Source organism: Cricetulus griseus, assembly GCF_003668045.3.
Source record: "Cricetulus griseus strain 17A/GY chromosome 1 unlocalized genomic scaffold, alternate assembly CriGri-PICRH-1.0 chr1_0, whole genome shotgun sequence".
Taxonomy (NCBI): Eukaryota; Metazoa; Chordata; class Mammalia; order Rodentia; family Cricetidae; genus Cricetulus; species Cricetulus griseus.
Window position 1 is genome coordinate 136520209 of NW_023276806.1, and position 120193 is coordinate 136640401.

Below are 120193 nucleotides of genomic sequence, written 5' to 3' on the forward strand. Positions count from 1 at the left end.
AAACAAAATTGGAGAGTGGTTTCAATTTCCCCTAAAATATTTGAGCTGTTGTTGTTTAACAGTCTGTACCCTTAACAGAAAGATAATGATGTCATCCCTTCCAGCCCCGCCCCCGACGAAATTCACAGGTCCAACAGATAAAGAAACTGCAGTTTTCTGTCTTTAGTGAATACTATATCAGAATGCACCACCACAGTGTAAAGAGGGACTTGTGATTCCTGCATGAGTGGCTCATGCCTGCCGTAAGTCCTCTTATACCTCTGCCTTTGCAATATGCCTGCCCCTGCTGTGCTTGGATGAGAATGAGTTCTACAAGTCTATGGCTCTTGTGCCATCTGCCCAAAGCCCTGTTGCCTCCAGGCATTTCAAGAGGGTGGCCTTCCATGGATCATATTAGCAGCTCTTTGTATAATCATTTCATTCAAGTGCAATGCAGGTTTAAATGAATCAAAACTACTAACAGTGTTGTAAAAGTAGATTTCAAGGGACCTCCATGAAAGAATTCCAGAAGCCCTCTTTGAAAAACAACTATGCTAAGAATAGTCATGGGCCATTGCTTTCCCGTTGATTGGTTGACACTGTCCTGAGTGGAAGTCTGAGTCTCCAGACACTTTGTTTGATCTTTGGCTGCCTGCATCACACACTGACCTTCAAAACACCTTTTTTATCAAATCAGCAAAACTTTGCCCATGTGTTTTAAAATCATATTAGTCTTCAACAAAAGAACACTATTTCTCCCAAACTCTGTAAGTTTGTCGTTTGGAATCAAGATTTTCCTGACCTAAGATACTTGAGAAGGACAAAGTGCCCTGCCCCATTGATAGTTGTGAAGCCTGTGGCAGGCAGAGTTCTTCAGCCTAAGGAGCACCTATATCCCTTGGAAATCGATGCTAGAATGGGAAAGCGTGGTTAAGTAAGTCTCATAGGTGCCTTGCTTTACATAGTTAATAATCACTAGTCTAAACACGTAGTATTTCATTCTCTCAAAGAGCTAACATCCAGGGGCTGAGGGGAGCTTTCAACAGTTAAAGCAATTGCCACATAAGCAAGAGGACTGGAGTTCAGACCTCCAAAACCCATGTAAATGCTGGGTGAGCATGGCTGCCCGCCCCACTCCAAATCCAGTCTTAGGAGAGAGGGACAGGGAACCCTTGGAACTTTTAAAGCTGACTACATTTTATTTATTGTGTATGTGTTCCCATGTATGTGTGCATGGGTGCCCCTACATAACAATATCATGAGATGGCTCTTTCAGCCACTCTCCTGCTTATTTATTTATTTATTTATTTTTTTGAAGCAAGGTATCTTCCTGGACCTGGAGCTCTCAGGCTAGGCTGCCTGGCCATGAACTTCAGGAATCTGCCTGTCTTTGCCTCCCCTCCATCTCAGTGCTAGAACCACAGGCATACAACACTACACCTAGTTTTTTATGGGGTACTGGGTATCTGAACTCAGTTCCTCACGATTGCATAGCATGCACTTGGGTGGCTGAACCATCTCCCCAGCCCCTTATATTTTATTATTGACTACCACACACGAATTATGTGTATCCTGTGGGGCATGATGTGATACGTGTGTGTGTGTGTGTGTGTGTGTGTGTGTGTGTGTGTGTGTGTATAATTTCTGATTAAAATAAGCATAGTCAACACTCCCATCTTATCATTCTCTGTGTTTGAAACCTTGAGTTCTTCCCTATAATTCTTCATAAAATACCGTGTGGGTTATTATGCGCTCTAACCACTCTTTTGTGGTGTGAAATGGCAGTATTTAGTCTTTATATTTCCACTTGGGGACCATTATCCATCTTCCTGCTACCATGCCTCCCACAGTCTTCCCAACCTCCCTGTTTTACATTCTAATCAAGCGTCTGGGCCTGTTTCCTGGTACCAACTGCAGAGAAATCTCCCTGGAACAGGCCAGTTTTCCTAGCCAGAGACTCCCATCGCTGCTAACGGAGACCACGCAGACCACGGTTGCTCGTGAGCTGATCTCCCTGCAGCCCCAGGTTGTCACCCTCTCCCATTCCACTTCCGTTTCCCCAAGACAACTTGCCATCCAAATGGCTAAAATCTCTCCATACACTCCACACCAGCTCACCTACTCTGGACATTCCTAGGGTTCTTCTTCCTCCCCTTGGTTATCAATTTGCCTCAAAGAATAATCATGTTATTCATTTTTCTGCTAGGTCAGTACTAAGGATGAATGATTTAAAGACAGTACTTGTGATTAAGGAGAGATCACTAGTTCTGTTAGGCACTTCATACCAAGACAATACATAGGAGACTCTAGGTGGTCAAAGAGGTCAAGCTTCTTCAGAGGCTTGATGACAGGTCTTCCTTCTTACAGAACTGTCAGCAAGCAGGATTCTCACTAAGAAATGGACCCTCATCTCCTTCACAGGTCCTAGTCACCATACAGGGGCAGCCTGACCCTCAAGTCTTGAACGTTTCCAGTTTCCTTCCCTCCATATCCCCCTGGAACACCAGTGTGACTCATTAACATCCTTCTAATCACCAGACTGCAATTGTCTTTCTGTCTCAAATACAGTTTGGCCATTTGACCTGGGTGTCTGACTCTCGTGTCTGCCCATCAGGTTTTGATTACTCTGTACCATGTCCTATATGTTTACCTGGTAAGAGAATATCCACAAGGAGAGAGAAAGGCTGTGTTCAGACTTCCCACCCAGGCATTGGCTTTTTAATTAAAGGGAAGCTTCTCCTTCAGAGGCTGTCATATCTACCGAGGAGAGCTAACAGTCATTTTCTAGTCTAAAACATTTAGCCTTGAGGTTGGAAATCTGAGACAGACTATATTCTTAATATCGGACACTATATATCTTCTAATCTTGAATAAATGCTCCTGTACTTTTTGTGTATACTTCTACATAGAGAGGTAAATTTCAAATTCAAACCATACCTGGTTTGATGGCACAAGCCTCTAGTGCCAGGACTTATGGGACAGAGACAGGAAGATCACTGCAGATCTGAGATGAACCTGTTCTTCATGGCAAGCTGTAGACTAGCCGAGACCATGTATTCTCAAGAAAAGAAAACAAAACAAAATTTGCACCTTTTTTTTTAAATGCACACATAATGTATCCATCCCACAATGCTTACACTCCATTCTGTATGCCTGTGCTTCTCAGAGGAGTACGTAGATTAAGGAAACTGCTCTCTTGGGTTTTACTTAACAACGGAATGACTAAATCATACATGAAGAAAATGTTAGCTTCAATGAAAAATTGAAAATTCTGCCTGCAAATAATCCTGTAAAAGTTTACAGTCCGTCCTAACCATCAAGGATATTTTCCATAACTTTAGGGTCCGATAGTAAAAATATATCTACACACATCTGGGTGTTTCTAATCACAAAGCGCTGAAGTAAAATAAACATGCTTGTCCAAATACGGTTGCGTTTCGGTCAATGTTTTGCTTAATATTTTGAGAAGAGCTTTGTAAAGAGAAATTCTCTCAGCCTTGGATTTTATACAGATGCTCATGGCGCCATCTATTGGTCATTTGTCAAATGACTCCTGATGGAGAGACCTGGCATAGAAAATTTTGTTTTGGGCGGCTCCAGGGGTGGCCCAATTGAAAAATATGAGCCCATTTCTTTTCTACAAAGATACTGTTGTAGATGTTTCAGCTGACCAACCGTCTACGAGCAGAGATGGTTTCCATGACACAACTGTGCGTTAGTAACAACAGAAGCACCTAGACCTGCGGTTGCACACCTTCTGCTGTCTGGATGGGGGAATGAGGAAGCTGGATGGAACTAACTGCATCTTTGTGAACATCTCATCTAAAGATCAGTAAGTTCACAGCAGAGTGAATATAATGTGGAAAGAGGGGACAGGTGCCGGTGTCAAATTAGCACCTCTCTACAAAGACCAGAAGGAGTTTGCTGCAGCGGTGGGAGGTGTGCCTCATCACAGAATCTAAGTTCTTTCTTTCTTTCTTTCTTTCTTTCTTTCTTTCTTTCTTTCTTTCTTTCTTCCTTCCTTCTCTCTCTCTCTCTCTCTCTCTCTCTCTCTCTCTCTCTCCCTTCTTTCCTCTCTCCCTCCCTCCTTTCTTTCTTTCTTTCTTTCTTTCTTTCTTTCTCTCTTTCTTTCTACCTTTCTTTCCAAGTTCTTTCTTGTGGACCATTCCTGAAAGTCAAGTCCCAAGTCTTCTCCCCATTCAGCATATGCTCTTTTCACATCTTTTTAAACATTCATTTGCTTTCTCACAAGCAAAACTGGCCCCTTCCATTTACTGTTTACAGTTTTCTGTGTCTCAGGTACAAAACACCCTGTGGATGTTTTCCCAGACGCCTCTAACAGGCCCATTTGTCATCCTGCCCCAACCCTCATGGAGCTCCTCTGAGTTCCATGCTCCCGGGAGCCTGGACACTTTGCAGTGTAAGAATGTAAACCCCCTGTTGGCTGCAGAGGGCTTGTCTCAGAGCTACCCCAGCTGTTGTCTTTTCACACACGGGGGTCATCCACAAATCGTGAGGTGTACTGGAGGTCTCTGAGCAGAGCCTGCCTGATTGTGCTTCTGAAATCTCTTTTTTATAGGAGGAGGAGAAAAAGAAGAGGAAGAAGGAGGGGGGAGAGGAGGGGAAGGAGGAGGAGAAGAAGAAGAAAGACAAAGCTCTATGGGAAAACTATTTTCCCAGAACTATATTAAATTCCAAACCTGGTGTATATGTTGACATTAAAATCCAAATCCAAAATTGGGAGGGAGGTGAGGGTCTCTCTCTTGAACCAAATATTAACTTAGCCCCTTGTAAATACTATGGTTATCTGAGATATCTAAAATAAAAATGATTGTGTAAAGATGATGGTATCAATTGGATGTCAAAGATAATTCATACATTTTTACATCAAATACAGGACTCTGCATATGCTTAAAATACTCATATGACTTGTGAATGCAATAAGGTCAGATACTGATGGTTTCAACAGTAAGTTACTCCCTAGAGGTGAGCATGCAAAACATGGGAAGGACTTGGGTGTTTTCAAGAGCACATGGTATGAAGTCCTGGGCCCTGATAGAAATCTGAATCAACAGGTCCTAGGGCCTGCAATACGGCTCAAGTGGTACAGGCACTTGGTGTGCAAACCTGTTGACCCAGGTTTGATTCCCAGAACCAACATAAAAATGGAAGGAGAGAATTGACTCTATGAAGTTGTTCTTTGGTCTCTACATGAACGTCTTGTCCTGCCTGATCCCTGCTCTTGTACATATGTGTGTGGTGGAGGAGGTGATAAAACACCATGTACAAAAGCAACTCAGAGAGGAAAGGGTTACTTAGCTTATGCTTCTACAGCACTGTATATCATTGAAGTCAGGACAGGAACTCAAAACAGGGCAGCAACTTGAAGGTTGGAGCTGATGCAGAGTCCATGGAGGAATGCTGCTTACTGGCTTGCTCAGCCTGCTTTCTTATAACCTAGGACCACCAGCCCAGGGATGGCACCACAAACAATGAGCTGGGCCCTCCCTGATCAATAACTAAAAAAGTGGCCATAGATGCCTCTCAGATGACTTCAGCTTGTGGCAAGATGACAGAGAACTATTCAGGACACTATATTGTATGAAATTCTCAATTAATAAAATATTATATTTTTAAAAGATGGAAGCTTTTAAAAGACTAGTAATTAATTCAAATAGTAAAACTAATAATTTTTATAAGCATTGTTTTATTTAAGAAAAAAAAACACTTCCAGTGGTACAGAAGTGAGCTAAGAAAAAAATTGTTTGTCCTGGGAGATGGTTTAATACTAAAGACTGTCACAATTTATCTCAAGCCCATGTGAGATGGAGGGAGATGGAGAATCCACTGCTCAGAGTAAAACAGTTTGTTTTTTTACCTAAGATACCTGAGCTATAAAGGTAGTCTGTTAGAAAAAGGTTAAATTCCCAATGTCTAACCCTAAGCAAAGGGAAGTAAGACAAATTTGTGAATCACTAACCATGGAGAAGAGAATACAAGATAAAATGCTACCGTCTACAGCTTTGGCCTGTCAGGGCCCAAATCTAGCTGGTGTGACTTGTGTCTTTTCAAGCTGATATGTCAACAAAACAGAATGAGGGTTGAGATTTGCATCTTTTGAAGCCCCTCACCATGTTTCTCATGCTCCAAGTAAAGCAAACTGTTGTTAGCCCTGCTTTTGCAGGATGGAGCCCAGATTGCTCCACTAGAGACAGGGAGCTGACCCAAGAGAAATGCTTTTCTTGGGCCAGGACCTCAGTTGTAGTTGTAGTTGTAGTTGTAGTAGCTGGACACAGATGTTCTGCAGCCAAGAGAGAGAGAGCAAGACAATGAACCATTGGGCACTCACTTTCTTTCCCCCTGAGCGTTCATTGCTGGCTTTGGGGGAAATGCATGAGGTCCTCTGACTTTCCTTTGGCCACCCCTCCTGTTATACCTCAGGGCTCTGAATCTAAACAGTGAGGCATGGTGAAGTCACTGAAGAAATAAGGGAAGAGGCAGGAATCACGAGAGAGCAAAGAATATCCAGAGGAGAGAGACTTCGAGGAGAGGAGGAGACAGACAGGGGAGAGAACCAAGGGGGCAGAGAAAGTAAATGAAAGAGAGGAGGGAGGAAAGATGAGAACAGAACAAGAGGAAGAAAAAGAAAAAAGCAAGAGGGAAAGCAGAGGAGGCCTAGAAGAGAAGGGAAATGGGGGGTGGGGTTATGGAAGAGGAGAATCCTGGAGAGGTTGAGAATTGGAAATAAGAAAATCATTATCCGGCTATTTAGAAACTCATCTAAGCTTTTGGAGTCCAGATTCCAACAGCAACTAAACAACAGAAAGTCACAAAGTTTGACACTGCCGTGGAAGAAAGTCATAGAAACAAGACAAGGGAGCACTCCAGACTGATCTTTTGAAACAAAATGTTTGCTCAGCAAGCCTATGCCTTAAACTGCTGTCCTGCATTGGTCTTTGTGCTTGTAGTGGACGCGTGGTGTCAGGAAATGGCCTTCGTCTAGGAAGAATTCGGAAGCAATTGCTGTCGAGCATCCTCTGATGTCATTATTTGGCTTGAAGCGAATTCCCAGTGCAACTGACAGCTTCATAATCAAATACAAGTATCAAAAACAAAAGAGCAGTAATAACAAAAACCTAATCCCTCTGGTATTTAGAAGAGAATACAAGCTTGAACTCTAGGGTCAAGCTGCCTGGGGTGGGGGTACCTTGAACCCCTGGTTGTATGGCCCTGCAGAAGCATTTCTTCACTCCAGTTTCCTGGTCTGTAAATTGAAATTATGAGTACTCTGGGTAGTGTGTCGAGTAGAGTGCCTGGCACCCAAGCATCAATAGATAGTTTGCATGGTACTTACAGGATTAGGGGAGCATTAGTGCTACCCTAGCCATTTAAAGGAGCGGCCTGTCTATCTCATCTTCATAAGCTGTTCAATGGTGACATGCTCTTGTCATGAATGAAGGACAAGGGGCAGTAGGAGACTGGCTGACATCAGACAACTTCAAGCTTCTTTCTGAGACAGTCACTCAATGGAGTTTTCCCAGTATTGTTGATTTTTTTTTTTTGAGAACTAAATATTTAATTACCAGTCTCAGGAATGAGCAGCTGGACTTGGCTGCAGCCCCACTAAGTGCTGTTTCTTTCTAAATGAAAGTAGAACATTGAAATGAAAACCTGGCTTCTTGGCTTGCTCATGGGAAGACTGACTCGGAGCTTTTCCCATTAGAACAGCTTTCTGTCCATCTGAATGAGGTACTGCTCCCTCCATGACCACTCTGGTGGCTTTCATGTCACTTCAGAGTGCTCTTTTATTACAGGAAGTGGAGTAAATCAGTGGGGAGGCTGATTAGAATCCCTGTTAGAGCCAAGTGGATAGAAATCAGATTAAGGAATGTGAGTGTGTCTTTAAATCACTGCCCTTGACTGAACCAATTACACCTAAGTATACTTCTACTTCCTCTTTCAATTCACAGCAGTGAGCAGAGAGCCAGGAAAAGAGGCTCTCACACTGAGAGCAGTGAGCAGTAGGTATCAACTTGTTTCAAACAGGCACACACACACACACACACACACACACACACACACACACACAGGTTCTCTTTCACACACACACAGGTTCTCGTTCACACACACACAGGTTCTCTTACACACACACACACACACACACACACACACACACACACAGGTTCTCTCTCACACACACACAGGTTCTTTCTCACACACACTCTCTAACACATACACAGGTTCTCTTACAACACACACACACACACACACACACACACACACACACACACACACAGGTTTTCTGTCTCACACATACAGGCACACACACTGATTTCTCTCATACCCGCACAGGCACACACAAACACAGGTACACACATGCACATACACAGGATTTCTCACTCTCTCTCACACACACATGCACTGGCACACACACACATGCACAGGCACACACAATCACAGGCACATACACAGGATTTCTCACTCTCTCTCACACACACATGCACTGGCACACACATGCACACACACACATGAACAGGCACACACAATCACAGGCACATACACAGGATTTCTCTCTCTCTCTCTCTCTCTCTCTCTCTCTCTCTCTCTCTCTCTCACACACACACACACACACACACACACACACACACACACACACAGGTTTTCTGTCTCACACATACAGGCACACACACTGATTTCTCTCATACCCGCACAGGCACACACAAACACAGGTACACACATGCACATACACAGGATTTCTCACTCTCACACACACATGCACTGGCACACACACACATGCACAGGCACACACAATCACAGGCACATACACAGGATTTCTCACTCTCTCTCACACACACATGCACTGGCACACACATGCACACACACACATGAACAGGCACACACAATCACAGGCACATACACAGGATTTCTCTCTCTCTCTCTCTCTCTCTCTCTCACACACACACACACACACACACACACACACACACACACGCGCGCGCGCGCGCGCACGCACTGGCACACACAAACACAGGCACATACTCAGGATTTCTCACTCTCACACACATGCACAGGCACACACATACAGGCTTGCCCCCCTCCCCCCTCCCCCCTCCCCCTCAATACTGGCACACAATTGCATGCACAATTTTTTTCTCCAGGAAACGTGGCATTTTGCATTCCTAAAACCTCTCCAGATGTTCTTAGGTCTGATTTGCAATAGCAGTACAGTATTTGTGGTGAACTTTCTGAATGCCAGGCACTTGACTGGCAGCTTTGCATACACACTTCCATTTAATTTTCACAATAAGAGTGTGATGTAGATACTGTTGCCTTTTTTTTTAAGATGATAAAACTGAGGGTCAGAGAATAATGTCAGATATAATCGTTACTTTTGGGGTACTTCCATGTGCTAAGTGGTTTTACACAAGCGGCTTCATTTCATCTTTGCAATAGTTTTGTGGGGGTTGTTTGTCCTGGTTTCAGAGGTGATAAAAATATGCCTCATAATTATGACCAGTTTGCAATAGTTACCACTTTTTATACACTAATCATGCATCAGGCACCCTGTCATGATTTTTTTAATTTGACACATCATCTTTTGTAATTATTACAACCTCATGGATTAAATCTTATCCTCTACACTTTACAACTAAAAAAATGAGGGAGGGCACAGCAAGACAGACAACCTGGCCAACGTCATTCAAATAAGAAAAGACAGCCAAGGTTTTACCTAAAAATTCAATGATCACTAGTCTGAGCATAGTCTCCACCGGACACTGTACCTGCTTTCATTTCTTTTTAAATGTCTGCCTTTTTAAAAACAGTAGTATAAATGATATAATGACAAAACCCCCCAAATCTACAAGACATTGATTAAAAACCAATTTGAAAGTGGCTTCCAGCTGTTCAAATATAGTCAGCGTGACTACTCAAAGAAATATTAAGAGTGCCAGGTTCTAACCCATTGGATAAATAGCAATTCATGAGTCCACACGGATGTGAATGAACGAGAAGAAAAAAGTTGCTCCTTACAGTGAAAAGCCGGTCAATAAATACAGAAAGAATAACACTATTAGAAAGCCGACATTTGGCAATCTCTAGAGCAATAATTAACTCTGAGAAGTAACCTCAATGGAATCCAAAACCAATGGGAGAAATTGGAATAAGATTTTTATAGACTCAACATAACTACAAAGTATTTATTAATAACAAGTGGGGAAAGAATTTTTATAGGGGAGAGACCAGGCAGGCACCCCAGTCTTAATTCAAGAGGCTAAAGCAAACTCTCCAGTAACAGGACAGATAGACACCACAGGCCTGCTAACAAGATGGTGATGTAAAGAATGCAGCATCTGACCAGTGGTGGTGGCTCATGCCTTTAATCCCAGCACTCAGGAGGCAGACACTGGCAGATTTCTGTGAGTTTGAGGCCAGCCTGGCTACAAAGCGAGTTCCAGGACAGGCTCCAAAGCTACACAGAGAAACCCTGTCTCGAAAAGACAAACAAACAAAAAAATAATAATCCTGAGCTGGGTGTTGGCGGCGCATGACTTTAATCCTAGCACTCAGGAGGCAGAGGCAGGTGGATCTCTGTGAGTTCGAGACCAGCCTGGTTTACAAGAGCCAGTTCCAGGATAGGCTCCAAAGCCACAGAGAAACCCTGCCGGGGGGGGGGGAGACAAAAAAAAAAAAAAAAAACGAAAAAAGGCACAGGGAGAGACATGAGTGGACCTTAAAGGAGGGAACTCACAGAGAGGAGATGGACAGTAAAAACAGTTGGGCCAAAGATTGCCAGCCTGCAGATAACCAGACTCTCAGATCAAATGGCTGCTTTCAAAAAAAACACTTGTGGGGGCTCCAGTCCCATCCTCCCCTTCAGTCCTCTCTCTCTTACTGCAACTTCTACAAAATGTAGAAAAATTTCCCAGATTGGTAGAATATAAAGTCCATTTTTTGCACAACACTTGAAGCGTTTTGAGAATTGTAATGCATCTTAATAAAGCCTCAACAGAGAAGGCACATCAGACTCACATCAGGGCTAACTATATATAAATATTAATCCAAAGAACTTGAATTTGCTGGATTAGAGTGGACTTTCCCTCTTTATCTATGGATGTAACAGAATCCTTTCTCTGTTAGTCTTTTCCTTTACTTTCTAAAGTGTTTCCCTAGCCCCATTGAATTCTTACTGGCCCATCTTGCTACTTGAAGAAAGCTGGATTGAGGTGTGGACAAGGCCATAGTTTGTTTCCTTACGGACTAGTAACTTCTCTTGAACACCCTCAGATTCTGGTATCTGTCGTTGGGAACCTTTGGTTTTAGGTGTGTGTGTGTGTGTGTGTGTGTGTGTGTGTGTGTGTGTGTGTGTATTAGGGGGTGGGGTGATGAATATTGGAAGTGACAGTGACTATTTTTAAAGAACAAAACAAAAATTTTCTTAAATGTATCTGATAATCAAGTCTCTCTGGGAGACCATATGTTGATTGAGGTGTGGGGCATTTGTTTATAAAAAAGTTTCTGAAAGCTGGCTGCACTTAGAGATAATCTCTGTAAGGTTTCTCTCACCTAAATTTAAGTTAAACCACTTGATTTCGGTTAAATAAAATCATGGTGTGTTCCACAGAAAGTATTCCCAGCTCTGGAGCTATTGCAGTTATTTAATTCAGCTTAAGAAACATGACAAAGGGGATGGAGAGGTGGCTCAGGGGTTAAATGCACCGTCTGCTCTCACAGAGACCCAGATTCAGTTCCCAGAACCCACATGGTGGCTCATAACCATCTATATAACTCCAGACCCAGGGGTTCTGACGCCCTCTTCTGGCCTCTGCTTGCACACATGCAAGCAAAATACTCACATGCGTGACATAAACGACTCTTAAAATAAAAAAAAAGAAAGAAATGTTATCAGTCACTTCCATGTGAAAGAAAAGAATATGTATGCACATGCTTACAAAAGTATGAACTATTTCTGAAAGAATACAGAGGAGGCTATAATTGATGGCTTGTGAGAAAGTGCCCAGGGTTTCGGTATGGAAGGTGAGAAACCTGCTTGTATTGTGTGCCTGAATTTATTTTGTATAGCTTTTGCATACAAAAGAGAAAGAAAGTGCCTCAGTAGGTAAAGTGACAGGGTTAGAAGCAGCAGAAGCAGGAGGACCTGAGATCTGATAACCAGAACCCGCAGAGAAAACGTGGAGGGTGCTGTCTGCCACTAATTCCAGCACTGTGGGGAGGATTCCTGGAGGCTCACTTATCAGTCAATCAAATTCGGTTAGCAGACCCTGTCTCAAAAAATAAAGGTGAGGTGGTGTCTTGGTTAGGTTTCTATTGCTGTAAAGAGACCCCACGACCATGGCAACTCTTATAAGGAAAACATTGAATTGAGGTGGCAGCTTTCAGTTGAGAGGGTCAGTCCATTATTATCATGGTGGGGAGCGTGGCGGTGTGCAGGCAGACGTGGTGCTGGAGCTAGGGTCCTACATCTTTATAGGCAACAGAAAGTCGACTGACTGTCACACCGAGTGAAGCTTGAGAAAAGAAACCTCAAAGCCCGCCCCCACAGTGACACACTTCTTCCAACAAGGCCACATCTTCTAATAGTGCCACTCCCTTTGGGGGCATTTTCTTTCAAACCACCACAGTTGACTTACTGGGTAAAGTGCTGGCTGCCAAGCATGACGATCTGGATTTAATTCCTGAGGTCCCTGGGGTAAAAAGTAGATAGCCCATTCCTACAAGTTGTCTTTGAACTCTTCTGACCTCCACACATGCACTGACGGGCATGCACACATAAAATAGTTACACATTTTTATTTTATTTTTATTTTTTGGTGCACGTGGAGAGCAATACAGGAAAGACACTAGATGTCTACTTCTGGTCTCCATACACAAGTACACACACATGCACACATACCACACATACACACATCCATACTAACAAGAACATACGACACACATACACTGAAAAAAAAAATAAAGAAGTAAAGAAAGCCTGGGACAGGGGAGGGTGGGGTGGGGAGGGAGGACTCTCCTCCAGTCCCATTTTTAGACGTGAGTGCCCTTCACTGATGTGGGATTGATCCACTGGTGCTTATGGCTTAAGATTCTAATGCAGGTGCTGCTAACTGGTAACTTCCTTCAGGTCCGCAAACCTCTCTGACCAGTCATCCTGTCTGTAAGCTGGGGGTTGCTAACACAGTCAATGGTCACCCTGGGTATTAATAAGGCTGACCTGACCTTAAGAACTACTAAGTGAACAGCCAGCAGCCTGTTCCTTTCCCTCTCTGTCACATTCAGCGGCTGTAATAGACAAACCTGGGATATGCAGTACATGATATCCATGTCACCATCAAACAGGTCTTAAGAACAGATCACAAACCAATGTCCTAACTGGGGGGATTGCCTGGGAATAAGGAGTGAAAAAGAGGAGGAGAGGAAAGCTAACTAACTGTCTTACTACTTGAAAGTTTGCCATTAAATTTCACTCTTTTATGTCTTGGTGGCTAGGAAAACCCTGACACTCTTAATATAGATGATATTTAAATCTCATCTGCTAACACTTTATAGGGAATTAGTTTAAGCAATTAAAATCTCCACCACCACCCCAACACCACCGCCCATAAAACAGAGGGCTCTGAAAGAGAAGGCCAACTAGTCTCTTCCAGTCTGAACTGTAACTTGATGCAGTTTTTAGAAGTAATTGCTTCCTCAAGACCCTTTACCGCCACCTGTGGGACATTTACAGGCATTACCACACAGACTCTGCGGCCAGCGAGACAATAGAGAATGGCTGGGAAGCAACCCAAGGCCTTCAGGCCTGTGAGCTATGCCTCCGAACAAGCTTCTGACACTGGCTCCAAACAAGGGCTGACTCTGCCCCTGCTGTCTGCACATCACCGATAAATGCCTGTGCCTTTCAGGTGTGTGTCCTTCCTGCCATAGCCTTCTTTGAAACTCTTGTTGCATCGGTGGCCTGAGAAGGAAGGTTGCTGCCTGTGCCCACAACCTAGAGATCTAAAATATCCGGAGGTCCCTGCAGACCTTGACAAAAAAAATCCCTTTGGAAATGCACGACCTCCCTAGGGGAAACGATTTTTAAGAGGCATGAATTCATCCTACCATCACTTAGAGCAGGGCTGTAAATTCTGACAGTCATGGGGGAGGTCTGGTGGAATGTAACATCTCAAGCAAGCTCCAACAATGGGAAATTGATCCGAGAAGGTGCCATCAAAACAAGGGTCATTGGAGATCCAGCTGAGGTCTGCGATGCTGGGGTTCAGGGAGAGGAGAGGACAAGAGAGAAACCCTATGGGGGCTCAGGCAGCCGGGCAGCCGCTCATCACAAAGACAGACATGAGGTTTGGCTTCATTCTTTTCAGCCCGCTGATTGCTTTATTTCGAATTATCCTAACTACTTAGCATGGTAAATTAAGTCGAAACCCCCAAAAGTTTGAGGAGGATGTCATCTAATCTGATGAAAAGGAATATTCCCCGTCACAGGCTAGGAAGGAAATGGAAATTACTCAGACTGCACTGCTATTAACTAATTTGCATAGACTTGCATATGCTATGCATCAGAAAAGCATATACTATAGGTTTAATGAAATAATTTCCCCTCTCTAAAGACCATCAGAGTCCGTCCTTTCCTATCTGCATTTCTCCCTTCCCATCTGTCTCCTTTTGAATCTTAAAATTATTTCGTGGGAAGGGGATGTACAATATGCTAATAATCTTCCTGCTGGCAGGGCTGGGAGGTCCTGAAACTCCATCACCAAACTTCCCAAATGCCCCCTTGTCAATCTCACATAATTAAAGACTCCCTTTACAGCCCTTAAAAGGTTCAGCTTGATTCGTTTGAGGCTTCCATTGATGGGGGCAGGCGGTTTAAAACCAATCCTTCGGCTCTACTTTCCAAATGATGTCTTCCTGACCCCCAAGGAATAGCATCTGAATCAAAATGAAAATGAAAGGGAAGAAAAAAAATCTCCGTCAATCATGTCACCCCCATCAGTGGAGTCTGTGACACTGCCATTGTGGTTGCACGCATCCCATAACCATTTCTGAAAGGGTTTTGTGCCTTCTCTGCTCTTCAAGGTTCAAAACCCTGGACAAACATTGGCTGCTGTTGAAGGGTTGCTCTCGCTTTATCAATGGAGACAAGAAAGCCCAGATAGATGAAATGATGGGTTCGTGGCCACAGTCTGGGGAAAGATCGGAAGGTTGAAATCTATCTACGTTTTGTATTCTCTGTGGATAGTCACTCACTTTTGGTAATATTTTAGCAGATCTCATGTTTAGTTGTAATGTAGCCAACAGAGGAATTCTAGTGAATTCCCCAACAAAATTACATTAGGATCAAATGTGATCGTTATAAACACTATCCAGATGTTGGGGATGGACTGGATATAACTCTTTAAGCCCCAAATTACAGTATAATAAATGCAAGCATGGGGGATCTGCCAATACATCTGAACTTCGTGTCGGAAACCAGGCCTGACCTTAATTTAACTCTATAAGGAACCATGAGTTTCCTCACTTGAATAGTTAGGCTCCATCCAAAGATCTCCAAGTGCTATATTGTCACAGGTTTTATCATTTACTTGAAGAGGGATCATATCAGATTCTGGAGCCTAGCCAATTCTAATGAAAGCATTTTATTAACACATTTAGAAAGGAAACGGAATTGCAACTAGAAATAACTATTGAGGTTATAAAACAAACCTGTGAGATGAAGTACAAACATTAAGATTATATTTGTGCTTTGTAAATCTCAGGGAATTAAGAGCCTACAATAAGCATGCATGAAAATATTTTGTGCTTTAAACCAAAGATGCCAACTAGCACTGTCACAAAGAGAGATAATATTTAAAGAGAATAAAACTTCATACCCTCCCCCTAGAGAGCTTCCTTAAAATCAACAGTTGAAATAAATTGATACATATGTGCTATAACTTATATCAGCAGTGAGTATGCATAATTACAGTATCAGTGGTCATAAGGGAGATACTATTTCAAATATTCTAGTATCAGATGTATTTTAAAAATAGCAGGCAGGTTGCAGAGCTGGAATCAATAGACTAACCAATTTGTTAGGCACTAAACGAAAGCACAGCTACGATCATATTCTGTTAGATGCTGTTGGAAGAAACAGAAAGTAAGGGGAAACATCTTGAGGAGTGCCAAATGCGCCTTAAGTTCTTCAAGACATCTGTATTCTTTATCTGATTTCACTGTAAGATATTCCAAACCATAGAATGGTTATCCTTCCAGAGGAAACTGAAAATACAGTGCCAAAGAAATGAAATATGCCACCTTTCCAAATTCCAGACGGTAAATCATCAAACCATGAAAGACCAGTGTAAGAATGGCACTGAGGGCCTTCAAGCATCTTACATCACTCACCTTCCAAATGAAACACATGTATGCCAGCAAATGTGGAGTCTGTGACACTGCAATCATTTACCAGGAATACCTTTTAAAGTGCCAAAAAAAAAAAAAAAAAAAGACCTGAACCACACCCAGAGAGTCTGTGAAACCCCCTTTGTTTTCCTCAACCTCTGTGTCACCTCCACCATTTCTCATCACTAGGCAAATGACTTTGAGGCAGATGAGGGGTGGATGCTGAGAGAGTTTTGGGATGGAAAAGTTGTCTCAGAATGGGGACCTTAGATTAGCTGACGCTGGGCTTCTCAAGATGTGCTTAGGGGAACAATCCAAGCATCTACCAACTGATAAAGGGACAAACAATGTGTATTCACGAGGTGGAGGATTCTTTGGTGTTAAAAAGCAATGCTATCAGCAAGGAAATGAAAGTTAGAAACATGGGCTAAGTGAAAGAAGGCAGGTAGAAAAGGACACGGACTTCACTTAGAATTTGCTAAGTAGATTTGGAGACAATAAGTGGATTAGTGGTGACTGGAAGGTAAAGGACCAGGGCATGAAGGGGGAATTGATGTTAATTGGTACAGTTTCTCTTTCAGATGAAGTAAAAACTCTGGAAATACATAGCAGTGATGGCTACACAACATGGGACATACCTAATGCCACCAGCTGTAGCCTTAAGTAGGAAAGTTCATTAGAAACATTATAGTACAAATATATGTGTGCATATACACATATATACAAATATGTGTGTTTGTATATATACAGATATATAAAAATATATGTGGGCATATATATATATGGTGTGTGTTTGTATATATACACATATATATCAAAATATCAAAATATATGTGTGTATATATACATGTGTTGTATGTGTATATATATGTGTGTGTATATGTATGTGTGTGTATAATGTACGTGTATATGTATGTATATCTCTATGTGTATATATGTGTGTATGTATGTGTATGTACACCAGGCTTTTTCTTTTAGGCCACCAAACAGCTCCCTAATCATGATGCAGAGACTTATTATTAGTTTTGAATGCTCAGCCTAGTTTGTGCTCATTTCTGGCTAGCTCCTTTAACTTAAGTTAACCTGTTTCTCCTTATCAACCTTTTGCCTCAGGGCTTTTTTACCTTCCTTCCTTTCTTGTCTCTATGTCTGGCTTACTGAGGCAGGGCTGCCTGGCTCCTGGCCCCAGGTGTCTCCCCCCTTCTCTCCTCCTCCTTCTCTCGTTCCTCTCTTCACAAGCCTAGATTTCTCCTCCTATTTATTCTCTCTGCCCACCAGCCATGCCTGTCCTTTCTCTGACTAGCTATTGGCTATTCAGCTTTTTATTAGATCAATTTGGTACCTTAGGCAGGCAAGGTGAAACAGATGCAACACATCTTTTCATAATTAAACATACTTCCTTAAATAAACTTCATTAAACAAATGCAGCATAAAAAAGTAACACACCTTTACACAGTTAAAGTAATAGTCTACAGCATAAACAAATGTAGTGCATCTTTGCCAAGTTAAAATAATATTCTACAACATGTATGTTATGTATATATGTTTTTGTATGTATGTTTGTATGTGTATATATATGTGTGTGTATATGTCTATATGTGAGTATGTACATACACGTGTATGTCTATGTCTATGTGTACATATATATGTGTATATATGTGTGTGTGTTTGTATATGTTTGTGTACATACATATGTATATATGTGTATATATGTATATATGTTTGTGTGTGTGTATGTGTCTCTGTGTGTGTATATACCATCTCAGGGAGAAAAGACAGAGTAGCCACTGCCCTACAGTGCTAGCTGTGGAGTATGAAGAAGAAAAGAGTTGACCCAGCATGGATAGAGCAGATTTACCTGTGACCCTGTGGCAGAAAACTATTCATGAGAAAAAATAAAGGGAGTGGATGAGGCAGGATAGAAACAAGGACTCAAGCCATGGCCATGTCTTATGAAAGGGACAGCCCAGAGACCCAGTGACCTCTGCTTGAAAGAAAATGTGTGTTCCTTCTCAGTAGGGTGAGAGCCAGCCCTTCCCTCCTGGTGACAAGCAAGGTCTGGGCACAGGCAGTGAGACCTCACCTGTCCATGAAGTGACTTGATGGGGAAAAGACCTTATCTTCCCATATGTAAACAACCCGGAGCATACAGACATTTAACATCAAATGCTACAAAACTACCAGGCTAGAGTTCAGTAAGATCCAACAAGGCCCGAGTGTATCTCAGATGTAAATAAAGTCTAATTTATCCTCCAGGTGTACAGTTGGTGGGGAACATCTCTTCCCGTGATAACGTGTCTTCAGGTCCTAGGTTTCATGAGCAACAGCTATCTGTAGCTTCTCCCTTCTCCATGGGCAGAGGCTAGGCAAGAGGTTGAAGAGGAAGGCCTAGTTCCAGAAAGATTCTGCCCCATAGGACACATGCTATTTCTCCTCGTATTACTCTTGTCAAAGCCCGTTACAGGGCCACAACCAAATGGATGGGGTGGGGATGTAAAATTCAAGCATGGGCATAAAAGGAATCAGAAATATTTGGTGGACAGCACTAATAATTACCACACACACTAGTCTCCAGAGGAGTCTCAATCACAGTACCAAGCCCCATGTGGTCCTCGGCAGATTAAAAGCATTTCTTACATCTCTCCTGAGAGCCTCAAACATCAAGGTCTGTTTTACTAGTTCCACTTTAAAGCTGGGACAGCGGGCTCAAAGAAATTGACTTACTCACCCAAGGTCACATACTAGTAGTGTCAGGGCTGGGATTTGAACCCCTGTTTCCTGACACTTGATCCCATCAAGGGTTATTTCTTTGAAGCTTCCAGGCAGGCAGATGGGGGCAGATGCCAGATTACAGCGGTTAGGATATCAATTGGAAAAAAAAAAAAAGAATAGGAAGCAAATATATTCTGCTTAGGTCTGGGAAGTTAACTATCAAGACAGCACTATGAGAACAGGAATGTTTCAAAAGCCCTGCTGGACTGACAGCACTTCAAGGGTTCTCTGATAGGCACTCACATTCCTGGAGGGATTTGGGCTTCAGCCTTTCAGGAAGCCAGTTTGGCAAAACAGATGAGAAGTAAGTGCTCTTCTAGGGCTCTTCCACAAGAACATAAATAAAGATTAGACTTATACAGCGGGTTATCCCTGTTACAGAGAAGTATTTTAATAGCAATAATCAAAGACAACTTTAAACTTAAGCGTTTAAAAGTAGGCAACTAAAATGTACAGTACCCACTTGAGACAAAATGTGATGTAATTTTCAAACAACACGTGTGTGTGTGTGTGTGTGTGTGGTGTACATGCATGTGTGAGCACATGCATGTGAAAGCCAGAGGAAGGCACCTTCCACATTTTTTCTTTTCTTGCAGCAGGGGTTTCTTCCTTGCCTGGAGCTGTCAAGCAGGCTAGTCTGGCTTGCCATTTGAGTCTCACATCCCCTCCCTCCCCACCGCCAGCCCTGGGGTTACAAACTTGTGTCACTACACCCACCAATTTTTTAAACCTGGGTTCTGGGGAGGGAACACATGTCCTCATGCACTCAAGACAACACCTTACAGATGGAGTTATCTCCTCAGCCCTCAGACATGACTTGTGGAGAATCCCCTGTGGCATGGGGAGAAATCCTCAGGCTATAACGTTAAGAAAGTACGATAGAACCACATGCAGTCTTAAGACAATTGTGAAGACATAAACACAAGCCACACATCCTGTGAGTAGTGGCTGGATTACAAATGATTATATTTCATTTTAGGCTTCTCTGTATGCTTAAGTGTTCTATAATATACATGTGCTACATTTATGAGAAAAATACCAAAAGTTATAAAAGAAACTGACAAGCAAAAAAGGATTAACTATGAGTAAAGGAAAACAAATTTCAGCTTTTTATCAGGAGGCATAAGGAGAGATGGGGAGGGGAGTTATTTCTTATTGTTGCTTAGCTTATTTTAATTTTGTTCAAATCAAAATATATTGTGCTATCTGTGAGGCAAAGAGGTCAAGTCACTATGGGAAAAGGTTTCACTGCTAATTGCATAAAAAGGTTACTAGATACACACTGCAGTTTCACCCAGTGGCTGCTCTTTTATGGAAAAAAACATGATTAATTTTGGCACTAGTCACTGTGTTCTTGTTGGTATGACTAGTTGTCACGGATTTATGGTTTAGAAAATGACTGGCCTGAAACTACAGAGACCAGAGTCCCTGGACTTTCCCATGAACTGCTAATATCTTGGAGAACTCAGCTTCCTCATCTGTTAAGAAGCACGGGGTTAGAATAGGTGATCTCAGGAGTGTTTCTAGCCCTTGGTGCTATGACTACTTTAGTCCATATTAATTTCATGTTAATGAAACCAGCCTGGAAGTGAATTTGTGTAAACTATTTTCATCAAGACCACCCACCAAATCAGCTGTGCTGGAATGCTGTTACCCGAACCGGCATTCTAGGTGCCGTATTGAATTAAAACAGAGCCCTTCATCTGGCATCTAACATTTTCAAAAATGGTTTGTAAACCTGCAGGAAAATTAGCTGTGGGATTTGTGAAAAGCTTAGCTGCAAAGCCCTCTTTGTTGCTTGTTTGTTTAATTCGAAGGCTGAATGAAGTCCAGTTGGAGATGGTAGGTGGGAACACATCTAAACACAAACCTACCACAAATGACAGCATTCAGTGCCGCCTCCCTTTGGGTGAGCCTCATTATCTTTTTCTCTTTGGGATGTGACTGCCTTGAAGTTGGGCATCTGGGAAGGGACAGGAATCCAAATGAGAAAAACAAAAGAATGGACACAGAATATATATATCTCCCACTCACCCCAATTCCTCAATAAGGAGTAAAATCTTCATTTAATAAACACAGAAACTATGCTAAAGCAGGAGTCAGCAAACTTTGTTTTTTTTTTGTTGTTGTTGTTGTTTTCTTGGGGGGGTGGCAGAGCATAAGGTAAGCTTTGCAGGCCACAGGAAGGTCTCTATTCTAGCTGTTCAACTGTCTTCATAGCATCAAAATAGCCATAGATACTGCATGAACAAATGTGGAGTAACTACATGCCAATAAAACTTTATTTATAAACACAGACAGCCAGTCTATTTTCCTATCTTTGTGGGACTGTATATTTTCTATTCATATTGGATCTAGTTAATGTTAGGGGATGAGAATGAATCGGAAAGATAAGAAATAAATAGTAACTAGTGGAGAGATTGGGGTGGAAAGGGAAGAGGGAGTGAGAAAATGGGGTGGGGGGGCAACAAGGGCAGTGATGAAAGCCCAGGGCAGAATGAAAACATTACAGAGTCCAGTTCAGAAGGGAAGAAGGCAAGGGGCATGCAGAGGAACGTAGAGAAAGACAGCTAGGAGAAGGAGCAACACAGAAACGGGAAACCTAGTCCCATCATGGTCCCTGGGCCACAGCAAACATGCTACGGGGAATTTACAAATAAAGTTACTTAGCCCTAAATTCGTTGGCTTAAATAAATGTGTGACTCGCAGCTTTACATCTATATTTTCAAAGACAAGAAAGCAATGTAGGGGACACAGACAGAAGGAGGAAAAGGAATGTTAAAGAGATATTTAAAGAGAGGCGAAAACAGAGGATGAGATGAGGGTAGGAATGGGCTAACAACCAAAAGCCGAAAGACATAAAATAAATCAAAGTGATAAACGAAAGGCTCCATTTCTCTTAGAGCCCAGCCTTGAAACCGTTGTCTTGTTGGGGACTTCGAAACAAACGGCAGGGACTAAGACACAACCTGCAGGGACACAGGTGTGTTCCTCCCCCAGCCAAGCGGTCTAAGGCTGCTTAGCACAGTTTATGCTTGCTGTTTAGTGACAACGGTGGCAACTTAACCACAAGGCAGTGTCTTTGTCTATTGGTCACACCCCAGTGCTTCCTCTCAGTGGAGAATCGAAAGGACCTCCAGACCTACAGTTCCAGCACGTAAGTTCTCAGGGCAAAGACAAGACCTCGATACTGATTTCTTTAAACCTCATAACCTGAGATGTGGGTGTGAGAGAGGAGACTAAAGGACTAAGAGCCCTTGGATAGAATGAAAAGTGAGCCTTTCCTAATTAAATGAGGGCCAGGCTCCCCTTGCTCCCTGCCTCTGTTTCTTATTCTTATGTTCTAGCCTTCCCTCAGAGACCATCTCACTCCCTCTTTCCAACATATTCCTGGATTTTAGTAACACATCCAGAAAGTTCTTCTTTATATTTAACTCCAATCCTATCTGCTATAGTCAAAACCTGTTTCCTCGGTGGAGATCCGAACAGCTGGTTCCCATTCTCTTCATGACAAGTCTTCTTAAAGATTCATAGCCTTATAAAGAACATTCACACCAACCTCTCCTAAGGCACACGGCTCCCTTTTTAGGTTTTCCCCAATAACATTCTCCTGTACATATGTCAATAACCAACTGCCCAGTACATAGACATCTGACACACCCTGCAGACACGTCTACACTCTGGAAAGACAACTGCCCCTGCTTAATGACTCAAGGGAAGGGGGCACAAGGAGGAGTGTTTGGTACTTGAATTATTAAATACCTGCTTTGTCTGGAGACACCGCTAATTTGAAGTTTGGGGTAGAACAAAGAATAAAACAGTGCGTATATCTGAATAGGAAGTCATGAGAACGACCAATCTTTGGCCAACTGCCTACAGCTCTGCTCCCCATCAGCACTCTTTGAGAGACTGAAGGGAGGCATCTTATACTCTTGACAAATAGCACCCCATGTTGGACTCTCGATGAAATTTGTAACTGTCTTCTCCCCATCACACATCTCAAACTCTTTCTTCTTGAAAGCATTTTTTTTTTTTAAATCTGGAACAATACAAAAGATCTTCAGCTGACTTTTAGGAGAAAACAACATATGTTCATGAACATCTGTGCCTTTCCTGGGCTATTTTTTTTCTCATTATTGTCAAGAGAAAAGAAGTTTAGTGGAATGTTTCTCCATAGGGGCACAAGGCTATAATACTCCCTGTTGATTACATATAAAAGACACAAAATATTAGTTTATTAAAAGCAGCTTCAGCCACGGCTGTACAAAGCAATCCTCCGATGGAACAGATTTATGAAGTAACGGCTGGAAGGTACGCAGATCACAAGATCCATGACAAATGTACTTTATTACACGGATCAGAGACCCCATATGTACCCACAGTTACTGTACAGTGATACACAACACCCGGCTAAGATCACTTAAAGGGAAGGTTTTGCTGATATTGAAAACTATAAAGACATACACACACACACACACACACACACACACACACACACACACACACACACACACACACACACGAGAGTGAGAAAAAGTGTTCCATAAGATAGCATGATGCCAAGTCAATCCATCGCTTCAGGGAAAGCCAATATGCACGAACCTAACATATTAGAAAGCTGTGCCATCCTTTAGATTGAAATTTGAAAGTCTTCACCCCATCCATTGTTTAAAACAGATGTTTACAGAGCTTTAATTGGGAGCTTAGTTGAATGAGTACCAGATTTAACATTAATGAAATTAAGGAGACTTCATATTTTGTAATTTTTTCACTATAAAGATACTGAAGTTTATAATCATGGAAGGCCAAAAGACTGGAGGGAGTAAAATAGGCATAAAATATGTTAACTTCAACTTTCTATATGTTATTTCTAGGGTTGAATGTAAGAGCTTGCTTTTAACCTGAAAGCCCAATGTTTTAAATCTTTCAGCTACATCCCAACCAAGCAGCCACCCAGCCTCACCTGGCCAGGGGTGGCATCCTAGATACAGGCTCCTCTGGAGATGGGATCAGTCTGTCTGCAGTTTTCCATTCTAGATATTCATTCTCCACTGAGGACAGCATGGCACTTGCATGACCCTTAACATTTTCTCTTCAAACCCCTCATTGGAAACCACAGACAAACATATTAACTTCTCAGCATTGTTTTACAGATTCAATAATCAGTGTGAGACATATAGAAGAATAAGCATTTTTAAATGTTTTGTATGATCTCATCAACTGAGTCTTATTTGATATCACACTGTATTTTCCCTCTGCTTTAAAGTAGGTGAAAAAAATAAAACTTTGGCAATTGCCTATGTACTGTGTACACGTGTGTGTGTGCATGTGTGCCTGTGTGGTGTACACACACAGGCACATGCCTGTGGACATGAGCAGAGTTCAGTGGAGGACACTGGGTGTCTTGTTCTATCATCCTCTACCTATTCCCTTGGAATAGGTCTGTCATTGAACATAGAGCTAGGTTGGCAGCTCCCACATCACTGAAATTATCATCACGAGACCATGCCTGGCTTATAGGTACTAGGGATTTGAACTCGGGTCTTCAGGCTTCATAGCAAAGGTTCTTATCTGTGGAGCTCTCTCCCTATCTCAAGCAATGTAAATTTTATGGTTCCTTTTATAAATGGAATCGAACCTGACCTCTATGAGGCCGACAGGGCCCTGGGGATGCAAGGTGGCTTTTGGTGTAGTGTAAGTACTTGAAAGTCCCCTGACACCTGCAAACATATTCTTATAAAAGTGGTATGTGTCTACTGCAATGAAGATTTTATGTGATAGAAAATACTGGAGAACTGTGTGTGGCTAGTGCAAGTTTGAATCACTCTCTGCTAATTGTCCTTCCCTGGTAAGATAGGCCAACAGCTTAATGTCTGCACTACAGCTGGGGATTGCCTGCATTTGGCAATTCCTTGAGGGCTTTAGATCCCCAGTTGTTCTTGTGTTTCACTACTCTATGCCACCTATCATCCTCCTTCACTTTCTCCTGCAGGACATTTCAAGTCATTGAATCTAACCATTTATACTTAGTTCATTTCTCTTCTCCGACTCCTAAGAATCATATCACAATTACACGGATATAAATTCTGAAGACATTCTGTTTCTACTTTTTTTTGTTGTTTTGTTTTTTTAAGACAGGATTTCTCTGTGTAGCCCTGGCTGTCCTGGAAACCAGGCTGTTCTTGAATTCAGAGATCCGCCTGCCTCTGCCTCTGGAGTGCTGGGATTAAAGGAGTGTGCCACCACCACCTGACATTCAGTTTCTTTCCAGTTACTGTATATTTTAAGTAATATGTGCACTGATGGGGAAAACTATGTATCTGCGTTCGCGTCACAGCAATCGAACAACATGTGGCCAACTTTCTGCCATGGTGGTATATACCTGTAATTCCAGGACTCAGGATTCAAGGTATTGTTGCAAGTTAGATCAATTTGATCTATGAGTACCAGACTATCCAGGCCTACATAACAAGACCTTGTCTTAAAAACAAACTGATCACTTATAAACCTTGCCTACACCCGCATTTGGATCAGTTAATACATTTCTAATGAAGTGTTACCTAAAGAAATTCAGTCTGGTTTCCACCTAGAGGATTGAGAAGGGCTCTATAAATCATTTAGTTAGTAAAGTGTGCTCTTTATCTAACGTGAGGCTGCTCAACCCGATCCCATCACGGGTTAAACCAAGTTACAAGTACTCTACCCTAGGATCACCATTTCTCTCTGAGAATGCCTTCTTTGGAACAGCTGTCCTAGTTTTAGCTCCGTGATCCCTGTGCCTCAGTTTCCTTGAGTATAGGTAACATTAACAGCATAATCACAAGGTTTCTGAATTAAATGAGCTAATAATTTTAAACGTACATTTTTATTAGCCTTGTGTATATTTAATCTCTTTAAAAGCAACAAAAATAGTTCCATTCTGTTTCTAATGTATCTCAGTCTAATTCCAAGTTATTTGCTGCTTGGCTTGAGCACCCCCTGGTGGTTCCACAGCAATTCTCCCAAAAGCATCAAAGACAAATTGGTAAAAAGAAGTTATTTATAGAAAAGAACGACACTGCTTCTCCATGTATTTGCCTTTTGAAACAAAGCGACAAAGAGCTGATCATATCCCTGAACTGACTTTGGAATCCCATTCTAGATGTCCGGACAAAATCGGAGATGAAAGCATCACAGTCCAGGAACTCGGGGCTGAGACCCACTCAGGGTGGAAGGTAGTAATTTCTCTACAGCAGTCACCTTTCCAGAAGCCATGAGACCATGCCATACTAGAACATGACTCCCACACATTTTTGATAGTGTTTTTGGTAAAGTGAGGCTGGGAGCAGGCAGTCTCAACTGGTGTTTTTCTCAACTGCTTTTTCATGACACTGCTTTTAAAGACGAGCCCATTCTTTTGCATAGACTGGCTGGCCTCAAGACACAGTTCACATTTTTTCAGATTTGTCACTGACTGACCTTGGCCTACACCCTGGAACCCTCTTGCTTGTCTCCCTAGTATGGAGCCATATGCTCTTGGGCCTGGCTTTGTATGTGGATGCTGGGCATCCAGACTGGGGCTCTTATGCTTTTACAGTAAGCATTTACCAGCAGAGCTATCTCCTTAGTCTCTAACTTTTACATTAAAACTGGAATGACCAAATGTCACAACCAACAGTAGGTGAACAACCTAATGTCATGGAGAGGCCCTGGTTGGGTGTTCCAAGCTTCTATCACTGTTATCAAATTTGAGCTACAGGGAAAATGTATATAGATCCCTGGAAGTGGTGTCTTCAACTTCAGCAATCCAGATGCTGCTAAAACTAAATGAAAACTAAGGGTGCAGCATTAACACAGACAAGTCTATGATCAAAGAGGGTAAATGACTCTAGTGTAAGTGCTCTACTGTCGGCAGCATCTTATTTCACATACTTGTGTTATCTATTTCCCCCTCCCAAAGTTACTGACAACTACAACAAAAAGGAACAAAGACTGAATACTACCCGTCTTCCAACCCTTTCTTTTCACCTGTCAATACTGGGATCAAACTCAGAGCTTTGTATCCATGGAAGACCAGTGTTTGGTTGTTGCTGCCTTCAGAAAAATGTATTTTATTTTGAAATTATTCACTAACTTTCTGATGAATTATTGAGTAAATTGAGGAAGGCCTATTATGCTAATTTTAAGCATCCAACATCATTTTGTAGCTTACTTCTGTAGCACCTGGTCATATCCACGCTCAGCAGTGTGCTTGGCAGTTTATGGTTTCAGGGCCAAGTAATCTTACTCTAATGTATTTTTCTTTTTCGCCTGTGAAGTTAACTTTTTTTTTTTTTCTGAGCAGCCACACAGCTCTCAGCATTCCTGATATTTGCAAAGTCCCTTGTTTTCTTCAACACATAGGGTCGTGACTCTGACTAGAATGAAATTTCAGATGGAATGCTAAATTTAGATTAAATGATTGAAATTAAAGTATGCTGAGATAGATTCAACTAAAACTCATCTTATTGGTCCATAAAGAGTCAGAAGAGTAGTTATGCATTATAATGCTAGCTCTCGTCATAAAACAATACTAACACTAACACTTGTAAGTTAATACCTGTGTTTAAGTATGGGCCATTTACCAAATGGATGGATGGATATATATACATCAAACATCTAGGGAAATTGATTCTGAATAACACATTCTGGGAAATGCTGCACTTTATTATTTTAAGCTACACAATAAAAAACTGAACAACACTGCTGAGTGGTGGCGTCAGCACACACCTTTAATCCCAGCACCCAGGAAGTAGAGAGAGGTGGATTTATGCAGGTCCGCCTACAGAGTTCCAGGACAGCCAGGGCTACACAGAAAAACCCCATAACACAAAACCAAAAGAAAAAAAACAAACAAAAAGAACTTGAAGAACATTTGTTTTCAGAGAAACCCGTGATATTTGAATTACCTAAAAGGCACACTAATCTGTATGTTATAGACCACCTAAATGAAAGGTATCTGGTCTTCTCAGCAGCTGGAAACCTTAAAGATATATAAAAGAAAATCTCAAACTGTAGGACCTACACACAAAATATCATTTGTTATGAATTATAAAAATAACAACTCCAAGTAAACACTACTTGTACGATACAGATTCACTGACATCCTTTTTCTCAAGACTTGTTTTTCAGTTGTGATTGTGTGGGGAGCTCGCGCATATTAATGAAGATGCTGGAGGAGGCCAGAAGAGGGTGGATCCCTGGAGCTGCTGTGAGCCACTCAACATGAAGCAGGAGTCCTCTGCAAGAGCAGTGTGTGCTCTAAACTTGAGCCCTTTCTTCAGCCCCTTGACCCCATTTTAAAATATGACAATATACTAGATTTTGTCCAAATTTTGTTTGTATAAGCATGTTTAATCTGAGGCATTGATTATAATTATAACCACAGTAATGCTCACAAGATTGTGGTGTCTGATAATAATACTCAAACATCAGGCAGCATCCAATTTTCTTTCATCACAGAAGATAGTTTATTCAAGTTCCCGCAAAACAAATGAATTACTCTGGTTTTGAATTACAGATGTAAGACCAAACTAACATATGAAAACAAACAGTTTCCATTTAGTGAGAGCTGAAATCAGTGCAGACATTCCTAACAAGCAAACTTCTTTCCCATGAATATTTTCCAAGTTTTTTGTTGTTGCTGTTTTGTTTTGTGGTTTTTCAAGACAGGTTTCTCTGTGTTAACAGTCCTGGCTGTCCTGGTATCTGCTTTGTAGACCAGGATGGCCTCAGCTCAAGATCTGCCTGCCTCTGCCTCCCAAGTGCAGTGCACCAACACTGCCCAGCCTGCTTTCCAGTTTTTAAGGGACTACCAGGCCAGGCCCTTGGCTGCCTTGGCTTTGCTTTTCCCCCGTTTTTTCTCTCTCTTTGCCTTCAGTCTTTTTCTCTGCCTCTGGTTCATCCATACTGGGTACTGTCCATTTTGGTCTAGAAGAGTCTTTTTGTTTCTCTTAATTTCAGTCTCCATTTTCATGTCATCTAAATTAAAAATAAAAATAAAATGAAAAGCTACTAACAGTCATACATGACCCCTCCACCCCCCAGTGAAAGCACAGGAATGCAGCAGTCTGAAATCAAGAAAAGGAAAACCTTTTACAGCATCCTTGACACCTTCAGCAATGTCAAACATAGTTATAGTATGTTCCCAAATTCACTTGTGGGTGCATGTATGTGTGGGTGCCCGTGGAGGAAAAGGGAGTGTGCCGTCAGATCCCCCAGAGCTGAAGTTACAGTGGGTCCTGAAGCCCTGACGTCGATGCTGGGACCTGAACTCTGCAAGAGCTCCAAGCTGAGCTACCCCTTCAGTACCGAAAGTTACATTTGAGCAAGCAAGAGACAACATCTGATTTGTATTTTAAAAAGATTACAGATCACAATGTTGACATATAGAATAAGAAAGGAGAATGAGCAGACAGGGAAGTAAAAAAGCTAGTTATCAAGGCATGGGCAGGAACTGCTGGCCATGAAGTTTCGGCAGAGCAAGCAATGCTCTGGTTTAGACCTGGGATAAAGGAGTGAGAGAGGATGGCTGGATTTTTTGGTCTAAGAAACTAGGTAGGCAGCTACAAGAGGGACACGAAGAGAAACGTACTTGAGGGTGGGTGCATCAAGCTTTAATGATAGGTCCATGACTAAATAGGAAGACCCCCCTCACCTTCACTTCACTGAGCTTCTCAAGTATCATAAAAAACGAGGCTACCAACACATTCTCCAGGCAGAAAATGAGAGAATTCTTCTCTACAATCTCCATGCTTCCTCCACCACCTGTGCTGCTCATCATTTCTATGCCCCACTGAAATATCAACACCCCTTCAAGCACGTGAAAAGGGGGTTAGATGAGCATGAAGGAGACAAGGGTGAAAGCTAGGGTGTGGGAAAAAAATAAACAATGCTCTCGAATTGCTGTTCAAATTACAGAAGCAAACAGTACTCCCAACAAGAGCAGGAAGCTGTTAAAAAAAAAAAAAAGAAAAAAAGAAAAGGAATAGTCAAAGTTAAAAATAACACTCTTTTGGAAGCAGAAAAATGTAATAGTTATTAAGATCCTACAAGATCAACTCAAGGAAATAGAACACAACAGAGAGATGAAAAATAAAGGATCACCTAAAGACTCAGGAGTGCATGGGCGCCCGATGTCCAGAATTAATAAAGAACTCAGACCCCAGAGAGACAAAATTTAAAAACACACAAAGGACTTAAATGGGACAAGTTAGAAAAGAGACACACAAAATTTCACACATTGTAAGATTCCATTGACACACTATAGCTCTAACAGGAAATCCATAAACAGAAAATCATTAGCGGCTGTCAGTTTTGGGCTGGAGGAAGAGAAATTACTAAATGGGCACAGTGTTTCCCTTTAGAGGGATGAAAATGTTTTGGAACTACACGTTTTGGTTGCAAAACATCATGACTGTACTTAAATGCCACTACCACAGATATTAAAATGGTCCATGTCATGTAAAACTAAAGCAATGAAAAAAGTTGATGAGCACAGGTGCGTACGTGTGATGAAAGGGACACAGCAAGTTAAAACAGGTGCTTCAAATCTCTCAAGGGCAGCTGAAACAAAGCAGACTGACAGAAACAATACAACAAATAGAAGGTTTTTCTCTGGAAGAATGGAGTGCTTATATCTAGGATAAGAAGAGTTACGAACACTGTTCTCCTTGAAGACATAAACACACTCTTGTTTTTTAAGAATGGCTACTATGAGTGCTTCATTTAGCTTGCTGCCAAACTGGGACATGAAAAACAAAAGTTACCCTTTCCTTTGCTGAAATCAGTAGTATGTATAGCCTCTAAACTTAAACAATGGTTAACAATACACAGAGGTCTCTATGCCAACACAAAGTGGGATTCTGTGATTTTCAGGGTAATAACACAGGTGTGTGGGATCCACAGCATGAGAACCGGCTCTTGAGAGGAATAGTGAAAACCTTTCTCACCTGCCCAGGTCCTGGCTGAACCGTCCTAGCTCTCCTAAGCTTGTTCCTATAGTACTGTCAATTCCTGGGGCATTCAGGATGCTACATAATAGCTGAAGATCCATTAAATAACCCAGACACACTCATTCCCAAGCACTGACTTTGAAACAGCTTAGCACAGAATCTCTGATAGAAATACAAGTATTCAAAGAATGAAGATGTGAACGTAACCGGCACATCTAAACATTTAGATGTGAGGACATGATCATTCCATGGTATGGTTGAGGGGAAATTTCTTATTGTAGATATGAGCATACAGCCAGAGACATCTGGAAGAATGCAGAGTAGGGGAAGAAAGTGGTAGACTAAACATGGCCAGCAGACTGAACCAGGCCATGGGAGGAGGAGGAGTAGAGCCAGAGAGGAAGCAGAGGAGTCAAGAGAGAAACAGAGAGAGAGACAGACAGACACCAAGACTGAAACGGAAGGGTGATATATATAGGACTGAGAAGCTGGGGGAAGGGAAGACCATGAGGTGAAGATGTTTAGGGGAAAGAGAGGGGTGAGGAGAGCTTAGAGGAGCCAGCAAGCACTCTGGTATCTAATAGGTACCACAGTTAGCCATTTGTCCCCATTTGGGTCTGAGATTAGGGACAAGCAGAGATGGAAAGAAGACAGTTTAAAAGGGAGGAAGGGCATAAGAGAAAACCAATTCATTCTCTAACGAAATAAATAAAGCCCATAAGCTTACCCTTTTCTTCTTCTTCCGCCGCACACTGCATTTTCTCTTGGCGCTGTTTGGGTACCACCACGGTTGCGATTTCTTCGACATCTTTCATTATAGTATCACCATCAACTTTGAGGATGCTTTTCAGTCTGTTGAGCTCCCTTGGGGCATTCTTCTTTCTCTTCTCGGCACGCATCTTCCGTTTCCACTTACTCCGTAAGCTCTTAGCCATGCTTTACCTGGTGGTCAACAAAAACCCAAACAAACAAAGTTTACTATTTACACACCTGCACATTCAGCAAATGGCCGGGCGGTCATCTCTTCAGTACTGGGACAAATGGAAGATAATTTACCATGTCTTCGTGCTTAGCATATGTGAGGATCAATGCAGAGCACACAGCACACAAGAACGTCAGGCCCCTATAGGCCAGTGACAAATTGTAAATCGTTAACAAATTGCCATAAACTTATTTACTGCTCTCCTGCCTTGCTCCAGCTCTCAGTCCTGAATGCTTTCACGAAGTGGTTAGTGTGAACGTTTTCAAAGCTTAGAGCATAGCTCTCTCTGCCTTTTAAAGAATTCTTTGTTGTTGTTTTTCGAGACTGGCTTTCTTTGTGTAGCCCTGGCTGTCCTGGGCTTCACAGAGATCCACTTGCCTCCACCTCCCGGGTGCTGGGATAAAAGGCGTGCGCCACCACCTCCCGGCTTTTTAAAGAATTCTTTTATGACTTCTCCCCTCGCGTATTCAGGCGTCAAGGTTCATCCCGCGCCTCCTGCAACTCTCGCCTCACTCTCTCCAGTGGCGTCTGCAGAAAGCCCGCAGCTCGCCCACCTTAGCACCTTCACACTCACTGTTCTACGTCTGCAAATTGCTCTCAAGACTCCAGGGCCACTGCTCTGCACACTGCACGGGTCGCGCGCACCGTGGGATGGCGAGGTGAGCATCCTCTGAATATGCCAGCAATCGACGGCTGTCTAAACTGGGCGAGCCTAAGCCGGCCTGAGCACGCTTAGCCACAGCCCCGGGGGGGCCTGGCGCCGCCATGAAGGTCCCGGGCCTCGCCCCGCCCCGCCAGGCCGAGGCCGCAGCGGGGAGAGGGTCTGAGGCCTATCCAACACGCAGCAGAACTAAGACCCAGACCCACGCGACTCACCGGACAAACACGACCGCACTGCACGCGTAGGACGCCAAGCGGAAGTCCCCGTACTTCCGCCTTCCGCCCAAGTCCGGCGCGCGGCATGCCGGGAATGCTGAGAGGCGTGGCCTTTGGAAGCCCCGCGGGAGGGGTCCAAGGCTCTCTGTGCTCGCGAGGCCTTAATGATCTCCTACGGAAGATACTGAATTTGGAGAAAGCAGAAGGGATTTCCTATCGGGAGTGACAGATTACAGGTCAAGCCGTTCTCAAAGCCCCGGATAGGCCAAGCCCGGCCGGGGGCCCTGCCTGTGACAACCTCACGAATATGGGATACGCAAGCGACTGCTCAGTGCTTCCCGTCCTAGAGCTCTCAGTGAGATTTCTATTTGCTGCCTAGAGAATTCCCCATTCCGCGGAGGATGCCAGGATGTCTGTGGGAATATATCAAAGTCTACGGTTTAAATGTGTCAAGTTCACTGCATGTCAGTTATATTTCAAAGCTATCACCCAACGCAGAAAATACTCCTTCGCTATCCTGAAGAATTTAAAGGGTCAAACGACCTATTTCAACCAATGTTGATCTGTCCAAACTGGTACATAACAGACCACTGGGATGATTGAGGCTACAAAAGTATATGGTTCTGCATATGCTTTTAATTGCACAGGCCTTGGGGATACACAGGTCTTTTAACATTTGTGAAAGATATCGGTGACTAGTGATCTTTAGTAGGTCAATCCATGTTAACGTGGCAGTACTATCTGTAAGCAGTGTTTTATACAGATTACAGGATGCATCACAATCACAGAACTATCTTTAAGTATTTATTTTTATGGTCTACGAGTGTTTGGTCTGATATTAAGTGTCTTAGTTAGGGTTTACTATTGCTGTGAGGAGACACCATGACCATGGCAACTCTTTCAAAGAAAACATGTAATTGGGGTAGCTTCAGGTTTCAGAGAGAGGTTCAGTCTGTTATCAGGGCAGGGAGTGTGGCCATGTGGAGGCAGCTGTGGTGCCGGGGCAGGGAGCATTGCATCTTGCAGGCAACAGGAAGTCCACTGTCCGACTGTCACACTGACTAAAGCTAGGGAAAAGAGACCCCAAAGCCTGCCAATACACTTCCTCCAACAAGACCACACCTCCTATTAGTGCCACTCCCTTTGGGGACCATTTTCTTTCAAACCACCACAGTACGTGTACCATATGTGTGCCTGGTGTCCGGGGAGGTCAGAAGAGCATATCTCATCCCCTAGAACTGGAGTTACAGTTGGCTGTGAGTCACCATGTGGGTGCTGGGAACTGAACCTAGGTTTCCTGCAAGAGCAACAGGTGCTCTTAACCATGGAACTATGTCTCCAACCCCCAAAGTTATCTTTAAAGATGGCTTATGAAATTCCTGTTTGCTTACTAGTAGAGTTGTGTCACCCTTGTAGAAACCATGCCTAGTACAACGCTTTTTAAATTTTTTACCACAAGCAAAACTACGTGGCATAAAAACAAAGGAAGTAAGTGCACAATGGATTTTTAAAAAGCTTCCTTAATGATGCTCTAAATTGACAGCTTGTCTCATGTAGCAAAAGGCTCTGACTTTTGAACAGAAACTTGTCAAAGGAAAACAACCTACTATGGTATTATAATAAATTCCACAATTCAGCATTATATGACAACTCTTAAAAACTGAATTAGTAACTAAATAAATGAAAGCAAGTAGTTCTGAGGACAAAATGGCAGGAATTTTTGTTGTTGTCGTTTTGTTTTAATATCATTAATTCCCGACTCCATTCAAAATTCAAGCATGAACTCTAGAACAGGCACTTTCAGAAAGGTGGGAAAATGAGGCTTTGGAGAGGACAGACCCAAGAGGATCTCATTTTGATCCCTAACACCCATATGAAAAAAAATTGCCAGCACTAGACAGACAGACACTGGGATCCCTTGGACTCCACAGCCAGCCTATTAGACAAATTCCAGCCAGTGATATACCCTGTCTATTAAAAAAAAAAAAAAAAGAAAGTGGATGAAAGTTGAGGAATGACACCTAGGTGCACCTATATACAGGCACACACACACACACACACACACACCACACAAACACACAATCAAAAGAGTTGGAACAAGCTTTTGGAACTACATGCACAGTTAGTAATCTTGAATACTTGACAGGAAAACAACTGATTTCTCATCTAAAAAGTGTTTGACACAACTGGCATTTGGCAGTGGGGCTACCACAGCCAGGTCTTTCCATGGGATTCCCCAGTTCCCGGGAACAGAAAAAGTTCTGCAATTCATACGGTGACTTCCAATTCCCAAGATGGTTGAGATGAGCTACAGAGATGACAGTTAAAGGCCTGAAGTTGACTGCTGACAGCAACCCACAGAAACTAGATCAAATGGACTAAAACCAGGTCTGAGTTCTGCAGAAAACTGAGGGCAGATAACATGGCCACTGCATCTCTTTGTTTGTTTGTCTGTTTTTTTCTGAGATGGAGTTTCTCTGTGCAGCCCTGGCTGTCTTGGAACTCACTCTGTAGACCAGGCTGGCCTCAAATTCACAGAGATCCACCTGTCTTTGCCTCCTGAGTACTGAGATTAAGGGTGTGTGGTGCCGCCGCCACCACCACCACCACCACCGCCTGGCCCCACTGCACTTCTTTTCTTAAATTAATTTTATTTATTTATTTTATGTGCATTGGTGTTTTGCCATGGGTGTCCCTTGGGAACAAAATTATAGACAGTTGTGAGCTGCCATGTGGGTGCTGGGAATTGAACCTGGGTCCTCTGGAAGAGCAGTCAGTGTTCTTAACCACTGAGCCATCTTCCCCAGGCCCACCCAGTGCACCTCTTTGTCCACAAGCTATTCAGCAATCAAAAGGGCTCTTATCCTTCTGTTTTCCCCTCTTCCTCCTACTTTTGTCCTATGCATCCTGAGTTACCTGTTTCTCCGTGGCCTACTAATTCTACTCTCTTGGTAATTAAGCATACAGGTTCACCTTTGTGTGTGATATAAAAAAAAAATCTTAAGTTGTCCATGTTCCTATATTTATTCATTCTTTTGTTGCTATATTTCCTGTCTGGCAAGCTCTGACTGCTTGGCACAGAAGGATACATTCAGTGATATGAATACCACTACAACAGTAAAAAATGAAAATAAGAAGGACTAACCCTATAAAATGTGTTGCCATTAAGTATATACACCATTCACTTATCAAATGTATTTTACTCCAGTGATTTTCCATTTATAAACGAGGCTCTATAAGAGAGGAGCAGTGGCCATGGGGAGGGGCCTAGGCCCAGCACAGGAAGATTTGGTGGACTTGGTGGAGCCCCGGTTGGGGGCCCTACCCTGCCTGGGGAGTGGCGGGTGGATGGGGTGGGGGGTAGGTTGGAGGTGGGGGAGAAGGAATGGGGGTGAGGGGAGGGAGAGGGAGAGGGGAAGTACATGTGAAACAAGCCTGTTCCCTAACTTGAATTAATAATAATAATAATAATAATAATAATAATAATAAATTAAAAAAAAAGAGAGGAGCAGTGGGGCTGGAGAAATGGCTCAGTGATTACGAAGAGCACTTGCTGCTCTTTTAGAGAACTCCAGTGCAGTTCCCACATCACAACTACCTGTAACTCCAGCTCCAGGTGACATAACACCTCCTTCTGGTCTCTGGTAACTCCAGACATGCACAGAGTGCCCATACATATGTGTATGCAAAACACTTACTTTAAAAAAAAGCCAAATCTATTCATTTTATTATTTTGAATTACAGATGGACAACTAGTTATGGCTAATTTAGTACTAAAAGAATTAATAAATAAGCCAGGCATGGTGTATTCCCAGAACATAGGAAGCTGACACAGCAAGATCACATGTTAGAAGCCATATTGGACTATGCAGTGAGACTATGCCTCAATTTACAAAAAAAGTATAAAACAATTTTAAATCTCCCATCTGAGATTCTAAGCCAAGGGTCTGGAAATGAGATAACACAGAGAATAGTGAGATTCTCAGATGGAGAACACAGAATGCCAAGAAATACCAGAAACGTTTTTACTATTTAAGTGTAATTCAAACTTTTTACATAATAAAATGGTCTTTGTATACTGTTCAATTACTTTTTATTGACTGCTTCCAGAAACCTCAACAGATGCAGGAACAGATTGATAATGTCCAAGTAAAGATTGATGGCAGCTAATACATACTCTTCAGGAGACAGCCTGTGCATCAGCGAGTGTGTGTCATAGATGATGAATCCACAGAAGAGAAGGGCGCCTACAGAAGCCAAGACCAATTCCAGCGTTTCACTATGAAAAAAAACCTACAAGCAAGGGATGAAAGAAATATATTCACAGTTAGAAGTCACGTTAGACCTACTTCAATTACTTTCATAGCAATTACAGCTAGCTGCTTATGTAACAACGGCGTACAACACTGAGGTGTGAATATTACAAGCAGGAAGAAGGCAGGAAGGATGTGTGGATAAGCAGATATCTTTCAATTAAGTTAACTACTTGACTTCGAATAGTAGTATTCTAAACATGAACTGTTTTAAAGGGTTACTTTTTTCTTTCTTTCTTTCTTTTTTCTTTTTTCTTTTTTTTTTATTGAGACAGGGTTTCTCTGTGTAGTCCTGGATGTCCTGGAACTTTCTCTGTAGCCCAGGCTGGCCTCAAACTCACAGCCTCTCTCTGCCTCCTAAGTGCTAGGATCAAAGGCATGTGCCACCACACCCTGTAAAAATATTACTTGTTAAGAATTAAGTATTTTATGGCATTTACTTATTTATTGGAGACTGTGCTCACCACAGCAAGCAGGCAAGAATATACAAGTCAGAGGACAACTTTCCAGACTTGGACCCCAGTGCCTCACACACACACACACACACACACACACACACACACACACACACACACTCTGTGGGTTTCAGGGATCGAACTCACGCTGTCAGGCTTACAGGCAAACTGCATTTATTCTCATCAGCCCTCTCTTTTTCAGAATTACATGTGCCACTTAGAGGGTGGTAGCTACAAGTTGGGCCTTCTTATGTGCAATTCCACATACTTAGGCATTCATCTTTTTCTCAATAAGTAATAATGATTAATGTAAGACCATGATTTTTATTGAAATTATCCTATAAATCCTATATATTAATCCTCTAGCTGATTCTAAGTGCCCTTTATAAACAACTCTCCTGTGGTTTTAATTGTTGCTGACATAGTCACAATTATATTTGAGTTAACTATTGTAAAACAACTCACCTTCAAGAATCCTGCCAAGCACAAAATCCACAAGACAGCAAACAGCCTGGAAAAATTCAAAATTTTAACAGCTCACATTACTGTTACTTACATAAACACTTTTTTTGGTAAACTGTTTTTTTTGTTTGTTTGTTTGTTTGTTTTAATTTTATGTGTGTGTTTGGCTTGCATGTATGTAAATGTACCATGTGCCTGGCTGTGCCTGCCTGATACCTAAAGAGGTCAGAAGAAGGCTTCAGGTCCTCTGTAACTGGAATTATGGATTGTGGTAGTTTGAATATAACTGGTTCCCATAAGCTCATAGAGAGTGGCACTATTAGGAGACGAGGCTTTGTTGGGGTAAATATGACCTTGTTGGAGAAAGTGTGTCATCGTGAGGGTGGGCTTTGAGCCAAGCCATGCCCAGTGTCTCAGACCATTTCCTGTTGCCTATATAAGATGTTGGATTCTCAGTTCCTTCTCCAGTACCATGCCTGCCTGCATGCCACCATGTGCTACCATGATGATAATGGACTACACCTCTGAACTGTAAGCCACCTCAACTAAATATTTTCCTTTTAAGAGTTGCCATGGTCATGGTGTTTCTTCACAGCAATAGGAACCTAACTAAGACAGAAGTTGGTACCAGGGACTGGAGTATTGCTGTGACAGGCCTGACCATGTTTTTGTTTGAGGACTACAGACCTGGTTGGTACTGTGGATTAGAAACGCAGTTAAATGCTTTTAGTGCTGCCTAATGGGCCATACTAGTAGGAGCATGGAAGACAGCCATGCTAAGTGTAATTTGATGAATTGTGGGGGGCTTGCTCAACAGTTTACAGAGGAGAAGAATACTATTATGTGGCCTAGAGATCATTCTTGTGATATGTTGATGAATAATGTGTCTGCCTTTGCCTTGTCTGAAGAGTCTGCCTGTGCCTAAAGTGAAGGGTTTTGGGTTAATTCTCTTGGCAGAGGAAATCTTAAAACAGCCTAGTACAGACTCTGTTTTGTAGTTATTAGTGTTAACTCTGATGAAGATTTATAATGAAAAGGAGCGTGCTGAGCAAATAAAAATACAAAATGTACAGATTGAGGAAAGGGGCAACAGGAAGTGGAACAGAACTAAATCCTGTGTTCAAGGAGATAAACGACTGAGAAATTGAATAAAGGGAGTGGTGACCTTAGGGCAAGACCCCATCCTGCTGAGTTTCCAACTTTTTAAAAGGAACTAAAGAAAATATTAGAGCCTGGTGTGACGGTGTACACCTTGAATCCCAACACTTGGAAGGCATAGGCTGGTGGACCTCTTGAGTTTGAGGACAGCCTGGTCTACAGAGCAAATTTCAGAACAGCCAAGCTTAGGCAGTGAAAGACAGAAAGCTGGTGAAGACGTAACTGAACCAGGGGGCTGTTTCCAGCCCCAGCAAACAGTAGAACCTGACAGCTTCAGTCAAGTTCTGGCTTTAAAGTTAAGAATAGGCTGGGCATGGTGGTGCACGCCTTTAATCCCAGCACTCGAGAGGCAGAGGCAGGTGGATCTCGGTGAGTTCAAGGCCAGCCTGGTCTTCAGAGCGAGTGCCAGGATAGGCTCCACTGCTACACAGAGAAACCCTGTATCGAAAAAACCAAATAAATAAATAAATAAATAAATAAATAAAGTTAAGAATAGAAGAAAGGGGCTATGGGATTTGCGTCCATGTATAAGGAAAGCAACTGAGACCACACATGTGTCAGGAGTGTCCCTGAATGGAGGCCTAGAGAGGCTATTGCAAGAAGCTGTGAAGGTGAAGCCTGGATTGCCTTGGAGACCCAAAGATGTTAGCGATTTCAGAGCTGTGGGATACCTGCTGTGGGGAGCAGCTAACAGGGAGTGGAACCAGCCCAAGAGAGAAGTGTGTTGCAATCAATGAAGCTGAATGGGGTTGGAGATCTGGAGAGCTCTTGGACCTCAGACATGGAGCTGCAGAGTTTGGAGCTTGTCCAGCTGGTTTTCAGTCTTGCTTTGGTCCAGCATTTCCTCACTATGCTCCCTTCCCTACGTTTTGGAATGGTAATGAGCATCCTGTGCCATTATATGTTGGAAGTATGATGATCTGCTTTTTGATTTTAATTTTATAGGGGATTACAGTTAAGAGATTGCATGAATCGCAGAAGAGACTTTGGATTTTGTTGCTGAGACTGTGAGAGACTTTGTGGTATGGTGTATCAGACAATTGATAGAATCTAACTTGAGGAAGCATGTAAGACAAGACTTACTACTTACCCTGCTCCAAATTTGCTGAAGTCTCTCTTCGACTGTAGAGTATAGGCAGTCAAGCCAAGAAAGACTGCAGTACTCAGTATGAAAGCTTGCAGAACCAGGTACACATCATAGAAAGTAACTGCAAAAATGAAGCTGATTAAAACACGCACAGACAGACAATACTAAACAGCCTTGCCAATATTAACAAAAATTTTCTTACGTTTTAGTTTCTTAAAATGTTTTCATTGTATTGATTATATAAACATAATAATGGGCTTCACGGTAGCATTTTCATACATGTTCACAATGTAGTTAATCATATTGACTCCACCACTCTCTTGTCCCCACCCATTCTCACTTTCTTCTATTCCATTCACCAATAAAAACAATCAAAATTCTTCACCCAGCCTTAACTATGTTGATACAGTGAAACCACACTTACAAAATTAAAAAGTTCCAAAATAGTTATTCATACAAAATAAGTAGGTCACATTATCTTAGAATTAACCAGACTATTAAAGATATTCTATAGATAACCAGGGGTGGCTCCATTTACACTTTATCTGGGTCTTTGTCGCTGCTCCCATGGTTCTTTATGAATGGAGTCTATGCGTCTAGCTGTCTATGCGTTCCTGAGCTAGCAGTATCCAATGCTAGCAATCACCTAGACAGCTGGATCAGTTGAGTAGCCTAATCCAAGGCAACTGTGCAAGAAAAGCACTAAGGATGTCTGAGTTGGCCTGCCATTTACCCACTCAATGGAAGACAGAAGCCAATTGCTACCCACTTTTTATTGCTAGCTAAGCCTGTACTATTTTATAACACACTGCTGTGGAGCTCACCAAATTCCCTTCCGCAACAGAAAGAATAGCGATCCTGAGCAGTGAAGGCCACTGCAATGGATAACTGTTACTGTTTTAACAGAAAGTTAGTTCAGCTTCCTTGCAGGGGATTAAGTGTTTTGAACCCCACACTTAGGTAATTCAAGGTTTGTTTGTTTTTTTTTCCAAGATAAATTGTATTTGTTCTTTCTATTAATAAGTCAATAGAATGTCTGCTTATGGCATTACAGAATTTGTGAGGTAAACATAGAAAAACACATAGTTGTTTTTATTTCTTGGCAATAATTAGGCATTCTGATCACATAGAATAGAATACTGCAATCCATAAGGAAAATAATCTTTTCAGGTTACTTCATCTATGCATTTTAACTCTAGTTCTAGCAATCATACTCATTTTTACACTTCTTACATTAATGGTATTGTGGCACTGGGGAAGGGACAGATAGATGGTCATGATAACAGTAAGAAATATTAGTGGCTGAGCTACATATAAGCTAATGACAGTTCCTTTCTATGCTGAAAAGCTTCCAATCTGTGTAGTTTGCTACTTCTTAGTATTTATCTGTATTCTGTCTGACTTTTCTAAAAAGAGTGGTAGATTACAAAAAATACAGATTCAACAAAACTGGCACTGAATGGTCAAAAGCAGCAATGACAAAATAGGAAGGGATAAATGTAAGTCTCATAAGGACGAATGACTTGCTAGTACTCCAACAGTCAATGCTGACCTTTGTGACACCCACAGTAAACCACCTGCAAACACTCGGGATTTTATTATGATCCACTTAATTGTTTATTTGAGACACTATTAAGGTACATCAAATAATTGTAACAGCACTTGGCCAGGAAACACACACATGAAATCAGAAATGGACATGACTATGTATCTGTGGTGCCTTTAGGGGAACATGAGAGCGGAGCAGTCACAATTCAATGGGGGCAGTCCTGAGGCAGTGAGGTGTGACAGATGAGCCCTTGGGAGTAGGGGAGAGCAACTCTAGCGTCCTGTCTGTGTCAACAGGAAGTCATAAATGAAAAACTATTCTCAACTCGTCTGTTTCCCTTCAACTTTTCCATTTCCTCTCAGCTCAGCTGAATTATGTAAAGTATAAATATTTTACTTTTGCTTATCGGCAATCTTTACTCTATGCCATGTTTTTGGTATGACATGCCATGGTGTTAAACTTTAACCCCAAATGCCTTGTTACCTAAAAGATTTTATCCAGAGTAAAACTGTGACACATAGAAGGACTTACCAACAACTGCCACAGTCAGAGCTTCCAGAAGTGTCTAAGAAAAGAAACTGTAGTTAATGAACGCATGAGAAATGGACACTGTCCCCACACACATTCTCACTGCTGCAGTCCAGTATGGGCCCATGGGAATGGTCTCATGATAGCTTCAGGGAAGCCTTGCTTGTGACATACATAGGGCAGGACAGTAGAATCCCACTGTAATGAAAATGAGGCCTCAAATGCATTGTAAAGATTTACATTCTCACTGTGCCTCTTTGAGCTTTAACCAGATTTGTCATCTGTAATAAGAAGGTTATATAGTAGAGTTAACATAGAAAATTATATTTTTTCATGCTGGATAATATCAATGATACTGCAAAATCATGTGTATGCCTTGCAAAGCCTCAACACCTCACACAAATAAACACAAGAAATGTAAGATATTTTGTGATGTACTCTGATGAAGCAGCTTAAGACAGCCTTGCAATAAAAATCTTTCTTTCTCAGCAACAGGATTTGTACCTGAACACCTGGATGTTCAGATGAAACAAGCAGTACATTTGTAGCCTCCCTTGAAGCTAGGTCTCATCACCTGACTGTATTCTAAGCCATATTGACTGAGTGGTGCACAGCCACTGGAATGTGCTCTAAGAGCAAACACATGGCTTGCTCCCCACCTCACTGTGTTCATCTTAATTCAACTGGATGCTATTCTGTAGAGCAATGTGCTATCATCTTAATCTATGCAATACCTTAGGAATGCCTGAACCCATGGGTGGCTGAGCTCAGGTTAACTCTCCTATGAATTATTTTGTATTGTTTAAGTCATGTCACAAGTAGCTCAACTCTTGCCAAAGCAAAAGACTTGGAGATATTAATCCTTATAGCCTGTCTTTCTCCTTGATTATATCATCTCTAATTAGATTTTATCAACCGTCTGATATGCTGTACCACAAAAGCAAAGCCAGAAGTAACAGCAGTGGCTGTGTAATTATATTGGTAAGGAAGCAGTTGTACTCCATCCTACCTAGAACCAACAGTTCCCAGAATCAGAGGAAAAACAGTATAGGGTTGTACAAAGATGTGGAGGCAGTGAAACTAGTACCGTGCCTCAATGATTGGTAATTCCCAGGAATCAGTAACAGATCAGAGAAGCAGACTACACTGTTGATACTTGTGGTATGATGAGAAACTGCACCCTGCACCCTTCATTAAAGTACCCAAAGGAAGCAGGACACTGTAAACATTACATGAACAAGAAGAACACAATGTCACACTGAAACTAGTGCACCACCCTCAAATAGTGCTTTGCAAAAAAAAAAAAAAAAGGTGGACATCTGTATACACACACACACACACACACACACACACACACACACACACACACACACTCCAAAAAACCTAGTAAAATTCCCTTTCTTTCTTTCTTACTTTGATGCAGAAGGACAAAGGAAAAAACAAAATCAACAACAACAACAACAAAACAGTGTCACAAGTTCACTGAGCAGTGAGAAGGAAGTGTGTTTTACGGACTTCCTTATTTGTTAAACCACTTTGGCTCAGCACATAATGAACAGGTCACTTAACAACAGTGGCTGATGTTTTTCTAGTGAGAGCTCTCTCTGCTGGGAAAAAGGGGGGGCGGTCAAGTGTGTTCTACAAAGAAATCAGTCTTTCTGAGAGGAGGTTGCAACAGATTTGAAGACAAACACTATATTTTTCCCCAAGATTTATTTTTATCTTGTTGTGTAACTGTTTGCCTATATGTACTTATGTTTGTATGCATACCACATGCATTTGGAGATCAGAAATGGATGTCGGATCCCCTAGACATGAACTAGAATTGTGAGCCACCATGTGGGTGCTGAGAGCTGACCGAAGATCCTCTAGAAGAGTTGCCAGTGCTCTCAACCACTGAGCCATCACTCCAAAGTTGTTTGTTTTAAAATGATTAATATGAGTGTACATGATACGTATACGTGAAGGGTGTTCATGTCACAGCACACCAGTGAAGGCTGGAGGACAATTTTGTGGAGTTGGTTCACTCCTACTTTTACATGGGTTGTAGGAATTGAACTCAGGTCATCTTTACTGACTGAGTCATCTTGCTAGCTTTGTTTTACTTGTTTGTTTGATTCCTCAGTCTCCAGATGAGGCAGAAACCGGAATCCGATCTAAGAACTGGACACTGAACACTAGTTAGCATCTACACTGTGAAATGCACCAGTCAGATAGTTTCTTACAGGAATCTGAAGATAATGAAGCAATGGGTGTGGGAGCTAAAGCAAAAGGAAAATCAACTATATGGGACCAATGACAGGCCATCCAATTAAACTGAGGAGGGGAAACAGTGGGCAGGTGACACAAAGAAGAGCTGGCATATGAAACCACAGCCCGCCACTCAGGTATCTAGCAGCATCACCTCTAGAACCTTTCCCCAGGTGTTAAGAACTGGGGGTGTGTGAGTTGCTAGCTTCCAAGCTCTTACACCCTGGAAATAAACTTCCTGTTGGAGACAGTGAATAAACTCTCCACTTTGAAAGTCATGAGCATCATTTTAACATACACTCAATCCTGGAACTCACAAGCATTTTTTATTTGAAGCATTTTATATCATATATTGTGTTTGGAATGTACTGAAGGAAAACTTCCAGGCCAGAATCCATAGTCATGGTAAGAGACAACATAATGTAAAAATGCCCAGAACCTTGCAGTCTTACTCAAGTGAAGATGAAGTGTTTGTAGGTGTCAGCTGGGATTTAACTTTGTGTCTCAACAAGTAAACAGAACTTAATGTTGGGTTCTCCCATCTATAGATTTCAAACAAGTTAGGAGAGCATATCGTTTGAGCAAACTGGCCCTTTAAGAGAGAACTGAGTGAATATGAAAATAACACAGAACAGTGAATATGAGCTCATATTCTCTAAATTAATGCCACAACATACCACCCCGCCATCCCACCTCCATTCCAGAAAGGCAAAAAGTACCACATGGAGATGTATCTTACAATGTTCATGTTATGCGTGAGAAAAACTAGGCACAACAAAGCTAAATGCTTTGCCAAATGTCACATAAGCAGAGGGCTGTGAAGCCAGGTCATGTGACTCCAGTATTTGCCACTAAATCCCAATGACAAAAGATCCACCAAAGCAGACAATAGTTAAAAGAGCTAAAAGAGAATATATTTATAAGTAATTTCCTAATATAGTCTAATTAAAAATTCAGGGCTGGGGAGCTGGCTCAGTGGGTTAGGTCCATGCTGTGCCAGAATGAGGACCTGAGTACTGGTCCCTGGTTCCCAGATAAGAAGTCTGGTGTGGTGGCACTTGTTTGTGACCCAAGTGCTACAGGGCAGAGAATGGTGGATTCCTGTAGCTTACCACTCAGCAAGTAGAGCTGAAATGGACATTCAAATTCACAGAGACCCTGTCTCAAAAACTAAGGTGGGGAATGGAAGAGGAAAACACCAGTGCCAACCTCTGACCCCCACATGCTCATGGACAAGCAAACACCTGTACACACAGCCCCATATGGTTCTCCTCTTGTAGTGCGCGCGCACACACACACACACACACACACACACACACAATTAAACAAGTATTTTGGAAGCTCAGGCTAAATGCTAATGGCATAGACAGTATCAGAGTACTCACAAACGCAAAAAGCAGGTAGAGGTTCAGAGGATGCTTGTGTCTGTGTAAAGTTAACGCAAAAATCAAGCCCAGAGATCCGAGAGCAAACACCAAAATTAAAGCAGGGCTGAAAGACATAACATTAAAAAAGCATTTCAAGCTTAAACATAGCAGGGATAATGGTATACAATTTAGTAAAAATCTATGTATTTTCTATGTTCATAAAAGTACAAGAAAAAATCTGGATCCATACCAAATTAAAAAACTTATTTTCTAACAGGAAAAGTTGAAGGGCATGAGACCTCCTATAGAAGGCCTCAACCTCCCTTGGGAGCAGAAAGAGTATGGGATAGGTAGGGTGTTAGTTGGGGGGGGGGTAGTGGAGGAGGGGAGGGAAAGGGACCTGGGATTGACATATAAAATAATTTTCTTTCTAATTAAAATACACCCCCCAAACAAAACCCTTATTTTCTAACAGGAAAAGTTAAAGAGCATGAGATGGGGTGTGGCTTAAGAGAGTGGGCGGTGCTGTAAGAGAGTGGAAGTGGCTATAAGAGAGTGGGAGGGGCTATGTACCCATCTTTCTTTTACTAATGTTCTTCACAGTTCACAGTGGAGTGATGTTTGTAATTAGCATGGTATTTTCGTTAACTAAAATACAAAAAGCGGATATTAAGTTAGAAATTAATTTTACATGTGATTACTCTGTTAGGGAATTTGCCACAGGGCTGTAATTTACATAAGACTCTCCTTTCGTAGGAGGAAGGGAGGCAATCTACTTCTTAGAAAATAGTCATTATTTTTTTCTTTCAAATAAAGAAGCCATATTATTTTTAGCTGCTTAAATACTTAGGCTGATCAGTTGGGTGCAGCTCCTCTAGCTAGGTCTAGAGATTATTCTAGCAACAAAACAAGATTAACACGACCACATAGCTTTCATATAACTTTATTTTGCAAGTATAGTTGTAGACTTTGGGGACAAGACAGTAACAAGATGGACAGTAAAATTAAATACAATAAAACACAATAATTATGGTATATACAGCAAAATTCTTTTTTCCTTTTCTTTTTAAAAATTTTTTATTTATTATGTGTATTGTAGGGGGAGGGGCAGGAGTGTTTGAGTGCCAGTGCCCATGTGTGGGGTCAGAAGACAACTTATGGGAGTCAGTTTTCTCTTTCTACCTGTGGGTCCTGCAGCTCATAGGCTTGGCGTGGTTTTCCAGGCTGAGCCACCCACCTCAACAGCCCACAGTACAAACTCTTAATCCAGGAAATGATGGTTTAACACCAGAAAACTATAAGCTAAAATGAGGCAAAACAGTGTGTTGTAAAATATTCTCCTTTAACAAAAAGGAAATGGGCTCATTGGAGTTGGATGATGGACTTTTTTAATGTTTAAAGTTAGCAAAAATATATTCATCGGATGAAATATCTGAAAAAGATTCAGAATTGTCTCCTTCTCTTACCTTTCATGGACAAATGTCCGCACAGACTCAAAATGAAGGAACACGGCAGAGGTCACTGTAGTTAGGAGAACTTGCAGGGAAAGGATGCTGTAGACCTTCCTGAGAAAGGCTAGAAGAGAAATAGAACACGTGACTATTTTCCAAAATATTTGTCTTTCTATCAAGACCAAGTTTCTTGGAAAAAATTAGATTTAAGGTTTTAGGTTTTTTTTTTTTTTTTGGGGTGGGGTAACAGGGACATATGCATGGCTCACATGTAGAGGTAAGAGAAGAACTTGCCAGGGTCAGAACCCCTTCCTTCCACCATATGAATTCCAAGGATCTGACACAGGTTGGCAGGCTTGGTGGAAAGCACTTTTACCCAACAAGCTATCTCACAGTCTGAAAAACCACGTTTTCACAGGCATTTTTTTCTTTAACCTTAGGTTAAGTAATAAAACCTGTAACTAAACCTAGAGGGAGACAAATAATTTAAAAATTAGAAGGAGTATCTAGTCCTCCAAAGGCCATAAGCTTAAAAAATTCAAATCAGTGGTTCAGTCTGTAAATATTTCCATCATAATAAAAAGAAACTCTCAAATGCCTATTTGTACACAGAACATTCAACAAAGAAAGACAGTATTTTTACAAAATGGCTCTACTTATGATATGAAAAGCAGAAATAAAATATAGCTAATATATAATTTTTTAACTTCCACAGCCATATAAATGCTTCCTCAAGATGAAACTCCTTAAAAGGAATGTAAAGTTCTTTGCTTTGCTGCTCCATAACTAGAACAGCTGTCACCATGACCTTTTTGTTTGTTTCTGTGTCTAGGTAGGTGTTCTGCATGCATGTATATGTGTGCACCAATGCCAGAGAAGGCCAGAAGATGTGCTGCAGCCTCCGGGACTGCAGTTACAGGAGGTTGTCAGCTGCTAGGTGACTGACCGGGACTCGAACCCGGGACTCGAACCCAGGTCCTGTGGAAGAGCAGTCAGTGTTGTTAACTGCTGAGCCATCTCTCCAGCCCCTAGCCATAGTTTTATGGCCATACTTAGGTTTCTCTTGCCCCATCTCTATATATTTTAGTACATTTTTTTAGGGTCTAAAGCGCCTGCTTTCCCATCCAAATGACAACCCTTGATTGTATGCCATCTGTATACTGCTATGTACAAACATCTAGTGCAGGGCCAGCCTCTACAAGAAGGAATGTGTTCATGTTCACTCACACAGCCCAAGAAATGCAACTCAAAACAAAATCATGTTCCCTCTCAGGTTGGCCTTGAACTCATGATCCTCCTGCCTCAGCTTCCAAAATGCTGGGATTATAGGTGAGTAGGCCACATCTGGCTTAACATTTTTATTTTTTGTTTTACCCATCCCAAGACTAAAGAAACTATGGCTCTCTAACCAAGAGTAGCCTGTCACCTGGGTTTGTGGGTAAGGCTTTCTTGGGACTCAGACACATGCATCTTTTATATAGCCCCTACAACTGCTTTTGAATAGTTGGGACAAAGGCTGTGTGTCTCATGAACCTGGAAATATTTATTACATGGCCACTCTCTGATCATGGCCAGTTCAAAAAGCTTCATAAAAGGATGGGTAAGGGTGCAACAAAGGCACCTGCCTATTTTGTCTGCTGGGCAGTCCACAGTGATTACATCAGTCAAACTTAAAAGGCATCTAACTTTTATCTCTATTTGAAGGAGGTAACTTTCAAGAAGTGATGGTTGCGTAAATTATGGTAATATACACTACAGAAGACTACTACATTTTACAAGATCATGATAAAGTGTCAGGACAGCTATTTTTAAATGTAAGATACAGTAAGTGAACATATAAAAGGTGACCCGTGAATGATGAGGTTGAATTCATGAGTGTACAAAATAGTAGTATCTTAATTTTTCCAAACCACACATAGCATACTGATAAGACAGACTAGTTTTACACACTAATATGTAGGGTATGTACAGTACGGTCATAGTTATATGGACTACTCAGCACTATGGAAGTACCTAAAGTGGATGCTACACTCAGAAATTGATTCTCACATAATTTTCCATTGTAACTTTAGGGTTCATTGCTTTCCCCCAGTAGACCTTGATTAGAAGTACAGTATTCCCAAAGTACCTTTCAGAAAATGTATACATTATAAATAGCTACTTTGTTTATTTTTAAAGGAAGCATTTTGTTTAGCCTTTTAAAACTGCTAAAGGAACAGCTGAGAATCTAATAAACAGATTGATTCAGCTTAGTCATCAGCCCAGTTACCAGAACTAAGAGGTTCCTGCATAGTTAGCTATTCATGCACAAAATCAGTGCTGTTAGAGTCATGCGCACTACACAGAAATAAATTAAATAGAAAACTACTTTAAAAAAAAAGTTTACTTAAACAGAGAGATGGTATGGTTCTTCTAGGGATTGTGAAACCTAGTTTTTAGTCCCATGCCAAAATACCAGAATTAGTGCTTCTAGCCCAAATTAGGTAAGTTTTGATGTTTAAATAACTGACTGACCCTTAAAACATCCTGTTAGGTTGCAGCAATCACATTTACTTTAAAGATAAAGATGTAGGTATCACCTTGGCCAAGAGGCTTCACTGTACATACTACCAACCATCGGTACTGAATTGTCAGACCGTTAAGTCTAGGTTCTTCCTATATTCCTACACTATCTTCCAATGCCATTTTAAATGGGTATATTTCCCACTATGGCATTTGGTGTGCCATTCCCAGTATTGAATAGCTCATCAAAAATTTCCTCTCTCCCTATGGGTCACCTCAGATCTAAAGGGCAGGCTCCATGGGAATCCCACTTCCTCCTGAAAGCTGCCCAGGTTATCGCTCTCTTCAAACTGTTTATTCCTCTCAAAAGCCCCTCCCAGCTTCGCCGAGCATTGGTGGTGCACGCCTTTAATTCCAGCACTCGGGAGGCAGAGGCAGGCGGATCTCTGTGAGTTCGAGGCCAGCCTGGTCTTCAGAGTGAGTGCCAGGATAGGCTCCAAAGCTACACAGAGAAACCCTGTCTCACAAAAACCAAAAAAAAAAAAAAAAAAAAAAAGAAAGAAAGAAAAAAAGAAAAAAAGCCCCTCCTAGCTTGGCATTTGGCACTTTAGAACTTAGCTGAGTGGCCTCAAAGGAGTTCTTTGGGGTGCTGGACAAGTCAATGTTTTAAGAACAGCAATGTGACCCTCGAAACATCTACCCTTGCATCTAGTACAGAGTTGCTGAAGAAAAATCAGATGTGTTTATTAAACACACCTTAATGATTTATTAATTAATTATTTATTATTTATTTATTTATTTAGGGTCAGTCAGTTATTTAAACATCAAAACTTACCTAATAATTATTTATTAATTATTCCTTAATGCCATACTGTGCCTCACCAAGGCCTCTAACAGATGCTCCTACTGACACTTTCAGAACCACCTCTACAGAAACTTAGTTTCCTGCGCTATCTGTCATCTTCTGTCCTTGTCTTCCCAGAAGTGATCCATTGTCTCATGTAATAATTTCTGGGACCGGCAAGAAACTTTCAGCCCTACCCACTCCCAGCACTTACTACACGGACCAGCTCTCTTCTTGTTCCAAACATGTCTATAAGGGCAGCAATGTCCTGACAGCAAAGGTAAAGACATAATACAACTACAGCACAACACACCTGGCAAATACTGAAACAAGATTCTTGAACAACAAAAACTAACAAAGAAGAGTCCACGGTATATTACATGCATCACACATGACTAAGTGGGATTTACTCCTGGAATGGCAGGATGGTTCTATACATGAACATGGATCAAATGTTATATGCCACATTTATGAAACAATAGACAGGAGAGGAAATGCAGTCATTATCAACTGGCACAGAAGAAGCATTTGATAAAACTCTACAGTGATTTGTGACCTTAAAAAAGTTAATAGGAACCAAAAGAGATGAACTCACCATGATAAAGGCCGCATATGAAAAGGCCACAGCTTAAGTCGTGCTCCAAGTACTGAGAACATGTTGACTGTTAGGGCAAGTATTCTCTCCCCCTTTCCTCATCTCTACCCCTTTCTCCCCTAAAAGGGCTATCTATTTCTATTCCTCTTCCCCCTGCCAAGGCTCAGGAATATTAAGGGAGAGATGGAAAGAATGTAAGAGCTAGGAAGATGGGGAGGAACACTATGAAACATTTTCTCCAAGTCACGGCCCAGTTGCTGCATTCATGAACTCACAGTATCTATGGTTCCCTGCATGAGACTTGCCCAAGATCAAGCCAGTCAAAACTGAATGTGGGGGCGGGGCTCATGATGTCCCACTCCTCCTAAGGAGCAAAGAGTAGTTGATTGTTGTGCCCAAATTCAAAACTCCCAAATGACCAAGAGATCCTATACGATGCAAAAGCTAAGAGTCTTTAATTAACGAGTTAACTGTATTAACTCAGGTCCTCCATCTGTTCAACACAGCAGGTGGAGGGAGAAGGACCCAGTGGGACAGGGAATTTATTGGGGTAGAGCAAGGGGAGTGTCTGGGGGTCCGAAACAGCCTCAGGATTGGTGCACTTCCTTGCCACATGGAGGGCATCTGGCTTCCCAGTGACTGGAAGGTCGGGCAAGGTCAGGAACTTAGCACATCTTTCTGGGTCTTTTCTGCAGCCAGTCATGACTGCCAAAGCAGGGGGCTTCGTGAGGGTCTGATCCCTTCATTGATGGCTGCTGGGAAAAGTGGGAGTCATTTTTCTTTTTTGGCTGCTAGTAAGATGCCCTAGCCCCATGCTCACACTTCTCATGCAAGTGTGAGCAGTGCTAACTGGATTCAGTAGATTAAAAACCAAACAAAAGGACATGAAGGGGAGAAAGGGGTGTTGAGGATAGTGGGGCTGGATAGAATATATTACATACATGTATGATAGTGTCAAAAAATAAATTAAAAATACTGACTAAAGGTGAAATACTGAAACTCAAAAGCAATGATTCACATGGTTCATCATAGAAGCTATTGGAGTTTAATGGCAACTGGGGGAGTGTGGTGGTTTGAATAAGAATGGCCCCCAATAGGCTCATATATTTGAATACTCAGTAACCAGGGAAAGGATTAGAAGGATTAGGAGGTGTGGCCTTGGAGGAAGTGTATCACTGTGGGGCAGGCTTTGAGGTTTTAAAAAGCCCATGCCAGGCCCAGTGTCTCTCTGATTGTGGATCAGGATGTAGATTCCAGCTTCTACCTGCATACTGCCATGATAATAATGGACTAAGTCTCCGAAACTGTAAGCCAGCCCCAATTAAATGCTTTCTCTTAAAAGAGTTGCCATGGTCATGGTGTCTCTTCACAGCAAGGGACTAAGGGAGTGGCAGCCAGTTTTCTTCAGGGATGTGGCTACCCTTGCTGTGCCTGTCCTATTCCCATGCACATACAGGCAGCACTAACTGGATTCAGTGGGTTTTTTAAAAAGGACCACACGAAGTTAGAGGGAAAAGCAGTGCAGGAATAAGGGGAAACTGACTCGGTTGGAAATTGGGGATCAATTTGATCAAAACACATTATATACAGGTATAAAATGCACATCCAATAAAGTATTTTTTTTAATGGGTACCATCAAGAGAATGAAAGGACAAGCTACAGATTGGGAGAAAATATTTGCAAAAGATGTACCCAGTAAGCAAAATAAGGAATGAAGATCTATAAAAATGGCCCCAATCCAAAATACGGCGGAAACCAAATTCTGGCAAGGACCAGGAAGAACTTTCATTGCTTGGTGTTAGCAGGGTCACAGTCTAGCGGTTTGTTACAGTACAAAACACATTCCTGTGTCTGACCCGGTTAGCCTGCACCAAACAAGTTGAAAGTATCTACACACAAAACCCTGCACATGGGCATTTACAAAACAGTTTTATCTGTAAGGGCCCAAATGTACCAACAGCCAAGAGGCTGCCGACCTTCAGCTGATAAAAGAATGCACACTGTCATATACAGAAATGGAGGGTGCTTTAGTAGCAAATGAGCTATCAGTTCATGGAAGACAGGGGGTGGGGAATCTTAAATGCACACTGAGGTACCGGGTGAATAATGCAAATCAGAATGGGGAAAAAAAGCCTTCGTATCACATGATCTCAACTACGAGGCATTCTGGAATAGGCACAAAGGAAAGAATGAAAGTGGGACAGACATATGCAATGACATGATGAAATTTTAGGACATTGTTCTATTAGAAACAGGCCAGGTACAAAGACGAAACTCTCCGATTTCTTTTTACTGAGGCAGTTCTAATAGCTTCATAAAGACAGGAAATAGAATGTCGGTTGTCAAGGGCAGAGGAGGTGGGCTATGCCAAGTTATTTAGTGGATGGTTTCACTTTTGCTTTGAAAGACAGGTTAGCACAACAGTGTGACAAAACTTAACACTACGGCACTGTACCTCCAAAGTGGCTAGGGAGGCAGATTTTCCCGGCAAGTACTTTGTCATAATTAATATATTTTAAAAGCTGAGCTCATTTGTCAAAATAATTTCAAGATTCATTCTAGGAACATTGTGTTAGGTAGGTGCCAAGATTCTCCATCAGGTAGGAACCACCTTCAAAATTCCCTTTTCCAGAACCGGTTTCAGCTGCCCAGGCAGGTTGAATCCGGGGCAGCTTCTGTAAACAGCTGACCTGTGGTGGACAATGAATTCCGCTTCCTTACACGACACGGAACAGCTTAGCTTAAAAATGATACAACTTTGCACACCATAGTGCATAATTACTTGTGCTGCCAGGACATTATGCATTGATCTGGGAAACTACTTCTTAAACGTATGCTAGTCCCAGACGGCACAGAGAGAAATCAGTGACCAAGATGGTGAAGTCTCGTTGCCATCAGCTCTCAGCACAGGGAAATAAACAAATAGGTAAGGACATTGGCCAGTGGTTCTCAACCTGTGGGTCGCGACCCCTTGGTGTCCCTCCTCTCACAGGGGAAGGTTGAGAAGCGCCGGCACTGGCGATCAGCCCTTCCCAGCTGCGCTCCGATCACTTGGTCCCCTGGTCCCCCGGTCCCCCTTCCACATACCCATGCGGATGTGCACACTGGCCGAGGCCACGCAGCTGCCGTAGTTGAAGTCATCCTCGATGGAGGAGCGGGGATAGCGCGGGTCGGTGTCGGCCATGTCGCCAGCAGCACCCGCACAGCCCGGCCGAGAAGGGAGCTCGCACTGACCACAACCGCCTTCTCCTACTTCCGGGATGGCCTCCAGGCAGAACTAGCCGAACTGCCTCGCTGGGGCGAGCGCCGAACCAGTCGATCATCTCTCCTGGAAAAATCCCCAATAGGGTAGGAGGAGCCTGCTTCCCGGTAGGAGGAGGCGGGCTGCTCCCTCCTGCAACAAGGAAGGGAATTTTTTTTCTAGGATTTTTCCGCAAAAAGTTTCTCTAGGCCTTTCCCAGAACAAGTGCTAAACTCGGTTGAAAGGTTCATTTATCAATTCAACAACCCTTCTCATGAATCCACTTCTTCAATAATCACTCCAGGAATGCACTTTTGATGCAATTACTTTTAAGGTAATAATTAGACCTAGTCTTACTGAGCACCCTTTTAAAACACTTTTGAGCAAAATATGCTTGATCTTGAAAGACAAGTGGGAATCCACCAGCGGGATGTGGTGCAGGTTATCAAGAAACCAACATTTGCAAACTGAGCGGGTGAAGTTCACGACGCGGTATTGGGGACAGGTGCTAAAGAATGGGGCTAGACCACCGTGTCCCAAATGTAGAACTCATGGCAAAAGCCAGGGGAAGAATGACGAATTAACCTCCGACAAAGTGGCAACAGTGCATGATACTATTGTCACTACACTACGAACATGTGATGCACACTAGCCAAAGAAATATTCCAGGACACATGTACATAAGAAAGAGTCTCAATAAGTAGATAGCTGGCCTAAAATGCATTGTGTAGAACAGGCTGGTCTTGGACTCACAGAGATCCACCTGCCTCTGCTCTTGAGTGCTCAGATTAAAGTGCCACCACAAATGACCCACTTGTAATTTTTTGGATGGGTTTATTTGATTCACACATATTCTCCAAATTTTTGTTTTAATCAAAGCTCACCTCCCCCCAAGACTAAGCAAGTGGGGTTCAAAGTAGTTAAAGAATGGTCTATTCTAAAACTAAATAAGTATTATTTTCAGGAATCTTTTCTCAAAAAAATCTTCCATGGTGACAAGAATGAAAAATGCTTACCTTTTATTACAGTTTAAATATTTTAAAAACCATTATTCACTTCAAAAAAGTCATAAGAATAGTGTTTATCGTAGAAGACAAGCTGGAGATGAGCTGGGAACCTACCTTTGTATTATTTAAAGCATCACCAGCATATTGTTCAGAAAGAAGTAATGCTAGCTAGATTGTGCCCCCAAATGTGAAAGACAAAACAGTAAAAGTCATGAAAATAATGTCTTTATAATTTGAAGAAAAAGAAAGATTTCTGAAAACTGATAAAACATTAGTCAATCTAAGAAGACTTGCAAACTATATAAACATTAAGAGCACCTAGTAGGAAAAAAAAAGAGTATGTAGTAGCTAAGTTTTATCATTAATGAGTAAAGAACAAACCACAGAATAGGAAATATTTTAAAGCTTTCATTTCATACCACACAATCAGTGATTGAAAATCCAGACTCATCCCGTAAAGCAAGCAGCGAATAGGAAAAGTGGGCAAGAGACTGGATCTGGTAACACATGAGCATAGCATGAATCCAAATAAACACATGGAAAGATGCCTACTTTCAGTGGTCAGAAAAAGTGTAGCTAAATATCAGAAGGAAATATCTCTAAGCACTCATCACGTGGTTAAAACTAAGGGACTGACATTGTTAAGTGTCAAGGGAGATCATCAGAGGGAGGGAGGGAAAGGGGTGTGTGAAAGAGATGAAAGAATGAACACAGCCGTTGTAAAATAGACTCCTAAGAACTTTGCAGTGAGACTCCACTCTGTAATGGAGAGCTCCCAGTGACTTTGACATGGATAGGTTTGGAGAGAAGAATTGGGAGAAAACTGAGCAGGAAAAGCCCCATAGTTTGTGGGTCAGTAGGCTTCAATTCTTGTCTATAAAAAACAGGTAGCATTGATGCTGTGTCCTCGTGTGGTTGTGAGTGTATGATATAATAAACAATGCATTTCCCCCTCTCCTGGAATGTTTGGAAGGACAGGGTTGTTTTTTGTTGTTTATAATGAACGTTCTATCACATTTGAATCCGATTCCAGAGGTGATCTGCGGTGAGTCCATAGGCACTTTGAAGAAACACGATAGTCTTGCCTGAATGACTAACAACATGACTAACATGCTGCAACTATCAGCCACACCCTCCTGCAATTATTTAGTCCAGTCACTTGCTCAGTAACTGAATCTTGGAACTAATACCTGGCAAAAATATTGAAGAATGACTGCACGAACCTCTCCTGAGACTTGTGAATCATTCTAATGAATCAGGAGATTTGGAGAGTGCCAGGGCTAATTAACCACTAAGTTAATACCACCACCTGGGAACAGAATCCTGAACTGTATGAACCGAGAAAGCCAGATGAACACTGATGCTCATGTGTTAATTCTTTGCTCTCTACGCTTTCTTTTTAAAAATAATTTTACATATATAAGTGTCTTACCTACCTATATGTCTGTGTGCTATGTGCAGGCCTAATGCCTGTAGATGCCAAAAGAGGTCTTCAGATCTCTTGGCAGTGGAGTTATGGATGGTTGTGAGCTGTCATGTGATTGCTGGGAATCAAACCTGGGTCCCCTGGAAGAGCACTCAGTCCTCTTAACTGCTGAACCATTTCTGCTGCTCTATTCTCCACACATTACTCGGAATGTAATGTAGCTAGCTGATTCAAGTTCCTGCCACCTTTACTGTCTTGAAAAGATGGACTGTGACCTGGAATTGTGGGCTAAACCTTTTCTACCCTAAGTTTCCCCTTTTCCGGGTATGTTATCATAGGAACAGGAAACAAAGTAAAGACAGAGGGGGTCCTATGTCACCCAAGCATAATGAATGTCTTTGTTTTCTTTGTGTTTCCAACTGGGCCACTCTGTAACTACAGAGGTTTTTCTAGCTCACAGTTTTGGAATCTGGAGATCTAATATCAGGTAGCCACATCCTACCAGCCTCGGAAAGAGCCTACTGGTTGTGTTGTAACATGACTAATAGCATCCCAGTGTGAGCATCAAGCAGCTTGCATGGAAGGGATCATAGCGCAAGGCAGGAGGCAAGCAACAAAGCTGAGCTCTTCTTATTACAGCCTGTTCTCTTTTGTAGAATTAAATTCTACCAGCTCATTACAGCATCCTTCTTCAGTCTTTGTTTTTCTATTGACACCAACAGGTAGGATAAGGATGGAAACTGTCCAGAGAATGGTAGCACCAATGTTGTGGACATGGGTGGCACTGAAAAGAACTCTTTGAGTAGGGTAAAATGGCTCTGCTGAGGGTAGGGTAAGAGAAAGGCTGGAGGTGTTGAGAATTTTCAACTCCGCCAGGAAGCAACCAACGAAAGATCAAAGACATTTTGTTTTGAAGGTGAAAGAAATAGTATCGTGTTCATATTTTGGTGGAGATGAGCCAGTAGAATGACAAATAGCTAAAATCGCAGAGATAAATGACAACAGCTACCCCCACTTCTTTCAGTTACAGGGAAAGGGTTAGGATTCATGGTGTCCATAAACGATGAGATTCAGGCAGAGTTGGAGTCGGTTCACCCCTAGAGATGGGTGAAGTGTGTATTATGTCTTGGACAGGAAGCACCACTAAAAGTTCATGCGTTCCCAGATGGTGGCAGAGTTGAGAGGTAACTAGCTCATTTAACTTCATGGATGGATTGTTCACTGGAGGCGTGACTGTGAAGGGGATATCATGTGTTCCCTAATTTCTTTCTCCTTGCCTTGTGGTAAATTAGAAGATCTGATGATGCAAGTATTTTTGAGTTCTCTTGCTATTGTCATGGGCAAGATTTTAAACGTCCTCTTTAGGCCCTTATACTAAAAGTTTGGTTACCCACCTAAGAAATCGGGTCTCTTGAAGGGAATTTTGGCACCCTAGCCCCTTACACACACTCTCTCTCTTACACTCTTTCTCTCTTTCCCTTCCCTATCCCCTCCCCTCCTCCTTCCCCTTCCCCCTCCCTGCTTCCCAGCTCCCACCATGGTGCTTTGACTTCTCACAGGACCGGAAAGACACTGGGGTCAAACAACCACAGACGGAAGCACTGAGCCAACCAAGCCCTCCCCTTCCTTTTAAGCCGCTCTGTTGGGCATTTTGTCAGAAATTTACCACAAGTACACATGATAATTTCATGTCCAGGTGCGCTTGTCTCAGATTGCTTTCTCTATCCTAGAAAGCCAAAAGGGTACCCAGTACAGTGCTCCTTCTTCTCTTCTCTCTGTTGCTCAGTATAGTGACATAGAGACCCTTTTAAGTTTGTATTTTGATAAAGCCATAGTCATTAGAATGAAGAGACTTCAGAAATTTCTCTCAAACCGTTCTACTTTTACCAGTTTTCACGGAATACTACTATTCTTTGGGAATTCACGCAGCGGTGTTCATGCCCCTGCACCATCTCTGCTGAACCCCAGGGGGAGCTGTTCCCAAAGAGTAAGATCTGAGAGGTTTGCAACAACTTTTCAGTGGATGCCACTGTCCCATCTCCTGCTTCAGAGCTGACATTTTCCCACCCGCTTTGAAGACCTCTTCTGTCAGTAGCATCCGTACCGTCCCTGCGGTGGGCCATTACAGTGTAAACGGTAGAATATTTCAAAACAACGGCCGAGGTTGCTTAAACTCCATGTTGCAATCTCTATGAAGCACTCTCAGGAAGGAAAAGGACAATGAAGTCAAACCAAGTGGCACTGTGGCAGGGGCTGCCTTCGGCCGCAAAGATGAACAGTTTTGCCCTGGGTTAGCCTGTTTTTGTTTGTTTGTTTGTTTGTTTGTTTGTTTTTGTGTGTGTGTCTGATTTCCCTATACATTCTTTCCCTCCACACCCCCGAGTGTATCCACGTTTTCTTCCGTTTAAATTCATTTGGCTAAAAAGGGGAAGAGGAAAACGTGTTCCTCAGTGAGTACTATTTCTTTCTGGACAGGACAAAGAGAAACTTTAAAAGAAGTAACGAAGATCTCCACGTCCATCCTGGCCAGGAGGCCGCCCGTGCCAGGGCAGCAGAGGGGTGGTGGCTTTCCCGGATTCCTGCCGCTGTCTCCCGCCCTCACTTTCTTGGCTGGTTTCCTCGGTCGGGGTCACATCCCAAGGGCTGACAGAAACCGAGCAAAACACGAGGATAGGGGGCGGGGCGCAGGGTCGGGGGTGGGGGTAGGGAGCAGGGGAGGCCCAGGTCTTTGCAGGGGCATCCCTGGGGAGCGGCTCCCTGCGTCACGTGGGACCCGCCCTGCGAGGGCCGGGTCACGGCGTGTTACAAGGTCCCGGCAGCCTTCGTGGAGCTGGATTTCCGCGGTTGTGTAAGGAGGTGTCGCAGCGGTGACATCCCTGCTGCGCTGCGTGGGGTCTCGGGCTGGGCGATGGCCGGCCAGTGCCCGAGCCGTGGCGCGCTGTCGGCGCACACGCTGCTGTTCGACCTGCCGCCGGTGCTGCTGGGCGAGCTGTGCGCGATCCTGGACAGCTGTGACGGTCCACTGGGCTGGCGCGGCCTGGGTGAGTTCGACCCAGACCTGTCCGTCTGTCCCTGTCCTCCCCGCAAGAGACTCAACTAACCCAGAGACCGCCACTCACTCCCCTTCCCTCTCTGACACTTTGGGCACTGCTGTATCAAGTTGGAGGCTTGGGGAAGCTGGGTATGGAAAAGGCATCTCGAGTTTGACAGATATTCCTGTTGCACTTGCTTTACAATGTGAGCATAAATATGCAAAAGTTATCATATGTAAGTGATGTCTACTGGCTCTACAAAAATTGACTAGATTATTTTAATATTCAACATTATTTAGAGAATTAGAGATGTGATTCAGTTGCTCTGTGTGTGTGTGTGTGAGAGAGAGAGAGAGAGAGAGACAGAGAGAGACAGAGAGAGACAGAGAGAGACAGAGAGACAGAGAGAGAGACAGAGAGAGAGACAGAGAGAGAGACAGAGTACTCATTTGTGCACATACTCCTGTGGCAGCCAGAGGACATCTTTTGGGGTCAGTTCTCTCCTTCCACATGGGATCCTGGGATGGACTTGCATAGCCCACTTTGGTGTTTTCCATGAGTCTTCAATAATCTACAAGGGAAACTATTGTTTGCAGTGATTGCAACTCCCAGTTTTCTTATTTACTAAATCTGGTATAATGAAATGATAAAGAATGCCTCTTTATACTAGTCTACAGTGTTATCTTCAAAAATCCATTTTATGCTGATTTGGTAAATTGAGCAACTGTGTGTTGGGAGTGGTAGTATAATGAAAAAGTCTGCTTTGTTAAGGGCAAGTGTTCTCTTTGGGGTTAGGTTTAATACCTCAGGCTGCCCCAGTTAATGTTAATTGGAAAAAAAAACATGAGTATTTTTAAACAGCTTTATCTGAAATGGTGATGTTTCTTCCTAAGAATAGCAGCCCAATGAGCAAAACACTTCTTTGTGGTTGGTAAACAATATGCTTGTACGTTCTGAAACTCTAACATTTTGCAGACTTGTTTTGGGAGTGAGCTAAGTAAGGATAGTTGTTCAGAAGTAGAATGATTGCTTCGTACGGGGAAGGCCTTGGTTCCATGTCCAGCATCTAAACAATTTTTTCAGTGATTTTAAACTATAATTTAAAATATGACCCTTCAGCAAACATCTCAGTAGAGGATACTTGACTCTGACTTCTGGAAAACAAAACAATTTCCAGCCTGCCTTTGAGAGATAAGATTCCTCCCTTATCAGATTATTTCCATATTTGAGCTAGATCATGACATGGGTGGTATTTGTGCCTATAGATTTCTGAGGATGACTGCATTTTTGAAAGCAAAATATTTTTGCTCCCATGCACGAGTGCGCATGTACTCAGATCATGTCAGATGAATGAAGCCAGTTGGTGGAGGCTATGAGAATGGAAGACGTGTGTCCCATTTAAAGGGAGCAATCCGCACTCAAGACCTGGTCCCTGCTGCTTTTCAGGAAGTCCGGCTCCTTTTCTCTCTCCTTCTCTCTATCTTTCTCTACAGCATTAAACTCCAGGTAGTCATGTCCCATAACCTCCATTGTGGGTCAGGTGCTGTAGACCCTGAAAGTGTGTCTATAGGAAAGGACACTGGGCTTCAAATTGTGAGGTCACTTGCCCATGTCCATACATTCGGAAGTGACAGAGCCAGGACTTGAACTGAGGCAGTCTGTATCCAAGGTTCATGTTCTTAACCACAAGCCACAATTGCACACACCCCCAATACTCTTTCCTTATGCATCTCACAGGCCCCTAAAACGCTTAGCATTTCTTACTTGAAAAAACAGTTCAGTGTGCTGTTTACACACACACAGCTCTATTTTGCCCTTGTGGAAATAAATGAAGATAACCTACACAAGTACAAGCCAGGGATATCTGGACAGATGAAAGAGGACTCTGAAGCTAGTACATTTGGCCAATGTCATAAAGTGAGAAGATTTTAAATTGGAGATAAAAAAGGAAGGCTTTTTTTAAAAAAAAAATCTGATGGCATAGGGGAAGGTAGCAGGCAGAGTAACTAGATTAAAGATATCTCATGTGATTGTTTAGAGGTACATATTTGTCTTTCTCCAGTGGATGGGACAGATTCTAGGCAGGTATGGGTTACTAATAAAGTTTTGGCAGTGTAGGGCCAATGACCACAGGCTCCCTGAACTCACTGCCACATGTGGTTTTGGAATGCTTACTGGAGTTAGCAGGTTAGTTTATTGGGCTTGAACTGATGTGGGCTATGAACCAAAATTCTGTCTCTATATGGGGTATGGATAGTATGTATGCCTTTGCGTATTGAGTCTCACAGGGAAGGGTCTAAAAATGTGTACTCCTTGATTTAGCTGTAATGGCCTGCGCAGGGAGTAGGGCTCTACCCACATAACATGCCTGGTCCCCCTACTGGTACATCAAGGAGAAAAAAAAGGTGAGGGTGGGGTAGGGAGGGATCCTGGGAGGGAAAACTAGATCTTTGTGACAACAAGGAGAGCAGGGGGGACTGAACCATGACACTGTGCTGAAGAAGTAGCTGAGTAAACGCTTGGATTATGGGAGGCCGAGTTTGATCCCCTAGTACATGTGTATGAACACGTGCATGCACACACACACACACACACACACACACAGAGCCAGACATATCACACACACACACACACACACACACACACACACACACACACACACACACACACACACACACATACACACACAGACATACTACACACACACACACACACACACACATACACACACATACACACACACATACACACACACACACACACACACACACACAGAGGCACACACATGCATGCACTTACGTACACAGCAAGAGAGAATCTGAAGATAAGAGGGCCCCCAGTTGCAGATGGAAAGGGATCATAACACTGATAGGAGAAACTGTTCTAGGCTGATCATGATCCCCGATGATGGTGACTACTGAGCTACATTACCAAAGGCAGTTCAGACACTGGCAGATCACATAGCCATCTCTGTGTTGGATAAGTGTGTGGAGGGATCAAGCAGCCTGGCTGGAATCACCATGCAAGACTTTGAACACACAAATGCTTAAGTCTCTCTCCTGGAGCGGCTGATGCATTAAGGGTGGGTGGAAAGCTCAATACACGTCAGGAAGTACCGTCTGCTTCAGAGCTCACATCGACCAAATCCCTCAAACCACCTTTGTTAAGTATTGCCAGTAAAATTAGTATAATTTCAAGGTAAAATCTGGTTGTTGGTGGTTAACTGTTTGCTTTGCAGGCATAATGACATCATAACGGACACGCAGAACCTCTAATGAACATTCATTCATTGCATTACCATAGATTGCTATTTAAAGTAAATAGTTTGGGACAATTCATGCTGGCACACTTCTCAGCATTTTAAGGCATACGGAGAAAACTCATGTTGTTTTATAGATTCTACATGATAGAATGCATTCACAATTTCTTTCTCTCATTAAAGTAAATAAGGGCTAAAGAGACATCTCAGTGATTAAGAGTGTGTACTGTTCTTCCAGAGGTCTAGGGTTCTGTTCCTAGCACCCATGTCTGGCAGCTCACAACCACTGTTAAAGATCTGAAGGCCTTGCCTCTGTTCTCCCTGAACACCCACGCTCACACATGTATCTATCTCCCAACATGCACACATAATTAAAAATCATAAAATCTTCTAAAAGTAAATATACTATGCAAGTGAATAGTCATTTTAAAAACAAATAAATCTAATAGCACATTAACCTATGCATTTGAATATCCAATGAATGTATGCAATAAGACCAGTGATACCAATAGCTGCCATTCTGAAGTATCTACTGTTGCCTGGCCCCGTGTTTTGTACTTTGTTATGTAGGCTGTCTCCTGAACCTGCTATAAAAATGTAGACCCTGTTCCCATTTCTATTTTAGTGACAGGAAAATGGATTGCTAGAGAGTTTAAAGTGACTTGCCTCAAGTTAATTTAATGAATGGCGGACTAAGACTCCATGAGATGGTCAGACTCCTGGGCATATCTTTTCCTTTTATGTTCAAAATATTGAATGGTTTTACCTTTTAAAACAGCTTTATGTTTGCACCAAGGGCATGGAAGATGATAAAGAGCTCTTAGGTATACTCTGGATATAAGTTCTACCCATAAAGCCTGAACCCAGGATCTCCTGTTACTAACATTTTACATTAGCATGGTACATGTGTTATAAGACTGACACGCGGTTATTTGCCTGAAGTTCATATTTTATTCACACTTCTTTCACTTTGTTCCTAGCCGCCCTTCTCTCTTCCAGGATTCTAAGTTCTCACATTGAGATACCATGTCACGTTTATTTCCCTGTGCTCTCTGTCTCCTTTGGACTGTGACTTCTCCGGCTTGTTTTTAGAGACCTGGACAGTTTTGAGGAGAACTTATTGCTCCTCAACTGGGTTGAGATGGCTTTCTTATTAGTAGACTGAGGTTGATTCTGGGGACTATCACAGAAGTGGAGGACAATTTTCATGACAGCTTGACAAGGTTCCATACTTCTGGTGTAAATTGTCTCTGTTCACATTTACCATCACAGGCTAAAGTAGTATCTGTTGGGTACCCATGTTACAATGCTTCTCTTTATCCTCTTTCCATATTCTCCTCTTCAGAAGAAGGCACTGCGTGATTCCCTTACTCCAGGAGCAGCCAATGGACTTTCCCTCCTGAAGAGCGAATGCGGCTTGACTTTGACTACTGTGTCATTTCTCCCATCTTACAAGGCTTCCATTAGGTCTTACTTCTTCTCTAAGCTATCAGCCCATTTATGTCTTCTCCCTCAAAAGGGCTATTTATAGCTCACTGATTTATCCTTCCTTGAACTTTCTCCATTTAGGCTTGCATCCCACACTGGTCCTATTGATGTTCCTCCCTATCAAGGCCAAATGCACTGGTCATTTCCCAGGCTTCATCTTACTTGACACAATGGGTTGTCCTTTCTCCATGAAGCACTGTATTTCTCGAACTCTACGCTGTCATTATTTCTTCCTTTTATCACAAAGGGCTCTTTATCTCTTATGGTGCCTCTGGGATTAATTCATGACCCACTATACCCACTACCTAAGAAATTCTATCCAGATGTCACTAATTCCCAACTTTCTAGCCTGGGGCTCTGTGGAGCGCCAGCATCATCTTTCCATTTACCTACTTGACAAATGCCTTCAAATTTACATCCCTAAAATGTCTCTCCTCTGCTCCCTGGATTTTTCCCATTTTAATTACTAGCCACCTTAACTTTCTTTTATTTAGACCAAAAGGTTAATATTTTATAACTTCTCAGCTCCCCCACCCCTAGCCCCACTCTGCACAAACCACATCCTGTCTCCAAGCAACTGATATTTTGGACTTTGCCTTTTGGATCTGTGTAATAATATTAACCACTTACCACAGCCACCACAGCCATCTCCAAACAAACCAACATCAAAGTTTTGCCTGGATTATGTAGCTGTCTTCTAGGTGAGATTCCCTCACCCTTCTCCAAACCCTTTTCAAAAGAGCAGTCAGTGGAACTTTTACCCGTGTGAATATTACTACTTCATTTTTAACTCTGTGGTAGTGTCCCATCTCACCTCCAGCAAGCATGGAGCACCCACATAAGTTTTCTCCCTCCTCTCTCTTCTATGTTGACTCTTTTTCTTGGGCTTACAGGACAGTTGTCCTGCAGACAACCTTGAGCCGTCCCTTTTCATCTGCTCTGTCTTGGCATACCTTGAATGCTCCTTTAAAACTGACACCTGCCCTGGGCAGTGGTGGCTCAAGCCTTTAATCCCAGAATTGAGGCAGAGGTGGATGGATCGTTAAGTCTGAGGCCAACCTGGTCTACAGAAGGAGTCTACACAGAGAAACGGGGTAAATTGACACCCCTCTTTATGCCCCTTTTCTTCCTTGTTTTACTTTCACCTACACCACTTCTCCTTTATCACATTTGGTATTGTTTATTGTCCATCTAGAAATATGCTTCCTAGGGATGGTTATTTTTGACTGTCAACTTGATAGAGTGAGAAGATGCCTAGGAGATTGGCAGAGTATCTTCTGGGAGTTGCTGGGAGTGTGTTTCCAGAGGCGGTTAACCATGAGAGGGAGAGTGCACTGAGAGTAGCATCCCACAGCTGGGGCCTGGATGGAATAAAAAATGGGGGGGGGTGTCACTAGTTCAGACTTTCCTTCCCACTTTATTTCTTGGTGGTCTCAAAATGAGCTTCTAGGCTCCTCCATACCCTACCACAGTGGCTCTCAACCTACCTAGTGCTTTGATGGTTTAATACAGTTCCTCATGTTGTGGTGACCCTCAACCATAAAACTGTTTTCATTACATTCATGGCTGTAATATTGTTACTGTTATGAATCATAATATAAATATTTGTGTTTTCAGGTGGTCTTAGGGAACACCTATGAATAAGTCATTTGTCCCCAAAGGGGTCATGACCCACAGGTTGAGAACTAGTGCCCTGACATTATGGATTGAAACCTCTGAGTCTTTGGGCTGAAAAAGTTTTTTTTGTTGTTGTTGTTTTTTGTTTTTTTTTTTTGTTTGTTTGTTTTTTGTTTTCCTTTTCTTCTTAGGCTGATTTACTCAGACCTTTGTTATAACATTACAAAGTCTAACTGACACACCTCATGGAGGCAGTTGCTCGGTTTTATGTTTGTTTGTGTTTTTAATTTGTCTATTTCATACCAACTCCCTTAACATCTAAAACGGTAGCTGGAACAGAGCTGCCATTTGTGTTCCAAATCAAATAATGAATAGTCCACAGAGATTTTTTTTTTTTAAACATTCGAAATCTTACTAGGAGGACTGCTCAACAGAGGCTGCACTACAAAGGCACTGCAGTAAGCGCTTGTAATGATTCTCCTATTTTATAGAGAACAAACTTACATAAATGCCATAAGGAAGACTCGAGTGGGAGAGAGAGATGGGGAAGCAGTATTGGTCATTATCAGTGAATGATGCCATACAGGTTTTGTTATTATTGAGACAAGGTCTCCTTATATAGTTCTAGCTACACTGGAACTTGCTATGAAGACCAGGATGGCCTCAAACTCAAAAGGATCCACCAGTTTCTGCCTTCCAAGTCCTCAGATTAAAGGCGGGAGCCACCTTGCCTGGCGAAAGCAGCATGGACAAGCTGAAGTGCTGGTGTTGAGAGTAACCTGTTTTCATGCTAACACCCAAGGGCCATTAACTTCAAGTCCTTATCTGGGTCTATGAAAACATATAGATGGGACGGGGAACATTAGAGATGTCATGACAGTTTTCCCCACCCTTGCTTTCATTATGGGATAAAAATCCTACTCGGGTATGGAATAAAAAGTACACATGTGCATAAGTATAGATAAGTATTATTTCTTACAAAATTGAAACACTCATGGTGTTACCGCTGTCTTGTATGAAGAATATGTAAGTAACTTACACACTTTAGTTTTGTTTTATTGTTTTGGAATTTAAAAATGTCATTTATCATAAAGGAGTTGTTAATGCTGTTGCTTGTTGAAACCAAGCCTATTTCTTTCTGTGCTTTGCTTTCCCATTATGTTACCTAAAAACAAACAGCAAGAGTACCTTCTTAACTTCCTAGGGTTTTTGGCATGTGGTTGCATGCAAATACAGAGATTGCAAACTGGGGTGTGTTGCGTTATTCTAAAAATCCCCCTCCGGAGACCGATTTGCATACAGAGACATGATTTCTGTCAGTGAATTCCCCGGTGGTTAGCAATATCTAGACAATTCTACCTGCTCAAAATAGCCCACAGAGACTCCTGAGAATCTAGAAATACTGTTGAAGCAATTGTTACCTTCAGGTTAACGCATTTCTCAACTTCTCAGGTCACCTTTTGTATTTCTATAGAGACAAAGCATCTTTCAGTAAGATTTGCCTTCCAAAACAATGTTTTTCTACAACTACAGCCCCTTTTTTCTTACTTTATCTTTTTCATTTGGAATGCTCTTTAGAAATACAATTAATCATTGGGAACATTCCTCTTTGATTTATGAAGAAATTCTGGAAGAGAGTGGTAAGGAAGTGTTGGAGGAAACTAAGAATATGGACTGTAGCTAACCTGCCAAGAATTTGCATTCCCACTGTACCAAATTTAAGCTATTGTTTAATAGAATTTGATGTAAATGAATTATACATTTTATGGTTGCAGATAATTAGTCTTTTTTGTGGTGTTTCTATACAAAATGCATTAACCTCAGGGGAAAGCTATTAAGGCTGTACCATGAATCACCAGTAGGAGAAGGAGAAAACATATTCATATTCAATTTCTAAGCATCCATGTGTGCCGGCAGTACTGATTCTAAGTCACTATTGGCCTATCTGTTACCAAGAAGTTCTGCAGAAATACCCTCTCACCTAATCTAGTTTTCTTTATGCTCCTTTGTGCAGTTCAGTGTTATGTAGCTAACACAGCCAGCTCATTTGATGCCCGTGCACTCGTGCCCCAGCTGGATCTCAGGTGGGGCTTCTGGTGGGGCTTCTGGTCTTCAGTAGTCTCTCAGGTGAATGGCAGGAGGGGAGAGCACAGGGTTATGCCCTGCAGCATTTTTAAAAGGGAAATCCAGCAGAAAAAAAAAAAAGAGGAAGGAGAAAGAGGAATGGAATGTGGGAAAGCTGACATCTCTGGGTTTTGGAGAGATAATTGGTTTCCTTAATCACTGTAAGCTGTTCCTTTGCTACTGTGAGAACCCTGAGTAATAAAATAATGCTTCCTCTCCATGTGTAAACTGTTGTCACCTAAAGCTGAAGCTGCCAATTTTGTGCTGCTTTAAAGTTTGAGGTCAGTCTCATTGCTGGTTGGATGAACTCTCAAGTTATGGTGCCAGTCCTCGGGCACCTTGCCTGTCATTTGGCAAGCGTTACTCTAACATCAGTGCTAGATATGTGACATACAAAGACAACAGGAACTTTCCCTGCCTGCTTTTCTTGAACATAAACGTACATTTTTGTTTTGGTGTGTGTGTGTGTGTGTGTGTGTGTGTGTGTGTGTGTGTGTGTGTGTGTGTGTGTGTGTGTGTTTCATTTTTCTGAGACAGGGTTTCTCTGTGTGTAGCACTGGCTGTCCTGGAACTCCTTCTGTAGGCCACGCTATCCTCGAACTCACAGAGATCCACCTGCCTCTGCCTCCTTAGTGCTGGGATTAAAGGCATGCTCTACCACTGCCTGGCTTAACCTATGTTTTAAGGGTTGCCTTCTCTTTACTCTTCAATACCCTCCTCATTTGTGAAACCAGTTTCCGTCCTACAGACCTTTCCTTCTCCCCTCAATCCAAGTAAACCCTGCCCCAGCTGCCCCACTTCTGGCTGGCTGAGTCCAACCTTCTCCTTCCCTTCCCTGATTATAGTGGCTCAAGGGTGGATGCTCAAGGGAACCTCTTCCTTCTCTGACCCAGGAAATCATATGTGTATGCCTAATCCCAAAATCCAAAGTACAAAGGAGCCAGCCTTTTTCATTTAACAAATGCCAAAATCTGCCATGTGTTGTAGAAATTATATTATTATTTTGTGTGGTCCATTACGCCCAATACTCTGAAAACAGTAATAATTAGAAAATTCACTTTCTAATAAAAGAGAGCTAAGCATCCCTCACTGAAGGAAAAACCCTGTGACATTGGGCGCTCTTTCTTTGGAGTGTTACTCTTGAGGGTAGAAAGTTTCCTAAAGTCTATAAATAGTTGGCTTTGGTTTTTTTGTTTTTGTTTTTTCAGTGTTAGGGACTTATCCCAGAGTCTTGGATATGACATTCAAATGCTTACCACTGACCTACAGTTTCATCTTCAAAAGAATAAGGGGATTTTGAAATCAGTTAAAGTGAAATATCAATACGGAGTCAGGCATAGATATAAGGATATTTATTTAGGAGAACACTACTTAGAACAGCCTAGCTAGCCGGCACGGAGCAAGGTAAGTAAAAAGAGGGGCTCCATGTATGTATCCCTCACTCTTTTTTTTTTTTTTTTTTTCGAGACAGGGTTTCTCTGTGTAGCTTTGGAGCCTATCCTGGAACTCACTCTGGAGACCAGGCTGGCCTCGAACTCACAGAGATCCACCTGCCTCTGCCTCCCGAGTGCTGGGATTAAAGGGTGTGCCACCAATGCCCGATGTCCCTCACTCTTAAACCTTCCTCAGGTTACCCAATTGGGCGTGGCCAGGCACACCTGTAACCAGCACCCAGGCAGGTGTGGCTAGGGTGTCCCCTACAATCAGTGGTCATTTTAATTTTAAAAACAGAACAAGAAAGTGCAACCAAATATTGTAAACATTTTGGTAGACAACTTGAAAGGACACTTTACAGACAAGCAGTTGGAAAGCATTCATAGTCCACAACTAGATTGAAGTTGCCCCAGAGGCTAATGGCAAAGCCCTCACTAAATTCTCATGGTGAATTTAGTGTAGCATGGCTGTGTGTACTTACACAGCCATGCTACATTTTAATGGGTGACTTTTATCCCTGGAAGGAGGAACAGTCCATAGAGTTCACAATTGATTTGTAGTGTTTTAAAATGACCCCCCCCAAGACAGGAAAGCCTACACAATACCTATTTAAGAATGATCCCCCATTTAGAAATACTAATAATGGGCCCAGAATCTCCCTATATAGAGATCCATTCATGGTGTCCCCATCTTTATTTAGGGACCTGTCTATGCTCTACTCCTCTTTGGTGCCTGAGTTACTATAACAAGTTGCACAATGAAGACATCAACAAGTGTTAAATGACAGTAGTTCACTCTAAAGAGCTTGTAGAAATAGCCAAACAAAGCATTTAGGAAAAATAAGCGTTAATCAAAAAGACAGATAAGTTTAAGAAAGAGATAACTCACCCATCAGTTTCTTTATACAAGATAACATTGTATTTGTGTGTAAAGTACATAGTCCTCTCATATACTTTACACCTGTTTGTAGATTATCAATAATATATAAGTCAACATAAATAAATAGCTAGTCTAAATAAATAGACGGTCACAGTGCATCTTTTAGGAAAAAATTTTAAGAACACAATTTTGCATGTTTTAGTATTGAATTTTTTGTTGTAGGATTAGGGATCAAACCCAGGGCTTTTGCAAAGTAGGCAAACACTACCACTGGCTTATATCCACAACTCCTGATATAATTAATTTTTTATTTGATAATTTAATAATGTATATTATTTTTTTCCTTTTACCAAATCCCTCCTAGTTTTCTCCTTTCTAATTTCACCCCTATCTTCCCTTCCAACTTCACATGATTTTTTTTTGTTTGTTTGTAGCTTTGGAGCCTATCCTGACTCTTACTCTGTTTACCATGTGTCCTCGAATTCACAGAGATCTGCCTGCCTCTGCCTTCCAATTGCCGGGATCAAAGGTGTGTGCCACCACTGTCAAGCCACTTGATCTTAGTTTTAAACCCAATGAGTTCACATGCTGTTGCCATTGTGTAGGTGAATGGAGAGCCATCTACTTACTGGTGACTTCTCAGGGCCTGCTTTCCTCTCAGCATCCATCAATTTCCCATAACTTCTCTGCTATGTGCGGGACTTTGTGAGCTCCTCCCCTTTCCATGTTGGGATTTTGTCTAGCTTGATCTCATACAAGTCTTGTGCATGCAGTCAGCTGCGCTGAATTCTTAATTTCAACTTCCTTGTTGTGTCTGAAAAATACGGTTTCACTATATTCACATGTCTGGCTCTGACAATCTTCTGTGTAGATCCCTGCTTCTCCGGAGGAGGAGGGGGCTCATGTGGCATAAATATCTCACTTAGGGTGAACAATTTCACAGTCTCTCATTCTCTGAATGTTGACCAGTTGTGGGTTTCTGGGTTAATCAGCATCTACTGCAAAAATAAGCTTCCCTGGTGGAGGCTGAGATATGTAATAATCTAAAGCAATACAGATAAGAACTTACAAGGAAGTTTATTATAATGTTAATTTAGCAAAATAATAGCATTAGGGTTCTTGGTCCAGCTAATGGTACTAGGCATGAGTTCTGTCTTGTGGAATGAACATTCAATCCAATCAGAAACTGGTTATTTACTCCCATAACATTTCTGTCACTCTTGATCCAGTGGGCATATCTTGTTGTCACCCTTGCTACTGTGGGTCACGGTCTGTGTAAGACTGCTGGTTACTAGTCTGGTAGCATGCATATTATTCCAGAACTATAAAATCTAGCTAGTAGGAATGAAGCTTCCAGATACACACCAGCTTGAAGTTTTTCAATGTTCTATGACTCAAGTATGTGATTCAACAGCAATAGAATCTTGCCAATGAAGTTTACATAACTTTTAAAACTATTTTATTTTGTATTTCCTTAGTTGAATTCCTGGATATAGAGGTCACAGATAGGAAGAGCCAACTATATATTAAAATAGTATTACTGCCTCTTGCCAAGAGTTTCGCCTGAAAGGTCTCTTTGTTTTTTGTAATGGTCACACATCCAAAACATGTATTTGGTATTTGTGTAGTTCGATTCTCTTTGTAAGGCACTATTCCTTAAAAGACACAAGGAATGCAAACTTTTTGTGTATGTCTGAGACCTGAGAGAAGAAAGACACTTCAGCTCAGTGACATTGGGTTGTGTATATCCTTCTCTTACAGACTGTACATGCTTCCAAATTGAATGTCTCCATTACCTGCTCACTTTATAAGTGATCACAAAATCTGTCACTACCTTTTACTTTGTTTTGAAACAAGATGTCACTTAGGTGACAGAAAATTCAAGGAGCAAGTTTATATTAGTCAGGATAGAGCTTATGCTGCAGTAACAAGTACTACCGAAACCTCAGTTGTTTAACAAAGCATGACTATGATTTTTCCTACTGAAAGGAACACTGAGGGACCATGTGGGTGACCCAACATGACAAGACATGTCATTCCCTAGTCTCCCCGTGTGCTTGTACCATACCATGACTGGAATAGAATCCTGGTGAATTGTATCCTGAATCTTCAGCATCTTGGTAGAATAGAAATGCCATTTGGACATCCATAATCTTACAAGGCAGTGAAATTTAACCTTCAACAATGGAATAGAGAATTGGGAATGTTGGTGAGTAGTGTTGATATCTGTGGAGTCAATTTTGTCTCAAAGAGCAGGGAGGCGTTGTGGTTGTATTATCTCCTTTAACTTTATAGCTTTACTGAGGATATTAACAAGGCTCTAACATGAAGTCAACTGTGTGTTCTGGCCAAGTCTTATAGAACTGGAACTGTGGGCCAGAGGGTGCCATATCAAAGCAGAAACACCTGTCTTTTTAATATGATTTCAAACACTATAAATGAAAAAGTGACTCCCTAAGAGTTTAACAGACCTGAGATTCTGAAACCAATTTTAAACAGAAGAAAGACCCATAAGGTTTTGCTGTTCTTATCAGATCTGAGCCCCTGTTAGCCTTTTGAAGAATAGCATCAGCAGGCAGCAGAATCTCTTAATGGTGTTACCGTGGTTCCTGCTGGAGGGTTTATTCCATGTATTTATTTGAGCATGGCAGAAAGAAAATGTGCTGAATCCCAATAGCCAGTCATGGTAGTGCACCAAGAGTCCTGCTGTTATTCTCAGGTGCTAATTGGCTTTCATCCACAGACCTATATATAGGACCCTAACTTTTATAGTCTTACTTGGAGGAAAAGGCATGGTGGGATGGTATCATGACCAACCATGATCCCAAAACACAGGGTTTATGTTAGGACTCAATGGGACTGAGCTAACCTGAGGTATCACCACACGACCAGGTAAGTTTTCCTTTCTGTCATTTGTCTTCTCTGTTCTTTCTTTTGCTTTACAGTGCATGTTAACATTTTGGAGTTGTTCAGTGAGATGGCACAAATATTCATTTAATAAATCCTGTTAACTCAAGCACCATGAAATCTTATATAGCATTGGTATCATTTTTAGGGGGTTTGTACAAGATCCTAAATAAGTCATATGTACTGTTTAGTTCAATGAAAAGCATAGTACCCCACTGACAGTATCCCTTGGTCCCACTCAGATATTAGCTTTTAGTTACTCAAAAGTGTTCAACACCAAGACATTACAGAACAAATGTTTAAACAACCATTGCATAAGAGTAAGTATAATGTATTACAAAGGAGTAATAGTCACAAAAAAAAAAAGAGGTGAGGAAGAAAGAATTAACTGAAGTGGTTGGTAAACAATGCTTTAACCGGATGCTCTTACACCTACCCGGCATAGCAGGAGCTATTGTACTTCAGTTTAGTTCGTGTATTTTTCTCAAAGGTGGATCAGCAATTCTGAAAGTACTTGATGATTATAGATAGAAATATTGTCAGTCACAAGAGCAATTTCTCACTGTTTAAGAATAAAGTTACAAAAGAGGGACAACATGTAACTTGCGACACTGAATTCAAACCAGGGGAACTACAACAGACGCTTGGTGTGTAATGTGCACCATACAGATCGAGAAATGTGGACATTGGATCACATGACAGCATTTGCTAGCTTTGGGGGTCTGTCAGTGACAAAGCTGGAATTCTGTCTAGCAACTAGATCTTAGCTTTGGAACATTATTTCTGGTAGAGAAGCTACAGCTCTCTGAGCAAGCGATTAATTGCAGCCTTGTAGAAGGGGGAAACACAAATGAGCTGGGAGCATGGTGTAGAGCCAGAAAATTAGGAAGTGCTGAAAAAATATAGGTCTTGTCAGAAGACAAGAGCCATCCTAGATGGACACAGTGAAACAACTTTAGCAACAAAACATTATTAGAGTTTTACTCTTTGGAATAAAATATCCTTAAGTCCATACTGACAACACATTAAAAGTTGAGTGAATGAATAAATAAGAGTGTATACTCTTGAAGTATACACTCAATATACCGTTATGAAAAAATACCGTTAATGAATACAGAAGGGAAATCATTATTAAGAAATTATATTGTAGTTGTAATTGTGACAAACAAGATCCATTGAGCAGTGCAGAATAAATGCAAGCAGAAGCAGAAAGGTTCCAGAATCACCTAGTGTCTTCTCCGTCATAGTTAAAAGAATAGCTTGTAGTAGAGAGATCTTGCAGACAGCACAGAAACAAAGCAATGCAGATAAGCATAAATGGTGATCAGATAGTCGTACCAAATCCGTGGACACTGTACATTGAGGACACACTGTTATCTACTAACTGGAAAGATGAGGAGCCAGAGAGCAGAACAGACTCGGAGGTGAACAAATGCCATGCAGAAACTCTAGGATAGGAGAGGAGGCAGATCCACCAGTGAGACTATTGGGAACTAGAGTAAGTTCTATTGTTACTCATTCTGGCAAATTTGTCCTGGTTAGTGATGTGAATATGGACAGAGTGCAGGGGTAACTAGTAAATTAGCTCAAAATAAACAAGCTTAAAATGAGTTTACAATTCAAATGATGTAAAATAAACAAGGTGGCAAGACAAATCACAAGTATTGGAATAAAGGTAAGCTATTCTTGCCTTCCTTTTATCGAATTTTCCACAGCGGAGCGACTTTCTAACAGCTGGCTGGATGTCCGTCATATCGAAAAATACGTAGATCAAGGTAAAAGTGGAACAAGAGAATTGCTATGGTCCTGGGCACAGAAAAACAAGACCATTGGCGACCTTTTAGAGATTCTCCAGGAGATGGGGCATCAACGAGCTATCCATTTAATCACGACCTATGGTGAGTATGCTCTCAGACTGTGGCTCTCCAGACATCCTATGGGACTTTCTGAATAGAAACACTGCATTTTACCCAGACACTGGCCAGCCTTGCTGTCAGTGACCTGTTGCTTGTGAACGTGACAGTTTCTTCCCTTGTTGCTTAACATTCCTTTCCACTTTTTGTTTTGTTTCTGGAACTTGCTATGGACACCAAGCTGGCACTCAACTCACAGAGATGCACCTTCTTCTTCTTCTTCTTCTTCTTCTTCTTCTTCTTCTTCTTCTTCTTCTTCTTCTTCTTCTTCTTCTTCTTCTTCTTCTTCTTCTTCAAGGCGGGGATTTGTAAAGGCTTGCCCCATTCTCCTAGCAACTACAGGATTTTAACATTTCATTTAGCAACTAATGGAATGAGCTTTACTTCTAAATCTCAGGATAAGAAATCAAAATGTTTAAATAAAAATACATAGTGCTATTTTTCATTCCATTATATTATTAAAAGTTAGCAACAACATTGGATCTCCCAGTTATAGACAGTTATAAAATCAGGTCTTTGAAAGTAAATGTTGCCTCCAGAATAAAGTTGTGACTCCCCATTTGGAGCTGTAGGCTTTAATTATGCCTTACTTATCTATCATTTACTGGAGTTTGTCTTGTCTGTTTCTTTTTATCCATGTCTCATTCATGTTGCAGCACCAGTGTGGCAATCAGAGGCTAACTTTCAGGAGGTGGCTCTCTTGTTTCTGCTCCACATTCCAGACTAGCTGGTGTGTGAGCTTGTAAGGAGGATATTTCTCATATCTTCACTTCCTATCTCCCCTAGAAGTGCTGGGATGACAGTCATATTATAGCATCCAGCTTTTTAAATGTGGGCTCCAGGGATTCCAGTGTACATGTCGCTGAGTAGGTGTGGAAGCTACTCACTGACTTAGGAGGCAGAGCTCTTACTGGTCTCTGCCTGCTGCTGTCATGGCCAGGATGTGCAGCTACACGGATAGTCTCCTTTTTGTCAGCTTTAAAACCTTCTGTTCTTTTTGGTGGATTACTTTTAATTTCAGAGGCGTGTTCTACCCTTCACACTTGAACCTTCAGGTATCACTTAGATTTGAATTGTCTTTTGAGTCTCCCAGAGAAAGCCTGGTACTCCTTTTCAGGGACTATTTTGCAAGTCAAGATTCTGTCACTAGGTGGCTTCATTACCACTCTAAAGCGATCCCTCAGAGATTACCACATAACCAACCTGTTCAATGTACCCAGTGTTTACTGTCGTATTTCCAGCATGCAGATATGGACATACTGTATTTTGCATTTGTATTTTAATGACCAGAAGGATTTTTTTTCTAGTTTTGCTTGTGTGTGTGTGTGTGTGTGTGTGTGTGTGTGTGTGTGTGTGTGTGTGTAGCTGTGGATGCATGTGTGCGTGTGTGTGGAGATCAGTAGACAGCCTTGGGTGTCCTTCATCTGGAGTCATCCACTATGTTTTTTAAGATCTCTCATTGGTCTGCAGCTCACCTATCAGGCAAGGCTAATGGTTAGGGAGCTCCAGGGATCTTCCTGTCTGCCTCCACCATGCTGAGGTTTATAAGCAGTCCTGTGCCTGGCTGCTTGGTTTCTTGTTTATTTGGTTTTTATTTTCTTCATGTGACTTCTGAGGATTGAACTCAGATCCTCACACTTGTGTAGAAAGAAAATACCTCTCCCGCTGAGCTATCTTACCAAATCAGTGTTCCATTGTTTTCCTTTTGAGATAGCTTTGATACATGATACACAGCTTTCTAATGGCTTCTTAGAGGAACTATTTTGAGGCTGTCATTTCCTGACAGTGCAATATTTTCTTTGTTTTCTTCAATAATAAAAGGTGTTAGCGAATGAACATTGGTGACACAAACACCTCTATACCCTTTACTTCTCTTGCAGGAACAAGTGCCAATCCTTCGGCGCCTCGCCACAGGGAGCTTCAATTTCCCAACGCATTGCCCAACGCAGAGCATGTGTGTAAAGAAAAAAGACCCTGGACCTCTGGTGCAAATCCTTTCATAGAGATTGAATGCTCTGGTGGAAAGATGCTGGACACACAGTCAGTGTGTGAAACTAGGGAAGCGTTGCCTCTCCCTTTGTCTGTATTTAGTTGAGGTCTGTAAACATGTGAGGAGCAAGCATTGTCTCCTTCCAGGACCTACGGGAATAGAGACTTAGAACTACTAAGGAGGTGGGAGTTTCTCACTCATCCTAACTCAGTTCTCAATTTCCTTTTTCTGGTTGATGTTTTATGGAGTTGCTAGTTTTTGTTTTTGTTTTTATTACAACAAATCAGTGACTTTTTTTTTTAAAGCATTACAATATATTTAAAAATGGCTATAACTGACTGCGGCACTCATAGTTTGCTGTCCCCAGTGGACATGGAAGCCATGTCTACAAGGAAATGCGTACTGTTGGGTGAAGTGAGCTGGCTCTACTCTAGCTTTCTTCCAAATTAGACTCTGCTTGTTGCAGCGTATAGCCACACGGGGAGCTATCGTTTCTGTAGGGGCTCTGCTTTTCCTAGACTTATAAAGTGGAATTACTTAGTATGTATTTCTTCTTTCAGGAACCAACCAATGTCACAGCGGATAATGTTCTTGTTCCTGAACATAATGAAAAAGGTAAAAAAAGAAAACCAGAAACAATTATATCACAATTTGATTAAACCACGCTCTCATATGAGTGAGTTTGCAGGGGAAATAATAAATAATAATACTGTTTATACCCCAACTTAATATAACATTTTTATAGATCTTAAATCTTTTAAAATTTGATAGACAACTATGGTTGTAGTGGATGACATATTGTTATATAAGGATCCCTTGGTTGAAGTTGTCTTTATAAAGCACACTAGTGCATCAGTGAAAGGAAAATAAGAAACGAGTTTGCCACAGGGATCCTCTGAAACAAGAAAAAGAAGAAGGGGGGAAGTGTCTTCCCCACCATAATCATTATCATTATCATCTGTTGGCTAATGAAGGGCATACAGGGACTTTGTTAGCTGACTTTGTTGTTTTTGTGCACCATAAGAAAATGTTCAAAAGGTTTTGTTGGGTTTTGCATAGCTTAAGAAGTTTGCACAGATGTGCAGATCTTTCAAGATGATTGTTAGGTAATGCTGAGGGTCACCATGGAAATCCGTTTGTATTTCATACTAGCTTCTGTACTTTCTTTGTAGAGATAATGCCTTAGTGCCACCTGAGAGTCATTCTGATAAAATTTAAAGGTTTCTTAAGGCCATTGGCAGTCATTTCCACCACATTTGAAGACTCTCTGAAAAAGTGAGAGCTAGGAAAGGCAGACCAGGTTCTGAGTCTTAAGTGCTGATATCTAAATTAAACCGTAAATGTCTTTAGATCGTGTTTGTAGAAACACAGTTAAAATTAGGCTCTGCTTTAGCTGTGCTTTTTTTATTTTTTATTTTTATCCTTGTATCTCTGGAGCTTGAACTCCTGGAGTGCTCAGCCAGCTCTCTGCAGCCGAGTGGTACCTCTAGGCTCTCTCTCTTTTCAAATTTGCATTGGGTTACTTTAAATGCCTTCATCTAGCACCTACTCTGGGTGATCTTCACTTACTCTGAGGAAACCAGCTAGGTGGTTAGAGGCTGTGGCTGACAAAAAGCTTCTCTATTAGCAATGCTGGGGGAGCACTGTTTAGTCATCCCGAGAGTCCACTAGGTCAAAAGCAAGACATCGACTGAAGGGACAAACCGATTTCTCGATTCATGGCCATAGCTAAGCTTCTTCGGTTAACCTCTTTGAAGATAAAAATCATACTGCCATTCATATAGCTCAGAAGCCCCATGCTGTATTGAGGGATGAGAGCCAGACTCAAGCAAATGCCCAGAGGACACTTGTGGGCTTCATCGTGGCCTCCTGGGACTTGCTCTCAGCCTTCTGCCCTGATGATGTGTTTTCAGTATATACGCCCTACTTGTAACAGTGATGTTGGTTCTTAGAAGAGAAGAGATGGCTCATTGTCTCCCCCTTTCTTCCCTCCTAAGGAATACTGCACAAACCCTCTATCAGCTTCCAAAATATCATAGAAGGAACCAACCATTTCCACAAAGACTTCCTAATCGGAGAAGGGGAGATATTTGAAGTATACAAAGTGGAGATTCAAAACCAAACATATGCTGTTAAATTATTTAAACAGGTATGGAATGAATTACTATAATGGACATCAATCCCACTTATTTGCTCCTATTTCATATTAAAATGTGCCTTTTTTCACTAACATTGAAAGGGTGTGTGTTTGAAAATAAAATTTCACAAATGCAAATGAGATGTATGACCTTGGGGTGGGGTTGAGGCTGAGAAATGACTAAGATAAGAATGCCTGTCTTAAAGGAGAAGCAAAACCTCTCATCTGCAGATGTGTTGCATGAGAAAGGTTTTTCAAAAAGCCATTCATGGCCCGGGAACTTTAATGAAAATCAGATTGACTGGGCATTATGGCTTTAATCTCCAGAGCAGGGAGGCAGAGGCAAGCAGATCTCTGTGAGCTCAAAGCCAGCCTGGTCTACAAAGAAATTTCTAGGCAAGCTAAGACTACACAATGTGACCTTTTCTTTAAAAAAAAAAGGGGGGGGATCAGATCATGCTCACTTGCTTAGTCCCAGTAGTGTCCACTCCCACAACCTCAGAGCTATATATGCTACGGGTGAGCATGTTTATAGATGTTTTTTAAATCAGAGCTCAGGAAGACGAGGAAGAAGAGCCTCTGCTAGGACTGTCCGATTTCCATCGCTGCCACAGATACCTGCAAGAGTTAAGTTGAAGACGGAAAGGCTTTTCTGACTACAGCTGGATGGGTTTCAGTCCAAGCTCAGTTGGTGCTCTTGTGCTCTGGCCTGTGGTGAGACAGAACACTATAGTAGACTGACTAGAGGACAGCTGCTCAGGTCATGATGGCCAAGAAAGGGGCACGGGGAGGGCAGGGCCAGGGCATAGCCTTCTAGAATACAGCCCCAGTGGTCTAACCAGGCCCTATACCTAATATATATATTTGTGTGTGTGTGTGCATGTGCACAGGTCTGCCTGAGGAGGCCAGAGGCTTTGGAGCCACCTCATCTGGAGCCTTAGGCAGTTGTGAGCTGCCCAGTAGACATTGACTTTGGGAACCAAATTCTGGTCCTCTGCAAGGGCAGTATGTGCTCCTAACTGCTAAATGTTTCTTGAGCCTTGAGTGCAGTAATTGTTTTGTAGATGTATCCTTTGGAACTGGGCTTTGCATTTTGACTGAGTTTTTCTATAATGGTCTTCATCTGTCGGAAAGAGAAGTTTCCTTGATGAGGGGCGAGAACTATACTTAACTGTGGGTGTAAGGACAAATATCTAGAATGTAGTCAAGGATTATACTGATTTGGTAAAGTGATGGTTGTAGGTTCTCCTTCAAGAGCTTTGACACATTATCCCTGGGCAGTTGGCTAGGTTTCCAGGACTGGGCTTGATTTCCCTCTCTTTGTTGACTGGGTCTCAAGTCCAATTATAGCCAAGTATCCACTACTGTGCCCTCAGGGTTATCAGGTATTGATGGTCATTGCTGAGACACAAAACTTTTTTTGTAAAAGTTTTCAACATGTAACTGGTGTTGAGAACTGTTACATAAGCTAAGGCAAAGTCACTGGGGGAGGTAAGAGGGAGTAAAATGAAATGGACCAAACATAGTTACTGGTGGCGAGGACTGGGAGGTACAGAACAGATGGAGTCTAGACTGATTCCTGCTTGTAGCTTATGTGTCAGATACTTTTATGTAATTAAGTGAGTTCTTCAATGCCCTTAAATTCCATTTTGTATCAGTAATCTCATACAGACACATTGAGAATCCTGAGATCGTCTATCTACTGAAGATAATCGGATTGTAAAACCATTCAAAATGTTAGAATATTGGCTCTTGGGACACAGTTGAAGCCAGTTTTTTTTTTTTAACTGTCAACAAGTCATTGGCCCCACTGGCATACACTTAGGGCTGAACTCTACGGCCACCTCTCTGAAGGATCTCTCCAGTCTTCTCTCTGCAGCTGCTACCAAATGTGCACGCTCTTTTGGAGTTTTTCACTAGACTGACTTTGGAGTGCATGTTCTTGCCACTAGGTCTCCTTTTTCTCCTTTCTTGGTTGCATCCCACCGTCTAGCGTGACTTCAGTGACCTGACTTAGCCACAGCATCACTGCCTCATTGCCTCATAACAAAGTCTTCAACTGCACTTCCAACCGGAGTAACAGACTTTCTCTTGAGAACTCTCATCTCTTTGTGTATCCCAGAGTCTTATTACAGGGTTATCATTAGTACTTGCTCAATGGGTGTTTGATGAGTGGTTTAAAGAAAGGTCATACAGGTCATTTTCAAGAATTTAGCAGTATAAAGTCCTGTTGTACCTGGTGGTCCTACAGTATAGCTCCCTCTTAAGACAGCAAGTGGAAGTACAGGGCTTTTGCCCCCTCCCACCTTTTTACACCATCCCCCCTTTTTTTTGTTTTACCCAACACACACAGGCAAATGGAAGACATAATCATGCCAACGCCCCTTAATTAACTATATACTTTTCTAAAGGAATGCATTTAGAAACATTGGGATAGTTCCTTTAATGATTTTTCTCAAAGGACCCAAAGTGGAGCATTTATCAGGTGTTCAGATCTGTGCTTCTCAACTCTATTGTACTCCCAGTCACCTGGACATCATCTTACAATTGTTGGTTTAGATTTGGCAGGTCTGGGAAGCAGCTCAGTGGGAGGGCTAGTGTTCCTTAGCTGTGCCCAAAACATGAAGTGTTTTGTTCAGAAGTGCCAGCTTTGCAGAGAAACAGCCAGGGTGTCTTTGTTTCATAAATTAAAACTGATAACAAACAAACAAAAAAACTTGTGGCTGAAAATCAGTAAGTACAAGGGAGTGACCTCACTTTCCTCAATATAGACTTAAAAAATGTGGGCTGTGATGAAGTAGTCCTTGGAAATGATTAGCCACCCAGGTTAATTGCTTTTAATTCAACTTGGACAGTGGTATCCAGAATTCCCCTCGGATTTCTATGGCAATAGAGCTCTAAACAGTTGATTTTCTAGCAAGTTGCAAATGAAGACCTTCTAGCTAGGACCTAGGAGCATCTTAATGTAACATTTTAATGGTTGAAGCAAGGAGCTTGAGATCCAGGAATGTATAGTGATACAACATTGAAGACACCAAGACCATCCATCTACTACCCAAGTGCTCAGACAACTTTGTTGAAGTTATTAATTTATTCAATACCCATATGCCTAGATTTTGGCTAGATGATGGTGATGATGATGATAATGGTGGTGGTGATGATGGTGGTGGTGATGATGGTGGTGGTGGTGGTGAAGATGGTGGTGGTCATGATGACTGGACAGGTCTATTGTGTAGATCCAGGCGAACCTGAATCTCACAGAGATGCATCTGCCCCCTGAACAGTGAAATTAAAGTCCTGCACCACTTGTCTAGATTTGAAACTTTGTAGTAAGAAGTTATAATTTCCTTTGATAGCAGGCACATCTTTTCAAAATTAATGCAAAAATAAATTTAAATGGCCATATGCAAATGAGCCGACTCTTAATTGCTAAAACAGTGGAAGTTTCCAAAGAACACAGGTAACGTGTGTGTGTGTGTGTGTGTGTGTGTGTGTGTGTGTGTGTGTGTGTGTGTGTGTGATCAGTGAGGAGTTGCTATCATTGTGGAATTCCCCATGAATACATAATACTTTAGAATTTATGTAAATGTCTATAATTGGTCCATTTGAATATGTGATTTGCAACATGGCAGATTGCAGGAAAACTTTCAACTCAAGAGTAATGGTTTTAAGTCTTGTTTGGAAGTTAAAATGTTTTGGAAAATCTGAGGAATGCTAAGGATTCTCTCCCCGGGGAATCTTGAGGGTGGGGGCTCAATTCTTTCAAACAGGGAAACTCCCCCTAGACAAAGACTCTCAGAAGTAGAGAGCTAGCTCCTAAATCCTTTTCTTTTTCTTTCTTTTATGCCATTCAGGAGAAAAAAATGCTGTTTAAGAAGCACTGGAAGAGATTTCTATCAGAACTGGAAGTTTTACTCCTGTGAGTTCATTTTGTTCATCTTGGATCTTACAGCAGTGTTTGGCATGGCTGGCATTTAATTAGTGTGGGTTGGATGTTAAGAACATTGGGTACACTTTTGACATCTGCTTTGGTGTATCCCCTAAAAGAAATTTCAAAATAGAGCACTTCCATGATTCATTTGGGCATATTGAAACAAGAAATCGTCGCAAGGAAGCAGGTTAAATTGTGTGTGACTAATACTGCTGCACAGTGATTTTAGCATGACAATCGTGTCCCCTTCCCCAGAGATGTTTCAGCTGAGAGACTGTTTCATCCGAGTGACTCTCTTCAGAAAGAGAGTTTTAGACAAGGAAATCAAGGGCTTTTGACGTGCGTATGATTTTCCTGGGAATTCATTCATGAATCTGGGAGTCCCGGAATGACGAATTTAAATGGCTTCATTTTTATGTAACTTCTCTATAAGTGCAGCTGTGCAGCCTTCCCCACTGGAGGCCTCTAACATGGGGGAACTCACCTCTCCTCCCAAATAGAAGGAGCAGATATATGAGATGGGGAGAAGAGGAAAGTAAGGAGAGAAGCATTATGCTACATCCTATCCCTTTTATAGCCAGGGCCAGGGACTAGAATTAGAAGCTAATAGTTGCTGATAAAGTGCATTCAATCCAGAAATTGTAATAATAGATTTTTACAGTTTCACTTGTTTGTTTATGAAGGTAAGATTCGGACATCTCAAAATCTGGGAAGCACAAGAGATAAATTTCGAAAGTATCTTTTCCCACTACCCCGCTGATTTCTTCTTTTTTTTCAAAGGCAATCTCATTACCAGCCTTTTGTATATACTCCTGGAAGTCTGTCACACACGCACAAATACATTTTGGCTCCTTATTTTCATTCTTCCACACAAAAGGTGACATAGCACATGATTCACTCTGCTTCTTGTTGTCATGTTCTATTCTAAGGTTACCTTTCTTCTGTTGAGAGGTTTAAATGTCTCATCTCTTTTAACCCAAGAATGCTGCATAATGTCAAAAAAGAAAAAAAAAAGAATATTTCAAATGCCGATGTTAAAGAAATTTTGTTTTAGGGCCCGAATGCTGTCAGATCTTTTATTTAAATTTCTGATGCATCAATCATGTCGGATTTTTGTATGTGTTTTAAGACTCATTTTTTCACCCGATCTCTTTCCCTAGTACCATTTGTTGAAGAGATGTTTCTTTCCCCTTTGTACATTTTTCACCTCCTAGTCAGGGTTTTAGTCAATGATATACGTACGGATTGGGTTATTTCTGGAGCCTCCATTCGGTGCCACTAGTAGGCGGAGCTGCTTTCTGCCAAAGCATCCTGATTTGATTACTAAAGCATTGTGTTGCTACTTGAAATGGGGGCTCGGCTTTCTCACATTACATTGACTGTTTGAAGTCTTTCATGGTTTCATATGGGTTTTAGGATTTCTCTTGTAGTGAAAAAATGTTGCAGTTTTGTTAGGGATAACATCAAATCTGCGGCTTACTTTGGGTAACTTGGACAATTTGACAGGATTAATTCTTGCAATGCACAATGCTAGATGTATGCTCCCAATTGCTTGTGTCTGTAATTCTCTTACCAATGTAGTTTTAAGTGTACAGATCATTTATCTCTGTGATTATGAGTTTGTGAGTTTATTAATTATGAGTTTGTGGTAAATTTATTCCTTAGTATTTTATTCTTCCTGATGCCTTAGGAACAGACAATTTTTCTCATTCTTTATTCAGGTAGCTCATTGTGAATATAGAGAAATAACATTAATTTTATGTGCTGATTTTGTATTGGGAGAATATCGTGAATTCATTAGTTCTAGCTGGTTTTTTTGTTCTTTTTTTTTTTAAAGTCTTTTGGGTTTTCTACAAATGAGATCATGTAACAAGCAAAATGAGACAATTTATCTGTCTCCTTCCTACCTCAGATGCCTTCCTTTCTTCTCCTCTTTCTTCTTCTTCTTCTTCTTCTTCTTCTTCTTCTTCTTCTTCTTCTTCTTCTTCTTCTTCTTCTTCTTCTTCTTCGTCGTCGTCGTCTTCTTCTTTGTCTTCTTCTTCTTCGTCTTCTTCGTCTTCTTCTTCTTCTGCCTACTTGCTCTAGCTTGGATTTGCAGTGCAATGCTACATTCCCTCTCCTTAAGGAAAATACACTTGTCCTGGTGAGTTGTTATTAGTTATGAGTTTGTGGTAAATAGCATTTATTGTATTGAGGTGCATTCTCTCCACAATTCATTGAGAATTCTATCTTAAAGGGCTTCTAATTTGATAAATGCTTTTCCTGCATCTGTTGAGATGATCACGTGACATTTTTACTTTCACTTGGATAATGTGGCATATTATTGGTCACTTTGTACATGTGGTGCCATTCTTGAATCCCAAGGATATAATTCTACTTTATCAGGGGATATAGTCTTATAAAAATAATATTTGAAGTCTCTGAGAGTTCATAAAAGTCTTTGATGGTGTTTACTGCTATTCCCTCACTCCTCTCAGATCTACCCTCTCTGCCTTCACCTCCCTACCAACATAACTTTGAGCTTTCTTTTCTTTTTTAATACATTAGAACTATTTTTTCCATTTGTTTGCTTGTTTGGTTGGTTTTGTTTTGGAGACTGGGTTTCTCTATGTAGCCTTGGTTGCCCTGGAACTTGCTCTATAGACCAGACTGGGATGGAACTCAGAGATCTGCCTGCCTCTGCCTCGTGAGTGCTGGGATTAAAGGTGTGGGCAACCACACCTGGCAAGATGTAGGTGTCTCAATTCCTGAATATAGTTACAGACACCTTCTCAGAGAGTTGAAATAACCTGGCTGCCTTTACACAGCTGATATAAAGACAAGGACATGAGCCCAGGTTTGTGCATTCTTCAAGTCTGTCTGCTGTGTCTCGCCATGTAGACTTGTATTGTTTTGCCAATGGTGGCCATTTAGAAATTTTTTCTGAATTGATTTCAATTAGTATCAGATTTCCTGATCTTGGTCTATATAACTTAAAATTCTTGTGGACTTAAAAATTGCTAGGCAGCATGAGTTTATAGACTCAAAAGAAGTAATTCCAACTGCCTTTCTATGTTCATTCCTCACTGACACCTGAACAAGCCAGTTTTTTTTTCTACTTGACCAAATGTTGAAAACTAAGTGAATTGTGGGGTTGGAGAAATGGTTCCGCAGTTAAGAGCACCAGGTGCTCTTGCAGAGGACCCAGGTTTGATTTCCAGCTCTACATGTTAGCTCATAGTCATCTATGATGACTCCAGTTCTAGGGGATCTGGTTCCCTCTTCTGGCCTCTACAGGCATCAAACACATACTTGCAGGCAAAACACACTTGCATAAAATAAAATAAAATTAAAAAAAATAAAAATAAGAGAACTGAGAATCATGGAATGCCTTGCCTCTGTGATGTCTTCTACCTACTGCTTTCCAAAAGATGTTTCTCTCTGCATTATTTTAGGTTGCAGGGAAACCAGCCAGCCAGTGGTACAGATTATCTGCTTAAGCAGCTTGACATACCTCCTCAATTTATTACTAGCCCACTCTTTTCCATTGCACAATCTGAATCATAATAAAGAGTAGGCATCTTGTTTTTGACATGTTTTAAAATGAGAGTCTTTCCATGTTATTTGTGTATGTGTTTATAGATACAGATGTACACACACAAACGTTGGCTCTTTTGAGGCAAGAGAGATAAAGTAGTCACCACCACCCCTGTAATATCAGATAAATATATACAAATTGTAAATCTATACATGTGTATGTAAGAGAGTATATTTGTTGGGTTTGTAGGAAATTTGCTACAAAAGAAGCAAATTATAGACCTTTATAAGTAGAACATTTTTTACAGCCTCATTTATTTTAATGTTCCCAACCATGCCCAAGATGTAGTATGTATTCAGTATATTAAACTGAGCTCATAGTCTTTGCATATTTCACATTTTGCAGTTACCTGGGGCGTTAGTACTTTAGTTGCTGCTGTGACAAGACACCTGACAAAGAAGGACTTAAATAATTGAAGGTTTGTTCTGGCTCTGGTTTGAGAGTACAATCCATCACAGCAGGAAGTCGAGGTGGTAGGACTGCAGGGTGGCTGGCCTTTTTGAGTTCACAGTCAGGAAGCACACAGAGATGAGTTCTTGCTGTCTTCTTGCCTTGTCTTTTTCCTTCGTTTCTGGACTCTAGTCCTTGAGATGGTGCTGCCCACAAGCAGTGCTTTCCCCATGTTTATTCTAATCTAATCAAGTCAACAGTAATGATTAATCATCACACCTGGAGTGTATTGATCTCCAGAAAGCAAAGGCATCCAAAGGTTATCGTTTATTCTGGTTAATTGGTCAATAACTGATTGGAGCAAAAGCCCAAGAGTTACATAGTATATTAATGTAGAAATCTGTAATTCAAGGTCAGTGTCATAGTTTTATACTTCAAGCTACTATTGTGTGGATTTTAGATAACAATGCAAGCTTTGTAAAGACTCAACTAGCTCTTTCCTGCTGGGTTTCACCCAGGACCTGATGTAGCAAAGGCCTGTTAATAGATGAGTGAAGACAGTCTTCTCTAACCCTGTGAATTTGTGACTTACTTGCTTCGTATCCTTAACCAGACAGATCTCAGTTGCATCGTCATTATTTGCTTAATAAAATAAAGATATGTCACTGTTTTATATCAGCAAAAATAACTGAAGATGGAACCATGTTTCCTTTTTGTAGGAAGTTCTCAGTATCCCTAACTTTAAAAATCAACGCTTCCTTAAATGTCCCGCCTTTTATTGTTTTTATTTACATGCCAGCAGTCAGCTAAAAGGGGTGGAGCTAGCACTCGATGGAACTTCCAATGAAACTACTTGTCTCTAGGCCTAACTTAGTCTCCCGTGAGAACTGTTTCCCACTGTTCCTAATCAGAGTCTCATCCACCTTCTATTTGAGTGATGGATTTGATGGTTTCAAACCTTCTGGTTCAAGGTTCCGTCATCCCCACATACTAGAGTTGGCTGCATATTTCACCGAAATGGAGAAGCTCTGCCTGGTTCATCCGTATATGAGTAACGGGACGCTTTTTGACAGACTACAGTGTACAGTAAGTTGGGGATAGCATTCACTTGGGTCATTTGGTCTGATAAAGCCTGGAGTAAAGGGGAACTGTTGACACTGGAGGGAGCTGGCAGGTGAGGTGAACACACACATGGGGGGATATTCAGAAATGGTTCCCCAGGGAAGCAGAGGACCTCTCTGGAAATTGATTCTTACTCCTAGATGGCTGCCTGAAAACATGAGTTACTGGGTTCTGAGTAATATTGCCAAATATTTATAAGTGAGTTTATAACAGTGAGTCTCGACTTCTCTCAGCATGTAGCATTTAGGCAGGCACAGGACTGGGCTAGCCAAAACCAGGGTCTTATGCATGTTAAGCAAGGATCCTACTGCTGGACTGTTCTTTCAGCCCACTGGCTACAGTTTGACTAAACTAATGTTAAAAATTGTTGGGTATTTCCCTAGGCTAGTGGTTCTCAACATTCCTAATGCTGTGACCCTTTAATGCAGTTCCTCATGCTGTGCTGACCCCCAATCATAACGTTATTTAATTGCTGCTTCATAACTGTAATGTTGCTACTGTTATGAATTGTAATGCAAATATCTGATATGCAGGATATCTGATAGGTGAATCCCGTGGGGGTCACATCCCACAGGCTGAGAACCACTTCCCTAGAACCATGAGGAAAACCCATTTGGAATTAAAAACAGGTTGTAGCAAACTGTAATATTGATTCACCTTTCACTCCACCTTGCCATCTACCACTATGGTAGCCTGCACCCACATAGAGGATATATAGGTAATTTGCACTAAGAAAACACAGCCAAACCAACTCCTCTTGATTTTTGTTTGTTTGTTTGTTTGTAGAATAATACGGCCCCACTTTCCTGGCACATCCGAATCGGTGTATTAATAGGAATATCCAAAGCCATACGATACTTGCACAACACTCAGCCATGCTCAGTCATCTGTGGCAATATTTCCAGGTAAATGATTTGGGAACCTTAGGTTCCACCACAGCCTCTTTCAGCACCACAGGTAAGTGACTCAAAAACCCCATCCTCTTCAAACAGTACTCTTCCTGGAATGTATATGAGTGTAATGAGAACTCTCGTCTAAGTATTAAAATTCTTACCTTCTTCCTCAATGAAAATGCATTCACCAGATTTCTAAAAACCGCATTGTATTAGCCTTTTTCAGAGAGAAAAGCTGAGGCTTAGAGAAGTTATGTGGTCCTTTAGGTCACAATTTAAGAGGAAGTTCTGGCCGGTTTCTAAGGTTTTCTGATGTAAACATCAGGGAAGTCTGAGCTAGGAGGTGGGAGGACAACAAAGCAAAAAACTTTTCCTGCCTCTCCTATTTCAGATCTCTCTTAGGCCGACTCTTCTCCTGTAGCTGTGCCCTATGCTTCCATCCATTGCTACCCAGCTCCTAGGTATGCTTTTGCTCCCGAGCATGGAAGGTGAACTGGTGCTGGCTCACAACAGAACAACCAAGTCTCTACCTGGAACTATGCTCCCTAGTGTGAAGGTTTGTGCTCCCTAGCTTGGAGGGTGAGTCCATGCTAGCTCACAACAGAACAATCAAGTCTCCACCTGGAACTGTGCACGGGAGAAGGGCTGTACTCACGTTATAGCCCTGCTCCAGGACAAGCCACAGGGCAAGCACTGTGCGCTGTGCCTGATTTATTGATATCTTTGAAAAGCCATCACAGCTTCTGCAGCTTTTCCATGACATCAGTTAGAGCCTCCACAGCCACAATAGACTGACGACCTCTCCACCTGCTCAGTTCTGCGGTCTTCCTTTTCTCTACCCACATATTTGGTTTCTTTGATTCAGTAAACTGAATGGAGAGACTGAAGACACAAGGGAGTAGAAAAATCCTGGAGTCTCTTCCATAGTCTCAGAAGATAACAGGAAGCTGGAGCTTCCAAGGCAATAGCCCAGGTACTTGCCTGGCTATGTGGAACTATAAAGTTGTGTAATAGCCCAGCTAGACAGAATCCCCAGTAGGTAATAGACAGACAGACAGCCGACAGACAGACAGACAGACAGACAGATGATGAGAGACTAGTAAGAACAAAGTGTCGTGGGAGAGGTGACACTTGAGTTGGAAAGACAGCTGATCACATATTTACTTTTTAGTTATGGGAGGGCCTGATGGCTGTTCCCTATCTGGCTGTTAGGGTTTGGATCGTAAGTGTATGTGAAAGAGCCTAGCATGTCGGTGGCTCATCCTAGCACTTGGGAGGCCCAGGAAGGAAGATTGCTATGGGTTTGCAGCCAGTATGAGATGCAGAATGATATCCTCCTAAACACCTCCCCTGCTGGGCAGTGGTGGTGCATGCCTTTAACTCCAACATTCTGGAGACAGAGGCAGGCAGACCTCTGTATGTTCAAGAATAGCCTGATCTACAGAGTGAGGACAGCTATGGCAGTTACACAGAGAAACCCTGTCTCAAACAAACATAACTACCTCCCTCAAAAGAAATAACTCTCAAAGGCTTCTGTACTGAATATGTGATCCCTACAGTGGTCCTATTAGTACAGGTTGGCACATTTAGGAAGTGAACCGGAAGTTAGGTCATTGTGAGTATCTCCTTGAAGGGGATGTTAGGGCCCTCGACCTTTCTGGACCTTCTCAGCCACCATGGGGAGAACAGACCTCTTCTGCTGTACCTCCATACAATGATGCAGTTTCCTGCCACAGACCCAAAGTCATGGGACCAGCCAGCTATGGACTGAAACCATGAGTCAGAGTAAATCTTTATTCTTTGTAAATTGTTTCTCTCTAGTATTTTGTGAGTGAGAGGAAACTGACTACCATGGCTGTTTTTCTGGAGCCTGAGGATTCTAACGTAGTCCACCCAAAGACTGCACCTGCAGGGGTCTCTGTACCTCCAGGGCCAGTAGAGTAATGATCCATGGGAGACAAGAAGGCAATTTCGTTCGACATGGCTAAGTAGCTGGTGTTGGTTCAAGCTTCAGGAGTCTGACAGGGTGGGGTTATTTTAGGTATATTTAAGTGTGGCACAATTTGACAAAAACTTTCCTGGTGATAATTAACTCGATCTCGTGTTCACAAAAAACTTACATAAATCACCCTGAGAATCTTGAGGAACAAAGTAAGCTAAATAGAGATCAGATATGACTACATTGAAACACCTTGTAAAGTACGTGTCACATCTGCCATTAAGATGGGTTCTATAGATTGACTAAGAAAGCCAGGTCTGGGTGAGGATCTGGTATGGTCCCCTGTCACACAGATAGTGCAAATGCCACCAGATTATTAACCATACCCTCTCCCAGCATTCTGGGAGGATAACAGGTTATATGTCCCTTCGTCTGAAGGAACAACCATGTGTGTTTAACATTCCAGGATACACTAGTGTTGGCCTCCGTGCCTCCTACATGCACACAGACATGTGTCCAAGAGTGAAATTCCAGTGCTGTGGACACATGTTTGGGAGTCATGCTTTCACACGGTTTTATCACCATCCCTGCCTGTTCCAGAACAAATCAAACGCCTTCATAGCCACCTACTCATAGCCTTTCTGCTGAACTGCCAGCAAAGGTATTAACTAGTGCCAACTTCAGCTATAGGCAGCTCCTGCTTACTTAGCCATAGGCACACCTGTGATCTAGGAATTGGAATGAGACCAGTTGGGTTCATTTGGGTCACCAAACACCTGTCAGATGGTAACTGCACCTGTCCAAAGGAGTCTTGGCCAAATGTCAGTTGGCTGACCTAGGTCACCTTCCCGCTCTCGTAAGGGACTCCTTTCCTTCACTCAGAATGTAGACCTTGCTGATTCTTTGCCCATTGTTCTCAGAAGGGTCCAAAGTCACCAACTCTCCTGTCTTTGGCATACAGTTTGAAAAGCCATAATTAGGAAGGACAGCTTCTAGCAGGGAAGCCATATGTGTTCTTGACAGTTGACTCAAAGATCTGTGTTGGACAATAGTAAAAAATGGATAATCTTTGTTTCCCTTTCTGTATTGAACTTGAGACTAATGGATCACAGACTTTATTAGCAACATTGACATTGATTAATATCAGTATCATGAAACCACTCAGCACAATGAATATAAAGTGAGATTAGTTAGAAAAAGCCAAAGCTAAGGATTACATAGCACATAATTATAACATTGTAGTACTGCGAATTTATTTTTTAAAAATATTAGAAGTGAAGCCTACCAAAATATCAGCAAGGCTTTGTCACTATGGCTCATGTTTTGTAATGACTATGATTTTCTTCCATTTTATCTTTAAAAAGCAAATTTAAGCTAAGACTAAGAAAGATAACTATGCTATGTTTTGTCTCATGTGTTAAATCTATATTTTAAAAAACATATGAGCCGGGCGTTGGTGGCGCACGCCTTTAATCCCAGCACTCAGGAGGCAGAGGCAGGCAGATCTCTGTGAGTTCGAGACCATCCTGGTCTACAAGAGCTAGTTCCAGGACAGCCTCCAAAGCCACAGAGAAACCCTGTCTCAAAAAACCAAAAAAAAAAGTTTCTTTTCTTTGTCGGGCATTGGTGGCACACGCCTTTAATCCCAGCACTTGGGAGGCAGAGGCAGGCGGATCTCTGTGAGTTCGAGGCCAGCCTGGTCTCCAGAGCGAGTGCCAGGATAGGCTCCAAAGCTACACAGAGAAACCCTGTCTCGAAAAAAAAAAAGATATGAAAATACAAGCAGGGCTCTTTAGGAAGAGAAACCAAACTTGGGAGGTGGAAGGGCTAGTCATTGCAGTATATGTGATTGAAATAGATCATTTACATTTAGAAAAATTTTATAATGAAGTCCAATCCTTTGCATACTTAATACTTCCTAATAAAAACACATGATCCAACTTTAAAAATGTTTCAGAATTATATTATACTCTAAAACTAAAGCTAATTTTATCCTGGGTATGATGGTACATGCCTTTCATACCAGGAAGTAGAGGCAGGAAGAGCTCCTCGAGTTCAAGGCCAGCCTGATCTTACTTCATGCAAGGACAGCCAGGGCTACATAGTGAGCCCTTGCCTCAAAAATAAATAAATAACAAAACAAAAATACTTTTTTTAGGACAAACCCCCAACAATTTGTCATCAGCCTTTCACTCTCAAACCAACTAACATTAAGAAGTTCCATTGTCTAGAATTAATTCTACTATTAAAGGCTTCAATATCTTACACATTTAGGACTCTTTTTTATATATGTATATATATACATATATATTTATATTTATATAAGAAGACCAATAATAGCAATATGTTATGCATCAATAGCAGCAACAGCTTTTCCAGGTTCTGCAGTCATTTGAGCAAAATTGTAGAGACATCCAGCACACTCCATTTAAAAAGAAAAAACAACAAAAAGTAAAAAACAAAATCCCAGAAAACAGCACAGTTCTGTTACTCTTGTGGTACCTGGCACCATTTTTTTTTAAATTAGCTTCTCAATCATCATCTGGAAGGAAACCATTCTGAGCAACATCATTAAAAACAGCTCTGATAAAGCACGGTCACTACTATGTATTATAAAGCAGATCCACATATGGGTGAGTACATATCATGTTTGTCTTTTTGTGATTGGGTTACCTTGCTCTGAATGGTTTCTTTGAGTTCCATCCATTTTCCTGCAAATTTCAAGATTCCATTGCTTTTTTTTCTGCTGAGTAGTACTCCATTGTGTAAATGTACCACATTTTCTCTATGCATTCTTCGGTTGAGGGGCATCTAGGCTGCTTCCAGTTTCTGGCTATTACAATAGTGCTGCTATGAACAGGGTTGAACAGATGTCTTTGTTGTATGAATGTGCTTCTTTTGGGTATATGCCTAGAGTGGAATTGCTGGATCTTGTAGTAGACTGATTACCATTTTCTTGAGGAGTTGCCATACTGATTTCCACAGTGGCTGTACAAGTTGGCACTCCCACCAGCAGTGGAGGAGTGCTTCTTCTTTCTCCACATCCTCTCCAGCATAAACTGTCATTGGTATTTTTCATTTTAGCCATTCTGACAGGAGTAAGATGGTATCTCAGAGTTGTTTTGATTTGCATTTCCATTTAGGACTCTTAAAGATAAAAGCAGAACTGGAAAATCTAGACAAGTCATTAAGGCTTAAGTAAGTTACACAGGTACATAAAAATGATACTAATATATACTCATATAATGTGATATGATTATATTTCATGTTATATATTATAATATATGTGTGTTAGTAGGGTTTCTATTGCTGTGAAGAGACACCATGACCACAGCAACTTTTTAAAAGTAAAATGAATGTGGATTGCAATGGAGTCAGAGATAGTTTGAAAAGCAGATGGTTTATTAGGAAAGTACTCACTCGATGGAGCCAGTCCTGTATAACCAGGCAGGTGAGGGAACAGAGAGAGCTGCATGGGTGCAACCCTCATATATAAAGCCTTACTACATCATTCTGACCATGCCCAAGTGTGCATGGTCAGCATCACCTGTGTCAGCCTCCAAGTGTGCGTGGCCAGCATTTCCCCCTGCAATTCCTCTTTTAGTCTAAAAGAGGATTAAAACTTAACAGTGTAGATTATCTATCATTAACAATCATAAGGGTGAATTTCAAGAAGTTATAATCTACTAATGTCACATCTTAACTATATCTATTCCAACTAAACCTTAAATTCATCTGAAAGAGATGTCCAAGCTTGAACACCTCCTTCCAAACCCAACCTTAAGCAATAGGAAACTAGCCCTAACTAGGTGTCAACAGTGGGGAAAGGGGGTGTAGTATTCTCCAAGCTACTTCTTGCTGAACTGGGATGACAACATCCTAGTGGGGTCCTGTGGGAAAGATGTTAGTGTAGTGAAAGTCCTGAATGGGTTATATCCAGTCCGTGTCTGGTGGGAGATGCTTGATTGAGGGTCCAGGTTGAAATCCTTATCTTGATTGAAGTTCTTGTGTTGATTGGAGTCAGTTAATTGTTGTAAACCAAGTCAGTACCCAACATGGAAATGCCAGGTGTAAGTTTTCGTCCTGGCTCTACTATTTAGCTACATTGCAAATAATAAGTCAAAGAAACAGTGTCCTATAGCAACCATGACAAATTAGTTTAGCTCATTCTATCTTTGATTGATTAGCAATGACTTCCCAAGTACAGGGTGGAAAGCAAATCTTGGCTGAGTGCTTTTGGAACTCAATTAATGATGTCTGACAGTAATGTGGGCAGATGTGGGACAGTACTTGGGTCATATATTTGTCATTCCCATGCTCAGCAATCAACAACTACTTGTGGGTTTCAAGTCCTCTGGAGAAAATGACTATATAAATAAATGTTCGGAGTCATCTATGGGCTCGGCATTATGATTATGTAAACAATAGAAGGTGGACTCTATTAAGTAGCAAATGGCATAACTCAGGTGTCCTGTGGGAAATGAGAAGCAGAAGGCACACTGGGCTTCAGAGAGATCAGTGGAAACCTTGTGGCTGAAGTGATTCTGGTGGCACATGGAGGATTTGGGTAAAAATAAGATGAGGAGGCTGTTGGAGGGGAGCAGCACAAAGTTCACCCTGAGACAGTAATATGCAGTTTGTGTGGTTGTTTTTTTTTTTTTTTTTTAACTCTTTGCTCTTTGGAGTCCCACTAGTCAGCTCCCAAATAAATACACAGAGGTTTATTCTTAGTTGTCAATGCCCAGACTTAGCTTGGCTTATATCTAGCCAGCTTTTCTTGACTTAAATTATCCTGTCTATCTTTTGCTTTTAACTTTCTCTATTCTACATATCTTTCTTTTCTTCTTACTCCATGGCTGGTGGTTGGCAGTGTGACTGTGTGACTGGTCCCAGTGTCCTCTTCTCCTTTTTCTTTTCTTCCACCACACTCTTCTCAGTCTCTTCTCTATTTATCCTCTCTGCCTGCCGGCCCCATCTACCCTTTTTTCCTGCTTAACTATTGGCCATTCAGCTCTTCATTAGACCAATCAGGTGTTTTAGACAGACAAAGCAACAGAGCTTTACAGAGTTAAACAAGTGAGATGTAAAAGAATACAACACATCTTTACATCATTAAGCCAATATTCCACAGCATAAAAGAATGTAACACATTCTTTAATATTACCCAACAAGTTTGTCCCATAGCATTGGTAAATACTTACCCGTGAAGGATGGTGGATAGACTGCAGGAGGATTGTGGAGTTAAAGCCAAGGATTTTAGAGCTCACATAAACTGCCATGGAAATACTTGTTAATCCTTGTTAATGCTGAGGATAGGTGTGATCTTTGTCACCTCCCGCTGACAGAAAAGCTGAGGCTCAGAGAGGTCTGTGATTTGCCTGTCACATGGCTACAGATGTGAAAAGGGAGATGACCTTCCATATCTGTGTATCCCCAGTAACCATGCTCTTGTTAGGGAATTTAAAGCCTGGGATTTCCAGGAGCCAGTGGATTCATCAGCAGACATGGGATTTGAGAAATGTTGATGTCAGATTCTTGGGGAGATTCTTGGGGAGGCAGCTTGCTTTGGAAGAGAGAATAGGTCTGGACATCTACACTGTCAATATGGCTTGTTCCAGCAGAGAGAGTAAGTGTCTTTCTAAGAAGGACACTATCTAGTGCACAGCTGAAAAACGCCTACGGGAGGAAGCAAAGCCCACATTTCAAAGGTATTTTCAGCAAGTCATTTAGCCCAAAAATATCTTAGTAATTTGAACTCTTTAAGAGAGTGTTATAAAAACAAAACTCACTCCCAGATGGTGGGAGCTGAGAAGGAAAGGATCTAAAGAAAGAATCCGGAGTATGGTCTGCAGTCTCGGCAAAAGATTCAGGTTCTCCTTTGGAAAATGAAGATGTTTTTGAATTACAGGATCTCATAAAAGCATCTGAAAGTGACAACTTTGATATTTCCATCCATCCCTTAGAAGACTTCATCGCTTTCACATAGACAGACAAATTTAAGTTGAAATGCATTTTTACTGGCAGTATTTTCATCCCAGATACTCATTCCTGCTGTTGGCTCCAAATCAAGGATGTAACCTTAATGAGTGTTTCTAATGAGTCCTCTAAGCTCCGGTACTAGGCTGGTATTTCATTTGTAAAACAGGGTTCTGAATTAAAGAAAGGAAGCAAGAAGGCTAGACAGGGCTGTTTCAGACGTGAGTGAGTGAGTGAGTGAGTGAGTGAGTGAGTGAGTGATCGAGTGAGGAGTGAGTATGCACAGCATGTCTCACATGAAGGTCTGTAAGTGTGAGGTGGGGTCCAGGTGACTGGATAGACAGGCACAGGTTGACTGGATCGACAGGCACAGGTTGACTGGATAGACAGGCACAGTTTGACTGGATAGACAGGCACAGGTTGACTGGATAGACAGGCACAGGTTGACTGGATAGACAGGCACAGGTTGACTGGATAGACAAGCACAGGTTGGTACCTCAGCCATCAGGACACTCTTACTTGAGAACTCAGCCCTTTGCCCCTATCCTGGTCATCCTGGGCAAGTCAGCTGATGGCTGTAGACTTGTCAAGGCTGGAATTCTGCTTAGTGTTTAACAGGACATCTAGGTCTGCAGGAAATGAAGGCTCTGCTTGATGGATTGATTCTTTAGCCATTTTTCTCCCTCCCCTTTGTCCTTTTAGAATAACTAACTTTATCTTTCAGAACCATCCTAGATAAAAATGATTTTCCTCAGACCATTTCTTCCTATCCCCTTTCTCCTTTATGATATCCACATATGTTCATTGTTTTCCTACAGGATTCCAAACAATTAGATACTGCAAAAATCAGCATTTCTCTTAACAATTTTTGTTGCCAACATTATCTTTAGGTACCATGAGAAATGCTCCCCATACTCTTGGGAGTTTGATCACTTGGTTCCCCATTAGTGATGCTATTAGATATTTTTGCTGGAGGAAATATGTCACTGAGGGTGGGTTTTGAGACTATATTGCTTTACCCTACTTCTGGTTTTCTCTGTCTGTGTTGTTTTTATGGTGGAAATGCCATCTGTCAACTTCCTGCCCTTGCCTCTGTGCCTTCCAGCCGTGCCTCTCTCTGGAGATAGCTCTTACCGCTCTGGAATCTTAGACCAAAACAAACTTTTTCTTTCATAAGTAGCTCATTATGGTCAAGGTGTTTTATCAGAGCAACATAAAAGTAACTAATGTAAGCTCCCACAGGCACTCATTAATTTATATGTATAGATATGTGCATGCAGGTACAAGAAATAACAGCAATTTTTTTCTCCTCCATTGTCTTAATTCACCTAGAAGTATTACTTTAATTAAATTTGTTGAGGACTTCTCTTAAAATAATATAGAACTCAGCCGATTCCTGGAAATTAATTAACCTCTCTGGGTGTCAGGTTTCCAGCGCCAACCTGTAATCCTCCATTTCATTGTTGCTCAAACAGGGTTCTTGAACACTCCTTGGGACACTCAACTGTACTTTTTGGGATTTGAGATATGATAATGGGTGGAATCAACAGTGGACAGTCCACATCCTTCAAGGTGCATTTTGAGGCCTTCTCTATCTATAAATCAGCTGGCATCTTCTTACCTAACAAGCATTGTCAGACCTTCTTACCTATATGGAAACTGAGGCAGTTCAAGTCCTAAAGTTGGGCATTAAAAGGACCAGCGCTGGGCCTTGGTGCAGGATGCTGAGACTCACACACCTGTAAAGCATAAACAAACGTCCATTCTTTTTCTAAAGCCTGCACAAATGCAATGCAGATACAGAGAGCTTCGCAATGCAATGGGGAAATGGTGCAGTCGTATCTGACAGGAATGGGAATGGTCATAAAGCCAGCACAGCTGCTTGACAAAGATCCAGCAAAGCTGAGCTGAATGATGGCTGCTATACCACTTTTGGTTTTGATCTCTGCATGTTGCATACTTGGGGGACGTTTAATATTTGTACAGTTTGGGGATATTGGATTGATGAAAAATTTCTTATGAATCACTTATGCCTTCTCCCGGGAATATTGCTCCCAAGCTTCCCCCAGAAAAGTCCTGTGCATGCTCCCCCTTTTTACAGACATATCCTTATCTACTTGAAGGTCTTTCTTACACCTTGGAGATTTCTGTGTGCATAAGGAAGTCAGAGATCTCTTTATGAGTTTATGAGATCTTCTTAAGACATCTGCCCCTGTACTTACTCGGGAACAAGATTATTGAAACAAACTAAACTTAAAAAGGTCACCAAGAATCGGTGGGCTATGAGTTGGTGGCAGATCAGATTACAATCCTCTTCCCACTATACACTCAGAAATTATGTGGCATATACAGTAACAAAATTAGATTAGCTGGTTACCTCTGTCCTACACAGGGACTTATATTTATGAGCAAAGAATGATGAAGAACGATAATAAAAGAATGAGGTTGTCAGGACCTTCCTTTCTTAGAAATGTTAGCTATTGCAGAACCACTGTAGTGCCATAAGACCAAGGAGCAGACAATGCCAGGATGAGACATATAAACAAATTTTATAAATAATATAAACATTAAACTATGTCATAAATTGAATGATAATTGCTATAGCTTTGGCCTAAAGATTTTTCTTGGGCCTATTTGACAATTGCCACTCAGACCATTAATAGTTAATAATACACTTCTGGGGACATGGCAACCTGCCCAGGTTGGCTTGAAGATTTTCTTTCTGTCTAGCGTCCTTGAAGCCACAAAGGCTGGCATCCTGAGAACGAGCTATTGTATGCCTCTAGATTCTTAAAAATTGGGTTATGGGAATTGACAAGTAAAAATGCTATCAAAGACAACTGTTTATCAATGAAGACAAAACTTGAGGGAAAATGATTGTAGATGATAACTCTGTTCTGTCACAGTTTATCAATAATGATTAAACTTATGACCCCAGACGTGTAAGAGAAAAAGTTAAACACATGTCCGGAAACAAAAGTGATATGATCTGTGTTTAGGAACAACATGTTTCCTGAATTTTGTATAAATAATGAAGCATTCTAGTCAGTCAGGCTACAAGATGGCTACTTCTTGGCTCACTCCTCCCCTCGCCTGCCTGCTCCTTGCCTCAGTTCTGGAACCTGTCAACCAACAGGCCCATCCCGATCAGGGAAACACAGTTTGAGGCTTGTACCATTCTTTGTTTGGAAAACATATGTGCTCTTGTGTGCGAAGTTGTATGAGAGTCTACAACTCTCCCCGAAGCCAGTGAGTCTGGGAAAACTGGATTTTTCTACATCTGAGGGAAGGCAGGCTATCTGGGGAGTGGGTCTTGGGGTTATAACTGCCATGCCATGGACAGTACATGTCCTTTGTGAAAGGGTTTTGTGGTAAAAGTTGCAATAGGGCCAGGGAACGCCACAAAAAACACACACCACGTAACAGACCTCACACAAGAGATCTATTGGGGAGGTATGTGTGTGTACAAGATGGCTGCCTCTGAATGGGGATGGAGAAATGAGAGTGACTCGGCTGTGGTAGAGGGCTTTATAGGGTATGGAGCATGCACATAGGGAAAATACACAATGGTGAAGACGTTTAGGGGTTGTAGGCACTAAGTTGTTGAAGAACCTGTTTCCAGAATGTGGGCAATTTCTTAGTTAACTAACTCTTTGGCCTTAGGACGTCTTTGAGAAGTTGTTGGATCTTCTTTATGTCTGAGACCAACTGAGTGGAATCCCCACCTTTCCTGAGGATGGACAGGCACTTGCCTAAAGCTAAAATGAGCCCCTTTAAATATGCATAATGTTGTTAAAGATAAATTCTCTTCGACTGTGTCACACATGACCCTCTTATTTAAATCCAAATCCTGTGCCTTAATCTCTATAAATCATCTTCTGTTTTAATCTCTATGCATCATCTTCTGTTTTAAACTCTATACATCATCTTCCATCTTAATCTCTATACATGATCTCCATTTTAATCTATATAATCCTTTTAATCTCTATACATAATCTTCCTTTTAATCTCTATAAATCATCTTCAGTTTTAATCTCTATACATCATCTTCATTTTTAAGGTCTAACCACTTCAACTAAACTAGGAAACTTACTGATGAGCCCAGAAAGTTGTTCTCACTATAAAGTAGTGTTGCTTGGGGAATCCAGTCCCTCAAAAACAGCTTCATGGAAACTTGTCTTAGTACAGATAGTAAGTCATTACTCCCAAGTTAGTACAAATTTGCCACCTGTATAGAATTGCCCCACATCCTCAGTCAGGGGATGTGGGGCAATTTATTTAAAGAACTATTTAAAGTCACGCTGGCCTCTCTGTTATAGCAAATACCCGTAAAGAGCAGGGAAAGGTTAGTAGAAACATGAGCTAGGGCATGAGGACCAAACCTGCTTCACTGTCTGCCTCTTTAGCTGCCATAATTATCAGCCGGCTGCCCTTTTTCATTGTCTCACTATAATTTCAGCTCTCTCATGTAGTCTTCATTTTGTCAGTCCATTTCACACCACAGAATAAACTTACTCTGTTGACCTGCATGGTAGCTGAAGGCACTTTATGTTTAAAGAGTCCATTTAAGGCTGAAGCAGGGGAAAGAATTAGAGGAGAAATTGATTGTCGAAGGGCTTTTTGCAATCCCCACTTTGCTAAAACCGAACATTTCTCTCTCTCAGCTCTCTTAACCTTTATTTAGAACTAAATAAATCACTCGTTTCAGAATTTATGCTCTACACTAAGGTCTGCTGGTAAGAACTTGCCTTTTCACCAGATGTCATTATTCAATGTGTAAGTGCAGCATCCTCAAATAATCCTGTCTGACTGCTGACCTCTCAGTGACCCCATGTCCTCGGTGGGTTTATTGGGTAACAGGGTTTGTGGTCACCCAGCTCATCTCTGCCTACCTCTGGAAGACATGTGACTCACCATTTGCTGTTGGCTTCTACTTGTCTTGCAGCAGGTCAAGTAAATGGTTTAGATTATAGATTTCATTTTGGTTTTTCGTAACAGGGTTTCTGTGTGTAGCTTTGGAGGCTGTTCTGGAACTCATGCTGTAGACCAGGCTGGCCTTGAACTCACAGAGATCCACCTGCCTCTGACTCACGAGTGCTGGAATTAAAGGCTCGTACCACCACCACCCATTGATTATGGATTTCTTTTTTATTCTTGCTGACACCCCTCCCCAGTCTGATACCACTTTATGTATTTATAGATATACATATGCATACACACACACACACACACACACACACACACACACACACACACGGGTTCCTGTGTGCCGTTTAGATTCAGCTTCAGCTTTGGCATTCTTAAGGCCTAACATATTAATCAGGATATCAAGTTTTCTGGAGAACTGGGGTGGGGGGAGACGTTGAAAATGTGGTATTCAGTTTTTCTTCCCCTAGGCGAGGGCATGCAGAAGCGGCTCCCAGAGTAGCAGAAACAGGACGGGCAGGAACTCATGATGACAGTGCATATGAGGGTTTGCTGGGCACTTCTGGAGGGGTTCCACCACCTTATGTCTGGGAACACGAAACTAGACAAAGACTCGTGGACAGCAATGTAGGCAGTGTATGCAAAGAAGACATTTCCAAGAGAGGAAGCAGGCTGGGGCAGCGGGAAAGGTTAGTGTCTCCAACAACTGTCATGCAGAGTAGGGGTTTTATGTCTTGTGGAATGGGCTTCTTAGCTTATTTCCATGCAGTGGGTTTTCTTGGGAATACTATGCTACATGTAATTCAACATACATCTTCATGCATCACATGTCCCTTCGGCATCTTAAATCTCTACCCAGGAGTGGGTGTTTTAATATTTTAATAGGCCATAGGTCACCCTCAGACACACTGGAGTGTCTCTGTGAATGGGCCTGTGTCAGGGATTTACTTGACAGAGGGTAGAAGATTTCTACTCTTCCCTCTTCCTGTTGGTTTCTTTTATATTTGAAGTTTGCAGCCTTTATCCAAGGTCTTCCAGACTTCACTCTCTGCCCTTTCCTGCCTCACATGAGTGCTGCCACGAGAGTTGGAGGTTGTTTTTGTCCCCTTTCATCTCCTGCCCAGCTGGAAAACTCCTGCATTCATATTCCCCCAAATTCTAGAAGCATCAGAGCGGGTCCAGAAGTCTCAGATTTGAGCAAGTGAAGTGTGCACCTGTGGGAAATTTAATCGTGTTGTGATTTCCTACCCAGCGCTGGAGAGAAAGTAGAATCTGACTCTCATCTGCTGCACTTCTTCAGAGAAATGGCAGGATGCTCTCTCTACCCTGTTCTCTGAGTGAGAAAATGAAAGAATGGGTAACGAATGGCACAGAGTTGGGCCACGTGAGACAGAGGCTGGCTCTGGCAGCTGCTGGATACTTGAGAAAAGACAGACAGGGAGAAAGTTAAGGACTATGCTCATTGACACAAATCTTAGGGATACATCTCCTGGCTTCTTCCCCCATAAATGGAAAGACCACAGCAAAGAGACAGGACATAAGGTTGGCTCTTTGCGCTTTCCAGTTTTTTTTCCACTCTGTGGAGGGAAAAGTCAATGTTTAAAACATGTTTTTAACCTTAAAGGACCCTGGGGCATCTGTTTGTTTTATCTGTTGTCAACTTGACCCTAGGCAAAGTCTGGACTGAGAACTTAGTTATGAACATGGAACCAATACTTGACATAGGAACGAATTTCAACATGGCCTCTGAGCCATCTCTTTCTCTGGAGGCTCTCAATTCAGAAGTAGCCCTGCCTCTTTGTGTACTCGTTCAGGGACAGCAGAGACTTTGGGACATTTGTAAGATTCGGTGTTTGTTCAGGCTTAAGAGCATCTTACCCAGTGGCCACTACCACATTTAGTAACAGTGCAAAGTACCATAACCTCCATACCTTGACATTTGGGTGAACAAGTTAAGTAGAAACGTTTCAGCTTCAGAACACAAACAAGCTCTCAAGAGCCCTAAGCAAAACTGAAATGAAAGGTCACTTGCTCATGGCCAGCAACCACTCTAGCAGCACCCCACCCTAGTAGCATCCGCTGCTGTCTTTTGACTGGTTACCAGTCTCCATTCTTGCTACCATGTGTCAGACCGTACCAGGCAGCCAATGGATTTCCTATTCCCAGAACAGTGTTGCAGTGTTACCAGTTCTGTTGCTCTTTTTCCTTGCCTCAAATGCAAGAAGACAGAACTGAGGGTCTCAGAATCAGAGAAAGGGACCCTGCAGTGTGAAATGCATGTCCCTTTTGGCTTCTCTTTTCCTGTTGTTCCCATGGCAGGCTTTTGAAGCATAAAATAAACCAACACTTTTATTCTTGCAAAATGTGAAATGATTGCTTTTAATGTAACAACTCCCCAAATGGACTCAATGCACTCTGCTTTTGCTTCTGCAGATGAGTCTCAAAACCAGAATGAAACCTAGAGAGATAGGACTGTGAGGAGGGACTACTATTAAAGTAGGGTCCACCAAAGATGCCTCAAGGTATTCTAGAGTAGCATCTCTAGTAAGCCCAGCATTCCATAACATATCTCTCTGCATGCAACAATTCCATTATTAGCTGTTTAAAACCAAGCTCGTGGTCTCATTCAGAAGAGCACAAGCAAGCTGCTGTGCTTAACTTTAGTTTGTCTGGTTGAACCAGCATCCATGCATGTCTCGAAATCTGAAATAGCCACTGTTCATGGCTCAGCTTTTATCTAAGACTTCATACAAATTCATGTTTATATTCCAAGTTTTATTTTATTTTATGTGCATTAGTGTTTTGCTTGCATGTATGTCTGTGTGAGGGTGTCTGGTCCCCTAGAACTAGCGTCACAGACAATTGGAGTTGTGAGCCACCATGTGGGTGCTGGGAATTGAACCCCGTTCCTCTGGAAGAGAAGCCAATGCTCTTAACTGCTGAGCCATCTCTCCAGCCCATGTTTATACTTTAAGAAAAACTTTAGAATGCTCACTCATTCATGGATGTTTATGTTTGCCTTTATCTTATCAGTGTTCTGAATTAACCGGTCACATTTTATTTCACTAAATGCCTCTGTGATCTCTTGTCCTGTTTGTCTTTGCTCTTACTTCTAGTGCAAACATACTTCTGGATGATGAGTTCCAGCCCAAACTAACTGATTTTGCCATGGCACACTTCCGATCCCACCTAGAACATCAGAGTGCTACCATAAATATGACCGGCAGCGGCAGGAAACATCTGTGGTACTTGCCAGAAGAATTCATCAGACAGGGAAGACTTTCTGTTAAAACTGATGTCTACAGCTTTGGAATTGTGAGTGTCACCCACTGGTTAGCTAAGTAAGAGAATCCACTGCCAAGATAGTGCTAAATGCCAAATCCTCAGAGCAGTGGTTCTCAACCTGTGGGTCATGACCCCTCTGGAGTCAAATGACCCTTTCACGGGGTTACATATCAGATATCCTGAGTATCAGATATTTATGTTATGCTTCATAACAGTAGCAAAGTTACAGTCATGAAGTAGCAACAAAATAATTTTATGGCTGGTGGGGGCAGGTTGACATCAGGAACTGTATTAAAGGGTTGCAGCATTAGGAAGGTGGAGAACCACCAGCTTGGAGGAAACATCTTAAGAGTTTTAACTTTAATACCTATTGATTTTCTGTTACTATCCAATACATGAGTTTTCTCTAATCTGTGAAGTAATAAAACACAAGCACATTAATTATAATGAAATCCATTGCTGTGTCAAACAGTTTAAACTAATACTGTACATGTTCTCAGGCTCTGTGGTTGACTTTGTGTGTGTTCCTTATAGGTGATCATGGAAGTTTTGACAGGCTGTAAAGTGGTGCTGGATGACCCCAAGCACATTCAGCTGGTAAGAATTGCTTCCACACCGGCACCTGTTTGCCAATTAACTGTCTGATGGTGTTCCAAGAAATAAGTGTATCTTCTCCTCATCCTAGCGGGATCTCCTCGTGGAACTGATGGAGAAGAGAGACCTCGATTCATGTCTGTCATTTCTAGACAGGAAAATACACCCCTGTCCTAGAAACTTCTCTGCCAAGCTCTTCTCGCTGGCGAGCCAGTGTGCAGCAACTCGGGCCAAGTTAAGACCTACAATGGATGAGGTAAGATAGACAAGGTTTTGTTCAGACATGATCTGTGGAAAATCCAAGTTGGACAAATTGTACATCTAAGTGAATTCTTAATTTGTGAGACAAATTCAGCCCCTCACAGAGAATTCTAGCCTAATAGATAAATTTTCTAACTTAATGGAATACCTCACACTATTGCTATGCCTGGAGAAGTCATTACTCAGTTGAACCATATTATTATTTAAAAAATACTGAATATGGGACCAGCAAGGTAGCTCAGTAGATAAAAACATGTTAGCCATGCAATCCTGGTGACCTGAGTTTGATCCCTGGAACTCATGGAAAGAACAACTTGTCCCTTGACCTTCACAAGCTGTCTTCAGCACACCCCACCACCATCACTAATAATAAATTAAAAAAAAATAAATCTAATGAAAAGTAGTTTGAAGGTGGTATTTTATTCAAAACCCATTAAGCTATTTGGTACACTTGTTTTCAGTGTTTTAAAAATGTATTCATTTGTCATGGATGTAATCCATTCATTTGTAAGCCAATATCATGACCATTTGGGTGTGTATTTTGGGAATACATAGCGGTCAAGACATGGTGACTGTTCCAAGCTTGCTGTGCAAACAATCAGATGAATAGACATGATTTTTTGACCCCATAGGCAGGTGTGATGACAGTCAGAATCCTAGGATGACTGGAAGGATTGAATCAGAACAGAGTGAGATTGCCAATCTGTGGCAACCAGGAGGGCCTTGCTGAAGTCAACAGTTAGCTGAGGGTTGGATGTAGGCAGCAGTATGGATGGGAGGACATCCTCAAAAGAGGCAATCAGCACTCTTGGCTCAGAGGCCATCACCCTTAGCTGTAAGACTTCAGGTAGTCCAGCATCACGGAGGTGAGATGAGGTGGAGGAGAGCTGGTGTGGTTAAAACTACAGAAGCTTCTAGGTGATAGAGGGGGATTCATTCTATTCTTGGAGTTGGGTGTTATCACCAGTCTGCTGCAGAGCTGTGGGAGATCTAAGCAAGGAGTTGCTCTGATCATAGTGTAAGGACCTGGCCTGGGATCCAGGGAAACAGACTCAGTGTAGAATCCTGTCCCAGCAAGATCCATCAGTGGTGTTGTAGGACAAAGTTGAGATCCAGAATGAGGGTACAGCATCATAGCTTTCCTTCCTAGATAGTTGTATGATTTTCCTCTTGATCTTCAGCTTTACCTATAAAACCAGAATAATGCCATTTGTGGAGATGAAATACATAAAAAACAAACACTTTGTAAATGCCCAAGATATCTGTATTTTTAGAGAGGGAGAATGGGAATTAGTATATTAGGTCATTAGTTTGCAAATCTAGTTTCATGCTCAAATCTTGTATGAAGCTGTTTAGATACCCTAAGCCCCTTCCCCCATTTTTTAATGACCTTCTCTTGGTTGGGGACAAGAGATATGTATTTTTAGAAAGCTCCCCTCTTTGATCCTGGCGTTTGGGAACTAGAGGTCATGTTATCCTTGATATACTCCATGAGAATCCTCTACTTTCTGTGGTTGAAAATGCAGACTCGGTAACAGATGGTTTTGCACTGTCTTGTGGGTTATGGGGATTGAACTAGGATCCTCTGGAAAGAGCAAGCAGTTCTCTTAATAGCTGAGTCATCTCCCTAGATCCAAATCATAGAGTCATCTGACACCAGCCATCTGCTCGCCAGCTCCGAATTCAGCAGTGGGATCCGACACACCGAGGCTGGGTGGCAGTTCTGTCTCCATCCACCAGCCTAGCAGGACCCAACACACCCAAACACTGCCGAGGCCCTGGTAACAGTGACACCTCCATCCACCAGAAGAGGACAGACATCAGAATATTTGATCTGTTTGCATCTACCAGAAAAGAACCTTGGTCCCATACCCACCAGGAGAACAAGAAACTCCTGCTATATCTACCAGAAGAAAGGATGAGAAGAGGAAAAGGCAAAAGCAATTCAACAACAGAAAATTCAATAGGATACCACTAGGAACCATTCACCAGCAAGACCTGAACATCACAATGCAGATGAACCAGAAGAGAATGGCCTTAAAAACATCTTCAGGAAAATGATAGAGGACCTCAAAGATTACATGAGAAAAATCCCTTAAAGAAATGGAAGAAAAAACAAACTAAAAAATAAAAGATATCAACAAATCTCTAAAGGAAACAGTTCAAGACGTAAAAACTGAAATAGAGACAATAAAGAAAGCACAATCTGAGGAAATGCTGGAAATAGAAAAGCTGGGTAAATGATCAGGAACTACAGATGTAAGCATAACCAACAGAATACAAGAGATGGAAGAGAGAATCTCAGGAGTTGAAGACACATTAGCGGAAATAGATTCATCAACCAAAGAAAATTTTAAGTCCAACAAATCCCTAACACAAAATATCCAGGAAATATGGGATGCCATGAAAAGACCAAACCTAAGAATAATAGATATAGAAGGTGAAGAAATCCAACTCAAAGGCACAGAAAACATATTCAACAAAATCATAGAGGAAAACTTTCCCAACCTAAAGAAAGACATGCCAATGAAAATACAAGAAGCCTACAGAACACCAAATAGACTGAACAAAAAAAAAGTCTCTTCGCCACATAATAATCAAAACACCAAACATACAGAACAAAGAGAAAATATTAAGAGCAGCAAAGGAAAAAGGTCAAGTAACCTATAAAGGCAAACCTATCAGAATCACCCCTGACTTTTCCATGGAAACTCTGAAAGCCAGAAGGTCCTGGATAGATATTCTACCTACACTAAGAGACCACGGATGCCAGCCCAGACTACTATACCCAGCAAAGCTTTCAATCAACATAGATGGAGAAAACAAGATATTCCATGACAAAACCAGATTCAAACAATACATATCCACCAATCCAGCCCTACAGAAAGTTCTGGAAGGAAAACTGCAACCCAAGGAAGTTAACTACAACCAGAAAAAAATAATCCCACCTTACCAACAGCCAAAGGGAAAAAGGAATAGAATCCCACACATAATCTCGCCACCATCACCAAATCAAAAACAAACACGAATGAACAATCAATGGTCATTAATACCCATCAACATTAATGGTCTTAACTCCCCTATAAAAAGATGAAGATTAGCAGAATGGATAAGAAGACAGAATCCTTCCTTCTGCTGCATACAAGAAACTCACCTCAACTTCAAAGACAGACGGTACCTAAGAATTAAAGGTTGGGGAAAGATTTTCCAACAAATGAACCCAAGAAACAAGCAGGGGATCCTAATATCCAACATATTGGACTTTAAATTAAATCAATCAAAAGAGATGAAGAAGGTTACTTCCTACTCATCACAGGAGAAATCGATCAGGATGAAGTCTCACTTCTGAACATTTATGCCCCAAATACAAAGGCATCCACGTTTGTAAAAGAAACATTACTAAAACTCAAATCACACATAAAACCACACACACTTATAGTGGGAAACTTCAACACCCCACTCTCACCACTGGACAGGAACACAAGACAGAAACTTAACAAAGAAACAAAAGAACTAATAGAAGTTATGGCGCAATTGGACTTAACAGATATCTATAGAACATTCCATCCAAATACAAAACAATTTACCTTCTTCTCAGCACCACATGGAACCTTTTCTAAAATCGACCACATACTTGGCAACATAGCAAACCTCAACAGGTACAAAAAAATTGAAATAACCCCCTGTGTCTTATCAGACCACCATGGTTTAAAATTAGAATTCAACAACAACACGAACTATAGAAAACCTAAAAACTCATGGAAAGTAAGTAACACCCAATTGCACAATTCATGTGTCCAGGAAGAAATAAAGAAAGAAATTAAAGATTTCCTAGAATTCAATGAGAATGCAGACACAACATAGCCAAAACTATGGGATTCTTTGAAAGCAGTGCTAAGAGGAAAGTTCATAGCGCTAAATGCCCACATGAAGAAAAATGAGAATAATAACACTAGAGAATTAATAGCACAACTGAAAGCTTTAGAAAACAAAGAAGCCAATATACCCCAGAGGAGTAGACACCAAGAAATAATCAAATTGAGGGCTGAAATCAATAAAATGGAAACTAGGAGAACAATACAAAGAATCAATATAACAAAGAGTTGGTACTTCGAGAAAATCAACAAGATAGACAAACCTTTGTCCAAACTTACCAAACAACAAAGAGTGAACATGCAAATTAATAAAATCAGGAATGCAAAGGGGGACATAACAACAGACACAGAGGAAATCCAGAGAATCATCAGGTCATACTTCAAAAACTTATATTCCTCAAAATTCAATATTGTCCTTGAAGTTCTAGCTAGAGCAATAAGACAACAAAAGGAGATCAAGGGAATACAAATGGGAAAGGAAGAAGTCAAACTCTCACTCATTGCAGATGATATGATAGTCTACATAAGTGACCCGAAAAACTAAACCAGGGAACTCCTACAGCTGATAAACACCTTCAGCAAAGTGGCAGGATACAAGATTAACTCAAAAAAATCTGTAGCCCTACTATATATGGATGACACATTGGTGGAGAAAGAAATCAAAGAAACATCACCCTTTACAATTGCCACAAACAACATAAAATACCTTGGAGTAGCACTAACCAACAAAGTGAAAGACCTGTACCATAAGAGTTTTGAGTCTCTAAAGAAAGAAATTAAAGAAGATACCAGAAAATGGAAAGATCTCCCATGCTCTTGGATAGGCAGGATCAACATAGTAAAAATGGCAATCTTGCCAAAAGCAATCTACAGATTCAATGCAATCCCCATCAAAATCCCAACACAATTCTTCACTGACCTTGAAAGAACAATTCTCAACTTTATATGGAGAAACAAAAGACCCAGGATAGCCAAAACAACCCTGTACAATAGAGGAACTTCTGGAGGCATCACCATCCCTGACTTCAAGCTCTATTACAGAGCTATAGTCCTGAAAACAGCTTGGTATTGGCACAAAAATAGACAGGTAGACCAATGGAATAGAGTTGAAAACACTGATAGTAACCCACACACCTACGAACACCTGACTTTTGACAAACAACCCAAATATATACGCTGGAACAAAGAGAACATCTTCAACAAATGGTGCTGGCATAACTGGATGCAAACATGTGGAAGACTACAGATAGAGCCAAGCCGTTAGCCCTGCACAAAACATAATTCAAAATGGATCAAAGACCTCAACATAAACCCAGCCACACTGAACTGATTTGAAGATAAAGTGGGAAATACTCTTAAATTGATTGGTACAGGAGACTGTTTCCTGAATATAACACCAGTAGCACAGACACTGAGATCAACAATTGATAAATAGGACCCCCTGAAACTGAGAAGCTTCTGTAAGGCAAAGGACACAGTCAGCAAGACAAAACGGCAGCCCACAGACTGGGAAAAGATATTCACCAACCCCACATCTGACAGAGGGCTGATCTCCAAAATATACAAAGAACTCAAGAAGCTAGTCTCCAAAACACCAAACAATCCAATTAAAAAATGGGGTACAGAACTAAATAGACAATTCTCAATAGAGGAATCTAAAATGGCTGAAAGACACATAAGAAAGTGTTCAACATCCTGAGCCATCAGGGAAATGCAAATCAAAACAACTCTGAGATACCATCTTACTACTATCAGAATGGCTAAAATCAAAAACACAAACGACAGTTTATGCTGGAGAGGATGTGGAGAAAGGGGAACACTTCTCCACTGCTGGTGGGAGTGCCAACTTGTACAGCCACTTTGGAAATCAGTATGGCATCTCCTCAAGAAAATGGGAATCAGTCTACCACAAGATCCATCAATTCCACTCTTAAGCATATACCCAAAAGAAACACATTCATACAACAAAGACATCTGTTCAACGATGTTCATAGCAGCACTATTTGTAATAGCCAGAAACTGAAAGCAGCCTTGGTGCCTCTCAATCGAAGAATGGATAGAGAAAATGTAATACTCCATTTATACAATGGAGATTGTATAAATCTCCAGCAGAAAAACAATGGAATCTTGAAATTTGCAAGAAAATGGATGGAACTTAAAGAAACCATTCTGAGGCGAGGTAACCCAATCACAAAAAAGACAAACATGATATGTACTCACTCATATGTGGATTTTAGACATAGAGTAAGGGGTTACCAGCCTACAGTCCACACTGCCAGGGAAACTAGTAAACAAGGAGGACCCTAAAAGAGACAAACTTTGTCCCCTGGAGAAGGGGAAAGGGTCAGGATCCCCTGAGCAAATTGAGAGCAGGGGAAGAGGGGGCAGAAAGCATGAGAATGAGAAGGGAAGAAAAGGAAGGGTGCAGAGGTCATGAGGGAGCCGAAAGGTTGAGTCAAGTGTAGATTAGAAGAAAGGATATGGGATAGGTAGAGTTTTAGTTGGGGGGATGGTAGGGAAGGAAGGGAGGGAGAAGGGAACTGGGATTGTCATGTAATTCAATCTTGTTTGTAATTTAAAAAAATCCAAAGCAAAAACAAAAACAAAAACAAATACAAAAAACAAATCATAGAGGCATTGAAGAGTGGAGACAGCCCTCGTTAAGAAGGGCCAGTTCACCCATCTGATTGCTTTGGGATTCAGAACTCTTAATTGATTATATATAAATTTATCAATAGGGTAATCTTGAACACTATTTATATCCAATTCTGCTATTTTCTTACTCAGTCAATATTCACACATCATTTGTTATTGGACCATGGGCTTTTTGTACCCTCTCTCTCCCACTGTTGTTTTAACTCTGAGCTTCAGCTCTATACTACAAAATGTGATTGATGGGGTATGGCTCAACCCATTGTGAATGGTGCCACCCTGGGCCAGTGGTCCTGGATTCCATAAGAAAGCAGTCTGAGCAAGCCATGAGGAGCAAGCCAGTAAGCAGCACCCCTCCATGGCTTCTTCATCAGCTCCTGCCTCCAGGATTCTATCCTGTCGGAGTTCGTGTCTTGACTTCCTTTGATGATGTGGGAGTATAAGCTAAATAAATCCTTTCCTTCCGCCCCCCACAAAAAGAAGAGAAAAAATGCACAGACTCATCTGACAGCACAGAGTGAGGTGGTGGCTGGTTCATGGCTGGGGTCAGGTGTCTGAAGTCTGTTGTTTCTTTCATACCTTCCATCAAGTCACTTGATGTGGCCCTTGAAATAAGGGGGCTTCTCCACTGTCTAATATCCTTTCTAATTAAAAATTCTGTGCTTGAACTTGCTTTATTTTTTATTTTACTTGTTTAATTTCCTAATTATGAAAATGAGAGAATATTCTTTACTAGGTAGAGAGGAAAATGTAAAATGGAGTGTCACTCAAGCTTCCCTCCATGTTTTTTCCTTTGCTAATCAGGTCCTGAACACCCTGGAGAGCACACAGCCTAGCTTGTATTTTGCGGACGACCCTCCCACATCTCTGAAGTCCTTCAGGTGCCCTTCTCCTCTCTTCTTGGACAATATCCCAAGTATCCCAGTAGAAGATGATGAAAACCAGAATAATCATGCAGTGCCTCACAAAGAAGCTTTGAGGACAGAGAGAGTGCCTCAGAAAATCCCCTTCGAGTGCAGTCAGTCTGAGGTTACCTTTCTGGGCTTGGACAGAAACACAGGGAGCAAGAGAAGTGAAGCTGTTTGCAATGTTCCCAGTTACTCTTGTGAAGAATGTTGGCCTCCAGGGCTTGAAGCAGCATCACAGGACTTAAGACCTACCGAGATTACGTTGGGCTCCTCTTGGGAAGTCCCAGGCCATTCTTATGGGAGCAAACCAATGGAAAAGAGGTGCCCCTCTGGACTCTACTGCAGTGAATATGAACAATCCGAAAAGCAGTGAACTCACCAGAAGATAAAGAAAAAAAAAGGCAAATGTCACTGAAGGCTGAATAATGTCACCATGAAAGGATACATGTTCCATGAGTAAGGCCAAGGGAGCTACTGACGGCGAATTTGTGTATTATAGATAAGCAGCCAGGCAGTTCTGTTCCTTCCTTTCCATTTCCCCAAGCTTAATGACTTAAAGAAATATGTTATCAGGGTGATGTAGGTGGACTTTTCTGTTCTGCCAGCCACTCCCAAATAACCACACAGAGACTTAATATTGATTATGACAATAACTCAGGCTTGTTATTAGCTAACTCTCACATTTTAAATTAACCCCTATTTCTTATCTACCCTCTGTCATGTGGGGTTACCTTCTTTCAACATGACACATTCATCTTGCTTCTCTTTGTGTCTGCTCAAGACTCCCTTCTTCTTCCCATCATCCTTTGGGTGTAGTTGTCCCTACTATATGGCCTGCCTAGCTACCTGCTGGTCAGTTCTTTTACTAAATCAATCAGAAGATATCTTGGCAAAGACACATCTTCACAGTGTACAAAAAGATTATCCCACAACAGGGTGACTGCCTCTCAGTCAAGCCCAAGCTAAATTAGAACCATTCCGAGTTATCCACAACGCTGGGTTCTGACAATCAGAGCCAAGCAAAGAGTGACAGGATCCTCAAGTCTCTCTATCACCATCCCATTGAGACCTCAGTGTTGCTAAGCCAAGAACCACCCACATCCCAGAACCAGGCACACATCCCTCCAACCCGCCTTCAGGGACCCAATGCCAATGGCCGTGTCGTTATAGCCCCAAATGCAACACTTTTCCACTGTCAGTTCTCCCAATGCACACGCTCCATATCCTTTATAAAGCCCTAGTCTTCATAGCCTGTGTCTTCCTTTTCCACCCTCACTGAGAGATAGCCTTTTGTACCCCCCCACCAATAAATCTCTTACATGAGGTCTGTTGCATGATGTGACTTTGTGGCATCCCATGGTGCTCCCATTACTACGGAAAAACAAACAAACAAACAAACAAACAAAAAACTATCAGTGCCCATCTTTCTACTAGGGTCAGCCCTTTGGATTTCGTTGGCTTCCTTTGGTCATAGGAAGTGCTAGAAATGTTGTAGGAAATGTCTAATTCGTAAACATTAATGGATGCCTTTTCAAAGAACTGTCTTTTCACTGTGATTGGCAGTTCCTAGTCTTTTGTTTATCACTGGTTAACCTGCCTGTCTGGAAGGGAGTCGAGTTCAGTCTTGGTCAGGCACGTTCTGTGGGGAGAGTGAATTCTGGTCCAAAGCCTGCATCTCTGTATCTAAACTCTTAGGAGAGTTTCCCATGCTAATCCAATTGTTATAAAAATTACATTTAAAAATTACAGTATTTTGTTGTTGTTTTCCTAACTCCAAGACCTGCTACATCCTCAGTAGAATGTGCAACATTTTGATCAAGTCATTTTGGGTCCTGGGGAAAGAATTGATCACAAGAGTCTGGATGGTCTCTTATTAGACAGTGTTCTGTGCCTTTCGGGGTAAGTTTTCTTCCTGTTGCTCCCAGAAGCCCCTTTTGAACACCTAGCTCAATTGTGGGTTCTACAGAGCAGCCCCCATCTCCCCTGTTTCTCCTCCCCCTGACACTACCTGCCTCCCCAGCCTCTCTAATTCCCAAGCAGGAAGGGTTCCCTGCATAAATATCTCCTCAGCAATTGCCTCTCACTCGGAATGAGTTAGGGGGCTAGGGTTTGGATTTTTGTGACTAAGTGGTAGTTGATTTTGATAGCACCCTTCAATACATATTATTTAGAATTGTGCTTGCAGATCCACACTCCAAAGGGTTACTTACAGCTAAGTAAAAAGATCTTCGGGGAGAAGCATTTTCCAACATAGAGTACCCATTCCTCAGACTTGTTCTCTGCTATCCATTCCCAGGTGACATAAAATTTTTAACTTTCGGGATTTAGTAGACTCTGGGCTGAAGTTATCAGTGGGAAATAAAGTTTATAACAGTGCAGAAAAGCTGGGAGGTTCAACTATGCTTCTGTGCTGCAAGTAGTGGTGTGTGTGGGGGAACATGGCTGATGGACATTAACTATAAAGGAAAATGCAGGCTGAACTCCAGGGGAAAGTAACCAGTTCTAAGGAGTCCTGTCTGGAGAAACCATTTTGTGGACATAAGTTACACAGGATGTAAGTATGATCAAAACTCTTCCTAGCTAAAAGATAAATGTCTTCTAGTTTTAGAGGGTGTAACAACCCAAAATTATGCTGTTTCTATAGCAAATTAACATACCAGTGTTACTTTGTGACACTGCCGTTTTGTAACAGTATAATGTAGAAGGGAAATATCCACTATCCCTACTGCACCATCAAGGGAAAGATGTCCTCAGGAAAGGAATTGGGCTGGGGGGGGGGGTGAAATTCATAAATGCCATGTAAGTGGAACCAGTTCCAAATAGCGTGTCAAAGCAGGGAATCAATAAATCCATCTCTTGATTATCCTGGTACTGATGATAATTGCATGTCATTCTGAAAGTGGACAGCTAATTACAGTGCGACTGCCAGTCTATCAGACACAGAATCTTGTCATATTTCTCCTTCATGATTCTGACTTAAGACTTTTAAAAAGAGCTGCGCTAACTTCAGCCTAGAGTAAATATTAATCTCTGACCTTTTACAATTTCCATTTTATACACCCTTCAGAAAAATGTGAGATTGCAGCAGGGACTGGGTATGAAGCCAATATGCCTGTTTATAGTAACTCCCTGCTGACAGTGCTAAGGCTGTCGATTGAGACACGAGGCACAGCAATCGCTGGCATTTTCATTACACGTTTGTCTAGCACTTTGAAGACAGGAAAAATAATTTATGTGTTTACTCATGGCATATATAGGCGATTAAAATGCACTTCCCTAATAAAAAGTAATCACTGTGTTTTAGAAGACCTCACTGGCACCACCCCATCTTTCTCCTTGCCTCACATCCTAGCACTATCATTCTGGTGTCAATAATGATCTGAATGAACTAAATAATATCATTCATTGTCTCTCGGCTAAAAGGGCTCATTGAGGATCCATTATACCTTTCCTCTCCCTCCTGTTCTAAATTTCCCTTTGCCTGAGTTGAGGTTTGCATTTGTCTGTATAAGTGGTTGGCCTTTGAAGGAAACAGAACACCTTCTCAGTATTTCAGACAGGAAGTATGAACTTGCCCTGGGATTGACTCCAGGAGCCATTTTCACTTTTAGGGATAAAAGAGAAAAATGCAGAACTAAGATCTGGGGACTGCTTTGTTGCTGCAAACCTGCTGCTGATGCTTCCAAATATTTCTTCTGAGGAGGAGGCAAGAATTGACTGTTTTATTTTTAATACTGCTACTGTTAGGGATCATTTTGAAGTAGAAAAAGAGAAGGCATCTCCTTCCCCTCCATGTTCTTTGTTTTTTCTTTTTTGTTTGTTTGTTTGTTTGCTTACTTGTTTTTCAAGAGAGGGTTTCTCTATGTAGCCCTGGCTGTGCTGGAGCTCACTCTATAGACCAGGATGGCCTCGAACTCACAGAAATCCACCTGCCTCCACTTCCCGAGTGCTGGGATTAGAAGCGTACACCACAGCCACCACTGCCCGGCCCCCTCCATGTTCTCAAAGATAAGTTGGCTGACAGGTTCGTGGAGGAAATAGAATTCTTCTCTAAACTATAAAAGAAAACAGTAACAGGAATAATTGGAATTGTGGTGTCATGCACTGACCCTGGGAAAAGACCATAGACTAATTCAGTCATAATTACAGGATCTATTGATTAGCTGCTAGCAGGATGACAGCCTAAAGCTGGGTCTCAGGCATGTTGTGAAGGAGGAACATGGGGAAGGGAATTGTAAAAGGCAAAAGCCACAAGAAGACCTTCAATGTCTACACAAGCAAGCAAAACCTGCTCTGTTCTGCCAAGTTAAGTGGTCAAAGTGACCCAAAATAATACTTTGGCATCCGCAGAAGCAAGTTACAGAAGCCAGAAAAGCAGTTAGTCATATCATAACAAATAGATGTCACAGCGGTACATTTCTGGGTGTGGGTCACTGAGTCAGCTTACTGGGAACTTATCTTCCAGGCTTGGAGTCAGAGATAAACAGCTAGTGGGGACCAAGATGGATGCTTAGCATAAAATAGTGTTTCTTTAGTCACCACATTTCACACTGGCTCTAAAATCATATGAATCAAGTCATTGACTGACATTTATGTGTATAGTCTGGAATCCAGAAGGAGACGCTAATGCTAGTGACTAAATGATCTTGCCAGTGAGAGGGAGAGCAAGTGGACAAGGAACAAGTGCTTCCTTCTGATGGGGGCTGTCCTTCTGTATATATGTTTCTCTTATTGGTTTATGAATAAAACACTGGCTAGCTAGGCAGGAAGCATAGGTGTGTCTACCAGACAAGAGAAGGCTGGGGAGAGGAAGGCAGAGAGGCAGCAAAGAGACACCATGTAGCAGAGGAAGGAGTAACAGGTCCAGACCCTTCTCTGACAATATAAGACCTCTTGGAAATACTTAGATTAATATAAATGGGTTAATAATTAAAAGAGAGCTAACCAGTAAGAAGCCCTAGCCATTGACCAAACAATTTATAAATTAATATAAGTCTTTGTGGGTTTATTTGGGGCTAATTGGCTGCAGGACCAGGCAGAACAGAATTTGCCGCCTACATCCTTCTTCCATGTCCTTTGTATGGTCTGCCAACAAAAGGTGTGGCCCAGATTTAAAAAGGGGTGTCTTCTAACCTCAAGTTGTCCAGATTTAGGATGGGTCTTCCCACCTGGAATGAGCCAGTCAAGAAAATCCCTCATGAATAAACATGGGTGTTGGTGCCGCACACCTTTAATCCCAGCACTCGGGAGGCAGAGGCAGTGGATCTCTGTGAGTTCCACCAGGCCAGCCTGGTCTCCAGAGTGAGTTCCAGGATAGACTCCAAAGCTACACAGAGAAACCCTGTTTTGAAAAAAGAAAAGAAAAGAAAATCCCTCACAGGTAGACCCAACAGCTTGGGTTTTAATTATTTCCAGATGTAGCAAAGTCGGCAACCAAGAGCAGCCATCACGTGGGCCAACAGACAAATCCCACCCTTTATTCAGCATTCATTCTTCTTGTCTACCATCTATTTAAACTGCCAAGATATGAATCAAACATATCTTGAATGAGGAAGAGGCTGTCATTCTCTTACAATTAGTGACATGGGGCTGGAGAGATGGATCAGAGGATAAAACCTTTGCAAGCCTGAAGACTGGGGTTTTGATCCCAGAATCCATAAAAATGCTCAAAAGCCAGGCTGTTATGTTAGCCTCCCTGTAATCCTCCTGGGAGGCAAAAGGAGGATTCAAAAGGAGAATCCTGGGCAAACTGTTCGAGCTACACTAGCAAATCAAATCAGAGACATCCGGCACAGCAAGAGAGCTAACTGCCTTGGTAAATGAAGCAGAGATCATCAAGGGAGACACTCCATGTCAACCTGACCTCAATAT

At 41.7% G+C, this 120193-nt stretch overlaps 3 protein-coding genes and 2 long non-coding RNA genes across 11 annotated transcripts in view; 3 read left to right on the plus strand and 2 right to left on the minus strand.

The window, feature by feature from the left end:
* LOC103158829 overlaps positions 1-4821 on the plus strand; it is an 18833-nt gene extending 14012 nt beyond the window's left edge. For all 5 annotated transcript variants that reach the window (XR_004771777.1, XR_004771779.1, XR_004771778.1 and 2 more), the window contains 2 exons: positions 3625-3811; positions 4559-4821. This is a non-coding gene — a long non-coding RNA (uncharacterized LOC103158829). The remainder of the gene's footprint in view (positions 1-3624; positions 3812-4558) is intronic.
* Positions 4822-25391: 20570 nt separating this feature from the next.
* LOC118238239 lies at positions 25392-28492 on the plus strand. Its single transcript, XR_004771780.1, has 3 exons — positions 25392-25557; positions 26290-26362; positions 28286-28492. It is a non-coding gene; the product is annotated as an uncharacterized LOC118238239 (long non-coding RNA).
* A 120-nt stretch (positions 28493-28612) lies between these two features.
* On the minus strand, positions 28613-33133 carry Llph (LLP homolog, long-term synaptic facilitation factor). Of its 3 annotated transcripts, none has more exons than XM_027392316.2 (3): positions 32979-33133; positions 31848-32062; positions 28613-29147 (listed from the first exon to the last, which is right to left on the minus strand). In XM_027392316.2, exons 2-3 carry the CDS (start codon positions 32053-32055, stop codon positions 28978-28980), a joined length of 378 nt encoding a protein of 125 aa, XP_027248117.1. In that variant the 5' UTR covers positions 32056-32062; positions 32979-33133; the 3' UTR covers positions 28613-28977. The 3 variants fall into 3 exon arrangements, with proteins under 3 accessions (XP_027248117.1, XP_027248120.1, XP_027248118.1); XM_027392319.1 differs by lacking the exon at positions 32979-33133 and adding an exon at positions 32748-32944; XM_027392317.1 differs by lacking the exon at positions 32979-33133 and adding an exon at positions 32677-32944.
* Positions 33134-36989: 3856 nt separating this feature from the next.
* Tmbim4 (transmembrane BAX inhibitor motif containing 4) lies at positions 36990-54817 on the minus strand. The gene is made up of 7 exons (XM_027392320.2): positions 54627-54817; positions 47614-47722; positions 46166-46271; positions 42534-42567; positions 40457-40574; positions 38212-38257; positions 36990-37271 (listed from the first exon to the last, which is right to left on the minus strand). The coding sequence occupies exons 1-7, from the start codon at positions 54721-54723 to the stop codon at positions 37065-37067; spliced, it is 717 nt and encodes a 238-aa protein (XP_027248121.1). The 5' UTR covers positions 54724-54817; the 3' UTR covers positions 36990-37064.
* A 5148-nt stretch (positions 54818-59965) lies between these two features.
* Irak3 (interleukin 1 receptor associated kinase 3) lies at positions 59966-116027 on the plus strand. The gene is made up of 12 exons (XM_027392321.2): positions 59966-60254; positions 75669-75851; positions 77747-77820; positions 78417-78471; positions 79854-80005; positions 83848-83912; positions 88863-88977; positions 89800-89918; positions 105864-106062; positions 106567-106629; positions 106718-106882; positions 114219-116027. The coding sequence occupies exons 1-12, from the start codon at positions 60122-60124 to the stop codon at positions 114693-114695; spliced, it is 1800 nt and encodes a 599-aa protein (XP_027248122.1). The 5' UTR covers positions 59966-60121; the 3' UTR covers positions 114696-116027.
* The last annotated feature ends 4166 nt before the right edge of the window (positions 116028-120193 follow it).

Bases quoted from the DNA above. Each gene is read 5' to 3' on its own strand.
- Llph (XM_027392316.2), bottom strand. From the start codon at position 32,055: ATGGCTAAGAGCTTACGGAGTAAGTGGAAACGGAAGATGCGTGCCGAG. The intron at 29,148-31,847 runs GTAAGCTTATGG...TTTTTAATTTAG, and splicing joins GGCGGAAGAAGAAGAAAAGG to ATGACATGAAAATGGAGACT.
- Tmbim4 (XM_027392320.2), bottom strand. From the start codon at position 54,723: ATGGCCGACACCGACCCGCGCTATCCCCGCTCCTCCATCGAGGATGAC. The intron at 47,723-54,626 runs GTATGTGGAAGG...TTTCTCTTCTAG, and splicing joins CAGTGTGCACATCCGCATGG to CCTTTCTCAGGAAGGTCTAC. The intron at 40,575-42,533 runs GTAAGTCCTTCT...TCATTTTTGCAG, and splicing joins TCTGACTGTGGCAGTTGTTG to TTACTTTCTATGATGTGTAC.
- Irak3 (XM_027392321.2), top strand. From the start codon at position 60,122: ATGGCCGGCCAGTGCCCGAGCCGTGGCGCGCTGTCGGCGCACACGCTG. The intron at 60,255-75,668 runs GTGAGTTCGACC...AATTTTCCACAG, and splicing joins ACTGGGCTGGCGCGGCCTGG to CGGAGCGACTTTCTAACAGC. The intron at 106,883-114,218 runs GTAAGATAGACA...TTTGCTAATCAG, and splicing joins TAAGACCTACAATGGATGAG to GTCCTGAACACCCTGGAGAG.